Raw genomic sequence first — 125,991 nt, forward strand, 5'->3', positions numbered from 1 at the left:
TAAAGAATTTCATTTCAAATAAAGTCATTACTCGCGGCCGAAATCCGAGGAAACTGTGAATAATGAGATCGTATTATACTGTGTTTTATGCTCCAGCCGGCGGGGGCGTGCCGCGCACCGGCCTGTTGGCTCGGGCGAAATTTTTACCAATTACTCGAGAGATTGGATCCTTGGAGGAATCGGTGTGTGAAATTGGATTGTTAGTTGGCAACCTTTATGTCAATCTATTGTGATGATTATGTGGGTTGCGGTAAAGGGATTCCATGCATTCACCATTGTTGTACCCTAAACGTGTGTGCGCGAACATGTTACATTGGTGGTGATTTTTACGTATCAAATGACCGTGGTATGTAATGGGATAAAGATATATAAAAAGTAGACTTACATTTTAAAACAAAATAGTTATTACAAGACTATTAAATAATAATTATACCTTAATTGGTAACTTCTTTATGACAACTCGAACCGATGAGATTCAAAGCCACAGCTCTGTACTATCTACGTATATAAACGTATATATAATATAATTCATAATAACTGTCATAAGAGATGAAGACTTAGCTTACTATGGTTGTATATATATATATATATATATATATATATATATATATATATATATATATATATATATATATATATATATATATATATATATATAGAAGTTACAATATTAATACATACAATACATAGATACAATATATAATCTACTCTAATATAGAGCTAGAAAAAATAATATTTAAATCTCTTACCGAGTATAGCTTCTTTATTTAAAATAGACTATATTATATGTACATTCAAATAAATGCCCATAAATTTGAAAACAGTAACTTTAAGGTTTTGTAATTTCTTATCAACAGATAAATACATTCTGGAAGTACAGTAAATAGATAGATACTCTTTATTGTTTCCTCCAAAAGATTACAATAGTAAACTTATTATAAATATAAACAATTACAAGAAATAATCACAATGAGAAAACAATGAACGGCCTCTTTCAGGCAAACTTTGGATAAAGAAGAGTAATTTATTATAATTAGAATGAGATATAATTAGAATTATGATAAAATTTGCTATTTATTTAAATTTTAGAATTATTATTATTATTATAACTTTATTTCCCATACTTTACAAGATTAATTTTACAAGACGAATTTTTTTTAACAATCTTTTTTTGTGTTTTGGTACATGACTCCCCATGGGTATAAACCTCCTCCATCGTCTCCCATTTATTCCACTCTGTAAAAACATCCATCCAATTTTCTCCTGATATCTCTATAATTTCATCAACTCGTCTTTCTGTCTGTCTTGCAACGCATCTTTTACCTATAGGACCCAGCCATTTTGTTATTTGATAGGTCCATCTCGTGAAAATGGAGGGCTTTAGAATAAGACTTACCTTAATAAACTTTGTATTCAATTTGAATTGAATCAATTATTTAAGTATATTAATTTAATAAACTTCTTATGTGAAATTAAAGCTTCACTCTCAACATATTATTGACCCCTGTGACGTAATATCCTATTCGTCTCCATGGAGCCACCAAATAAGTATCTTTATGAAGTTGACTGTACCTAATTACAACGTGAAGTAAGTAATGAGACGTTATTGCGATCGTAACTTATTAAATTTTTGCCATTACATTTTGTCGTAAATTCATCCCGCGACGACCAGAGCCGGAGTAGCTAACATCAAAGTGCTTAATTAACAAATGAGTTTCTACCATCCACCTGTCGAAACCTTATGCTTATAAATTATTAATTTTGCAGCGCCGAAACCCCCGTAAAAGTATATTATTTGCAGAAAAAGTTAATTCTTTATAGTCCATTAAATGGGGACATTGATATATATATATATATATATATATATATATATATATATATATATATATATAACTAGCTTTCGCCCGCGGCTTCGCGCGCGTGGATCTTGGTTATCGCAATATGCAATTTTTGGATAAGGATTAATACTAGAGTATGAAAATACCATCCAGACGGCGACCAGCGTGGTTATTTGTAATTTTAGAAAGAAAAGTGATTATTGTGACATAACCGTAATAGTTAGACATATGCTATCGCGGACTTATTTGTAGATCTCAATGAGTACTTTAAAAAGGTAGAACATTGTTTTTTCATTATAAGCAACTATTTAGTCAGTGTACGCAAGATAAGCGAATTTTGTACAATTTTTTTTCCGACTTGCTCGACATAAATGGTCAAAATATGTAGCTATCGATTGGTGAAAGAATTTTTGAAATCGGTCTAGTAGTTTCGGAGCCTATTCGTTACAAACAAAAAAACAAATGTTTCCTTTTTATAATATCAGTGTAGATGATACTTATAAGCAATTAATAAAAAAGGAAGGAAACATTTCTTATCTGTCAAGATTAAATATATCTTGTGCAATAAGAACATAAATATGAGATGAACTGTGAAAGTGAGTTAAGTAAAAAATTACGTAAGTGTATTTAAAAGTCTCTGACACATGCGTGCCCCTAGTTATAAAAGCCCTGTTAATAAGATAGATATTTTACAAAAGATGAAACCAACTCAATATTTACAATAATTAAAAAACACAACACAATTCCACTAAAAATCGACTTCCGTTATGGCAAAAACAAATTATTTTTAACCTAAAAAATAAAAATACTAAACCAATTTTGTAAAATTTCTACAGCACCTATCTGTAAGTGCCTACCTACCTTTCAGATAAAAAAAGTATTTTCCAAATCGGTTCAGATGTAATAACCTTATGAGGTAACAAACATAAAAAAAAAATAATTGAATACCATCTTCTTTTTGAAATCGGATTAAAAGGATCAATTTCTCAAATGCAGTCATCGGAAGTTAACAGTGCGATGTCTCAGTGACGTCCTTAAAACAGTTTATCAATCGGTAATTGTAAAATGTTGCTTTATAAAAAAACGACAACTGCAATTGATATAAAATTAATATTAGAACTAAAAAGAAACTAAACGCCATCGATATCAAAAATAAATCTCGAAATCGGTTAAGATTGTACGAAGATTTTACGTAACACACAATGCAATACAGATCTATTGACCCAACCTTCGTCTTTTGGAAGTCCCTTAAAAAGAAAGTTGGTTCATTCCGAACGAACTCTATTGTCAGTCTAATAAACTATATCAGAATTCTACTCTCGAACTAAATTAATTAACTAAATTCCATTGATCTTTTGTTAAACGATTGAACGAACGCAACACAAAGAAACTCTGATTTAATTATTGGAAAATGCTACTTTACAAAATGTTTTCATTTATCTATACTTATTTAATAACTAACTAGTTTTTGCTCGCGGCTTCGTTCGTACGGAGTTCAGTCACGTCACTCTAAAATGTATGTCTTCTATTATGAATATCATAACCAAGATCTTACGTTAAACTCGGTTTATGGCGACGCTATGGGTTTTATTAAATGATAAACGTTAGTTGTTATGGTTGTCTTGCTTACATGCTTACGAGAATGCTATAGACTGTATGATGACACCGTAAAATAAATACAACGACTTACTGCCACTAAACTATTACTTACAAGACAAACGTGCTTGGCTCTATATGGTCATGCGTAGGATACTAAGTCATTTCTTATGCAACTTTACGTAAATAAGCTGATGGCCCACCTGATGGAAAGTGGTAACCGTCGCCTATAGACATGAGCAGTAGCATGGACATAACAGAATTTACTGTGTCGCCCATGGCACCATTTATGCGTTGCAATTCCTGAGAACTAAGGTGTTATACCTCCGTAACTTTTAATTTTGTTTGCCATTCTTCAAATTGAAATGTGTAACTACAGCTGTTTTACGCCAACAACATGAATGGGACAGAGGTACCCAAGCAAAAATCTTTTATACAAATTCTCCCTCTAGTTATATACGTATATTAACAATTGAATATGACGTAAAACGCAATATTTTCATTTAACTTATAATTCGATATAATATTTGTAATAATAAACTTGTTGAACTAATAACTTAAACAACTTTTGTACTGTTTGGTAGTCTGTATTGAAACTAATTTATAATTGTAAAATTAACTTTTGTTTGTAAAGAACAACAGCTAAGTTTCTTGCTCGATTTTTAGATGAACAATGAAAATGAAAAAATAAAATCTGTGTATATATATATATATATATATATATATATATATATATATAAGATATTTTTTGCCTATTTTTTTGCAAATTTGGAATAGCAATAATAATATGGATTTTGGTGACAAGAATGTATTTGAAAAATTCCTAAGTAAAATATTTATTGATTTGTTATAAGTTACAATAACAGTTTATAAATAAGAAAACAATACAAAAATGTATTTATTCGCAGTTTGTTGATGTCATAATCTTAATTTTTCATTTTTATAATTGAACCTTAAAATCATTAAACTAAATTTCTATTGTAGGTAGTATATTCATTTATTTTAACATCCATTGTATAAGTAGGTAGGTATTATATTTATTTATAGTATACATATTTATGTAATATTTTATTATGTATTTTAATATTTTATTTAACTGTATATTTGTTTATGTACACTAAATATTAATAGTTGTAGCACTTCAGCTGCCCGCTAACGACATGTTTTCTAACTGCATTGGGTTGACTGGAAGAGATCTCTGTCAGGGATAAGTCCAGCCTTACTCACAATATTTATAAATGCATTAACAATGTAATTTACAAGTGTAATAAAGAATATACATATACATGTTTACAATGTATAACCATACATTGTAAACATCAATATTACATTAAAAGTAAACATTGTTAATGCTTTTAGAGATATACATTACATTACAGATTACAGTTATGATCTGTAACTTATTTCAAAATTATACAGTAACTTATGTAAACTAATTTACTTTGATGAAAGATATCGAACCTTTCACTTATTTGATTGAACGATTGTAAATATGAAGTAAGTGCGAAGTTTTAATGGTATATTTAGCAATATATTAGATACTGAATATTAATATTTTAATTCGCTAACACAGCACTTTTAAAAAAAAAATAATCACAGAAACACTGACAAGTGTTAAAATACCAGAGGGAGGCTTTGTACAAAAGTCGTTTGCTTAACCTCTGTCCCATTCGTGTTTCAACCGTGAAACAATTGTGTTTGCATAGCTGTGTTTCGGTTTGAAGAGTGAGATATGGCAGTCAATTTACATGGTACAGAGGAATAACACCTGAGTCCTCAGGAAACGCATGGGGGTATCATAGGCAAAACAGTATACCCTGTTATGTCCATGATGCTGCTCATGTCTATAGGCGACGGTTACTACTTTTCATCAGGTGGGCCGTGAACTTGTTTGCCATTCTAAGTTGCATAAAAAAAATATTTTTGAAATTTCACAGCATCAGCTGAGCCGGTTCCTTTTGCCTGGTGTGGGACACTTTTTGCATATATTATTTGTATTTTATATTGTAATTGTAAATTAAATTAAATTTTAAATTACATTTAAATAAAAAAAATACTTTAATTTAATTTAATTTAATTGTATGACAATAAATGTCTCTATTCTATTCTATTCTAAAGCAATTGTAACATAATAAGACTGTTTCCTTTTTGGGGGAAAATTCAATTTTTTTGTTTTACTTTTTTTTTGGATTAATATTATGGTTTAAAAATCTCAACGAACCCGTATATTTAAAGTGCAGCTGCAACAAACGCCCATGAAGTATTAATTAACGAACTTCGTTCATTAATAGTTACGTCCGGCCATTAAAAGCCTTAATTCGCTATGAAATGTGCTGAAATACAGTTATGCTGAGAGCGGGCGTAAATGAAAATTAAACTGCGCAGTTAAAAATTGACTTGATTAACCTTAATTAGATTGGTACTTACAATCATGGCCTCCGATGAACTGTAATGTTAATTTCAAAAGGTTTTTTAAACTACCTTTACAGGAACATTTCACGTAAAATACTGTAATTATTATTTTTTCTTTTTTTTTTTCAAATACATATATGCCCGGATATTTATTTCTAGGATTTTGACATTTATTTCATACATACTTTTCCTTACAGGTACCTTTCAGATTTAGGTAGGATTTCAGGATTTTTGGCTACTATTTATTTACTGTTATTTTGTTGATACTCGACTGAAAATACTGTTATTTGACAATAATAAATAGAGCAAGGCAACATGGATAATATAAGAATAACGGAGAGAATATAAAATACTGTATTGGACAAAGATGATGGTAAGAGAAGTAGGTGTTAGATTAGATTAGATTAGATTAGATTTCTTTATTTGCGAGAACATTGTTTTTTACAGATATTGATCTATTAGGTGAAGTACAAATGTTCGCCTTATATTCTAAAGCATGCAAATTATTAATAGGTACAAGATACATCACATTTAATACATACATATATGTGCTAATTAATAATAGAGTACAAATTATGTCGTTCTGTAAATAATTCTCCCAAATTATCCTAGACGAATGGTATATTAATTATTTTAATAGCCTACTAAAAATAATCAGTAGTGAAAGCTTGTATGTATGTGTCTATAGGTGACGGTTACCACTTTCCATCAGGTGGGCCGTCAGCATGTTTGCCATTCTAAGTTGTATAAAAAAAAAATAATAGTAAGGATTTGTAAAAAATTTCTAGATATTCAACCCGTGTCTCCGGTACCTTCGAATGCAAAGAACTCCCCGCAATGTTACGAATTACATACAGACCCTGTCTTGCTGAATTATTCGCATCTCTGCCACGGAATATTCACATTTCTTGAACTCGAGACAGATTTGTAAAATATTATACCGGAGTAGCCCAAGATACTCCCGATTTAATAACAAAATGTTTTATAGGAATTTATTAAAAATAAAAGCTGCAGATTTACTCAATTTAATAATCTATTAATCATATAATCTTATTATAATATAAAAATCGAATAATAAATAAAATTAGCACAATAATACTAGTGTGAAAATAGCGCCCACTGGTGACAAGACTTTCTAGGCCTCGCGTTGTTATACGAGTACACAAAGGCTTCCGACGTGACTTTCCAGACGACGTATTTATGCGCCCTTCGAAGCTCAATTGACTATCGTTTCAAACGATTCAATGATAAATTTGAAACGTCAATAGTTTAGCCTGTAATTCAGTCTTAAGATCTGTAAACCACAGCCAATGTAACAGCTGTCACAACCTAACCAACCTGTACAAAAATAATGATGCATTTATCAGCTCTTAGCTGTCCACTGCTGAACATAGGTCTCTCTAATGGGGGGGGGGGGGGTTCTACCAGTTGCCAAGTTTGGCAGGCAAGTTCGCAATTATGTTTTGGTGCTGTTTTAAGTGAGACACTGCTGCTTATCCTTCAATCGTTAAGTTCCCTTATTTGCCTCTTACAACACGGAACGTCACGGAAAAGGAAAGGATAGCCTGGTCTATGCCGGGACCACACGACATAGAATAAATTAAATAATAATTAATAAATAAAAAAAAAATTATACAACTTAGAATGGCAAACAACCTGCTGGCCCACCTGATGGAAAATGGTAACCGTCGCCTATAGACATGAGCAGTACCATGGACATAACAGAATATACTGTTTCGCCCATGATATGCGTTGCCATTCCTGAGGACTCGGGTGTTATTCCTCTGTACCCTGTAAATTCACGCCATATCCCACCCTTCAAACCGAAACACAGCCACGCAAACACAACTGCTTCACGGTTGAAACACGAATCGGACAGAGGTACCCAAGCAATCGACTTTTGTTCAAAGTCTCCTTCTGATAAAAGGTTAAATGTAATGCACAAGAATAATATTAATATATGTATAACCTACTTTATTGCTAGTTTCATTACTTTATTGCATTTTCATTCACACGACTTCAACAATAAAATAGTCAACTTGAGTAATAATGCCCAAAGAAACTACGTATATAAACCACATAGCACAGTACAATACGATATATATCCTCAAACACGACTCTATACGTTAATAAGATTTAAAGCGAAATTAAACTTGTGTAAAAGTTAAACAAAGGCCTGCCACGTATGAATCACAGGAGCCCGTCATATAATATATAACGGTTTAAACTGTCGTTACCACGCACCGAATCATCTGTGTTTAAAGGAAAATTAAGAGATCATTGGAGGCATAAGCTAAGGCTAGGAGCCGCCCGACGCGCTGAGCGGTAAAGTAATTGCTTCCTACATTTAATTACATTCCATGTTAGAAAGACATAATTAAAGAGAGTCAATTTAAACAGCACAGCACCCATCCCGTCGGATAAGGTTGCGCTTAAACATACGTGTTCTTATTGCGCCCCACAAACGCTACGTGCAAACACATTTGTTCCGACTGAAACTTCGACTCTTAGGAGAAACCACTGGGATCCAAATTGAGAGTGCATTTCATTGAAGCAGATAAGTAAGGATTACAACAGTAATTCAAATGAAGTTATGCAAATATTGCATATTATCTATAAGTAATTTCAGATAAGGTTTCAAGACAATTCTTTGATAAATATATACTTTTAACGTTGATAAAAAGGAAGAAGGTGAAAAGAAAAAAATGAAAACAATATAAAAGGTGTTTTAAATGTAACTGTTAGGTTTTCAACTTACCAAGAGATTAAAGTACTGAATAGAGGCAGAAAGCGAACACCACAGCTTAAATGTCTGAATAAAAAAAAATTTAAAAATGTCTTATTTGCATCAGAAAACCCTTAGTATTATAATTTTTAATAATACTTATTTTTGAAAAAAGCACTAATAACTAGATTCAAATATCTATGTCCTCTATTTCACTAAATTTCACTCCAGTACAAGTACCGATCTAAAGCAGAGTATCGTATTCAAATACCAGAAATCGAATGCTAAAAACCGCCCGTTAGTTTCGCGTTCCAAGTACGCAACGAAGGCACGTGTGTTAGCATTCTAGGCAGGGATGCAAATGAGCTACACGATATACACACGAATCCAATTATTGTTGAGGGTAACGAAACAAATTTGTCTCATTTATGGGACCCTTTTTAAGGATTCCTGTCTACTGTCTCTTATGATGTTGCATTAATGGAGGTAAAATATTCAGATTTACAAATTTTAATATCCCGCCTGGTCCGAATTAAACACTCGATTGATAGAACACGTTCTACAATCATCTAGGTAATATTTAGTTTATTTAAAGTTTTAGTTATGTTTAAAAGTTAACTTCCAACACAAAAAGAGGGTATACCAATTAGATAAGGCTCTTTATGCGGGGTAGTTTCAAATTATGCCATGAAATTTGAAACGTTGACTGTCTTTGTGACTTCGTAATTTCCAAACGTATAAACCAACTTCACTAAGCTATGACGCTCTTCTTTAAATACCCCACTAGCTTTTACCTGTGACTTCGTGTATATTTATTGAACGACATAAAAAGTAGGCTATATCTTAAGTAGGCTCCATCTTGTATTAATTGAAAATGCTATAAGTTACAAACAAACAAAACAATTCACTGTCACATTTCTAATATTAATAAGGATGACTGTACTTGTGGGGTTCTTTAAAAAGGGGTAAAAATGTTCCCTCAGGGTCGGCAACGCCCCTGGTAATTCTTGATGAATTCATCATGTTAGACTAATCGGCCTGTTTTCATTCTCGTCTATCACCCTTCACTGGTGCTCCGCCAGCGTATCCCGTTAGCGCAGGCGGGGTTACCATACCATTTTCACCCATCAAAAAAAAAATAGTATCATTTTACCTCATTCCATTTATCTCCCCTAAATATATTTGATTGCATATACTTTATACGTAAGTGACAATAGAAACTTAATACTTTCGCAGGCCAGCAAGTGGCCAACTTGCTCCTCGCGGCAAGTTAGCGTTCTGGAGTGAACGTCAAAGTAAGAGAACCATCTAATTCAGTTAACACTTCTAGTAAGTTAACTCTGTTTCAAAGTTAATCCTGATCGGATGATTACGCGTAACAGAAAGAAAGAAATATAATGTATTAATTGGCATATTAGTATTATACATGGACATTATAGCAACTAACAATAAAAATAAATTGTAGCCTCTAAAAAGGCTCTTACTCAGCATTTACCAGAGGGAGACTTTGTACAAAAGTCGTTTGCTTGGGTACCTCTGTCCCATTCGTGTTTCAACCGTGAAGCAGTTGTGTTTGCATGGCTGTGTTTCGATTTAAAGGGTGGGATATGGCGTGAATTTACTGAGTACAGAGGAATAACATCTGAGTCCCCAGGAATGGCAACGCATGGGGTGCATCATGGGCGAAACAGTACTCTGTTATGTCCATGGTACTGCTCATGTCTATAGGCGACGGTTACCAGTTTCCATCAGGTGGACCATCAGCTTAGTTGCCATTCTAAGTTGTATAAAAAAAATGTGTCCTTACGGCTCACCGACGCTGATCTTTCGTGGAAGCCTATACAGAGACTGCTGGGCGCAACAATGAAATTAAATAACAAACATCATAATAAGTGATTGATATCCTCAAACTCCCTTCACTCATCTACGCGCTATAGTGGATCTCTTACCGTCCATGCCGAGGTTTTCCCAAGAGACTACAGCATGGGGTTCTTCAAAAGGGGGGTAAAGAGGTTTCTTCAGGGTCGGCAACGCACGCGTAATACCTCTGGTATTGCAGGTGATCATAGGCTACGGTAACCACTTACCATCAGGTGGGCCGTATGCTTGTTCGCCACCTCAGTGGTATAAAAAAAATGCTGCTAGATTGTGGAATTCTCTTCCCATATCTATCCGTGAGAGTCAATGCCTAAATATTTTTTAAGTATAGACTTAAAAAGCATCTTCTATCTCTATGAACGTATTTTTCTATCGATGAATATTTTGTTATTGGAAAACGTTATTTATTTTATATTTTATCGTTCTATACAATGAAGCTTACACAACATTAGTAAAGCTTTATATACAATAGATAGAGTGAAGCTATCCAGACGATTCCAGACCACTTTATATGGACGTAAATAAGTTTTAGGAGTCGGTACTGTGTTGGTGTCTTAATTCAGTTCTGCTGTCGGAAGCGACCGCTGCGCAACCGCTGCGGCCCCGATGCGATTCATCGACGATAAACTTAAGTTGAACTGTTGTTCGCTTGTGTGAGAGCGTTTAAAACTGTGCTGAATGACTATTATTTTGTACAATTTCCTAGAAGGAACTACTAATATTGGATTGTTTTTGTTTTATTTAGTTTTATTATTAAAACTTAAAATTTTGTCGTCTAACTATAAGGTATTGTAGGTAGACTACAGTTTTTTTTTAAATTTAAAATAATATTAAGGTTTCTTCAAGGTCAGCAATGCGCACGTTACATCCTTAGTGTTACAAGCGTCCATAGGCTACAGTGACCGTTTACCATCAGACGGGCTGTATGCTTGTTTGACACCTTCGTGGTATAAAAAAAATAAACGTTACTGGTTTTTGTTAAAAGACTGAGAAGTAAAAAACAATTACGAGCATATCGATACAGGAAAGTAAAGGAAAGAAAAAATAAATAAATCCAAAAAAAGAAAAATCATATAGGACAATTTTGAACCATCAATTTGATAAGCCAAACCTGTATCGACAAGACAGAAATGTGTAAATGAAAAGCAAAATGGTTTCCGATAAAGGTCCAATGTAAAAGCTCTAACAGCCTTGATTCCGACTCGCGATGTTCGCCCGACACTGCTATAAATCAAGTGCAACTCCATTTCGTTCTATCAAAATGATATGTCGGCAGCGCGAAATGGAATGGTGTCCTCAAATACCAAGGCAAGGGCGCATGCCGCGCGAAATTGGGTTACGGGTTGTGTTCCGGCAGGTTTTCGCAACTATAGCTTCTAAAGTTTACGAGATAAGAGAAAAAATTGTGTACAATAAATAAAATTGGAAATTATTTCGTTGATGACCATTAAAAAGGTAGATGTTACTGACCAAATGCGGCTTGAATTACATACCGTTACGTAACGCTAACTGTGTAACCGTGGCTTTGCTTGCGTGAATAACAGACATTTATATATTTACTACTAATTTCTACTTTGTTTATCAAGCGGACTGTAGGCTTTACCAAATTTATTGTCACGTTTTGTTAATGGAACACTTATACACACATATTTTAGATTGGAAATAAAATAATTAAATTTTATTATATTTTGTAAATCAATATAAACGAATAAATCATGCAAACCAAGATTCTAAAAGTGTATTTTATCTTGACCAGAAACCTATTTTCTCCGCTAAAATAAATTTCTATGTAATGTAAATTTAAAAAAAATAACCAACTCCATCCAGCCTCGACTACTGCACTTACAAACGAACCACGTAATTTTTTTATGTATATAAATAAACGTTCCAGTATAGAAATGCGTAACAAACGTTTATAATTATATAAACATCATCTCTGGTTTGTGGCGGGCGTCGCGGCCGCATCCCTTCTACACACCGAGCAACCCTTTCGACCACAAATCTAAACTTAACAAAAGCGATACCGCCCCGGCCCGGATAACCCCTAAATAACTATTGTAATTGACTGAAACTGAAACCTGTGAATATTCCATAAGTTGTATATTTAACACTGACACACGGGACCTACCATGGAAGGCAACAAGTAGATTCTGAATTGCTAAAAACAGTGGATTTAATTGTAAGAAAATTATTAAGCAGCCAATGTTTTTGTTTATACTACTGAGGTGGGAAACAAGTATATGGCCCATCTGATAGTAAGCAGTTACCATAGCTTATGAACGCCCGCAATACCGAATGCATTACGCGCGCGTAGCCACCCCAGTAGTATAAGAACCCCATGCTACAGTCTCTTGGAAAAACCTCGACAGAAAGCTCATTCTCCAACCTGAATGTTCGTGGGACGTGATTGTCTAGGCTTTTAGGTTATTTTATATTGGGAGTTTTTTGTTCTTAAAAAAATCAACTTCAATTGTGCAAATGTTATTTTGATTTGAAAACTAAATTACTGAAACGATTTTGATAGAATTTTCTATGGGACCAATCTGTAAGTTCGAGTATATTGTTACTGTTAAAAAAAGAATTGCCAAAATCGATTTACAACTGACGCAGTTATGAGGTAAAAAACATAAAAAAAATACAAATTGGGAATTGGAAACTTCCTTGTTTTTGAAGTCTTTTTTTTTTATACCACTTAGAATGGCAAACAAGCTGAGGGAGACTTTGTACAAAAGTCGTTTGCTTGGGTACCTCTGTCCCATTCGTGTTTCAACCGTAAAGCAGGTGTATTTGCATGGCTGTGTTTCGGTTTGAAGGGTGAGATATAGCGTGAATTTACTGGGTACAGAGGAATAACACCTGAGTCCTCAGGAATGGCAACGCATGGAAAATATTATGGGCGAAACAGTATACTCTGTTATGTTCATGGTACTTCTCATGTCTATAGGCGACGGTTGCCTCTTTCCATCAGGTGGGCTATCAGCTTATGTGCCATTCTAAGTTGTATAAAAAAAAAACAAAATAAGTATAATCACCTATTTAAATATTTATTTTTTCTTTTTATAACTGTTATTTTAAGTGGAAAATGTTAGATAATCGTAAAGAAAACAAACACAGCTCTTGTGAACAGCGGATAACTCTTAGATTATGTTAAATGGTGGGCCCGGTGTTTGCGACCGCGATCCGTCCACTTCTAAAACATGGTCCGGGCGCCGGGCAACTGGCTCCATTTAGTGGAGGTCACTTTAACCGGATCGGGCGGCTAAATCCGGTAAGTGGGGCACGATGTTCAGATAAATCCCCATATTATTGTTATTGCCATCCCGGAGGATCCAAACCTCCTTTGTATATGATCGTCTCGTGCTATTATAATCTGTTTTTCTGTTCCTATTTCCCAATACAGTGTAGATAACTTGTGAGGAATTGGTTTCCAGTAAAAGGGTTTTATTTTTCGTTTATGCTATTGTCAGTAAACGTCCGATGGCTTTGGGTTTATGTAAGCATTTCAACGGACATTTGTATCTATCTATGTAATGTTACGATGTGAAGGGGAAACTTTATTTCGAGAATGAAAGGGCAAGAAGTAAATACATCAAGAAAAGTATATTGCAGAAAACGAGACAACCGATACACACATGATTCACAAGGAAATTGAACGATGTTAATGTAATTTCAAGTGTACAAATTTATGTTATTTCTTGGCTGCCAGTTTCTTTCGAAGCGATTCCGGCATCGCCGCGGGTGGCGGGCGAGGCATCCTCGTATAAACTTTGAAGGCATCGTAAACGAACCACTGCAGCCCGGTCAGCGTGCCAATCATAATTATACGGGCCACTAGCCCGCGCCAGATTCCAACCATTCCAACTTCTTTTATAATTCCGCCGATGGTCGCACTCGGATCCTTATTCAGTTTAGAAACAACAGTGTCAGATGGATGCGACACTATAGCGCACAGGACGCCAGCTATGTAGCCCGCTGTGAACGTCACTACTAACTGCTCCACCTTCGTGCACTGATCTCTCGGTTTCGGAACTACATTCGCGTACAAATACTCGAGAGTCTTTTCGAAGGACGCGAACTTCATCATGGTATATGGCACCTGGCGTCCCCAGAGTGGCGTCAGTCCCTTATAGAAAACTCCAAAGCCCTCTGTAGCGTACATATGCGGCATGGCAACTCTCATTTGTGAAGTGTACCCGGGTGTCGTTTGCATCCTCACTTTGGTCGCTTCGAAAGGCGCCAAAAATATATCAGCAATCAGCTCAGCGGATGCTGATGCACCCAAATATAAATAAGTGCGATATAAGTAAGCGGATTCTTCGTCGACCATGCTGGCGAATTTGTATTTGAAGTATTCGTATCCAGCGAATTTAACGGAGCCCTGGAGAGAATATCCGATCAGTGTCGGCGCCCAGCCCTTAACGAGATTGGCGACGCCGCCTTCTCGGAACGAGATGGCGAACCCCTTGAAAATGGATTTGTACTTCCCGGGGTCTACCTGCAGTCGGCACTTGACTAAGTCGAGAGGTGTGACAAGGGTGTGGGTGATGCCACAGGCACAGGCGCCGCCGGCCGCGCACAATCGGAAGAATTTGTTGCTGTTCATCTCACAAGAGAATTCTTTTTTCGACATTTTCAAGTAATTATACCGTCGAAGTAATGGACGATATAACCGATGCTCTGCGGCTCACGCCACAGTTTTTTTTTTTTTTTTTTAATACTAGATACCTACTATTGTTAATTTTAAGAATGTTTATTCTTCTATAATATTTTATAGATAAATTCTTTTGACATTAGCCTGACGGACAATTTTCTTTTTCTAATGACAGAAAATGGATATCAAATAAATACACATTGGACCATAGATATACTAACATACTCACTAACACAAGACGCCATGACTTCTTTTCAGTGCTAAGAACAAGGAATTACATAGGAGTGATAAAATTGTCAATCCATAGCAGGCTAGTGTATAGAAAATGTTATACGGCCATATAACCCCACCAAATTCAGATATAACCTGCTTGCATACTTTCTACATAAACTGTGTCGAATATATAATCCGGTAATGTAAAATTTGTCATTGAAAAATAATTAACATATCAAACATTTTCTATACACTAGGCTGCTATAAATTGAGAAAAATAACGACTGATTTGTTGTCCTCTTTTTACTAATTATATTTACATAAGAAGAAAGGAGACAACCGTATGATTCACAGTTGTTATTTTATCATTCTTTCTTTGTAATTCCTTGTTCTTAGTTTCAGTCAATATATTACTGTACAATGTATATTTCTGCCAATTAATAGGTCTGTTTTTTCGTACTTTATTTTACATTTTACCTTTCACTTGTATAGCGGCAACTTAATATATACTTTTAAATGCTAAATGAATAATTAGGACTGTTATTTTAACCTCGTCCATCTTCAACAGGAAAGGAAACTCGTTAATGAATCTCAAAGTCATATCATCATCACCAAAGAGGAATCATCACCATCATCATCATATCAGCCCTTAACCGTTCATTGCTGAACATAAGCCTCCCCTTGAGAGGTTTTGCCAATAGTTGCCACGCTTGGCAGGCGGATTCGCAACCGAAGACAGGCTTTAGAGATGTTTTAAGAGGTACGCTGCCCATCCCTCACCGCCCCTCAGTCGTGTGTATCACAAAGAGGAATATCAATTAAAAGAAACAAAAACAATTAGATAAGTTTATAATTTTATTAATTCCACCTCCGTTCGTCATCACTTACCTAATATAATGTTAATAAATCCTAAATAATATGTAACTAAAGCTAGTACATTTATATTAATTTATAATATTTGTATACACATATTTACAAAATAAAACACATTTTTTTTTTATTGCGGCGATTTCGTAGTTTTCTACAAGAGTTCCTTTCTAATCTATAGTAAATTCCATAATAATACATTACATTTCACAGTAAGTAGAGTTTATAAGTAATTACTATTAAATATTACAAGGAATATTAAATAAATAGTTTACTTATACTAATTCACTGGCGCGTGGCGTTACGATCGAATGCGAACAGGGTTGTAAGAGATAGAAACGTTCGACATTCATAACAAACTCGGTTTTACTTCGACACTTATAAAAACTTCGAATCCTAATAATAAAGTTATTAGTTTAGCTAACGATTGCCTCGACACCGGTATATTCATCAACTAACATAGTATTATGCATACATTCACCTAACACATTTAATACTGCCTACGAGATCGTCTACACTCAGCGGAATCGCGTGACGATGATACAGTGACCCGTAATATTTTGTTGCAACGATATTTATAAAAAAAAATATAAAAAAAATAAAAAACAAAATAAGAAAGTGTTCGAAAAATAAAAATGTAAACAATACAATATTGCCGCTGAAACAAAATATTTGGCCACAATAAACAGAACCAGTCTAACATTGGGTGACACGTCCACTTCACCTGCACGGCGTAAGACTAGCCTATGCGTCCATGTAAGGCTACGGTAACCACTTACCATCAGGTGGGCCGTATGCTTGTTTGCCACCTCAGTGGTATTATAAAAAAAAAATGTAATTTGTTCAAAGCACAACACACTATCGTGACATCTCTCAATACGTTTACGTGTCGAACAAGCAATATCCACAACACAATAATGGCAGTATGATTGTTACAACAGATATTTCATGGCAGTGACGTTAATGTTATAATAACAACATTTCATTCGCATTATTTACGCTAATTCGAGTCTTAAATATTTATCGTAATTTATTCATAATTCATATTGAACGTTTTGAAATTCTGTTGTGATCGAGTATCGATATAAAAATACATCACTCGCCCTGAAAATCGAGTATTCGAACTGTACTGTACTGTAGCAATCCATAAGGTGAAGAAATTAGAAACTAAATTCTCCCCTAATATCCCATCCTTAGTCTCCAATTTAATGCAACTTTACGATCGAAACAAACATGCCGAAGAAATTTATGAGAATTCTTTAACTGTACTTAAATAATATTTTTTTATAAAATATTACAAACAGCGGCTTCGTGAGCGAAGACCCTTTGCCTTACAAAATATATTGATAAGGTAAATGCACCAAAAAATGCTTTAAACATTATTTAGCGACCAATTTTGAATTGTAACATTTTTAAGGCGTGGGTTATGGATAAGTACGTACGTGTAACTCGATAATCAGGACATCACACGAGCGAGCCTCACCGCCGGAGCGTCAATCAACGTTTCTTGGGAGCGATTCGTACCGACACGTACAGCCGTAGAGGCGCCGGTACATTCAAGTCCACGTGCCTCCTGCGTCGTCTGGCTATACTGGGAACTGGGACAAACCTCGCCTCCAACTCCAGCTGTCTCTCCATCACCGCATTGGACTTGAGATGCCTCCTCAACTTGAGTGCCCACGTGCCGTCACGTTTGGACAGTATGAAGTCTTTGTTGTCATCTCCATACGCGATTCGATAATGCGGCCGCGGCCCGTCTTTAGCCGGGACGAGGCGGAGGAGGGGCGCTTTGCCCCACGTCTGTTTCGGTGTGGCTTTTACCACGACCAATTCGGCTTCTGGTTCGAGGAGCGAACGACGACCTGGGGAACGAATGAATGAATAAAAACTACATTGAAAGAATGATACAGATTATAAAGTTTAAAAATATGTACGAACGCTCAGGTTGTGGAATGAGTCTGTCGAGTTTTTCCAAAAGACTACAGCATGGAGTTCTTCAAAAGGAGGGTAAAGAGGTTTCTACAGGGTCGGCAAATTGTGCGTAATATTCCTGGAAATGGTAACCGCTTACCATCAAGTAGGCCGTGTGCTTGTTTGTCACATCAGTGGTATAAAAAAATTTACACGAACAAACAAATACTTAATTACATAAACCTAATTACGTAAAAGCACGATAATGAGGCAATAACGGGCATCCTTATCGCTAAATATTTATTTAAATTTAAGGAAATTTGGGACTAGTACTAGAATGACTCTTGAAATTTTCATATCCCACGTTTTCACTGAATATATGTAGTGTATTATCACATATGAGTATATAGAACATATTTTTTGCTTATGAAAATGTCAAAAGTTTACACCATAACACATGTTGCAAACATAACATGTTTTGTGAAGTACATACAGGTATGTATTAAAATACTCACGACGACTGCGTCTCCTGCGTTTCCTGACGACCGTGGTTCCATTCGCGTACACAACGCCCTCTTCGGGAGCTCTTCGCCGGCGGCCATTCATCTAAATGTAAAAATTTTGGGTTTTACTCTTCAAAAATATAATAGCCTACCATTATAACGCTAGCCAGATAGATTGGTTTAGAACTTTATCAACCATGTTTATTTAAAAGTTATGGAGTAACTACATTATAGTTAAAAGCAAAATAAATTTTACCCTATTGTTATTTTTAAACGTGACGTAACATTATGTGATGACATAATTGCAAAAATAGTCAAAAATAATTTAGTAGTAATAAAATTACCGAAAACATTTTTGTATCTATGTATTTTTCATTAATTTATTTTTTCTCTATTTTAATTATTATATAATATATTACAAGATATACTACATTTTATGAGACACTGTACAATGATTGGATCCAGAAAGATAAGTTCCTTTTAATTATAATTTAACCAATAAAAGTAAATGTTTATGATTTTCTTATGCTGCCACAATATATTTATTTATTTCTGTAACTTTTTTATGCACCAAAATATAGAAATATTCAATAACAAATACAAAATTCAAATGAAATAAATTAATATACAGTACAGATCATTCATTATCAGATTCCTGAGTCCTCGAGAATGACAACGCATGGGGGGTATCATGGGCGAAACAGAATATTCTGTGATGTTCATGGTACCGCTCATATCTATAGGCGACGCTTAACACTTTTCATCAGGTGGGCCGTCAGCTTGTTTGCCATTCTAATTTGCATTAAAAAAAATCAAAATATAAAGATACAAAAGACGATCTTATCGTTAGGGCAATCTCTTACAGACAACCTTTTGTTTTTTTTTTGGTGCCGTGACCAGGATGACTACCTTTGGTTAAAGAAGGGCATATAGCAGTGAGTAGATGACGCAAGAAACTTAATAATTTATTTAGACTCTTTTTTATATCGTTTCTAGGCTAGTAGGTTAGCAATACAAAAAAATAAATTTAATATATATATTACGGATGAAGTTGACATTGTTGATTGCAAAATATATTTATTATTGTTATTCAATACTTGTAATATTCAATTTAGTTTAATGCTTTTTTGTATGATCGTATTTAATTTCAGACATGTCAGAATTTCACAAATGTATATTGTTTTTTTTTTACTAATGACTACCAAAGTGTTGTTGGTTACTGTGCAGCATGTGGCACGTGTGTGTGTGTGTGTATGCAGGAGGTACCTTGCAGCTGAAGCAGCCCTCGGTGGAGATGAGGTCAGGGTCGCGGCCGAGGCGGTACTGGTCGCGCACGGGGAACACGGGCGCGTTGCCGATGTCGTCGGGCGGCAACGCGGCGTCCAGCGCACTCAGGCAGTGGCCCGCGCCCACCAGCGCGTAACCGGCCGGGCAACCGCACTCGTAGCCGCCGCCGCCCGTCGCGCACCCGAACACGCAGCCGGCCGCCGCGCACCCGCCAGCCGTCTGCAACACACCCCACCAACTCGGCCGATATGATATTCGAATGGTAACCCCGCCTACGCTATCAGTATACGCTGGCGGGGCACCAGTGAGAGATGATAGGTGACGATGAAAACATGTCAGCCCATCGTAATAAATTCCACAAAAATTTAACCTTCACGTTGTTCCCCCTGGAAATAATCGTGGTTGATTCCAGTGCAATTCATCACGATGGACAGTATTCCCATTGCTAACGATATACTCATGAGCGTATTTTTAAATGAAACTGATATGGATCGTACTCGCCTCAGAATTGTTTGGCACACGCCCCAGGATTCGACCTAAACTTTAACTATACGCAAAGATAAATCTGGGAATACATACTTCATCCAGAAGCCCTCTTCAGGCTAAGTACGGAGCTTACGTCGTAACATCTTATCTCGCATGGATCACATCATTATCCAAAATAGTATATTGGCTGGATATTGGTTAAAATGTTCATGATTGTGGCACGATCAGTGCGTACCTGCAAGCACACGGCGTGGCCGGCGTCCCAGCCGTAGCCGGCGGGGCAGCCACAGCGGTAGGCGTCGCCCACGGGGAAGCACGGCGACGCGCCGCACGGGCTGTCCGCGCAGCCGTCCCGCGGCACGCAAGCGCCGCCTGGCCCGCGAGTCGTGCCTGCGGTTATAAAATTTGTAACAATTCATAATTTAACTGCCATGGTCCTTCAAGCCGGATTATTATTTTCACAATAGACGGAATACATAATATGAGGCCTATAATTCTTTATGAAATGATCCTTTTAGACGAATCATTATTATCTGAATAAATAAAAAAAAATATGGAGTCCTTTGAGCCGGATTACCATTTTTCAAATAGGATAAAATAAAAATAGTGATGTGCTATACGTACCAGCCGGACAGTCGCAGCGGTACTTTCCGGCGTAGTTTCTGCAGGGCGACTGGCAACGGCCTTCTTCGCACTCATCTCGGTCGAGACAACGCGTGCCCGTAAGATCGAGTCGGAAGCCCCGCGGACATACACATCGGTAAGATCCTAGCAGATTCACGCATTTTCCTGGCGTCGGGCAGATACCCTCTTCTTGGCATTCGTCCACGTCTGGGGATAGGGAATTGATTATATTTATCAATATTTCATTTATATAAAAATGTCAGATATTTAAAGAGATGTTTTTTGAGACGACATACTGCATGATTTTGTAATTTTTATACGTATGTATGTAACTATATCTATTCAGGGAACATATTTTACTTTAAGATTAATCTTCTTTAGGAGTATTAAGAATGTTACAAAGAAAAGTTTTTAATTTCACAGCATGCTACCAAGTCGATTTTCATTATACATAAAAATGAAATCTTGTCGTGGCACCGAATCGTACCGCAATAAGTATGGAGCGAGCGCGGAATGAGTATGTACTGACCGACGCAGGCGTCGCCGTGCTTCTCGTAGCCGTCCTCGCAGGAGCACTCGAAGGAGCCGCGCGTGTTGGTGCAGATCTGCTGGCAGGTGTGGTCGCCGCGCTCGCACTCGTCCACGTCGCGGCAGGCGGCGCCGTCGTCGTCGAGCTCGTAGCCGGCGCGGCACGTGCAGTCGTACGAGCCGTCCGTGTTGCGGCAGGCGTGCGCGCAGGGGGCGCCGCGCGCGCACTCGTCCACGTCCACGCACGCCGCGCCCGCCGCGCGGTGCCCCGCGCCGCACACGCACCGGAAGCTGCGCACGCGCACACACACACTCACACTCACACACTACTGCCAGTGACAGGAGCAATTTGCTGGTTTCATAATTTACAGTAGCATAACATGATATTCTGCCATTTTACAGTTACTATATAACAGAAAAGGAGGATGTATGCCATTAGCAGACTTTTAAATTGTACTTGAATTTTCCTTTCCACATACTAGTATGTTATACTAGTGTAGTATATTCCCACATACTTAGTGTAGTATATTTCCATTTTACAGTCAACTCTTACAAGATACTAAAAAAATATACCAATTAAACTAAAATTCAACATACCTGCCAATAGTATTAACACATCGTCCAGGAGCACAGAGATCTGGCATTGCGGCACATTCGTCGACGTCGTTGAATACACCGCCTACCCCTCCGGTTCCACCTCCACCGCCTAGGCTCATTCCACCACCGCCTCCGGCGATTACCCCTCCTCCGTTACCGCCTTTTCCACCGTGGTCGATATCAAGATTCCTATCAGTACAGAGCTCCATACGTTCAGAAGAGCCGGGCGAAGGACATAATTCACATTCTGGACCCCATGCTACACCGACTGTGCAACAACACTGCGCCCTGCAAAATGAATTTTTAGTAATTATTGTTATGATCTTTCTCTGTTATTTTACAAACTAAACACGAGGAGAAGAAACTTACAAGAAGTTTAACCATTTGCATTTACTCTCTATTTATGTGTTATTTTTACCAAATGTATATCACTAAAGGGTTCTTCAAAGTCTTTTATTCCTTCAAGCCCAGTGTGAAGTACCAAATTGTAAAAAAGTAAGTAAAATATCTACTTATAGATAATATTACAAAATAAACAGCGTTTTGTACAAAAGTGTCTGCAATCATTTAAGGCTGCTTATACACACACTGCCATACTCACTTGGTGACGTGCGTGGGCAGCGCGGGCGTGGAGGCGACGTTCCGCGGCCACGGCTCCGGCACGCAGCGCCCGCCCACCAGCAACCGGTGGCACACCGCCGTGCGCCGGCTGCCGTACGTACACAGTACACAGTACACAGTACACAGTACACACACACTGCCATACTCACTTGGTGACGTGCGTGGGCAGCGCGGGCGTGGAGGCGACGTTCCGCGGCCACGGCTCCGGCACGCAGCGCCCGCCCACCAGCGACCGGTGGCACACCGCCGTGCGCCGGCTGCCGTACGTACACAGTACACAGTACACAGTACACAGTACACACACACTGCCATACTCACTTGGTGACGTGCGTGGGCAGCGCGGGCGTGGAGGCGACGTTCCGCGGCCACGGCTCCGGCACGCAGCGCCCGCCCACCAGCGACCGGTGGCACACCGCCGTGCGCCGGCTGCCGTACGTACACAGTACACAGTACACAGTACACAGTACACACACACTGCCATACTCACTTGGTGACGTGCGTGGGCAGCGCGGGCGTGGAGGCGACGTTCCGCGGCCACGGCTCCGGCACGCAGCGCCCGCCCACCAGCGACCGGTGGCACACCGCCGTGCGCCGGCTGCCGTACGTACACAGTACACAGTACACAGTACACAGTACACACACACTGCCATACTCACTTGGTGACGTGCGTGGGCAGCGCGGGCGTGGAGGCGACGTTCCGCGGCCACGGCTCCGGCACGCAGCGCCCGCCCACCAGCGACCGGTGGCACACCGCCGTGCGCCGGCTGCCGTACGTACACAGTACACAGTACACAGTACACACACACTGCCATACTCACTTGGTGACGTGCGTGGGCAGCGCGGGCGTGGAGGCGACGTTCCGCGGCCACGGCTCCGGCACGCAGCGCCCGCCCACCAGCGACCGGTGGCACACCGCCGTGCGCCGGGCACGTACACAGTACACAGTACACGTACACACACACTGCCATACTCACTTGGTGACGTGCGTGGGCAGCGCGGGCGTGGAGGCGACGTTCCGCGGCCACGGCTCCGGCACGCAGCGCCCGCCCACCAGCGACCGGTGGCACACCGCCGTGCGCCGGCTGCCGTACGTACACAGTACACAGTACACAGTACACACACACTGCCATACTCACTTGGTGACGTGCGTGGGCAGCGCGGGCGTGGAGGCGACGTTCCGCGGCCACGGCTCCGGCACGCAGCGCCCGCCCACCAGCGACCGGTGGCACACCGCCGTGCGCCGGCTGCCGTACGTACACAGTACACAGTACACAGTACACACACACTGCCATACTCACTTGGTGACGTGCGTGGGCAGCGCGGGCGTGGAGGCGACGTTCCGCGGCCACGGCTCCGGCACGCAGCGCCCGCCCACCAGCGACCGGTGGCACACCGCCGTGCGCCGGCTGCCGTACGTACACAGTACACAGTACACAGTACACACACACTGCCATACTCACTTGGTGACGTGCGTGGGCAGCGCGGGCGTGGAGGCGACGTTCCGCGGCCACGGCTCCGGCACGCAGCGCCCGCCCACCAGCGACCGGTGGCACACCGCCGTGCGCCGGCTGCCGTACGTACACAGTACACAGTACACAGTACACAGTACACACACACTGCCATACTCACTTGGTGACGTGCGTGGGCAGCGCGGGCGTGGAGGCGACGTTCCGCGGCCACGGCTCCGGCACGCAGCGCCCGCCCACCAGCGACCGGTGGCACACCGCCGTGCGCCGGCTGCCGTACGTACACAGTACACAGTACACAGTACACAGTACACACACACTGCCATACTCACTTGGTGACGTGCGTGGGCAGCGCGGGCGTGGAGGCGACGTTCCGCGGCCACGGCTCCGGCACGCAGCGCCCGCCCACCAGCGACCGGTGGCACACCGCCGTGCGCCGGCTGCCGTACGTACACAGTACACAGTACACAGTACACAGTACACACACACTGCCATACTCACTTGGTGACGTGCGTGGGCAGCGCGGGCGTGGAGGCGACGTTCCGCGGCCACGGCTCCGGCACGCAGCGCCCGCCCACCAGCGACCGGTGGCACACCGCCGTGCGCCGGTCTGTCCATGTACACGCACGGTTATACATGCTTGTTATATCAATTGGGATTAAATAAACACATATAGGATTACAATACGCTAGCCGCTGACACTGACTGACGCCTTTGTACAAGACAAAGAACTATGACGAAGACCGACTAAGAAGACAGACGTTATTTTCAAACAAGAAATTAGCCTTTTATTTTAATACTTGAGACGTCCAAATTCCAACCTTTCGACCATTTAAGCGACCCTCGACCCTTCAACCTCTTATAAGAGTTCTCCTCAAATCTACTCCCAAACTTCTTTTTCTCATTTTGTCTATCTTATACAATTCGTGCTTTACATTTCAGTATGTATCTTTCTATTGCTAAATAGTAGGCTGCCGAATGCTTTCCGTCTCTGTTTTCCAGATCCATTTGCTTCCGATTATCTTAAATATCTTTCTATTGCAGTATTTTTTTTTTTATTTATACCAAATAACAAAGAAACTGACGGTCTACTTGATGGAAAATAATAACCGTCTCCTATAAACATGAATAACACCTAAAAGTCACACAATACAATGTATCGGTCATCTGTTGTCATTCCTGAAAATTAAAATATTGTCTTCGTACCGTCTAATTCCATTCAAACTGAAATAGGCATGTAAACTCTACTGCTCAGAGTTAAAAAGACAAGTTTTTTTTATGCAACTTAGAATGGCAAACAAGCTGACGGCCCACCTGATGAAAAGTGGGAACCGTCGCCTATAGACATGGGCATTATCATGGACATACCACAGTATACTGTTTCATCCATGATACCCCGCATGCCTTGCTACTCCTGAAGACTCAAGTGTTAGTCCTCTGTACCCTGTAAATTCACTGCCACATCCCACCCTTCAAACCGAAATACAGCCATGCAAACACAACTACTTCACGGTAGATACACGAATAAGATAGAGGTACCCAAGCAAACGACTTCTGTACAAAGTCTCCCTCTGGTACAAGTGGGACAAAGGCACCAAAACAAACTTCTGTAGAGGCTGCCGTAGAGTACTGACCGATACAAGCCATGCCGTCGTCGCTGCGCTCGTAGCCCTCGTCGCAGTCGCACTCGAAGCCGCCGTCGGTGTTGATGCACACGCCGGGCGAACAGTACTGGTTGTCCTCCGCACACTCGTCGATGTCCTCGCACGCGTCGGGGGCATCGTGAGGTGCCGACGTTCGTTTGTAGCCTGCACCCAAGTATCAAATCATTTAGTTTGAATGAATTACATTTAATCGTTAAAGTTAGTCAGTAATCTGTATTAAGATTCAGGATTATTGATGGTAAAGCAGCCTTAAAGAGCTGAATGGATTTTAATTTGGTGAACTAATTATATACTCTTATTAACACAAAATCTTAATACGCTCGAATAAAGCTGCAAGCTGTAAAGGAACAACTAAAGTTTAGAAAAAGAAAAGTATTAACTGAAGTCAAAGATTAGTAGATAAGTACCCATACCTACGGTACCTCCCCCGGAGCATACGGATCTGATCGATGCATTTGCCCACGTTAAAAAAAAGGTTCGGTTAGGTAAGAATTAGCAGATATGTAAAGAATTGTATAACATAAATGAGACTCTGGTACGAAATATATCGCTGTGGTAAAGAGATAAGAAGCTTAACGAGGTATTATTACCTTCGGGGCACTTGCAGACGTAGGAGCCGACGACGTTCTCGCAGGCGTGCGGGCAGGGCGGGCGGTCGGCGGCGCACTCGTCGATGTCGCGGCAGTGCAGCCCGTCGGCGGCCAGGCGGTAGCCGTACGGGCACGTGCAGCGGAACGACCCCGCCGTGTTGTGGCAGCGGAACGAGCACGCCGCGCCCTCCGCGCCCTCCGCGCACTCGTCCACGTCCACGCACGTCTGCACACGCACACCCACGCATGCACACGTTATCACGAGTAATTCTATTGTTGCTCCAACATACTAAGAGCCGCGCACTCCGCGCACTCGTCCACGGCTACGCACGACAACACACGCGCACCCACGCACGTACACGTTATTACGACTAATGCAACTGACTGCTCCGTCATACTACGACGACGGCATGCAATATACGCAAATCATATATAATATGTAAAGACAGAGGTTTTCGACACTCTATTCTCTTTATCTATTCTATAAGAAATTTAAAGTGATGTCGTTCATATATAAAGTCGTTCATCCAAATATGATGGTTTGGAACGGTATAAATGTATTGATTACTTGCGTATTGAGCTTAAATGTCGGCTTGCTTTATTCATTAAATAAATAAGTTATTTTTTTTTACTACCATTGCTTATAAAAAAACTACCATTTAAACACATGAACTATGATATATGAATGACATATGATGATATGAACTTATTCCAGCAGCAGTCTTAGAGAGGCATCGCAATAGTAGCAATAATCGCAACGGTAGGTAACGGAGAAGAGAAGCAGCAAGAGAGGTACTGACATGGTCGGGCCCCTCGGTGAAGCCGGCGCTGCAGGTGCAGTCGTAGCCGCCGGGGCGGTTGGCGCAGGTGCCGTTGCCGCAGACGCGCGGGTCGGCGGCGCACTCGTCGGCGTCGCGGCACGCCAGCCCGGCCGCGTCCAGCGCGTAGCCGGCCGGGCACTCGCAGCGGAACGAGCCGTCCGTGTTCACGCAGCGCCCGCCGCCGCACACGTCCGGCCGCACCGCGCACTCGTCCAGGTCCTGCACGCACACCCACGCACCCACACCCCCACACCCCCGCACTCAGACAATACATATATGCAGCTACGTTTACACTAGCTACGATTTAACGTTCTTTTGCTAAAACGTACTTGCATACTGGTTCATATTTGGTGATTATTATTTTAATAAAGAACACGATTTATCATGATAATACAAGAAAGGAACAAAATATACCATCATCATCATCATATCAGCCTTTAACTGTCCACTGCTGAACATAAGCCTCCCACTTGGAGGATTTTACCGGTTGCCATGCTTGACAGGCGGTTTGGCAACCGCAGTTAGCCTTTTGGGATGTTTTAAGTAGAATACTGCACCCTATCTCTCTCCCTTTCAGAAAGCCTTTACAGACTTCTTTATTGCCGACGTTTCAACGTGGATTACACCACGTCATGGTCTCGACAAGATTGTATATTTAAAATTGAAAAAAAAAAATTAACTATCGTTTACAGCTCAAGATTACATCATAGCTCTTTGTCACTTGACACGTTTACACAAACTAAACAAAAATGACAGTAACAGAGGAAATAGAGTTTTCTCGTTAGAGTACATGCAGAATACTGTACCTGTGTCAGATTCGGTCGACCCATTCCGCCCTGGCAGATCCGCAGGAACTCCGCGGAGTCCGGCGACGGGCAACGCTCGCAATACCTGCCCCACGCGGCACCTGGAATAGAATACAACGAAAAATATACATATATCCGTATACAGTCTTAATACAGCTACAATGTAAAAAAATACATATATTTTTATTATCTTCATTCCAGATAGAGACTTTGTACAAAAGTCGATTGCTTGGGTACCTCTGTCCTATTCGTGTTTCAACCGTGAAGCAGTTGTGTTTACATGGCTGTGTTTCGGTTTGAAGGATGGGATATGGCGTGAATGTACTGGGTACAGAGGAATAACACCTGAGTCCTCAGGAATGGCAACGCACGGGGTTATCATGGGCGAAACAGTATACTCTGTTATGTCCACGGTACTGCTCATGTCTATAGGCGACGGTTACTACTTTCCATCAAGTGGACCGTCAGCTTGTTTGCCATTCTAAGTTGCATAAAAAAACTTAAAAATCCAGAAATACCTTCAGAGCAGCAGCACTCTGGACGCGCCAGCTCGAGAGGTCTCGCCTTGTGGCAGCGGCCGCTCTCCCACTCGTCGTAGCACAGCTCTTTGCGCTCGTCCACACACACCGCCAGCGTCTTGTCGAACCGCCAGCCGGACGGGCAATCACATACGTAACTGCAAAATATTATGTACATCTTTGTTTTAAACAACGTGTTAAAATATGTTTTAATACAACGAATTTAGGTATATACACAGTCTGACTGGCAAGCCATCACCGCAACCTATAAACGCTCAAACGCCCTCATTCCGACTTTACTATCTGTTTTTATATGAAAATCTCAAGTCTAGGTTACCATACCCAGAAATTGCAATGTCATATTTCAAGCTTTAATCTGGAAGCATGCAAACATGCAGCATAGCCTGGAAGTGTTTACGGAAAATCTCTCTAATCTGCACCTCTGTTCCATTCGTGTTTCTATCGTGAAGCAGTTGTGTTTGCATGGCTGTGTTTCGGTTTGAAGAGTGCGATATGGCAGTGAAATTACAGGGTACAGAGGGATAAAACCTGAGTCCTCAGAAATGACAACGCATGGGGGGTATCATGGGCGAAACAGTGTACTCTGTTATGTCCGTAGTACTATCTATATCTATAGGCGACGATTACCACTTTCCATCAGGTGGGCCGTCAGATTGTTTGTCATTCTGGGTTGCAATAAACATGTTATTCATCGAAATGAAAAACAGAGTTTTTAATCCCAATATAATTCAAGATAAATTCATATCTCGACAACCACAATATGAATATTAACCACGCAATAGGTTAAAAAATCTTACCCTCCATTAAAGTTGCGACACTCTCCACCGGCGCATGCGTACGGGAGTTCTTTGCATTCGTCACGGTCCACGCAGCGTCTGCCCACCAGCCGCCAGCCAGTGCCGCAGGAACATTCATATCTAAAGGAAAAAAAATAATTACATATGTTAATAATTTATACCTATATATAATTAACGACATATAAAATAAAATCAGTATTAATCTGTATTTGGAACAATAAAATTAGTCAATAGACTTTACCAATTTATCAGGCAAGGATAACACAGTTGAGTGACATTTGTCAATATGACAACTTCATTACTCCTATTAAGTCCATATAGACTGACTTAGCGTGACAACTGGAATTACCACGCTCAAACGTGATAACAGTGGCGAAACTGTCACGATGACAAATGTCACTTGTGCATAAAGGTTTTTTCACTTTTTTTATTTTATTATTCTAATCTAATTAACCAATGATGTAAAATTTTGTTGCATAAACATGATAAGCTGCTTTCGGGTATCAAAGAATATTTTCTAAAGGTGACTAAAGTTCCCTTAAAAATGCTTATTATGTACTCTCAGACATGTCTTTTGCTCAACGCTGAATGCTTTACTTGCACACTGGGGAGGGCACCAGGCCATTTGGGTAGGACAGAATCCACATGACATAAGATTAGCTGTTCAAATGGGTGGAGAGGCGGATAGGAGTGCGAGAGTAGCAAGCGGACGGACCCGCCGTTGGTGTTGGTGCAGGAGGGCGAGCCGTCGCGGCCGCAGGGGTGCGGCTGCTCGTCGCACTCGTCCACGTCGCGGCAGTTGCGCTGGTCGGGCGTCAGCGCGTACCCGGCCGCGCACTCGCAGCGGAACGAGCCCACCGTGTTGCGGCAGCGCCCGTTGCGGCACACCATGCCGCCCTCGCGGCACTCGTTCACGTCTGACGTACACACAAACAAACACGCTCCTAGTCATTCTTTACTATATATTACTCATAATACAAGGATATTGGATTTGAAGTTATGTGTTACTTAAAACAATTAATTTTAAATTAAAACGATTAATTATTTTATTATTTTACTAAATAATATGGACATTATTAAAAAGAAAAAGTTCGCTCTTTTTTTACTTAACCATTAAATAGATAAAAATGCACTATTGTATCCACACTAATTAGAAGTCATCATCATCATCATATCAGCCTTTAACTATCCACTGCTGAACATAAGTCTCTCTTGGGAGGATCTTGGGAGGGTCTTGCCAGTAATTGCTACATTTGACAGGCGGATTGGCAACCGTAGTCAAGCTTTAGAAGTGGAACGCTGCTGCCCATCCCTCGTCCTCACTAAGGCGACTCTTACGACGGCACGGCATAGAATGTGATGGCCTAATCTATGCCAAGACCATACAGCTAATTAGAAGTATCACAATGTTGCACTTACCCACGCAGTCGTTATTCGCTCCCGGCTTGAAACCTTCATCGCAGTGACAGGTGTATGAGCCGGGCAAGTTCTCGCAGGTACCGTTGCGACACATGGGCCGCGGTCGCGAACACTCGTCCACGTCGCGGCACACATTATCCCGCAGTGTGTATCCAGGTTTACATTCGCATCTGATATTAAAACAAAATTTTGAATTTACTTGCAAATTTAAAAAAAATAGATGAACATATAATTTTTAATCAAATACCAAATCACTTGTAACAATTCATTTGTAGCTGTGAGGGCTTCACTCATACGAGGGTAGTAGATCCACCAGGAGATTACCTGTAAGAGCCGACAGTATTCCTGCAGTCGCCGTGCTCGCAGAGGTGGTTGTCCTCGCACTCGTCGACGTCGTCGCAGGCGTCGAGGCTGGCGGTGAGGCGGTAGCCGGGCGGGCAGCGGCACTCGTACGCGCCGGGCAGGTTCACGCACTGCGCCAGCCCGCGGCAGCGCGCGCCGCCCGCCGCGCACTCGTCGATGTCGCGGCACAGGTGCGACGTGTTGTCGTGCTCGTATCTGGGCCGGGTGCGCCGTTACATTTAATGACGTTTATACAGATTACGTCCCGCACAGGTCACTGCAGTACGTATCGATTACAAATATTTCAACACTCCATCCTTAAATATGTTATTGAAGAAGCGTGGGAAGGTAGTATCAAAATTACGAAAAGACATTTGAACTAGACGTTAGTGACAGTCGACAAATCAGCTAAATATTTTATATAGTGTCGACAAATTTTTAACAACATATAATTTATTGCTATTCTCTTATGAACATTTTCAGACTGACCTTCATACGGACCTATATGAAAATAATTTTAACTCATTTTTAGTAAATTTGCTACTTCCTCATCCTCACATACTTACCCATGATCACATCCACACTGGAATCCGGTGGCTGTATCGTGACATGTACCAGGCTTACACAGCTGGGGCATGATATCACACTCGTTGATCGGCTTCGTTTCGTTAGTGACAGGGTTGCGATACAATCCGGGCTTCTCTCCGCAGAGGGCGATGTGCTCAGGTGAGGACTGTTCGGGGCAGGCCTCGCAGGGCGCACCCCACGCCTTGCCCACTGAGCAGCAACACAGGTGCTTCGTTTGCGGAACTCCCACGGCCACGGAGCATCGTTCATTATCAGGATCCCAGTCGAGGTAGCACTGTCGTTGGCGCACGTCCACACATTCCTCTGGAATAGTATATGCTCATAGTGAATATGAAAGCCAGAACAAGTTTTTGTTACAACAACAAAGTTAATAAGAAATATTACGCATGCATATATATTATATATCAGTCAAAGGGAGATCAAGAAAGAGCACTGAGCCGGAATAGGCCAAAATTAGAGCGTATAATATGGGGCGAGTACTTACTGCCGCTGGGCATGGGCACGTAGCCCTCGGGACAGAGGCAGACGTAGGAGCCGGGCATGTTGCGGCAGATGCCGGGTCCGCAGACGTCGGGCACGGCGCACTCGTCTATGTCGCGGCAGGCGCGCTCGCCGTCGTCCAGGCGCCAGCCGTCGCCGCACGTGCACACGAACGAGCCGAACGTGTTCGTGCACGTGCCGTGCGCGCACAGCGCCGGGTGCGCCGCGCACTCGTCGATGTCCGCCAGCGTCACCACATACGACGGCTGCGACCGTCACACAAACACACAGATCGAATTACTAAGCACGCACCACGTGCAGATTGCGCACGAAGCTGCTTATGATTAAGGGGCCGGGATGGTCCCAAAACTAGTTAAGCGTTTACAACAAAAAACATGTAAATCAAACCAGTTATTTCTACAGTTAGAATATAACATGTCGTTATGAAATCTATAATAATACGACCAAATTATGATACATTAATGTTTCCAGGCGAAGTCTCTAAAATGTTATATTTTCTGGTTAATCTATGTACAGCTTATCAAAAATAAATACTTAGTAAATTGTGATATAAATTATAAGTGAATCTATCATTAATTTCTAGTAAAACATTTTTCCTAATTCTTTTTATATTTCTACAAAGATTAAACTGAATTTATAATAAATAAAATAACAATAAAATCTCACCGGCTCGAGAACGGGCTGATAACCGGGACCACCAGGACAAAGTTGTCTGTACTCTTCTGATCCCGGATCGGGACACAAATCGCAGTAATTACCCCATGCAGCACCTACCATTAATATAAATATTAACTTTGTAATAATAAAAAAGTAATGTTCGTGGTAATATATGTACATAAATTCATTTTGTTACATTTTAACCATTCAATTACAAAATCAATTTAACTAATAATTGGTAAAAGAAAAACTACAAATTAAAAAAAAATACGTACCGACAGAACAGCAGCACGCCGCCATTGTGCCATCTTCAGATAGTTCGTCGCTCTCTCGACAATGTTCTGTTCCAGATCGCAGCTCCACTTTGGAGTAACAACGCGCTTTCCTTGAATCTGCAGACAAAAAATATTTGCTTATTTCTGGTATATTACACTTTTACCATTTTTATTTAAATAGACTTGTTTACAAGCACTTTAAAATCGTAATTTTTTAAAATCTACTGCAGGGTTCAGTTAATTGTTATCTGTTGAGTATATTATATGTACACATATATTTATTTAAATAATAACTATGTCTAAAATTATGTAGGTATTAAAAAAACCATGCATGAATAACTAGCACCATGCACACTTGTCGTTCAAGTACAGTACAATATAAGTAAATAAATATTTTTTTTTTTTTACTTAAGTAAACGTGATTATTATTTTTGATAGTATTTTTTAATCTACTTTGAAAGGCAATTTCAAATAAAAAGTAGAACATATATTCATGAGTGACATTTGTCACTGTGACAATTTCGCTACTTTTGTCAAATGAATAACTGACGTAGAAAAAACAACTCAACGTACATTTTTATAACAGAACACTTTATATTACATAATTCACCTAAATAATTTTTTTATACATCTTAGAATGGCAAACAAGCTGACGGCCCACCTGATGGAAAGTGGTAACCGGCGCCTATAGACATGAGCAGTACCATGGACATAACAAAGTATACTGTTTCACCCATGATACCCCCCATGCATTGCCATTCCTGAGGACTTAAATGGTAATGCAAGTCCGTGACCAGTATTGAATATTTTATCCTTCGCGAACAAAAATCCCATAATTTGTGTATAAGGTTGTCTGTAAGAGATTGCCCTAGCGATAAGACCGCCTTTTGTACATTTATGTGTATATTTCAATCTGTATTTATGTTACTGTATTTCATTTGAATTATTCACTTGTCATTGTATATTTTTATTTATGGTGCAATAAAGAGTTAAATAAATAAATAAATATTTTGATTATTTATTAATAAATTTATGGATATATTTTTCATATGAATCGTTCTAAAATAATGTAAGAAATATATACATACAGTCTATCGATATATTTAATCTATTACACCATGAACTCACAGCTATAAAAAATATCTGCGCCCTAAATATAAATCATTAAAATTAAAAAAAGGTGCAAACAAAACATCTAAACCTGTAAATTCGTAGTCATTTACTATCTGAACGCCGTTAACACCTGATATATGGTATATGTTACGTACACGTACGTGTGGTCCCGGCATAGAATAGGCCACCCCTTCTTTTCCATTGGGTGTAGTAAGAGGCGACTAAGAGAAGGCGAGGGATGGGCAGCAGCGTCCCTCTTAAAACATCTTTAAACCCTAACTGCGGTTACCAATCCGCCTACCAAGCATGGCAACTACTGGCAAAACCCCCCTAAGGGAAGCTTATGTTCAGAAGTGCACAGTTAAAGGCTGATATGATGATATGTTACGTACCATAGCAAGCGGTGCCGTCGGAGACGAGGTCGTAGTTGGGCGGGCAGCGGCAGATGTACGAGCCCTGCGTGTTGACGCAGTCGCCGTACTGGCACGACTGCGGCGACTTGCACTCGTCCACGTCCGTGCAGTTGAAGCCGGGCATCACTGCAAATGAACACGCATAATTATGTTTAATACTAGTGACCCACACTGGGTACAAACGATTATTTTTAAAGTAAAATACAGCCCATGTTATGTTGATGTAAATTTCAACAGGTCAAAGAGTTTTTAAAATCAGTTTATATATTGATTGTTATTTCTTTTTTTATTTATTTATACAAACAAATGATCAAATTTAGTTTAATTTCGATTAATTGAATCTTTAGTTTAAACTATCTTTTTAGTTTAGACTATCTTACACTTTATTGCATTCATTTCATAATGTCGTCAGTCAGGCCTTCATTTCATAATATCGTCAGTCAGGCCTTCGTTTCCTAATATCGTCAGTCAGACCTTCATTCCATAATATCGTCAGTCAGACCTTCATTCCATAATATCGTCAATCAGACCTTCGTTTCCTAATATCGTCAGTCAGGCCTTCGTTTCCTAATATCGTCAGTCAAACCTTCATTCCATAATATCGTCAGTCAGACCTTCATTCCATAATATCGTCAGTCAGACCTTCGTTTCCTAATATCGCCAGTCAGACCTTCATTCCATAATATCGTCAGTCAGACCTTCATTCCATAATATCGTCAGTCAGACCTTCATTCCATAATATCGTCAGTCAGACCTTCATTCCATAATATCGTCAGTCGGACCTTCGTTTCCTAATATCGTCAGTCAGACCTTCATTCCATAATATCGTCAGTCAGACCTTCGTTTCCTAATATCGTCAGTCAGGCCTTCGTTTCCTAATATCGTCAGTCAGACCTTCATTCCATAATATCGTCAATCAGACCTTCGTTTCCTAATATCGTCAGTCAGGCCTTCGTTTCCTAATATCGTCAGTCAGGCCTTCGTTTCTTAATATCGTCAGTCAGGCCTTCGTTTCCTAATATCGTCAGTCAGACCTTCATTCCATAATATCGTCAGTCAGACCTTCATTCCATAATATCGTCAGTCAGAGCTTCATTCCATAATATCGTCACTCAGACCTTCATTCCATAATATCGTCAGTCGGACCTTCGTTTCCTAATATCGTCAGTCAGACCTTCATTCCATAATATCGTCAGTCAGACCTTCAATTCATAATATCGTCAGTCAGGCCTTCGTTTCACTATACAAGTGTACTCACGATCGTCGATGCTGTCGGACTGGTAGCCCTTGTCGCAGAGGCACTTGAACATGCCGTACGTGTTGACACACTTGCCGAACACGCACACATTGTCGAATGTCGCACACTCGTCCATATCTGCAACATATAATGATACACGTATACACTCCACGCTGGTTTGTATGACCACAGTTATACGACCGCATTTAAATATTCAATCAACCAATCAATCAATCGCCTGATTATATCACATTTTTGCTGTTATAACTGTGGAGAATATTTTTTCAACAGAAAACCTTGAAAATGATATCTTTCAAAATAATCTGTTCACAATTGAATAAATTAATGAAAAATCTTTATTGTTCCCTTAAAAAATTAACAATGTGTACACAAACATAATTAATATTTAATTGCATAAAAGCAAAATAAAAAGGCAACAATTGAGATAAAAATAAATAAAATTACAGTCGAATATAGGAAATTGTGCTTTTTGAACTCGTATCACAAATGCAATGAAAAAGAATAAACTATATGAATGAATGAATGAGTATACTTTATTTGCATTATACAATATAGAAAATAAGCAAGGCAATTTACAAACATAACGATACAATTGTATAAGTACAGTAAGGCGGTCTTATTGCTGAGAGCAATCTTTTCAAGACAACCTTAGGGTAATGGACTAATTGTTATACAAGTAGGTATAATAGTGCTTTATAATTAAAAAAGCATCTTTTTCAAATTAAAAATATATAAAAATTACTATATACTCGTATATAATATAATTTTATGATATACTCGTATATAACTTCTTCAAGGATTGGCTCCTTACAAAAGTCGATTGCTTGAGTACCTCTGTCTCATTTTATTTGTGTTTCAACCCTGAAGCAGTTGTGTTTACATGGCTGTGTTTTAGTTTGAAGAGTGGAATATGGCAGTGAATTTACAGGGTACGGGGTACACATGAGTCCTCAGGAATGACAACGCATGGGGGGTGTCATGGGCGAAAAAGTATACTCTGTTGTGTCCGTGGTACTGCTCATGTCTATAGACGACGGTTACCACTTTTCATCAGGTGGACCGTCAGCTTGTCTGCCATTTTAAGTTGCATAAAAAAAACAAAGCGTCAGCAATTGACTCAAGGGCGCCAAATCAGCTAAAGCCAGTGCCGCTATTGCTGTTATTGAACAAGTTGACGTACCGAGACAGGAGCGTCCGTCTGGCGACTTGGTGAAGCCGACGTCGCAGTCGCACTCGTAGCCGCCGGGTGTGTTGGTGCAGTGCCCGTTCTCGCACAGCGTCGGGTCGTTCGCGCACTCGTCGATGTCCACGCACGAGTACCTGTTGACAATACGTTATGGGTACAGGCTATCCACGTCACACTTCACCCTAACCAATTGACGAGGGAGGGGCCCCAAGTTCCATTACTAACAATTTTCCCAAACAGGTCTATCGCCACGTGGTCCCCACTGAAAACCATGGTGCTGAATTCCAGGTGAATTCATCACGATAGACTAACTGACCTGCCTTTTCATTCTCACCTATCATCCCTCACTGGTGCCCCGCCAGCGTACATCGTCTAATCGAAGAACGAGCTTCAAGATGGCATTATCTCTTAAAAGAACACCTTAGAGTTTTTTTTACGCCACTGAGGTGGCAAACGAGCATATGGTCAGCCTGATGGTGAGTGGTTATCGTAGCCTATAAACGCCTGCAATACCAGAAACATTACGTGTATGTTGCTGACCTAGAAGAAACCTCTTTATCAAAATGAAGCTCATAAGACTATTATCAGATTAGAAAAGTGAGCGTGTGACTGTCTGACCCGTCGCCCTTGTAGCCGGTGTCGCAGAGGCAGACGAAGGAGCCGTCGGTGTTGCGGCATGCGGCGCGCGGGTGGCAGCCGCCGTTGTTGGTGAGGCACTCGTCCACGTCCTCGCACTCGCTGCCGTCGCCGCGCCAGCCCTCGCGGCAGCGGCACTGGTACGAGCCCTGCGCCCCACCCAGTACGACAACATTAAACACATTCTAGATCATCCAATAGCAAGACATTCCGCAGATGTGAGGGATTTAGAGCAAAAACTTCAAAAAGCTAGAAAATTTTTTGGAACACTCCGTGGAAAGTGAAATTTATTATAAATTCGTATTTTTTTATACAATACAGTGTACGGGCAAAGTTCGTTGATAATCCAATGACAATTTACGCCCGAGTCCAAAATTATTCAGGTAATCGGGAAGAAAAACAGTAAAACCGATTTAAACGACAAATTGTAATTACTTTATATATATTTAGAAACTTATTTAAGAATTTTTCTTATACTACTACGGTAGCAAACAAGCATACGACCCGCCAGATGGTAAACGGGGTTGCGTCACTAGGAATATCACGCGCGCGTTGCCAACCCCTAAGAAATCCTAATACATCCTCTCGGCAGGAAGATCATACCATAACCTGAGTGTTCGCTGGAGGAAGCCTTTTTAGAAGCCATACTATGCGTGACTTTTAAGGTGTAGGGTTGGATTCCCTGCCAACGACTACCGGTGTGATGGTGAAATAAGAGTAAGATGATAGAAGATGATGAAATAAGTATAAAATCACGAGAACGCATCAAAAAACTTTAATTACCTCATGAACTACCAGAATAGTTATGATGTGAGGCCGTTCTTTAAATAGATTAACCAAACATGTTAATAATCAAACATAGATTTAAATGAGAAAATGAAAAATACTATTTTATAAATATTAATATTTTTTGTGAAACAGATAGTAAACTGACCGGTAAATTGATGCAATCAGCAGCCGGATGGCAGTCGCAGGTGCCAAGTTCGCACTCGTCGTCGTCGGTACAGGCCGGGCCCGCCTCGGGCTTCACGCTGAAACCGTCCGGGCACAGGCACACAAAGCTTCCGATCGTATTACGGCATTCGCCAGCACCGCACAGTTCGGGGATCTGCATATCAATAGTATGTTATAGTTTCTTCTGTTGGATCAAAATGGAATGATAATTTCACTTGTGATACTAGTTTAGACTAGCCGGATATTAGTAAAGAATGTAAAGGACTAAGGTTAAATCAGGTTTTCAGTTCGATAGTGAGGTTTAAAGTATGTAGTCTGTACTAGGAAATAGAATCGCAAATTTCCAGTTCTTTGTGGTAGTCAAGGAACTTGCCCTCGTTAAACTTTCAATTGGATACGAGATCTCGATCAGAGAAGAGCTAAGAAACTTAGAACTGCTTGTTATTATTGTGCTGTGTTATCTATCGTAATTCAATAATGATATGGCATTACTCATCTAGAAATTCAGATAATTTCAAAATCTGCAAAATACTTTGTACACAACCATTAAAAAAAAATGTTGTTTTTAAGGACAAGATCAGATTTCTGGAGAGAACCGATGTGGAATGCCATATTATGTACAGGGTCTGTGTTGTTACTGTTGCGTCTTAAAATTCAAAATTTTGCTTGTTAAGTAATTAAAAAGTAAGAATTATCTGTGTATTTGGTAGTTTGAGGATGGAGCGGTTAGTGTAGGTGTGAGAGGAGGAGGCGGAGGTAGGGGGGAGACGTGAGACGTACCTCGGCGCACTCGTCGACGTCGCGGCAGGTAGGGCGCGCGGCGGGTGCGTCGGGCGCGGGCAGCAGCCCGTCGCCGCACGCGCAGCGGTAGGCGCCCGGCGTGTTGCGGCACGCGCCGCCGCCGCACGGCCGCGCGCCCGCGCCGCACTCGTCCACGTCGCGGCACGTGCGCCCGTCCGCGCGCAGCGCCCACCCCTCCCTGCGCACGCGCACGCTCAACACACGCTACACACGCTGCACACGCTACACACGCTACACACACACAGCCGCCGCACGCCGCGCGCCCGCGCCGCACTCGTCCACGTCGCGGCACGTGCGCCCGTCCGCGCGCAGCGCCCACCCCTCCCTGCGCACGCGCACGCTCAACACACGCTACACACGCTGCACACGCTACACACGCTACACACACACAGCCGCCGCACGCGCGCGCCCGCGCCGCACTCGTCCACGTCGCGGCACGTGCGCCCGTCCGCGCGCAGCGCCCACCCCTCCCTGCGCACGCGCACGCTCAACACACGCTACACACGCTGCACACGCTACACACGCTACACACACACAGCCGCCGCACGGCCGCGCGCCCGCGCCGCACTCGTCCACGTCGCGGCACGTGCGCCCGTCCGCGCGCAGCGCCCACCCCTCCCTGCGCACGCGCACGCTCAACACACGCTACACACGCTGCACACGCTACACACGCTACACACACACAGCCGCCGCACGCGCGCGCCCGCGCCGCACTCGTCCACGTCGCGGCACGTGCGCCCGTCCGCGCGCAGCGCCCACCCCTCCCTGCGCACGCGCACGCTCAACACACGCTACACACGCTGCACACGCTACACACGCTACACACACACAGCCGCCGCACGGCCGCGCGCCCGCGCCGCACTCGTCCACGTCGAGGCACGTGCGCCCGTCCGCGCGCAGCGCCCACCCCTCCCTGCGCACGCGCACGCTCAACACACGCTACACACGCTGCACACGCTACACACGCTACACACACACAGCCGCCGCTCGTCCGCGCGCCCGCGCCGCACTCGTCCACGTCGCGGCACGTGCGCCCGTCCGCGCGCAGCGCCCACCCCTCCCTGCGCACGCGCACGCTCAACACACGCTACACACGCTGCACACGCTACACACGCTACACACACACAGCCGCCGCACGGCGCGCGCGCCCGCGCCGCACTCGTCCACGTCGCGGCACGTGCGCCCGTCCGCGCGCAGCGCCCACCCCTCCCTGCGCACGCGCACGCTCAACACACGCTACACACGCTGCACACGCTACACACGCTACACACACACAGCCGCCGCGCGCGCGCCCGCGCCGCACTCGTCCACGTCGCGGCACGTGCGCCCGTCCGCGCGCGCGCCCACCCCTCCCTGCGCACGCGCACGCTCAACACACGCTACACACGCTGCACACGCTACACACGCTACACACACACAGCCGCCGCACGCGCGCGCCCGCGCCGCACTCGTCCACGTCGCGGCACGTGCGCCCTTCCGCTCGCAGCGCCCACCCCGACCTGCTCACGCGCACGCTGATCAGACGCGACAGCCGCTGAACACGCTACACACGCTACACACACACAGCCGCCGCACGCGCGCGCCCGCGCCGCACTCGTCCACGTCGCGGCACGTGCGCCCGTCCGCGCGCAGCGCCCACCCCTCCCTGCGCACGCGCACGCTCAACACACGCTACACACGCTGCACACGCTACACACGCTACACACACACAGCCGCCGCTCGCCCGCGCGCCCGCGCCGCACTCGTCCACGTCGCGGCACGTGCGCCCGTCCGCGCGCAGCGCCCACCCCTCCCTGCGCACGCGCACGCTCAACACACGCTACACACGCTGCACACGCTACACACGCACACACACACACAGCCGCCGCACGCCGCGCGCCGCGCGCCGCACTCGTCCACGTCGCGGCACGTGCGCCCGTCCGCGCGCAGCGCCCACCCCTCCCTGCGCACGCGCACGCTCAACACACGCTACACACGCTGCACACGCTACACACGCTACACACACACAGCCGCCGCACGGCCGCGCGCCCGCGCCGCACTCGTCCACGTCGCGGCACGTGCGCCCGTCCGCGCGCAGCGCCCACCCCTCCCTGCGCACGCGCACGCTCAACACACGCTACACACGCTGCACACGCTACACACGCTACACACACACAGCCGCCGCACGGCCGCGCGCCCGCGCCGCACTCGTCCACGTCGCGGCACGTGCGCCCGTCCGCGCGCAGCGCCCACCCCTCCCTGCGCACGCGCACGCTCAACACACGCTACACACGCTGCACACGCTACACACGCTACACACACACAGCCGCCGCACGGCCGCGCGCCCGCGCCGCACTCGTCCACGTCGCGGCACGTGCGCCCGTCCGCGCGCAGCGCCCACCCCTCCCTGCGCACGCGCACGCTCAACACACGCTACACACGCTGCACACGCTACACACGCTACACACACACAGCCGCCGCACGGCGCGCGCGCCCGCGCCGCACTCGTCCACGTCGCGGCACGTGCGCCCGTCCGCGCGCAGCGCCCACCCCTCCCTGCGCACGCGCACGCTCAACACACGCTACACACGCTGCACACGCTACACACGCACACACACACACAGCCGCCGCACGGCGCGCGCGCCCGCGCCGCACTCGTCCACGTCGCGGCACGTGCGCCCGTCCGCGCGCAGCGCCCACCCCTCCCTGCGCACGCGCACGCTCAACACACGCTACACACGCTGCACACGCTACACACGCTACACACACACAGCCGCCGCACGGCGCGCGCGCCCGCGCCGCACTCGTCCACGTCGCGGCACGTGCGCCCGTCCGCGCGCAGCGCCCACCCCTCCCTGCGCACGCGCACGCTCAACACACGCTACACACGCTGCACACGCTACACACGCTACACACACACAGCCGCCGCACCCCCGCGCGCACGCGACGCACTCGTCCACGTCGCGGCACGTGCGCCCGTCCGCGCGCAGCGCCCACCCCTCCCTGCGCACGCGCACGCTCAACACACGCTACACACGCTGCACACGCTACACACGCTACACACACACAGCCGCCGCACGGCCGCGCGCCCGCGCCGCACTCGTCCACGTCGCGGCACGTGCGCCCGTCCGCGCGCTGCGCCCAACCCTCCCTGCGGACGCTGACGCTCAACACACGCTACACACGCTGCACACGCACACGCTACACACGCTACACACACACAGCCGCCGCACGCGCGCGCGCCCGCGCCGCACTCGTCCACGTCGCGGCACGTGCGCCCGTCCGCGCGCAGCGCCCACCCCTCCCTGCGCACGCGCACGCTCAACACACGCTACACACGCTGCACACGCTACACACGCTACACACACACAGCCGCCGCACGGCCGCGCGCCCGCGCCGCACTCGTCCACGTCGCGGCACGTGCGCCCGTCCGCGCGCAGCGCCCACCCCTCCCTGCGCACGCGCACGCTCAACACACGCTACACACGCTGCACACGCTACACACGCTACACACGCTACACGAACACAGCAGCGGACCGACCCTCCACCCTTGGGGGACACCCACTTTTAAACCAGTTCCTTTTAATCTTGTCGTTTCATTTATACAATTTATTCTCTATTTTGAAAGGAGAAACGATTGAGCTTGAGACACTATATTAATTAAGTTAATTCAAAATATCGAATATTCTGTACGATCAAATGCTTTTAAAAAATCCAAAAAAATTGAAAACTTGACGTTTAACATTTGCATCGATGTAATTATCAAAAACAAATCCATACAATTGTCTATATCCATTAAATTATTCGACTAAAAAAAAGAGTACCCAGTTAACAATACGTACATATTTAACTTTACAGAAACGGGACCAAAATATGATCCTTGATGGACGCCTATTTTTAAAGCAACTTCTTTTATTTTTGCAATTTCATTTCCACTGTTTATTTTATAATTTAAAAGCATGTCAATTGGAATATAGCTAGCTAGCGATATATACAATCGAATGCTTTCGAGAAATCTCAATAAAATCACGTTTAATAAATTGCTCCCATACCAGTGTACTCACCCGCTTTAATGATTTACTCACTCACTTTACGCACAATTATGTCATGTATACATTAAACACTATGTAAACTTAACATTATATGCAGTAATATTTTCTGAGACAGACCTGCATTTACAGTAGTAGGAGCCGGGCGTGTTGACACACTCGTGCTGGCAGCGTGTGGAGTCCTCACTACACTCGTCGATGTCCTCGCAGTGCGACTTCACAGTGGTCTGAGCATAGCCCTCATCGCACACACACTGATACGTGCCCATGAGGTTCTCACACGCACCGTTACTGCAGATACCTGGTACGTGTCACACCAGTATAGTAACAATATTTCTTCTATTAACAAAACACGCCTAAAGAAGTTATCTTGCACCATAAATTTTAGAAGACATGAGAATTGGTTTTAGTGCGACTGTAGTCTATGGTACAGAGTATTTACCACAGCAGCATCAAGTATCTGTGAAATTATTTTCAACCTTACAAATTCTTCTTCTTCTTCCTACCCGAATCCCAATTATTATATGGGGTCGGCGTAATATGTGTTTTATCCATATTACAAAAAGATTTGGTAATTAATTTTAATATTTTAATTTTACGACCAGCCGCCTGCCTGATGTCAACCCTCTTTGGGAATATATATATATATATATATATATATATATATATATATATATATATATATATATATATATATATAAGATTAATCAGTTTCTTCCTGTATAATGTTCCTTAATGTATAATTATGAAAGAAACAAGCCGAAAAAAAACGACAAAGCCACATACCAGAAGTAATGGAGCATTCGTCAATGTCCTTGCAGGAAAGCCGGTCCGGTGCTAGTTCCATGCCGTCGCCGCACTCGCAGCGGAACGAGCCAGGTGTGTTGATACAGCGCCCGCCACGGCACAGGCTTGGCGTCTCTTCGCACTCGTCGATATCTAGCGAAAAAAAAATGACATTTGATATTAGAACTTCAAAACGGTCCAAAATTATATCAGATGAAGGAATAAGTATATGGCACCGTTCCTTTTAACCACTAAGATGACGAGAAACAATTAGAGGAACCTAGCACAGTATCTTCTACCCGTAATAATAACGTATAAATACTGAAGCTTAACAATTTTATTTATGAAGTAAACGCAGATTGAGTACATCAATCTGAAAAATGAATGTAAAATGATGATGACTCCAACATTTTTTTTTTATTTTTATTTGTGTTTAAGATACAAAGAGTGATGCATATTTAATCAATTCATGTAGTTACTAACAGACCTTGCAGTACCTTAATAGAATATAAAGTAGCTATAAATTGGTTTCAATAATTATAAGTCATTCAGAATAGCAAAATACAGATAATGTTCACTAATTATTAAGCTCATACAGTAATTTTGCTGCCTTAAATTTGAAACCTATATGAAACACCGTGTGGTCCCGGCATAGAATATGCCACCCCTTTCTTTCCTGTGAGTGTCGTAAGTGGCGACTAAGGAAGAGCGAGGGGTGGGCAGCAACGTTTCTCTTAAAACATCTCTAAATCCTGACTGCGGTTGCCAATCTGCTTATACGCCAAGCGTGGCTATTTCTGGCAAAACCCTCCAAGGGGGAGACTTATGCTCAGCAGTGGAAAGTAAAAACTAATACGATGTTGATGATAAATATGTCAAATCTACTGAACTTGTTGTATAAATTTAAAAAATACTACTCACCAACGCAAACCTTGGAGAGTTCGCTGGACCTGTGACCAGGGTGGCAGTGGCACGTGAAGCTGCCCTCTGTGTTTCTACAGTCGCCGGCCCCACACACGTCGTTCACAATCTCGCACTCGTTCACGTCGACACAGGTTTGGTTCTTAGGGCCCTGCATAATATAACAAACAAGCTCCTAGAGATACTTACACAGCGAATAAACAATGGTCTCGTTGTTATAAAACACAAAGTTATTTATACCGTAACAATCGGAGAAATAATACCAATGAACGATTTCTCTCTGTATTAATTTTAATTCAAAATTATAAAATCTTGATCTTGAATCTACTTCAAAAGCTTTATGTTTTAATGTAATAAATAACGATTTAACCTACGTATAATTTGGTCGAGAAAGCTCAACTAGTTTTTATATTAAAATACATTGTGTGCTTACAAAACTTTAAAATTAAAAACTTTATGGTCCGCAAGTTACAACCCGAAGTTTCTTCTAACTTACCTTCTCATATCCTCGGTAGCAATCGCAAGTAAAAGAGCCCATCAAATTCCTGCAACGTCCGTGGCCGCACAGTCCGGGGAAGGCGGAGCACTCGTTGACCTCCATATGGCCAGGATCAAAGTGATGATCCCCGGGACCCCAAATGGTGCTATCGTTGAACGGGTGGCCTTCGCCGTCGAAGTCTGGCAAGTTGTGTTCCCCGCCATACGATGGGAAGTCGAAGAAATCCCCGATGCTGGATCTGTTGCCGCCGTGTGAGGGTCGCACGCCCGTCATGTCGGGACCGATCACGTCCGATGTACACAGGTTGCGGTATGCATCTGTGCCTGCAAATTATTTTCAATAAAAGGTGAACAAAAATATATCCTCTCTAATAGTAGATTGTAGATGCCACAAATGTTACTAGTTGCGAATACGACTTTCCCACTTTGAAGAAACTTTTTAAATGCATAGATCATATACATGAAGCATTCAGTGTCCAAGATTATCTATCTACCTATCCTATTTAAGAGCTGCGCTCTTGTCGGTGGAGCTCTTGCCACTCACTACGATTTTCAGCGAGTCTCTTCACCTCTTGATACGACACGACACCAACTCCTTCCTTGATCTGCCTGATGCCGCGGTCTCCCTCTCCCCCTCCTTCCTTCTATCTTACCTTCTATTATAATGTTCATAAGTCCGTCATGTCGTATCAAGTGTCCCAACATTTTTTCAAAGATTTATAAAACAGTATTGTGGCCAAGAGCCAGTTCCAAAATTTATTAATAAATAATATATTAATGTTTTGAGAAATATTTGCAGGATGTGTGGTCAAGTGAGTGAATGTGTGATACCTTTCTTGGGGCAGGGTTCGCAGCGCGAGTCGCCCCAGGCGCGGCCGAGCGCTGAGCAGCAGCAGACGGCGCGGTGCACCTCGCGCAGCGCTCCCGAGCAGCGCCCGCCCGAGTACTCCGTGTAGCAGTACTCGCGCCGCGTGTCCATGCACTTGTTGCCTGCGCCGCGCAACACACCACCTCACCACCTCACCACGTGCCACCACGCGCCACCACGCGCCACCACGCGCCACCACGCGCCCCCGGCGCGGGACTAACCCTCCCGCACTTGGGGGTGTCCATTCAAATATGGAACACTACCAGAAGCAATTGTGCTTGCATTACTGCGTTTCGGTTTGAAGATTATAGGGTACACAGGCGTACCACCTCAGTCCTCACGAATGGCAACGCACGAAGAGTATCATGGGCGACAGAGTATATTCTGTTACGTCCATGGTACTGTTCGCGTCTATAGGCGACGATTAGCACTTTACATCTGGTAGAGCATCAGCTTGTTTACCGTTTTCTAATTTGCATAAAAAAAGATTCTGATAAAAAATACTATTTTGTTTTTATTTTAAAAACACATATCATCGTTGACCAACTTGAAAATATAGAGTTCAAAATATATCATGTTATTAGACTTTATAAAACTAAACTAATCTTTAAAAGATTCATGTAATTTCGATTGCTTGGGTACCTCTGTCCCATTCGTGTTTCAATCGTGAAGCAGTTGTGTTTGCATGGCTGTGTTTCTATTTTATATGGCGTGAATTTACTGGGTACAGAGGAATAACACCTGAGTCCTCAGGAATGGCGACGTATGGGGGTATCATGGGCGAAACAGTATACTCTGTTATGTCCATGATACTGCTCAGGTCTATAGGCGACGGTTACCACTTTCCATCAGGTGAGCCGTCAGCTTGCTTGCTATTCTAAGTTGTATAAAAAAAATATTAGTAGAAATTGTATGGAATAATGTGGTCACCGGTGGAGTCGAGCGTGAGGCCGGGCGGGCAGCGGCAGTGGTAGGAGCCGTCCGTGTTCACGCACTGCCCGCCCACGCACAGCTCGGGGTCCAGCTTGCACTCGTCCACGTCGCGGCACGTCGTGCCGTCGATCTATACACACAGACAAACGAACGAACATTTCAATGACGAATTCATTCATCTTTACTAGCCGTTTACTAGCCACTGAACTTGTGGGAGAGATTTTTCTCCCATAAGGGAGTGTGTTGCCAGTAGTTGCCACGCTTGGCATACAGGTTGGCAATAGCAGTTAGGCTTCGGTGATGTTTTAAGAGGGGCAAATTAAATAACGAATACTTATGGGTATTTTAAATATTACAGTATTTTGTTACATTTATCAAATAAAAAATGTAACACAAAAGAAAAAGACAAAAGATCTGAATGAATGGATAATTTTGTCTTTTTAAAAAACATAGGGGGTAAACGAGCATGCGGCTCACCTGATGCTAAGTGACTATCGCCGCCCATGATCACCCACAACATCAACGGCATTGCAGGTGTGCTGCCGGCCTTTTAAATATATTTTCTTTTTTGTCTATAATATTTTTACCAGAAAAAGATTTTATACTGAAGTTGTGCTGGCATGGCTGTATTACGATTTAATGCAACGGTTGACAGTAAAATTACAGTATTCGATGGCATTTCAGTTACGATAAGTCCTTTCTCGTTATTCTTACATCTGGTGTTCAAAAAACAATTTTAGTCAAGAAGAACAGGCAAAAAACTCAACCGTTGTTCTTTTCAAACCAAATTTTGAATTTTACCAATTTACGATTTAAACACGACACTACAAAAAGTATCAAGTAATAAAGGCATACCTTAGCGAATCCCTTCTCGCAGGGGCAGTGGTCGGGGTCGCAGGGCTCGCAGGGCGAGCCCCAGGCCACGCCGACGCTGCAGCAGCACTCCTGGCGCAGCAGCGGCAGCGGCGCCGCCGCCTCGCAGCGCCCGTCCACCACGTGCTGCCAGCACGACCCGCGCCGGTTGTCTGTCGGTTGGCCATAACACATTTGTACACTGTGATCTCAAACTGTCTCAATGTCTTTATATTTATAATATTTACTGGAATATTATTAAACGTTCGTATACATATTATAACATTTTTTTTTTTGATAAATTGGAGTCCTAAAAATTCTATTTAATACCAGCCTATTTGGATTTCTTCTTTTTCCTTTATTAAACGAACTATAACGAGATCAACTGACGATCTCAAAATATTAAAAATAAAAAAGTAGCAAATTGTTTCACCATTCAGCTTTCCCTTATTATCATTTTTAATAGTATCACGTGACATGATATAGCTAAAGTAACAGAAATTACTTTTTTGTCAAACAACTACTTGTTAAACAAAATTTTCTTCTATTTTACCGACAATACTTGTTATTTTATAAAGTTTTTAAAATATGTACAAAAAATAGGCCCAAAATGCTTTTAAACATCGGTTTAAATATAATATCTCCTTATCTATGACACATCATCATCATCTCAGCCATTATCCGTCCACTCCCCCATAGACTGCCATAAGAACCAATCCTGAGCCACCTATATCCACCGACTCCCTGTAATGCATTTGATGTTATCACTCCATCTAGCGGGATCCTACGGTATGTTTTTCCATACAGGGTCGCCACTCAAGAAGCTTGACACATGCAAATAATGAAACGACTTACCAAGACAGTGTTGCCCGCTGGAGTCGAGCACGAACCCGTGTTCGCATTCGCACTCGTAGCTGCCGTGCGTGTTGATACAGCGTCCGTTGTCGCACGGGTTCGTTTGCTCTGCAACATGATGCGAATCGATGCGATGCGAAGCGGCACCGTGCGGCGCGATTCAACAATACAGGTAGGGCATTTGACAATGAAATCATATATTTCTTACTAATCCACGAAAGTGGCAGCATATAGACTGATAGTGACTTAGTAAGTCGAGGGAGTCACGTGCTATTTAAGCTAAAGTGATCCCTTCGGGGGATTCTGTCAACCTTACTCGCGAGAGGAACACAACCCTACCAAAGTAGAGTCATACCACTACAGTTCTCTGTAAGATTACCTCAAACAGTCAAACAGGTTTAACGGTTTTCAAAGGAGAATTTAATTATGCTCTCTTTCTTACATTACTTTCATTAGTAAAATATAAATAATTAATTTAATATAATCTTTTATTACATTTACATAATTCAAAAGGAAAGTTTAGTATACTAAGCTGCAAGTCAGCGATCAGTAAATACAAATTTTCATATTTTTTCAATAATTTCAGTACTATTTAATCGATCAAATTCAATGCATATAAAATATCATGACCATCATCATATCAGCTCCAACCGTCCACTGCTGAACATAAGCCTCCCCCTGGGGGGGTTTTGCCAGTACTAGCCCCGCTTGGCAGACAGATTGACAAACCGTAGTAAGGCTTTTGAGATGTTTTAAGAGGGTCGCTACTGCCAATCCCTCGCCCTCCTTAGTCGCCTTTTACGACACCCACGAGAAAGGAAGGGGTAGCCTATTCTATGCCGGGACCACACGGCGGATATAAAATATATTAATAGATTATTACATTAGTTAAAATGAATATAATAAAGCGGTGCAATGGTTGAATCGCGTGAAGGTTGAGTGAGTTTTTATAATAGATTGATTGATTGATTACTGACAGATCGAAACTGATTGAACAGCATTAACTGTGGTACATGTGGTAAACACGCCAAAGCACGTCAGTGTCATAGAGTACGCCAACTACACATGTTGACTTACACGGTGTCAGTATCGATAAGGTGAGTGAATGGGAAACAGAGAGAAATATAACGTCACATCCTAAGGTTGCCTGCAAGAGATCACTATTTAGCGATAAGGTCGCATATTGTTGGGACTTTATCTTGTTTTTATAGATAGATAGATAGATGATTTATTTACATTACTTACAGCACACAAATTACATAAAAAAAACATACACATAATACACAGTAAAAGAAATAAAAGAATGAAAATAAAAAAGCACAGATAAAAAAACAAAAAAAACAAAATATATAAACTAACAATCTCCTTTCTTTCCCTTCCTTCATGCGTGTGCCATAGTAACACAAAATAGTCACAGCTCAGTTTATTGCTTTGCCCTTAAAAGAGCAAAACACTGACATTCTGCTGTGGCCAAGAGTCAGTCGCGAAACTCCTCATTAAAAATAACAATAAAAAGAAATATAAATAAACTGCAGTGTATGTGTCCATTACATTCGCCTCCATTTGATATTATATTCTAAATAAATAAATAAATAACAGATACCATTAGATGAGGGGTAGTCAGAGATCACTTTCTATCACATTCAGGTATTAATGTAATTAAGTATTTATTTTATTGGTATACATTAGTAATTACTCCTCTCCATCCAAAGCTGGCCTTGAAGAGATCGCTCTTAGCGATAAGGTCGCCCATTGTTTTCTCATTGTGATTATTTCTTGTAATTATTTATATTTATAATAAGTTTACTATTGTAATCTTTTGGAGGAAACAATAGAGAGTATCTATCTATCTATCTACATATTGTTAATCTTTATCGTTCTTTGAAGAGAACAATATAGTTTTCATTCATTCATTCATTCATTCATTCATTCACAGCTACTTCTACTGATCATTTGTATAGTTGTATTTTTTTTTATTTATTACAACTTTGTAAATATTAGTGTAATATAATACATACTATACAAGCTATGTTTAGTATATATACCAGAAAGATGGCTGGCAAACCAGCAATAATACACAGCGCTATAGTCTGCAGCTAGATGGCGCTGTGCAATTAGTTTACTAATTTATTTACATATTTGACTACCACTACACTTAGTGTGTTTGCTGGAACGCATTACGTCATAAGATGTATATTTTTTTATACTACGAATGTGGCAAACAAGCATTTAGCTCGTCTGATGGTAAACGGTCACTGTAGCCTATGGACGTCTGCAATACTAGGGATGGGGGGAAAGGGATTGTTAGTAATGGAGACTGAGAGTCCCATTGCTAGCAATATACCCAACCAGATCGACATCCTCGAGGTTCTCCCTGGAAATTATCATGGTTAATTCCTGATGAATTCATCAACTGGCCTGTTTTCATTCTCATCTATCACCCTTCACTGGTGCTCCGCCAGCATATCCCGTTAGCGCAGGCGGGGTTACCATACCATTTACACCCATCAAAAAAAAATACTAGGGATGTCACGTGCACGTTGCCGACTCTGAAGAAACCTAAATATACCCTTTTTAAAGATAAACTTTGAATTTATTTAAATTTATTTAAAATCTATTAGGTTATGACTCCCGTATTTTGCAAAAACTTATATAGTTTCCTACATAGATAGATGATGTAATGATCAATCATCGTAATTGATCGGTCACTGACACAGCTGTAGCAACATGCGTGGCCGGGCCGCGATCGATTGGCCGAGTGTTAAAAGCCAATGAGATGTCTGTGGTTACTGGATGCTGGTACACTCAAAGTGTGGTAACCTGGTATGGCCGGGTACATGGGCGGTATGTCCCCGCGGTCATCATAATCTCTGACGATGAAAATAACCTCACCCTCGCATTCGTCTATGTCTCGGCAGATCTGTTCGTCGGGCTCGAAGCGAGTGCCCGCCGGGCAAACGCATGTGAAGCTGCCCATTGTATTGCGACACTGCCCCCCAGTGCAGTACTGCAATGGACAAACGGACACCACACACAATTACAAGAACTTTTTTTTTATATACAACGTAGAATCGCAAACAAGCTGACGGCCCACCTGATGGAAAGTGGTAACCGTCGCCTATAGACATGAGCAGTACCATGGACATAACAGAGTATACTGTTTTGCCCATGATACCCCCATGCGTTGCCATTCCTGAGGACTCAGAACTGTTAAATAACATATAATGACATAATGATAATCATCAATTTAAGTAATTTATTGTCCATTAATTAATATATCTTCACAGATTGAAGAAGAGAAGAGTTCAAAACCAGATATAAGGCTAATTTTTTTCATTATATAAAAAAAAGCTACGTATTTTTTTTTTATGCAACATACAATGGCAAACAAGCTAAAGGTCCTTTAAAAAAAAACTATACTTAAACTCGTGTAACAGTTAAGCTTTTCATTTTTAAATTTTCTATCTTCATTACAATTAAAGGCCTCTGACATAACATACATACAGACTAAAAAGATTAATAAGTTTGGGCTAATATATCTTGTGATCTTCAGACCACAATCAGGCGTCCAGTTTGACGTGAATTTACTGGGTACAGAGGAATAACACCTGAGTCCTCAGGAATGGCAACGCATGGGGGGTATCATGGACGAAACAGTATACTCTGTTATGTCCATGGTACTGCTCATGTCTGTAGGCGACGGTTACCACTTTCCATCAGGTGGGCCGTCAGCTTGTTTGCCATTCTAAGTTGTATAAAAAAACAGACTAAAGATTCCTTAAAAGATGACTTAGTTACAAAGATTCAAACATTACATTACATACAAACTTTTAAATTTTTTTAAATTCTAATACGTTCAGTGAAATAAAGACATATTAAGTGTTCATTACAATTACAACAGTCCGCAAGTACCTCCGACTATCCTATTAGAAAGTATTATCACCATATCAGCCTTTAACTGTCCACTGCTGAACATAAGCCTCCCCTTGGGGGGTTTTGCCAGTAGTTGCCGTACTTAACAGGCGGATTGGCAACCGCAGTTAGATTTTGGAGATGATTTAAGAGGGACGTTACTGCCCATCCCTTGTCCTCTCTTAATCGCCTCTTACGACACCCACGGGAAAGGAAGGGGTGGCCTATTCTACGACGGGACCACACTGCCATTAGACAGTATAGTCGTAATCATATTTTACTTTTATAAAATAGCTAATGTACGAAGTTGTCTCTTACCGACTGATGCATATCACACTCGTCGATATCCCTGCATATACCATCGTCGTCAGGATGGAAACCAGTGTCGCAGATGCACTTGTAGCCGGGCTCGAGGTTCTCGCAGGTGCCGTGCGGACAGATGCCCGGCACCATGGTACACTCGTTGATGTCCGAGCCGCTGTTGTCTTTGCTGGGCCCGGACGGGCACAGGACGTCGTACTCCTCGCTGCCTTGCTCCGGACATGCTTTGCAAGACACACCCCAGCCTAGACGTAAACCTGCATGGACAGGGCAATACTGTAAGCTCTTGAAAGGAAATAAATTGTAATGTGGACTGAGAAAATTTATAAATAATGAAACTGTGACGAATACAGAAGTATTTTTGTCTTTGTAACAATGACCACATTCTCAAACATTTTATTATACAATTTCTTTCATGTACATTAATTAGGAAAACCTCTGCAGGCAGCTCATTCCATAATCTGAGTGTTCTTGGAAGGAAACATCTCTGAAACCTCGCTGTACGCGACCATTTAGGCTATAGGATATGAGGATGAACTCCTTGTCGATGGCGAGCCGTACGATGGTAGAAAGTGGCCGTGGGCATCATATTGAACAATTCTTTTGAGCACAATCCGTTGTACAAGCGGTAGAACACGCAGAGTGAGGCAAAATCTCTCCTAAGACTTAAGGGTTCGATACCGCTTGTGAGCCTGGAATCACCGACAATTCTCATAGCTCGTCGTTGAAGAGTTCAAGCTGGTACTTAGGTGCTCCCGCCCTTCTTTCAAATATAGAAACATATTTAATAAAAAAAAATCATGAGACTTCAGAACAGATCACTAGTAATACCTTTCATAATAACAAGGAGAACGGTCTTATCTCAACCAGTCTGGAACAATACCTCAGATAGTTGGAATGGCAGTTTACTTCCGGAAAAGATGCAGAAAGCAATGCTCTTGGTCACTGCCCGCATAGTATACCAGTTTCTCTCCCTGTGACCCTGAACCCTGGCCGACTGTACTTCTACCGAGGGTTACTTTCCCTTCTCCCCTCTTAAGGTAGAGAAATGTGAATCTTTAAATAATAATAGTAGTATAACGTACCTTTGCTTGAACTGCAGCAGCACTGCGACCGCGTGACCGGCGTAGTGCCTGGGCCAGTACAATGGTCTTCTTCGTATTTCTCATAGCACAAGTCTTGAACCTCGTCTGTAAATAACCATGGGACTATTTAGTTACTTTCGGTCAAGTAGGCATAAGCGTCGTTTCTATGAGGCCTGGATGAGATTGAGGTTAAAGGTGGAGTGACTGAGTGTTTTTATTGTAGTTCACTTGAAAATTAAAGTGAGGATAATGTAATTGTGACTTCAAACATTAGGCTGAAGATGAGTAGAGAAGAAGATGAGAGTATGATTGTGTGATTATATGTAAGTAAATGTATGAGAGATGGATGAAGGTAAGAGTTAGACAATATATTGACAATAGTATGGGAATGAGAGAGAATGTAAGGGAAAAACTAACTGTGACTGAATTTAAGATTTAAGATTAGAGTCAGAACGATGATAAATGTTATGTCCATGGTACTGTTCATGTGTATAGGCGACGGTTACCACTTTCCATTAGGTGGGACGTCAGCTTATTTGCCATTCTAAGTTGTATAAAAAAATATGTGATTGTAAGAGAGAGTGCAGAGAGAGAAGTGAGAGTGAAAGTGTGGAATTGAAATTGGTTGGAGGATTACTCACTTTAAAATGAGGATGAGAAGTATTTTGAAAAAAGCATTAAATTTATTAGAATGAGGATAAATGTGAATAAAAGCAAATATTGCGATGAGGTGAGACAGGGTGAGGCGAGATGAGGTGAGGTGATAGGAGGTGAGGTAATAGGAGGTGAGTTGAGGTGAGGTGAGGGGAGGTGAGATGAGGCAAGTTGAGGTGATGTGAGGCGAGGCGAGCTCGGCTCGGAGGCGGGGTACGCACCGAGGCAGGAGCGGCCGTCGGCGGCCAGCGTGAAGCCGGGCAGGCAGCGGCAGCGGAAGGAGCCGGGCGTGTTGCGGCAGCGGCCGTTGCGGCACACGCGCTGCTCGGCGCACTCGTCCACGTCGACGCAGGCGCCGCGCGCGGCCGTGGGCCGGAAGCCCGCCTCGCACACGCACTGGAACGAGCCCTCGCTGTTGGCGCAGCGGCCGCCGCGGCACGCCGCCTCGTCCGCGCACTCGTCCACGTCGGCGCAGTAGCCGCCCGGGTTCAGCTCGAAGCCGGGCTCGCACTGGCAGTCGTAGCCGCCGGCCGTGTTGCGGCAGCGGCCGCGCCGGCACACGCCCGGGTTGTCGCGGCACTCGTCCACGTCGCGGCACGCGTGCCCCGTCTCCGTCGACTCGTAGCCCGGGTTGCAGATGCACTCGTATCTGACGCCATACATCTCCGTATAAATATTCAATCAACTGATCAATATGTCCAGCCATCAGTCGGTCGACAAATCGATACATTGGTTTATCACTTAATTGTTAATACATTAAATCGATCGATTGACAAATACATTATGTTAGATATGTAAGTATAAAAATAGTTATAATTGAGGTAGGTACTTTAATATATTGTATGTGTCAATCGCGCAATAAACGGAGTAATAAACACACGGGTTTTATTTATCACATTAATAAATCAATTGATTTATCGCTCAAATAATAAGTCCATCAATCAATTAACTAGTAGTTTCAATTTTTCTTCTTTTATTTCAAAATTGATTGATGAAATAATTAATTTAACTGATCATTATATAATGAATCAATCACAAAGGGAGGGACCGCAGAGGGAGACTTTGTACAAAAGTCGATTGCTTGAGTACCTCTGTCCTATTCGTGTTTCAACCGTGATACAGTTGTGTTTGCATGACTGTGTTTTGGTTTGAAGGGTGGGATATGGCGTGAATTTACTGGGTACAGAGGAATAATACCTGAATCCTCAAGAATGGCAACGCACGGGAGGTATCATGGGCGAAACAGTACTCTGTTATGTCCATAGTACTGCTCATGTCTGTAGGCGACGGTTACTACTTTCCATCAGGGGGACCGTCAGTTGTATAAAAAAATCTGACTTGGACCATCTATTTTTCACTTTTGTGCGCAATAAAGTATTTATTACTATATTATTATACATATATATATATATCTAACTTAATTATATATATATATATATATATATATATATATATATATATATATATATATATATATATATATATATATATATATATATATATATATATATATGGAGGAAGCGAAATAGATTTAATCTGAACATTTGGCGTACCCCAATGGGAGACAGACAGATACGTTATATTATTAGACTTTAAACCTCATTTTAAATATGCAGTATCAATCTGTATGGCCACTCACCCGTCCTCGCCGTTGCTGCAGACGCCGTTGGTGCACATACCGCCGTTGGTCATCTCGCACTCGTTCTGGTCGCTGCACCGCAGACCGTTCTCGACAGGGTCGAAACCCGGTGCACACCTGTACAACATCAGGGAAACATTTTTAGTAGGAGTATAAACTATTTGAAATTGTTACAATGTTGAAAGTATTTTAATATTTAAATTTTTGGGTCAGAGGGTAATAGCAACACTTTATCTCTCTAATGGTATCTGTTATTTATTTATTTAGAATATAATATCAAATGAAGGCGAATATAATGGACACATACACTGCAGTTTATTTATATTTCTTTTTATTGTTATTTTTAATGAGGAGTTTCGCGACTGACTCTTGGCCACAGCAGAATGTCAGTGTTTTGCTCTTTTAAGGGCAAAGCAATAAACTGAGCTGTGACCATTTTGTGTTGCTATGGCACACTTGTTGGTTTATATATTTTGTTTTTTTTTTTTTGTTTTGTCACTTTTTTATTTTCATTCTTTTATTTCTTTTACTGTGTATTATGTGTATGTTTTTTTTTTATTGTAACTTGTGTGCTGTAAGTAATGTAAATAAATCATCTATCTAAAAATATCTTGAAAATTTTCTCTTATCTCTGACAAAACCAAAAATATTTTGGTTTTGATAATATTTTATCTATTCAAATCTTTTCACAAACACTAAATTAGCACCCAAATTTTATGTTTTTTCTTTTCTTGTTTTTATGAATTTTTCATTTTTATCTTTAGCATTTTTCTCATTATTACCGTAAGAGGCGACTAAAGAGGGCGACGTATGAATAGAAGCGTCTCTCTTAAAACATTTCCAAAGCCTAACTGCAGTTGCCAATTCGCCTGGCACGCATGGTAACTTTTGGCAAAACCTCCCTAGGGAGAGGCTTACGTTCAGCAGTGGACAGTTACAAGCTGACATGATGCTCATGATGACAGATACTGTGAGAGGAGCAGTAAAAACAGTACAGACCTGCACTCGAAGCCGCCGGGCTTGTTGACGCAGGTGCCGCCGCGGCAGTAGCCGAGCGCGCACTCGTCGATGTCGATGCACGTCGGGTTGCCCTCGTTCTCCGTCTCCTCCGCGCCGTCCCAGCACTCGCACTGGTAGCTGGCACGTGCATATATTTTTTAAATTTTAATACACCTTTTAACCGACAATCAATACTCAACACGTATTTAAAACTTGGCAGTATAGACTTTGATCTTAGCCTATAAGGAACGAATGTACCATAAACAAACCAAAGTAGTACCAAAGTTAGTACCAAACTATAATAAAACTATAATTTATATATATATACGTCGCCTATAGACATGATCAGTACCATGAACATAACATAGTATACTGTTTTACCCATGATACCCCCAAAGCGTTGCCATTCCTGGGGACTCAGGTGTTATTCCTCTGTACCCTGTAAATTCACGCCATATTCCACCCTTCAAACCGAAACACAGCCATGCAAACACAACTGCTTCACGGTTAAAACACGAATGGGACAAAGGTACCCAAGCAATCGACTTTTGTACAAAGTCTCCCTCTCATTTTCTTGCTTGTCTTATTTATTTATTTATATGCTATTGTACATTCACTTATTGTGCATTCATTTATTATTAAAAATAAACTTGGATCATACCCGACATCTTTGTCGACGCAGTCGCCGAGCCCGCAGATGCCGTTCCTGAGCATGCACTCGTTGATCTTGGCGAGCGGCGGCGGCGCGCCGGCCCCGCCGCCGCCGTTGCCGCCGCCGCCGCCGACCAATTCGCCGCCGTCGCCGTCCTCGCCGCCGTGGGTGCCGGTCTGGTTCCGCCGCCAGATCGGCGGGATGATGCCCCCGCCGCACAGGTGCGTCCATTCCACTGTTCACATCCATTCAGTACAAAATAAATAATAAAAAATTTTGATACATTTGTTACGGGTGCAAACCCCTTCCAAACCATACAACAACATACCAATACATATTGCACAATAGCTGTTCCCACCATACAAATTCCCAGAAAGAATGAAGACATGCTTTACAAAGAAAATTTATAAAAGGGAATACGACAGGGCAGTGAGAGGCCAGTATGTTTATATACTTGTATACATCTCTACTGTGCGCAATAAAGAGTTTATTATTATTTTTTTAAATTTTACTAAAATTCTCATTGAATTGTTTATTTCTCAGCTTTTAGCGCTGGTAAATATACTACACTTACGGCTACGTGACCAAGTGAGTGCTGTGTGTATGTTTGTATGGAAGGTTATGCTTGTGTATGACGGGTGGCTACTTCATCCTCATCTACCATATATCTAAGAATTTTCTGACTATTCTGCAAGTATTTAATATGGCAGCCTTTTGTAGGGAGATGTAAAGGTTTTTTCGTAGACCTATTTGTTTTAGACTATGGTGTAAATGGTTGGGAATGACACCTGTAGATGAGAGGACTATCGGTACTATGTAAACTTATTATTATTATTATTATGTTATAAGTCGCGAACGTGCGGTGTATATTTTAGGAATCAATCACGATTCATACATATAACTAATTTTCTATAATTACTAATGTTAAATAAAGACTCTGTGTTAAATTATATTAAACGACATTGTGAACTTGTTAAGTATTCGTTTTTTTAAAAAAAAACCTATCACCGACCGTCAGAACGTAATTCATTATAAAACATATTTATAATAATAACAATAATATTTATTTAATTAGACTACATAAGGCCCATTTTGTTAGTTACAAATTGACTTAACCTATGTTAGTAAATGAGCGGTCATAACGCTCTTACATTGATAACCTGTCCCACCCAATATTTTAGGATGGGACATTTTATCAGCAATTGTCTTCAGGACACTGTTTGAGCTAACACGCGCCCTACCCAACAGCGAAACAATTCGTTTGCGTCGTATTGCGTAAAAATCATCTGTACGCTCCCGTGCAAACATGTGTGACGCACTACAGTGACTAGGTAGCCCCAACAGTGCCCTATTTATAATAGTAAAAAAAATAATAACAAATGTGGTATCAACACAAAACAATGGGAGTGAATTGATTGCAAAAGATATATTATAAAATCGATATGCTAAATAGTCGAAAATTACGAGTATAACATCTAATGTCCTTTTTCAAGCCAAATAGTGGTAAATTAAAAAAAAAAAAGAAACTAATAACCATTTACATTAATAATATTAGGAAAGATAAATAGAAAATATATTAGTTTATTCATATAATCATTAATTCGTTTCATATTTAATTCATTCAATCATTTTATTAAATAATATGTAATTAATTTTATCTTCCAATCGTTAATTCATTCTTGTTAGAGGTAACGTATGATAAAAGATGGTGTCATAACATCCTAATCTTTTTTTCTTTTTTCACATTGCTTTTGTGTCTTTTGCTGTTTGTGTGCTGTAAGTTATGCAAATAAATTATCTATCTATCTATCTATCTATCTAATCATCAGGTTAACACATTAGTGACACCACGAGAATCACAGTGAATGCTGTGATATGCGTGGTGCTGTTCATATCTATATCCGACGGTTACCACTTTCCGTTAGTTTGTTTGCCATTCTTTGCATCATAAAAAAATACGTTCTTTCATTCATTTAATGAATTGTTTATTCGCTAATTACACATGTCGATAGGTAACGATTTTTTTTGGGTGATTTTGATGGGTAAAAATGGTATGGTAACCCCCGCCTGCGCTAACGGGATACGCTGGCGGAGCACCAGTGAAGGGTGATAGATGAGAATGAAAACAGGCCAGTTAGCCCATCATGATGAATTCATCAGGAATTAACCATGATAGTTTCCAGGGGGAACCGCGAGGAGGTCGACCTGGTTGGGTATATTGCTAGCAATGGCATTTTAATAGGCAACGATTTCCACTTGTTAATATCATCATCTTCGTCAGCTTGTTTGCATAATTGTCTATTCGCTCGTTCACTCATTGGTTAATGATTCAGTAAGGCGGTACTGACCGGAGCCGCGCGGCGGGCAGGGCTGGCAGAGGTCGCCCCAGGCGCGGCCCATGTTGTAGCCGCAGCAGCAGTCGCGGTTGGACAGCGGCATGGCCAGCGGGTCCGCGCACTCGCCCGTCTCGCTCAGGTACGAGAAGCACGTGCGCACGCGCCCGTCTGCCGACCGGCGTACAACATACAGCGTCAAACAAATCATTTATTATTATAAAAACTGATCAAAATTTATTGAAATTAAAATGAAGAGATCGCTCTTAGCGATAAGGCCGCCCATTGTTTTCTCATTGTGATTATTTCTTGTAATTATTTATATTTATAATAAGTTTACTATTGTAATCTTTTGGAGGAAACAATAAAGACTATCTATCTATCTACTAAAGTGACATTTTGCTGATTGAATTTTGACATATATTTTTTTAAACATTTACAAAAATTTAAACTGTTATATTTCAAAAAACCAACAAATCTCTATATTTAACCGAAGATCGACTCACCGATACAAAACTTCTTATCTGGACTTGGGATGAAGTGCGGGTTACAGAGACAGTAGTAGTCGCCCTCGGTGTTCACACATTTGCCGTTCTAAAAAATAATGTTACGGATTAGACCGAATGTTACTACAGTACATCATCAACATAAGCCTCCCCCTTGGGGGGTTTTGCTAGTAATTGCCATGCTTGGCAGGCGGGTTGGTAACCGGAGTCAGGCTTTAGAGATGTTTCAAGAGGGACGCTGCTGCCCATCCCTCATAATAAGTATACTGTAGTGTACTTACTATTATTTCTACAGCGATACCAGGGGTATTGCTATAACGAGCCTCCATTAATTGGATTATTCATAATAAGGTATGGTTCCAGGTGGTGGCATGCAGCCTGTTCTTCTGTACCGGAGCGAGTTAACATTATTTCCTGGCTTTAATTCCGTATCACACGTATTCGGTTTGAAGGGCAGTTGCATGGCAGCAGTTGATATGGCAGTGAATTTACAGGGTACAAAGGAATAACATCTGAGTGCTCAGGAATGGCAACTTAGGGGGGTACCATGGGCGAAACAGTTTACTCTGTTATGTCCATGGTACTGCTCATGTCTATAGGCGACGGTTACCACTTTCCATCAGGTGGGCCGTCAGCTTGTTGGCCATTCTAAGTTGTATTAAAAAAATCACTGTCCATGTCACTGTCACAAGTCTCTACCTAAAATTCTTCTTCGTGATTTACTCCAACCAGAAGTTGAAGAACATGGGAGTTGAGTGTTTTTAAGGCTAGTACGCTAGGGAGCTAAGCTATGCGTGTCCATCCTAGAAATTGGTAACACCAATGAAATTGCCAAAGACATGTTTGATATTACATATGTACTCGTATACGCTTCGTAAGAGATCAAGCCCCTATGGGAAATAATCTCAAATACGTAAATGGCTATGCTCCAGCCAAACCACTTCCGATCTTCAGCCAGAAATACAGGTAATCACGGGTGTATTAAAGTTTCTTCAGGACCGACAACGCGCATCTGACACCTTTAGTATTGCAAGCGTCCATTGGCTACAGTGACCTTTTACCATCAGACGTGCAGTATGCTTTTTGCATTTTGCAGTTTGCCAGCTTCGTGGTCAGAAGTAGACGAATACTACTCACCGGACATATGTCGGGGTCCTCGCACTCGTCGATGTCCTCGCAGTTGTTGGAGACGGGGTGCCGCCGCTGGCCGGCCGGGCACTCGCACGAGAACGAGCCCACCGAATTGACGCAGCGCCCGCCCGTGCACAGGCCCGGCACTGCTGCGCACTCGTCTATGTCCTGAGAGCGAGTAGTTTAGAAATTAAATAACCTTCTCTACAAGGAGGAAAGGGATTTTTAATGGGGGGGGGGGGATAATGGATTGTTAAAAATTAGTAGCCCACTTGTTAACAATATACCCTGTCAGGTCGACCTCCTCACGGTTCCCCCTGGAACTATCGTGTTCTATTCCATGTGAATCCATCACGATAGGCTAACTGACCTGCCATTTCATTGTCACCTATCATCCCTCACTGGTGCTCTGCCAGCGTGTACCGTAAGTGCAGGCGGGAATACCATTCCATTATCATCCATTAAAAAAAAGGAATTTTTAGTAATAGAAATATCAATGTACACTATCAAGTCAGCCTCTATATGGTTCCTCCTGGAAACCATCTTGGTTAATTCTTTATGTTTTCGCCTCTATGGGCCAACTGACTTGTTTCATCCTCAACTATCATCTCTCACTGTTGCCCCGTAGCGTAAACCGATAGCGCAGACGGGGTTACCATTTCATTATCACCCATAAAAAAAAACACTTTCCCTACATTACCGGCTAACGTTGTTGGTGTAACAACGAGGGACAATGGATGAGGATGAAGCCACGTCACTTGGCGCCTCCTGACGAATTCACCTAGAATTAAAAACTGCATCCTGCAAATGAGTGAAAATAAAATGGTAACCCTGTCTACTACTAGTTTACACTGGCCTTCGCCAGTGAGAGATGACAGGAGAGAATGGAATCAGTTTACTTAACCTATTGCGATAAAATCATCAAGAATTAACTACGGTAGTTTCCAGGAGTTACCAGGCTTTTTATATCTAGAACAGAATTAAAGAAGATATTAGAGGCTCCTAAGCAAAAGGGGTCTAAGCATTTAGTGTATGAATCAATGAATGAAGGTTGCTGGAGTATATACCTGGCACTCCTTGGTGGCGAGGTTGCGGATGTGCCCGTGCGGGCAGTCGAGGTTGCCGCAGCGCTCGCAGGGGTGGCCCCAGGCGCGGCCCACGGTGGCGCAGCACAGCTGCTTGGTGCACACCACGCCCTCTAGCGCGCCCGTGCACAGCGCGTTCCTTGTTTCCGTGTAGCATGGCCCTGACGCACCAGACAATGTTACCAGGAACCACGCGATAAACACAAGTAAAAGTAAACGAGTACAAGCAAAAGTTCGTTTCCTAAATTATCCCGACTGTGAATCAAAAGCAGGATCACATTTATGCAAATACAATATAGACCTTACTACGCCATAGAGGTCGTCAAAAAAATTATTACGTAAACTGAGATAAAACTGTAGAATTCAGAAACCTGATCGATGCTGGCAACTTGGCCAACTAACCATTTTTAAAATCTATTTGACACTTATTTAAATACACTATCAGGACTTAATGCGATGGAAACGGATGATCATACTACGACGTGATGCAATCCACGTCGAAACGTCGGCAATAAAGAAGCTGGTAGGTATGAAAAATATTTCATCACATTATAGTGTATTTAAACATACATAAACAATACGAAAGTTTAAAATTACTCTTCTATTTTTATCTGCTTTGACATTACCTTCTGTATTGCTTTTCGGTACACACGCTCTACTACTACTCTACCTACATTCATTTTTCTTCAAGCTCACTATGACATTGTTTAATCTACGCAGATCATGAAAATTTTATCCACTTTGTTGATATAACGACTGGGCATACACAAACCACGATACTCTAAGCTCGTACCAGATCCACATAGTTAGAATAAAATGAAAACTCTTCGCATCCTAATTTGTAGCCACAGAAAAACAAACCTGGGTATTATTTACGCAATTACAAGAGACTAATACTCACCCGTTCTCCTATCAATCTCGCACCTAGTACCCGATAGTCCGTGGAAGCAGACGCACCGATCGGGCGCTATACACCGCCCGCCGTGTAAACATGGCTCGCGGCATATAGCTAGAAATAATTTAAGACATACACTTTTAATTAATATAAAGTAAATTATTTTAAATAGATTTAAAAGAGTAACTGTTGAGTTTCTTGCGGGCTCTTCTCAACAGATAACAACTTTCCGAACCCTGGTGTAGATAAAAAAAAAAAAAAATTAAAAATGCTTGTAAACAAGTATATTTGAATAAAGATGATTTAAACTTGAATGGTGGCAGATACAACTTTTGATTCGCCTAATTTTGTATTTGCGTTATTTATTTTACGGAAATAATCATCAATCATAGGGCTGGCCTGATGTCAAAATGCTGATGAATGAACAGAAGTCCATAGATGCTGACGACACCAGTTAGATAATCTTACAACATATTTATATCGTCATCATATCAGCCTTTATCTGTCCAATGCTGAACATATACCTCTCTTTTAAGGGGTTTTGCTAGCAATTGCCACGTTTGGCAGGCGGATTGGCAACCGCAGTTAAGCTTTAGAGATGTTTTAAGAGGAATGCCCATACTTTGCCCTCCCTTAGTCGCCAGTTACAACACCCACGAGAAAGGAAAGGATTTTTTTATACAACTTAGAATGGCAAACAAGCTGACGGCCCACCTGATGGAAAGTGGTAATCGTCGCTTATAGACATGAGCAGTACCATAGACATAACAGAGTATACTGTTTCGCCCATGATACCCCCCATGCGTTGCCATTCCTGAGGACTCAGGTGTTATTCCTCTGTACCCAGTAAATTCACGCCATATCCCACCCTTCAAACCGAAACACAGCCATGCAAACACAACTGCTTCACGGTTGAAACACGAATGGGACAGAGGTACCCAAGCAATCGACTTTTATGCAAAGTCTCCTTCTGGTATTCCTATTCCTATTCTAGCCATCCCGGCTAGAATAGGAATAGGAATACACGGAACTATATTTACAGTACCTAGTAAATTCACTATTACATTTCACAAAACAAAGCGAAGCAGAAATAGGTGAACTAGAAGTTTGTATTCAGTCTTTCACTAGTATCATTCATCATTTTAGCCATTAACTGTCTACTACTGAACATAAGCCTTTCCCATAAGAGAGTTTTGCCAGTAATTGCCACGCTTGGCAGGTGGGTGGGCAACCGCAGTTAGGCTTACTGAAAGAAGCGCTGCTGCCCATTCCTCTACCATAAAGTCCCTTTAGTCGCCAATTACGACACCCACAGGAAAGGAAGGGGTGGTTTATTCTATGCCGGGACCACACAAAGTATTGTCTTATTATTATATATAATATAATTGGAACCGTACAGCTAAAGATAAACTAAATAATATAAATAAATATATAAAATTCGAGTTCGTACTAACATATCTAAAATACACAAGAATACTTACGTTCAGTACAAAATTCCCCACTCCAGCCGGGTGCGCACGCGCAGGTGCCGTTCGTACACGTGCCACCGTTCATGCAGATACGACGGCAGCCGCCGCGGGTCCGGGCTGCAAATATATAAATACAGTCATGCATTAGCAGTACTTAATAACATTTACAATTGCACTATAAAACTACATACTCCCAGCGACTTTAAGAAGATGCAATGTGAATAGGAGAAAGAAAATGCAATCTAGAGTTGATGTGAATAATTGATTGAGGTTACCTTCTGAAATTAACATTTGTATTTGGGTATAAATCTCTCACTACTTCCTATGTCACTGTGTTAGGTTGACTGGAAGAGATCTCTTTTAGGGGTAAGTTCGCCTTTGCTAACATTGTTATTAACTTATTGTTGTTACTGTATGTTTTAGTGCAATAAAGAATATATAATGATAAATTCGTTAAAAAAAAATTTTATACCACAAATGTGGCAAACAAGCATACAGCCCTTCTGACGGTTAATAGTAACTATAGTTTGCAACACTATAAGTGTAGCGTGCGTGTTGACAGCCCTTAAGAAATTTTAACTGATCCTTCTTGAAGAACCAAGGGAAACCTCGATATTCCACAGCCTGAGCGTTCGTAGGTGGAAACTTTTCTGAAACCGCACTGTACGAGGAAGGTAGGGATTGTTAGTAATGCGGAGTACCAGTCCCAATACTAGCAATATGCCCTGTCCAGTCGACCTCTACGTGGACCCCCTTGAATCGTGTTGAATTCCAAGTGTATTCATCACGGTGGGCTAACTGACCTGCCTTTTCATTCTCACCTATCATCCCTCACTGGAACCCCGCCAGTGTATACCGATAGCGAAGCGAGGTTACCATTCCATTATCGTCCAATAAAAAAAACATATACGATATATTCAGAGGGATAGGATCACCTATTATCTCCTTTAACTAAAGGTTGTCTGTAAGAGATTGCCCTAGCGATAAGACCGCCTTTTGTACCTTTATGTGTATATTTCAATCTGTATTTATGTTACTGTATTTCATTTGAATTATTCACTTGCCATTGTATATTTTTATTTATGGTGCAATAAAGAGTTAAATAAATAAATAAATATTATTCATTTATTTATTTATAGCAAGGCCATTTAATTATACAAATTAATACATTAATAAAATAAATATTACATAAAACAGCATCAAATTTGCACTCCAACAACTGCTCTGCATAACATTCGATATTAGAAACATTAGAAGAATGACGGCTATAGATTTAAAATAACAAATTGGCAGCTTTAATGTAACATTGCATTGCAATGATTATGATCAGATAAACCATATTTTATATGAAGGAGTAGTCAAGAATCTCCGGAACTGGTGTGCATGCATTAAACGTGTTACGAAAATACAGGAAGCCAGAGATATAATAAGGATCTAAGTCTTTGACATTCGAATCACTCTGCCTACCCCGCAAGGAATTTAGCTTAAAGATAGAATGGTAAACTTACGCATATACGGATAGAAGCCTCCGCCGTTAGGGTTACAGCTGGGCGCCTCCACGCCGCCGGGACACCGGCACATGTTCGGCGCTATGCAAGCGCCTGGCGAGCCGCAGTCCGGCCGGCACAGCGCTGAATGGAACATACCATACATTGGTTATACACTCTTTGTATGTCAGTCTTTCCCAAAGTGAGCGATAACGCGTGTGATGGACACTGCAAGTATAAGAGGGGGGGGGGGGGGGGGGGGGGGGGCAGTAAAAGACCCAGAAAAAAAATGGGGGTGTTGTGTAAAAGTTTGGGGGTGATTTGTAATTCGAATAGTGGTTTTTAAGTAGGTGACAAAATGTAGACGCTAAAAATGAATTTATTCTCAAAGTGGGCAATAGACAAAATAAATTTGGGAACCCCTGCTCTATGTACTCATAATTTCAGCCATTAACTATTCACTGCTGAACGTAGACCTCTTGGGGGGCTTTGCCATTAGCTGCGACGCTGGCAGAAGTGCTGGCAACCGTAATCAGGCTTTGGTGACGTTTTTAAATTTTCTTCCCATTCCTCGACCATGAAATTCCCTTAGTCGCCTTTTACGACACCCACTATATATATTTACATAATTATATATCTTTGTCTGTATCAAATTATTATATATAACAGTCGAGAGATTTTATTCAACGTAGAAAACAATTCTATTATACTATTTTTTTATATTTCTTTATTTTAAAAATAACTTTAATTGTAACAAAATAAGTAAATAGACATTATGGATTACAAAATCAATTATCAAAATCGCTATCGGAATCGATTGAATATGATTAAATTCGCCGTTTGTACGTTATTTTTACAATTATAGAAACATTTTTATGTATATGCCCAATGTAGAATAAATATCTAAATATGTCACTCACGAACTACGCATAGTAGCGAGTTGGGTCTGGACGTCCATCCGGGACAGCAATGCGTGCTGTTTCGCGTTCGACACACGTGCGGCCTGCAACAAGCACAAAAACATATTATATTATTTAATTAACACAAAAAAAAAATAACTGTAAAAACAACATCGAGTGTATATTTTTTTACATTTATATTCCGTTCAACTGAGGTGCTTGCTATTTTTTTTATGGAAGATAATGAAATGGTAACCTCGCCTGCGCTAATGGTATACGCTGGCGGGGCAGCAGTGACAGACGATAGGTAAGAATGAAAAGGCATGTCAGTTAGCACATGATGAATACACTTGTACTTCAGATTCAGCCTTCTTAAATTTTTAATAAATATTTTTAATAAAGTGAAAATAGAACGGTAACCCCGCCTGCGCTATCGGTGCATACTGATGGGACAGCAGTAACAGCTGATAGGACCTTATAAAGTATATTTCTAGTAATGTTAGTCCTCATTGCTAACAATCCGTTTTCCCCGGGGGAAAGGGATTGTTAGCAATGAAAACTGAGAATCCCATTGCTAGCAATATACCCAACCAGGTCGACCTCCTCGCGGTTCTCCCTGGAAACTATCATGGTTAATTCCTGGTGAATCCATCATGATGGACTAACTGGCCTGTTTTCATTCTCATCTATCACCCTTCACTGGTGCTCCGCCAGCGTATCCCGTTAGCGCAGGCGGGGTTACCATACCATTTTCACGCATCAAAAAAAATCCCTTTCTCCCAGACTAACGGCAGTAACCTATATTAGTAAAACAATAACCGCTCAGTCAGTCAACAGTTGACTACAACCCGGGTATCCTACGAATATGTTTGAACCCCAGCCTAAATATATGCTAAATATATGTTGCTTTATATTATTCTCAATTTCGTGTATAATATAGTATATGTCATATATGTGTAAGTATATTTGTTATTTATACATATTTATTCGTTTCTATATGTAATTTTAGTATGTATGTATATCAATAATTACTAGTACCGCATTCGAGTATTCTGACACTTCCCTATGGTTGACTGGGAGAGAATGCTTTTAGCATTAAGTCCGCCATGTACACATATATGTATGTACTAATGAATAAATAAATAAATAAATAAAATAAACATCTGAATGGTCGAAACATAAACATAACACAACATACATAAAAATACACATCCGATAATGTTCTTGCAACAAAATATAGTAAAAACTGAATCACTGCCACAGATAAGAATAAGAAAATCTTTAAAAAGGAATATACTCTTTTCTTTGAGGTTACGATATCGTATCGGAAATACTGCTGCTGGAAGTTAATTCCAAAGAGTGGTTGTGCATGGAAGAAAGTGCCTTGTAAATCGAACGGTAGAGAACCACCACTTGTCCAGATGATTGGGATGGAACTTTAGTTTATGGCGGGTTACAAGATGGTGAAATTCAGCAGCGGGTATCAATCCGAACAATTCAGGTATATATCTTATATCAATTTTATGACGTTGTGAAAGTGCCGCTTTTTCTACGGATTAAAATCTATTTGTTGATATTAATAATAATCTATTTTTAAACTAATTAGACGATTTTGTAGATTTACCAGAGGGAAACTGTGTATGAAAGTCGTTTGCTTGTATACCTCTCCCCCATTCGTGTTTCAAACGTAAAGCAGTTGTTTGCATGGCTGTTTTTCGGTTTGAAGGGTGGAATATGGCAATGAATTTACAGGGTACAGAGGAATAACACCTGAGTCCTCCTCCACGCGTGCCCCCTAGAAACCATCGTGATTATTTTTTGATAAATTCATCGCGACGGGCCAACTGGCCCGCTTCGTCCTCACTGGTGTCCCGCCAGCGTATACCGATAGCGCAGGCGGGGTTATCGTCCATTAAAAAAAACTTATACATTATAATATACAACAATTATAATGATACGTTCCCATAGCAACAATGTAAGCATGGATATAATTATAAAAGCAGAAGGGACATGTCTCTAAACACCACTGAAACAATTAATAACAACTGAAAGAATTATTGCCCGCGCATGACGTAATATCTAAAGCGGGTACAAGCGCGAGCTCTCAGCAACCTTGGTTGATCATATACTAAGTTGACCTTTAAAACCGACTTTAAAAAAGATAAAGATTCTCAATTCGATTGTTATACCGAGTTGGCCTTTACAACCGACTTCAAAAAAGTGGGGATTTTAAATTCGGTTGTATTTTTTTGTTTGTTACCTCATAACTGCGTTATTTATAAACCGATTTAGATTTTTTTTTAACTGAAACGATACATCTACTATTTGCTATTGTAATCGTATGGAGGAAACAATAAAGGGTACCTTTTTTTTATGCAACTTAGAATGGCAAACAAGCTGACGGCCCACCTGATGGAAAGTGGTAACCGTCGCCTATAGACATGAGCAGTACCATGGACATAACAAAGTATACTGTTTCGCACATGATACCCCCATGCGTTGCCATTCCCGATCTCATTCACTCATGATTCACTATCTCTCTATCTACCTATTTCAATTTGGTCCTATAGAAATTTTATCAAAACCGTTCTGTAGCTTAAGTTTTTAAATCAAAATGATTGGTTTTGCTACGATTAAAGTAGGTTTTGGTTTTTGTGAAACAAAATGTTAAAATATTTGGTACTCTTCATAAAATTATTCAATCCTTATTTGAATGTAATAATTCAAAGAGCTACTCGAATACTTGAATAATAAACTTGTTCAATACATTTCTGAAGCTCTGTTCTTTATTTATTAATAATAAACGTTCAATCATTTCATAAATCATAAATTTCTCCTTTGGTAATAAAGTAAAAACAAAATCAAAACGGCAAAATAGTAACAAAGAAATCCACAATATACACGCAACTAATATTCAAGTACCGTAAGTACTCGAATACAACTCAAATCGAATCCGATTTTATTTTATAGGAAACTATAATATCCTTAGATTAGAGTCTAATGTGCATTGCTTATGGGATACATCGCACAATGGTGGATATTTGGTTGTTTTGTTTTACAATACAGGGAGCAAACGAGCATACCGCTCACCTGATAGTAAATGACTACCGCCGCCCATGATCACCGACAACACCAACGGCATTGCAGGTGTGCTGCCGGCCTTTTAAAAAAGAACATGCTCTTTTCTTGAAGGTTATGTTGTCGTATCGGTTCGGAAACACTGCTGTTGAAAGTTGATTCCGAAGAGTAAATGTGCGTGGAAGAAAGTGCCTTGAAAAACGCACGGTGGCGGACCGCCACTTGTCCAGATGGTTGGGATGAAATTTTAGTTTATGGCGGATTGTACGATTGATGTTTCTAATTGTTTTATGGTGTTATTAGATTGAATTTATTTTGCTTATTTTTATTAATTTTAAATTATGTATATTGAGCATTCGAGTAGCTAAGTACCTGTCGATTATTCGAGTGGAGTCAGCCCGACTCGATACATCACAAACAGTAACCTTGGCTTGCTCGTAGCAATTGTATCAAGCGGCTAAGTTACTGCGATTTGCAATGCCATTTAAGTAGACTAATTTCTGTATCAGGTCAGGGAGCATCTTCTATCAATACGTCCTTAGACTTTGAAGCTAAACCGTTGTTTTCAGACCTTGTACTAATATCTGTATGCACTATGCAACTGAAATTATGTCATCATACGACATTACGGCTATATAAAATCTGCTGTGTATTAATCATACAGTATATTTCTTATTTTTAATGTTTTAACCAAATAATAAATAAAATTTTAAATAACCGCATCATAATCGGTCTATTCGTTTAGGTGCTACGATACCACAGACACGTCAAACTTATAACACCCAATTTTTTGCGTCAAGCGTTAAAAAAGTAAAGTTTACCAGAGGGAGACTTTGTACAAAAGTCGTTTGCTTGGGCACCTCTGCCCCATTTGTGTTTCAACCATAAAGTAGTTGTGTTTGCATGGCTGTGTTTCAGTTTGAAGGTTAGGGATACAGCGTGAATTTACAGGGTACAGAGAAATAACACCTGAGTCCTCAGGAATGGAAACGCATGACGAAATATCATGGACGAAACAGTATACTCTGTTATGTCCTTGGTACTGCTCATGTCTATAGGCGACGGTTACCACTTTCCATCAGGTGGACCGTCAGCTTGTTTGCCATTCTAAGTTGTATCAATTAAAAGGAATCCTTCAATCAATCATTTATTTGTATAAACAATAGTTATAAATTTGATATATGTTTTACAATTATTATCACATCATCATCATCAGATCAGTCTTTAACTGTTCACTACTGAATATAAGCCTTCCTATTAAGTAAGGGAAGTTTTATCAATAGTATAATAATTTGTAATTAATGTAATAATATAATAATTTGTAATTAATGTAATAATAAATAATTTCTTTTTCATGTAATAATAATTTCTAATTCATGTAATAACAAATAATTTGTAATTGATGTAATAATAAATAATTTGTAATTAATGTAATAATAAATAATTTGTAATTAATGTAATAATAAATAATTTGTAATTAATGTAATAATAAACAATTTGTAATTAATGTAATAATAAATAATTTGTAATTAATGTAATAATAAACAATTTGTAATTAATGTAATAATAAATAATTTGGAATTAATGTAACAATAAATAATTTGGAATTAATGTAATAATAAATAATTTGTAATTAATGTAATAATAAACAATTTGTTATATAAGATACTGCTTTCCTTAGATAAAAAAAAATTAATATTGTAGGCAAGTGAACGAAATAAAACTATCAATGTACAAATGTGTATACTGTGTTTTTTTTTTATAAGAAATTACACACCAAATTTTTTTGTTAATGTTACTGCAATTCGGAGTTCCTTTTTTGAAATATAAAAAAAAAGATTGCATAACTAAGTCTGTTTGAAAAGATTCATTTCCATTTTTTTTATAGATGACAAAGGTTGCCAAGCGTGGCAACTACTGGTAAAATCCCCCTTTATACGGGAGACTAGCAGTATATATTTATACTGGTACTGATATGATGATGATTAAATCCCAAATATCAAGAGCCGTGACATCATACGCGTAGTACATCCTAGAACCCGTGATGTTACTACGTCGTATTAGTTTAAGTGGCATGCAAATGGTTTCCTTGCATTCTAATGCAGCGGCCTTGCCCGCGCTGGCCCACTGAACCCGCCCTACTGTTCTTTCCCGAAATCATAAGCGTGAAATTCACCCACGCGTGTTCGCCCACACAGGTACACGTATATGTTAGGTACTGCAGTTTCGTATTATAACTGTAATCTGTGATATATAATACTGGAATCATCCTCTTCCTACCCTTATCCCAGGGAAAGGGATCGTTAGCAATGGAGTTTGGCAGCCCCATCGCTAGCAATATGCCCTATTAGGTCGACCACCACGTGGTTCCCCCTGGAAACCATCGTGAACAATTCTTGTTGAATTCGTCACGGTGGGCTAACTGACCTGCTTCATCCTCACCTATCATCCTTCACTGGTGCCCCGCCGGTGTATACCGATAGCGCGGGTGGGGTTACCATTCCATTATCACCCATAATAAAAAAATACCCTTATCCCAATTATTATTTGCGGTCGACGTAATTTGGTTTTATTCATATATACTAAATGATTTGGCTTATAGTTTGACGACGTGCCGCCTGCCTGACGTCAACCCTCTTTGGGACATATAATACTGGAATGTTATAATAAAAATGAGTATTTGTATCAGCCGTTAATTGTCCACTGCTGGACGTAACCTCGGAAAAGAAAGGGATGGCATATTCTATGCCAGGACCACAGGGAAAAATGTATAATTTAGAGTATTTCCTTAATACCTGAAAATGATATGTTAACTCCGCCTGCATACCAGTGTGCATTTACCATGGTACTGCTCATGTGTATAGGCGACGGTTATCACTATCCATCAGGTGGGCCGACAGCTTGTTTGCCATTCTAAGTTGTATAAAAAACTCACTAATGAGACAGAGTCAGTTGACCCATCGTAACGATTTCAACAAGAATTAACCACGATGGTTTCCAGGGCGAACCGTATGAAGATCGACCTAATAGAATAAATATATATATATATATATATATATATATATATATATATATATATATATATATATATATATATATATATATATATATATATATATATATATATATATATATATATATTGCACTTGTAAGTTACCTATAAAATAATCTATTTATGAATGTTGTGAGCAAGGGTGTATTACTATTTCATACATATTTCAAGAATACTATGGTTGATTGTAGCTTGGTACACAGATCAGTATGAAACCGTCGTGAGAGTAAATAATTTCTAATTTAAAACAAATCAATTCAGATTCGACAACTTGAATGTAACAACCCTAGCATGAGTAAAAGTAAAGTTAAAGTATCAAATAGATGTTCTATTTAATACTTTAACAATAATATGTTATAAATAAATAAATTACTATATATTACCTACCCCTAGCATAAAGAAAAGTTCATTAATAAAATATTTCATAAAAAAAAATATTTACTGCACGAGAAATTAGGGTGTTTAAACTTTAGCCAAACAACGTAGACTCTCCACAATATGTATGTAGTACAATATAATGCGTAATACATTAATTGCATTATAATTAAGTATATGAATCATCCAACAATTTATTTGAATAAAGAGCAAATGTATATTTGCTGAATAATAATGCCAATTTCAGCAAACACGCCTACAAACAAGTCAACGAACGATACAGAATTGTAACGTGACGTCACAGCGTGTGCTCCGAGCATCTAAGATAAATAATCAAAGCACCATCACGCTTCCTACTAGGGTCACCATCACAAATGAACAACGTGGACTTTACTTGGTGAAGAAAAAAGCGATTTCTAATCATGACAAAATTACGGAAACAATAGGAAAGTAACTCTATCGATCACAGTGAGAATTATCAAAATTATTTAGGTCACTTCAAATTTGACAAATGTATCGCGTTAATAATCCAAACACACTCAGAGAGGAGAAGGAATTGTTACTAATGAGAGATAAGGGCTCTATTGCTAGCAACATACCCAACCAAGTCGACATCCACGTGATTCCCCCTGCAAACCATCGTGCTGTATTAAAGTAAATTAAGTCTATTCTATTTTTCACAAAATCCATTTATTTTTCTTTACACATACCTACCATAACAATAGCAAAAAAATATAGCCCGTCTGATGGATAGCGGTTACTGTAACTCATATCTGCCAGGGGTATGTTATGTGCGTTGACAACTTTAAAGAAACCGAATTACGCCTTTTATAGAAAATCCCAAAAAAACGAACGAACATTTAAAAAATTATTTTGTACACGAGTATTTCAGTTGCATTAAAGTTTATTTTTAGCCGTACAAATTTAGAATAAAAGGCTGAATTTCCAGACTAATACGAACAGATAGTAACCCTACTTCCTACATAATGGCCGCACTGAACTTCAGGTTAGCGACAGCTAAAAATAATCAACATCAGGTATTCTGTTATGATAACCTTCTGGCCGAGAAGTTTTGATAATAAAATATAGCAACAGGCCTCGCGCAATTTGGATCGGGTGGTATTTTGTAGTAACAGATAAATAGGTCATATACTGGTGCCAATAGGAAACATTTTAGGATTATTTATTAATTTACTCTTTATTGCAGTACTTAAAGAATAATACAAAAAAAAGAGATAGATATATATATATATATATATATATATATATATATATATATATATATATATGTAAATTAATGCCACTTTTCGTTGTAATTTTATAACTCAAGAAGCTCACCTATCCAAACTACATTTTCAGGCTTTGTTCGGACTATTTAGTAGATGGTTTATGTGAAGTTTGCACGTTTGTCGAGCGGTTCTTCATTTATCACATTTTTTGTAACAAATGAATTCAATAAATGGCGGATCATTTTTTAAGATAGGGATTGTGCCGTCAAATAGAAACTTTTACAGTGTTGACAGTACAAGCATGTTGTTATGTCATTCATGCGGTCATTTCATTTTGGACGTGCTTCGATAGAAGCAAATTGTCAACAATAATTATTGCTTTGTGTTTATATTTTTAAACATATTGTTAAGTGCATTCATTTAAACGAATATTTTTTTGTTTAAATAAATGAATTTGATGTTAATTTTTTTTTTTATTATTATTATTTCACTTTATAAGTAGCGAAGCACGTACCGGCCGCTAGTACTCTTATGAAGTACAGAGTACAATAAAAAACATAAATAAAACTAGCTTTTTGCACGCTAAATCGCACATGTGAAATTCATTATACTCTAGAAATCTAGAATTCTAGAAGATTTCTATTTTATTAGTATTTTAAAAAGAATACAAATAAAATGATCTATTTTAGATGACAAGATCTTCTAGAAGAAGATATCAAAATACGTTAGACCTCCAGGAACGCAACTGTTAAAACTTTCGTTGTAAAACGCTTTTTACGACAGCTACGAAAAATAAATGGAAATTTTCTTAGGGATATTCTCGAATAAACTACAACTATTTCCTTCAATTTAATTTTATTTCTGTACTTATAATAAATCTGTAGAGAGGTCAATTCTGTACATGATAATATATTTCCAAAATAACTATCAGGGCGTGATTAGTGATCGATACTGATGCCAAAAATGCAATCAGTAAAATTTTTGCCTGTCTGTCTGTCTGTATGTTCGTTATAGAAACAAAAACTACTCGATGGATTTTAAGAAAACTTGGTACAATTATTCTTCATACTCCTCGGCAGGTTATAGTATACTTTTCATCACGCTACGATCAATAGGAGCAGAGCAGTGAAGGGAAATGTTGGGAAAACGGGAGAAATTACTCCATTTTTAAGCTCCCCTCGCGTGTACAGCCTTAATGGCCACTTTTTAAAATGTAAAAATGTCCACCCGTGCGACGCCGAGACGGGCCGCTAGTCAACAATATTTTCAGTCGTAGTTTAAGACTAGGCGTCACTGTACGATATGCCCAAGTATTGGGTTATTTATTTATTTTATTACTCTTTAACGAAACCCTCGAGTGTTGATTTTACACCCATAAAGGTCTGGTGCAGTCACTGCAGTTGTATTGTCGAGCCTTCTCTGCAATACTACAAGAGGCATGCGACAGAAAGTGCACGCACGGCAAACATCCGCTTTTGGTAAACTTTACTAATGGGATCGCAAACAGACCGTTGTCTCGTCATTAGTGCTAAATACTGAAAAGCAAATATAGTGCAAAATAAAGAAGAAGAACTTGCAACTTTTTAAACGCAGCAAGTTTAAGTGTTTTTTATAATTTACCGTAGTATTTTTTTTATACAACTTAGAATGGCAAACAAGCTGACGGCCCACCTGAAGGAAAGTGATAACCGTCGCCTATAGACATGAGCAGTACCATGGACATAACAGAGTATACTGTTTCGCCCCCATGCGTTGCTATTCCTGAGAACTCAGATGTTATTCCGCTGTACCCTGTAAATTCATTGCCATATCCCACCCTTCAAACCGAAACACAGCCATACAAACACAACTGCTTCACGGTTGAAACACGCATGGAACAGAGGTACCCAAGCAAACGACTTTTGTACAAAGTCTCCCTCTAGTAAAAAGAAAAAAGAAGGAAAAACGTCACGGGAAAGGCCACTGACCTACCTTTTTTTGCTTACTAATGCCTTCATTAGTTTCATTCTAAACAACGAGACAGCTTTGTCTGATACTTAGAATGGTAAATAAGCTGCCGGCTCACCTGATGGACATTGATAACCGTCACCTATAGACATGAACAGTACAGGACATGACAGAATATACCGAGATGTCAGTAAATCTGTCAAGCGTTGCCATGCTTGGAAGACTAGGAGATAACGAGTTCCGCGCAGTGAATATGAGGGTGGGCCTTATGTGGAAGAATGTGAGCAATGTGGGTAGCGTGGCGACGCACGCGCATCGCCGCGGACGTGCGATGCATTCTACGCAATGTTGATACAGATGTTACGCGCCCGCGGGACTCTCACGCGCGCATATCCAACACTGCGCAAGATTCGACGCGTGAACAACTTGAATACGTAATTAACAAAATATACGACATAAATTTTAGCAACATTATGAAGCTTCATATTTCTTCGCAAGAAGAAGTTGCTTGCTCCATAAAAACGGTAAATTCAGTCAATCGTCACAAAATTAAATCAACACTGTTAACTTTTAGACTTTTAGACCAGAGGGAGACTTTGTACAAAAGTCAATTGCTTGGGTACCTCTGTCCCATTCGTGTTTCAACCGTGAAGCAGTTGTGTTTGCATGGCTGTGTTTCGGTTTGAAGGGTGGGATATGGCGTGAATTTACAGGGTACAGAGGAATAACACCTGAGTCCTCAGGAATGGCAACGCATGGGGAGTATTATGGGCGAAACAGTATACTCTGTTATGTCCATAGTACTTCTCATGTCTATAGGCGACGGTTACCACTTTCCATCAGGTGGGCCGTCAGCTTGTTTGCCATTCTAAGTTGTATAAAAAAAGAAAAAAAACTTTCACGTTGCGTGTTTTATGCTTTAAATTTTAAAGTATGATAATTTAACTGAATTATCTCGACGTTCCGTAAAAGGCAACTAAGGGAGGGCTTTCAAAACATCTCCAAAGCCTAGCTGCGGTCGCCAATCCGTCTACCAAGTGTGGCAACTACTGGCAAAACCCCCTAAGGGGGAGCAGCTTATGTTCAGCAGTAAACAGTTAAAAGCTGATATGATAATAATAATAATGATGAGATGGTTAAACCATTTATCACTAATTTTGTCGGTCCGTCTATATGATTGTGCAAAAATTACTGCACCAAATTGAATGTGGTTTTCACAGTTGTATTCCTATAAGTCTAACATAGAAACTAGTGTCTTCTACTACATCTACTTCTAAAATCCATGCGTATGAAGCAATGGGCAAAAAGCAATAAAAGATACAATGCTCACCCAACAAATTGCGAGTGCATGCGGTCGTCGAGCGTGCGCGGGCCGCGCGGCCAGTGTCGCGCGCGCGGCGCCCGCGTGCTCGGCTGGTACGGCTCCGCGCCGACGCACGCGCACACCACCACCAGCGCCGCCAGCAACCGCAGCAATGTCATCTTGGCACCATCACCCTGCGACCAACAACATGCAGCTTTTCATCCAGTCTTTACCAACAAATTTAAATTTAATTCTTTTTGCATGCCTTTGTTTCGGTTTGAAGGGACACCTTGATCCTCAGTAATAACAACGCATAAAAAGTATCATAGGCGACATATTATTCTCTATTTTGTCCATGGTACTGTTTATATCTATAGGTGACGGTTACCACTTTCCATCAGGTGGGCCGTCAGCTTGATTGACATTCTACATTGCATAACAAAACAATTGTACGGGATCATATCGACATCCTTATTATCCTTTTAAGAATAAGTAATGTTCCCAAAGGACCATAGATTGATAAACGATAAAAAAGAATTAAGCATCCTCTACAACCTAAAACAAAAAACAGCAAACGTAATGCAGGACTTTGAAAGGTCTTTGACATACTAAAAGTTCTTAAACGACAATGCTGAGGGATAGGATAAACTCGTCTACAGCAGTGGCAAGCAACAGGTAAGACTCATAATTGATGCTTTAACTGGACACATGTCGGTAAGGCATATACTATTAAAGATAAGTCCGTCTGCGTACATACTGTGCTGATTGTATAGTGAGGGATCGGTATCCAAGAAACACCTGATGTTCAACTGTGATTCGTTGACAAGTGTGCGTAGAACTACTCTAGTGTCTACTGGCTTACCCGGAGCTAGGAGATTATAGATCTTAAAACGCATTATATGTAAATCCCTTCAACATATATAGGATCTATAAAATTACAGTATAAGGAAGGGGGAAACACAGAAGATTCCAATGGATCGGCGTGCATCAATTTATCTGACCCCATACGCGAATATAAGACGAGGCCCTCTACAAATACCTACAACACACCCAGCTTTTAGATATCGATTCAATCCTATAAGAAGACATTATACAATGGTATCTGGATAGATCTATCACTGGTGTTTCTACCGCCAAATAGCTGTGTTTTATCAATCAATTTTAAAAATAAGGAAATTTTAAGTTTATTACTTTATAATTCAATTAGTTACAAACCGATTTGAAATTCTATTTTTAACTGAAACTGACCACGGTTGAACTTTGATCCTCCCCGAAAGAGAGGTTTTGCCATGTTGAGTAGTTGCCATGTTTGGCAGGCGAGTTGGCAACTGAAATTGAGTTTTGGTGATGTTTCAAAAAAGACGCTGTTGCCCATCCCTCTATTATTTAGATCCCTTAGATTGTCTCTTATGACATCCACAGAGAAGGAAGGAGTGGCCCATTCTGTGCCCGAATCACATAACACCAACATAACAATATTACCGATCAATTAACAAAAAATATTTATTTAAATTCACTTCTTTAATCAAAGGTTAAACTAAAGAAAAACATATCAACCGATAGACTCGAATAACATTCTTATCTGGCAGAGCATGTGCATTTGTTTTGGAACACCGAGGTCAGAGCTAAATATAATAATAATGTTGACCCAGTTCATTAATTAGGTTACAACTTTTTAATCATTCGATTCATTCAGATGTTTCAAATACGCGCCGTTTGATTCCCAATTAATTATGATATAATTACACGATATCAACAGTAAACGGTAGAAAAAAAATCTAATGAAGTCCATACTAATACCAAATACTGACACAATGAAGCGGAAGAGATTTTATTATGTTACTTAGAATGGCAATCTGACGGCCCACCTGATGGAATGTGGTAACCGTCGCCTATAGACATGAGCAGTAGCATGGACATAACAGAGTATACTGTTTCGCCCATGATACCCCCCATGCGTTGCCATTCCTGAGGACTCAGGTGTTATTCCTCTGTACCCAGTAAATTCACGCCATATCCCACTCTTCAAACCGAAACACAGCCATGCAAGCACAACTGCTTCACGGTTGAAACACGAATAGGACAAAGGTACCCAAGCAATCGACTTTTGTACAAAGTCTCCCTCTGGTAACATATTTATTAGTAACAGAAGTTTAATTTTACATTGGCAACTACTTGTGTAAATGGATATTATTTCATCTTACATATCACCCTATTGTAAGTCACATTTTTCAATGCCATATATAAATGTGGAGCCCTTCCCTTAATTTTTTTAACTTATGCCCCTATCTGACGAAATATTAAATAAATTTATTAAAGATTAAAACAAAGTAATTCCGAATTCCACCAAATGCCAATAATGTCCAACACCAAAATATATCTAGCGATCATTTATTGTTTATCTGCGAGTAATTTTTTTTTTATAGAATTTTTTTCGTGTATCGTACATAATAAATAATTTGTCTATCTTATCAAGAATAGATTTAGATAAATCTAAAATATCTAAATGGTAAATGACAAATCACAGTAGTAATTGGTATAGGTGGCGATAGCGGCGCCCGCGCAGGCCGCGGCGGCAGGGCGGGGGTCAAGGAATCTGTGCCGAAATGATAACGGGGGGCGACGACCCACCCGCGCCCGCGGCTCTACAGCGCTTCGAACAGCGTTGTTAGATTTGGTATTCTCTTCGCAATTTTGGGTAAAAAAATATGTTTGTAATATTTTTGGAGAAAATAAAATTGGCTTGGAGAAATCAGAATAATTTCTTTTAACAATTTTAGCACTTGTGGACTGTATAGAGGAATATAAATACAATAAAATATATGAATGAAGATAACAGAACAGAGGATGAGATCAAAGAAGTAGGCAGTAAGATAAGCTGGAATAAGAACGGGAAGGAATGGTTTTCTTTTATCGTTCACTTTGTGATACATGGCAAAACGTAGTGACAAACATTGCTAATTTGAATTGATTTTAATACGAATTTAAACAATAAAATTAATACTTTACTAGTAACCTAATTATTCTGGGGGAAAGGGATTGTTAGTAATGGAGACTGAGAATCCTATTGCTAGCATATACCCAACCAAGTCGACCTCCTCGCGGTTCCCCTGGAAACTATCATGGTTAATTCCTGATAAATTCATCATGATGGGCTAACTGGCCTGTTTTCATTCTCATCTATCACCCTTCACTGGTGCTTCGCCAGCGTATCCCGTTAGCGCAGGCGGGGTTACCATACCATTTTCAACCATCAAAAAAAATCCTAATTATTCTTAGCTATTTTAAAATGAACACAAAAATATCGTTGATTTTTTAAATATACAATCGAAAGTCATTTACTTTGTGATGTGTATTAAAGTGTTAATATTTCGCGCAGATTTATACTGAACATCAGTAATACTTGTAGCATAATGTCGGTATCAAGGATCAAAGTTAAACAGGAGCATCAGCCGATCAATCTGGCCCGTGAGTCACGATAAAATTGCCCGCCCACGCGTGCGCGCGCGCATTGACTACCTATACTCCCTACACCCAACGCTCCTATAGCGTCACGCTCGTACTAGTTGCCTGACACTGATATGAATGAGCAGGATATTTCTAAATTGAGACAACATTATTGTTGTAATTAGAAAGTGCAGTTAGAATAGAAATAGAAATAATAGAGGATAGAATAGATCGTAACACTCAGTGTTTTATACCGAGAGATATATAATTATATATATATATATATATATATATATATATAATATAGAAATATACTAATATTATAAATGTGCAGTTTGTTTGTTGCCTCTTAGCGCCTTAACGGCTGATTCAATTACTATGAAATTTGGTATAAACATACTAAAATGATATAAATGTATACAAAATTGAGAAGAAAATAGACTACTATTTATACTGGTCAGTGAACACAGAAAAGTATTAAAAGAAATAGTTGTAACAAATTGCTCTTTCAAATTCATATGGAGATATAACTAATTCCATGTGGGTACATACACATACACTCTGACATCCATAAATATTTCCAAAATAACTGCTTAATAGATGGCGGGACATATAAATTAGATTTTATTTAAAACTCTGACAATGTCGTTCATGTGACGAATTTTTATATTTTCCTATAAAAATGAGATAATTAGAAGTAAAAAAATATCCTACATGTCAACCCACGTTATACCTTACCAACATACATACAACACAATCTAGTTACCGTTTTATTATACGTATAGATTTGTGGACCTAAATTTATGGACCTCCATATTTCAATTCGGTGCTCAAAAACTCCTCTGCGGTGAGTATTCCCTTATAAAAACATGGACAAAATAAACAGAGAGCATCCTCAACAAGCACGAATGAATGGCCTTAAACGAACTTTCTACGAACACTCCAGCGCAGCGGCCGTATGACCCAAATCGACTGTGCTGGGGCGTAGAGTAAACAAATCCTAAAAAATAAGTCCACGCATAACAAAACATGGCCAATACTTAAATCGTGTGACCCAAATAAATATAATAAGCCTGGGATTACAATTTTGAGATATGTTTTTAAAGTGTTTTCATAGGGACTGCCAACATTTAGGGTTACTTCATTACTCCTTCGTCTTTCGAAAACGAGCAAATGTATAGCAATACTTTTTCTGTAATATAAAATAGCAAACAAGCTGACGGCTAATGTGATGGAAAATAGTAACCGTCACCTATAAATATAATAGCAACATGGACATAACAAAATAGTCTGTGATGTAGATGGCACCCCTAATACGTTGCCATTTCTGAGGACTAAGATGACTAGCAAGGCACCAATGATGGATGATTGATGAGGATGAAAACAGGCCAGTTAGCCCACCATGATGAATCCATCAGGAATTAACCATGATAGTTTCCAGAGGGAACCGCGTGGAGGTGGACCTGATTGGGTACATTGCCAGCAATTGGATTCTCAGTCTTCATTACTAACAATCCCTTTCTCCCCTACCATTCAATTATCACCCATTAAAAAAAAACAGATCGATCTCCTCGCAATTCCTTCGGGAAACCATCGTAGCTAATTTTTAATGAATTAGTCACGATGGGCCAACCTGGTTCATCTTCCTCTGTCATCTCTCACTGGTACCCCGCCAGGGTATATCGATAATGCAGGCTAGCAATTGCATTCAAGTTGTTTCCATAGTTGCTAAATTTTACATATATATCTACATGGCAAACCAAGAACAAACTTAGCTCGTATAAATTAGTTTGAAGGCAAGATTAAAGTAGGTGTAATACCTAATTGCCCGTGTATCTGGCGTGTTAACTGCAATTTATCATATCAAATTGGTGGTTGCTGTATCGTTGGCACTTATTATAACATGCCAATATTTTTTCTCAATTGGCATATAATAAAGATATTGGGCGTCGTAATATTTATTTGCCTGTCACTAATTTATAGTCTAGTTATTTTATTTCAGCAATCGTAAAATGCGATTTTAAACTTTGTTTATTGATAATATAGGTGTTAAAATAAAATAAAAAATATCAAAACCGTTTCGCACGTAATTAGTACACTGGTATTATAAAACAAATTATATTTTAATATGTGGGTATCAACGACTGGAACCACTTGGTAGAGTTTTGAATCTATTTTGTCTATTAAAACATTTATATTTTACATATAAGTGGCAAGTCTATAGGCGACGGTTACCACTTTCCATCAGGTGGGCCGTCAGCTTGTTTGCCATTCTAAGTTGTATAAAAAAAATTAAACATATACGCTTAACTGTCATTGTCATTATATAAAAAAAAAAAAGAATTAAATCTGTTAAAACTATCTTATTCTATCTGTTCTCATTTAACCAAAGGTTGTCTGTAAGAAATTGCCTTAGCGATAAGACCGCCTATTGTACCTACGCCTATTATAATGTACATTTTGATCTGTACTCCATGCTACTGTATTTCACTTGAATTGTTTATATGTCATTGTTTAATTTTATGTTTTTACTGCAATAAAGAGTTAAATAAATAAATAAATAAACTATTAGATTGCATACGTGTATCATCAATCATCCATATTATCCAATGATGTGTCCATAAACATAACGACAATGACCAATGTCGCGTGTCAACCGGGATGGTTCAGCGTGAACAAATGATGAGTTACGACGTGTCACCGCGGGCAACTGTTGACACGCGCATACATTCAGTACATAAAATTGAATTTGATGACGTGCGTGTGCGCACGCTTTGAAATACAGTGAACGCTCTATACAAGCAACTCATTTGTACCAATTTCAATAAAAAAAAAATCTTATTGGGAAAAGTTGCTTACAAGGAAAAAAGGAGTATAAAAATACTTACCGTCTGGAAAATATTTTTACTTATTTCTTTTCCTAACTAAGCTGAGTAGAATAAGTAAAATATAAAGAATGTTGCTTATAGAGAGGTTGCTTATATAGAGCATTCACTGTGATAAGTTTCATCCATTCATTTATACACTTGCTATCTTCACGCTATTTCCCTCACGGGATAGACAATTAAAAATAACATTAATAATAAATAATAAACATTACCAGAGGGAGACTTTGTACAAAGGTCGATTGCTTGGGTACCTCTATCCCATTCGTGTTTCTACCGTGAAGCAGTTGTGTTTGCATGACTGTGTTTCGGTTTGAAGGGTGGGATATGGCGTGAATTTACAGGGTACAGAGTAATAACATCTAAGTCCTCAGGAATGGCAACACATGGGGGGTATCATGGGCGAAACAGTATACTCTGTTATGTCCATGATACTGCTACCGCTCCATGCTCCATTCCATTTTCACCCATTAAAAAAAATCATCGATGTAAAATTTCATTTCATATCAATTATGTGATAAAATAACACCTAAGCCGGTAATATTTTTTCGCAACCAATTCATGTTTTCTTCAAATAATAGAAGCACGACTCATTGTATTGCTTCTATTGTATTTAATAATACATATTATAAATAGTAGCAGGCACATTTTATACAACTTTATTATGGACATAAATTACTCAATTAGAACCGTACACATAAATCAAAGAGTATTTGGTAAACCAATTAAACCCACGCGGAAATCGAACCGCAACTGTAGTATTAAACGAGGTGATTTTGCTCAGTAAAAAGTAGCAAATTTAATGTTAGCAAAATTAATAATTGCTAATCTCACTACTCCGTGTTATTTAACCGTGTGGTCCCGGCATAGAATAGGCCACAACTTCCTTTACCGTGTGTAAAGTAAGAGACGACTAAGGAAGCCCGAGGGATGGGCAGCAGCGTCCCTCTTAAAACATCTCCAAAGCCTAACTGCGGTTGCCAATCCGCCTGCCAAGCATGTTATCTACTGGCAAAACCCCCCAAGGGCGAGATTTATGTTCAGCAGTGGACAGTTAAAAGCTGATATGATGATGGTTAATTTAATTAACGCGACGTTATATTATTATTAGTACCTAGATATTTATTACTATCCCTTTGCAATGACTAAAATTTTGCTCCGCCAAAGAAAAACAGTTGTCTAAATCGTAACAAAATTAATATGAAACAAACATAGGAACTGATCACATAGCTCGAAGAACCGACAACCAATAGTGAAGAAAGGTTCTTGAGTGACGACCCTGTATGGACAAACGCAGTGTAAGACGACCTCCTACTATATGGAGTGACAACTCAAATGCATTACAGGGTCAGTGGATTCAGGTGGCTCAGGACCGTTCCTTACTGTAATCTATGAGAGAGGCCTATGTACAGCAATGGAGAAATAATGTCTGATATGATGAAACATGCGAGCATAACCTATCGATTAGAAAAAGAATGACCAAAATCGGTACAGAATTGGCTAACGATATCATATGATATGATGTTTTTATTGAATTAAATTTAGTCACGAAGTCCTTTTTCGCAGAGCAAAATGTACATACATACATACATACATATCTGTCACGCCTGTCTCCCATTAGGGTAGACAGAAACAATGAAACGCCAAATGCTTCGATTCAAACAAACCTCTTTCGCTTCTTCCACATGCAAAATGTGTTATATAAAATATTAACATTTTTTTTTTCCGTATAAATTTATGAACATCCGAGTGGTGCGATCATATTCAGCTGATTACACTCACCTCTGTTGGTAACTGTGCCATTTGTGACCTCTAATGACCTTTGTCTTTATTTATGTAAACACAATGAGGAATGTGTGCTATATACTTGTTTTAAATTGCTATACATTACACTAGCTTGTTGCCAGCTACTGCGTACGCGCGGATTTCAGAACTAGGTAAAGCAACTAAAGTAATAAAGTAATCCTAAGTAGATCGCTTCTATGTTACTATAAAACATACACGGTATTTTAAGTTAGACCTTCAGGAATGCAACTGTGAACCGAATCCTATATAATTAAATTTTGTTCCATGTTTCCGTAACAAACGTACAGACAGACAAATAGACAGACAAACAAGAATTCTAAAAAATATCCTTTTGTCTTTTATTTATTTATAGCAAGGCAACACAGATTACAAATTAATACATTAATAAAATAAATATTACATAAAACAGCATTAAATTTGCACTCCAACAACTGCTCTGCATAACATTCGATATTAGAAATATTAGAAGAATGCCGGCTATAGATTTAAAGTAAAAAATTGGCAGCCTTAATGTAACATTGCAAGGATTGTTGGAAGATATCAAGCTCCTTGCATACATTGTTATATTTTCTGCACATGCGGATAATTGGATTGTGATACGATACATTATTATTACAAATCGGTATATAAAATAATTTTTGTATTCTTTTATTACCTGTACGAAATAAAACAAGCCTCAACAATGTGCTAGTGTCCCATTTATAATTTATTATTTTATAAAGAGTAATGAAATCAGACATAGATCTTCTATTTATAAGAGAATTAATGTTAAAGTGTCAAATTTACTGTTTATATTTATTATTATTATTATTTCAGTTAACTGTCCACTGCTGGACATAAGTCTTCCCCATAAGGAAAGTTTTGCTAGTAGTTGCCACGCCTGGCAGGCGAGTTGGCAATCGCAGTTAAGCTTATAGAAATGTTTTAAGAGGGACGCCGCTGTCCATCCCTCGCACTGCCTTAGTCGCCTCTTACGACACCCAAGGGAAAGGAAGGGGTGGCCTATTCTATACTGGGACCCACACGGCGAATTATATAAAGCTAATACAAAATACTAATTTATCTTGCTATCTATCGACCCGTACGAAACCGGAGCGGAGTACTAGTCGCTAGTACACTTATAAGCTAGATTCCTCCGCTCCCTCTACCGTTCATCAACAGAAACGCATCACAATCGAGTGGAGTGCCCCCAATTGAGCGGTTATTAACGTCTCGAGATCTAACGATGCACCGCGCCACGACTCACAGGCAAACAAACGGGCGTGCGCGGGCGCAGGGCGCAGCGCGGTTCAATCGGACCTCGTTATCTTTGATGCACTCAACTGTGGGATACATTGTGGAAACGTTTCTTAATTAGGTTTTGAGGATACCCATTCATTTATAGGCGATAAACACTTAGACGTGTTGGTAGCCATTTATAGATGCCAGTCCCATTGATAACAATATACCCTGTCAGGTCGACCTCCACGTGGTTCCCCTTGGAAACCATCGTCCTGAATCCCAGGTGTATCCATCACGATGGGCTGGAGGAAAGGGATTGTTAGTAATGGGGTCAAGTAGCCCCATTACTAGCAATATACCCTGTCAGGTCGACCTCCACGTGGTTCCTCCTGGAAACCATCGTGGTTAATTCTAGTTGAATTCGTCACGGTGGGCTAACTGATCTGCTTTCATCCTCACTTGTCATCCTTCACTGATGCCCCACCAGTGTATACCGTTAGCGCAGGCGGGGTTGCCATTCCATTGTCACCCATTAAAAAAAACTATTCATACGTATTTATTTATACGTAGTTACTTGGATATCTATGAAATATTTACTTTAAATGAATGAATGAATGAAAGAAAAAGTATACTTTAATTGCATTATACAATATAGGGAATAAGCAGGACAATAAATGTAACGATACAGTTGTATAAGTACAACAAGGCCGTCTTATTGCTGAGAGCAATCTTTTCAAGACAACCTTAAGGTAATGGACTAATTGTTGTACAAGTAGGTAATATTGTATAATTAATAAAGTGGCTACTCATTACCCGCGACTTCTTCCATGTGACCCGGATAAAAAGTAGCCTATATTCTTTCGTTCCAAATACTACGTGTAAATATACCAAATTTAATTTCGATAGGTCGAGCCGTTACGGAGTTTTGGAATAACAAACAAACTCACTATTACAGTTATAATGTTAACATAGATTGCATAACGTTAAAAGATCGTACAAATGGCGAACATAATGCCTTATGGCATTCATTCTTTACCGGTTAACCATTAAACAAAGCGATTGTTGGGCGATGGTGGCAGAGAGACAGTAGGTTAGAATTCCACCACTCATTTCTGTAGGCAACCCGGGTGAATCGTATTATACATCCACTAATCTTTGATTTATATAAAAATTGATTAAAGCACTTACAGAAGTCAACAGCGAAATATTAACCTTCAATTTTTTTTCATGCAACTTAGAACGGCAAACAAGTTGACGGCCTACCTGATGGAAAGTGGTAACCGTCGTCTATAGACATGAGCAGTGCCATGGACATAACAGAGTACTGTTTCGCCCATGATACCCCCCATGCGTTGTCATTCCTGAGGACTCATGTGTTATTTCTCTGTACCCAGTAAATTCACTGCCATATCCCATCCTTCAAACCCAAACACAGACATGCAAACACAACTATATGTACCAGAAGCGTATCGTTTAAATATGATTGTATATATTCTTTGATAGAAATGTAGATTGTCGATTCTCCTGAATTAGTATGAACGATGTTACGAGATAAAAGTTGGTTTCTAGGGAGAACCGCGTGGAGGTCAACCTGATAGAGAATAATGCTGTAGACCCCATAGGGGTTGTTAAAACCCATTACTAACAATCCTTTTCCTCCTTGTAACGATTGCAGACGCTGTGTTTTGTGTTAATAAACAAATCGCTTGAAATTGGTTGAACCGATTCTATTGTTTTAGCGTATAAAATATTTATAAAAAGAATAATATTTCGTCGTATAACAACTAGTCTTGAATAAATATTATAATACATAATAAAATAAAAAAATATATTTATAAATTAAATCTCTAGACTGCAACTACGAGAGGATCAAATAAATAATTTAATTCACAGATCAAGAACGAATCACCACCCATCCATAATTTAAACCACAACGTCAACGCAAGTACAGCCAACATCAGAACATTGCATTAGAACTAACCGCATGTTTATAAAGTATTAAAATAAATAACCTAATATTTCACATTCACTTACATGTTAAGGGCATGTATAATTTATATATAACATGTACAAAAAACAAATATTTTTTAACATATTAAGAAAAAAAAATTGACGTTAAAAAATTAAAGTTTTGACATTATATATGGTATGTTATATGGTGTATGTAAATAGTTAATAAATATTAATAAAATAAAATAATGCGTCAATGGAAATAAATTCTCATACATATGTATAGCTTTTTTTTTATACAACTTAGAATGGCAAACAAGCTGACGGCCCACCTGATGGAAAGTGGTAACCGTTGCCTATAGACATGAGCATACTGTTTAGCCCATGATACCCCCCATGCGTTGCCATTCCTGAGGACTCAGATGTTATTCCTCTGTACCCTGTAAATTCACGCCATATCCCACCCTTCAAACCGAAACACAGCTGCTTCACGGTTGAAACACGAATGGGACAGAGGTACTCGAGCAATCGACTTTTGTACAAAGTCCCTTTTATAATTATATTATATTATATTATATTATATTATATTATATTATATTATATTATATTAATAATAATTTCCAAATTTATAAAAACCTTGTTACATAGAATCTGTTACCAGTTACATATTTTATTTTATTTAAATATATAAAACATGAACTAATGGAAACTGATACGCAATAAACTAACATATATTGTTTAGTCAATTTAAAAAATAATTAAATACTACTATATGATTACTAGCTATATTTTATTGTAAACCATACATGCACCGGACAGGATCTCAAACCAATTTTATTAATTGACATTCCTAATTATGGACGCTCTAGCAACATAATTAATTACTGCACGCATAATCAATTGGAGAGCTTTTAATAGATTAATTATTGTTATAAAATTAATTTATTAACTAAAGAATAATAGGATACGGCTATAAGGTACTTGATAATTTATCATTTTTAAATAAATTAAAAAGTATAATTTCTTGCTTCGACTATATTTTTTGTGAATTGAACAGTATTGTGAATCAATCAAGATGTAGTAATATACATACGAGGTTTGTCCGGAAAGTACGTATAAAAGTTTTTTAAAAATTTTATTTTACAATTATTCAGGTAAATCAATTTTATCCCCTTCAAAGTACTCCCCCTGTGACATAATGCACTTGTGCCAACGCCGTTTCCACTGTGAGAAGGCTCCTTGAAAGTCCTCTGGTTGTAGGTTTCTCAGCTGCCCCGTCGTAGCTTTTTTTATCTCATTTATGTCCTCCAAATGCCGCCCCCGAAGTACCAATTTGGTTTTTGGGAACAAGAAGAAGTCACATGGGGCCAAATCCGGCGAATAGGGGGGGTGTTCGGTCACCGTAATGGAATTTTTACTCAAAAACTCACGGAACGATCTTGGCGCAAATTTTTTTCATTTGAAGTTCGTTTCTTAGAATTTCGTGGACCACGGTTTTGCCCAAATTAAGCTCTTCAGCCACCTGTCTGACCGTTAAACGACGGTCCCCATTAACACAAGTTCGAATTCTTTCCACGTTTTCGTCGGAATGTGAAGTGGAAGGACGTCCTGAACGTGGGTCATCTTGAACGCTTTCTCGGCCCTCTCTGAATCTTTTTAGCCACTTGTGGACGGTTGGTTCCTTCACAGCATCATCCCCATAAACTGTTCTGAGATCGGCAAAAATTTCACGGCCATTCTTGCCGAGTTTCGAGAGAAACTTGATTACGACGCGCTGCTCTTCAACGGAAGCGGGCTCCATGCCGACGGGGTTTCGTTAAGAGGTAACTTCACAGATGGCGTGACAAGCCAGTTCGCACCGCACGGCGGTCAGACCAGAACTGAAGCATTGTTAGGGACATAAGGAAGGGGTCCTGCGCTTACCTGGCCTCCCCACTCCTCTTTCTCGCATTCCAGAACACTTTTATACGAACTTTCCGGACAGACCTCGTATCTTGGTCCCTATTATCTGCAGACCAAGCATAATTAATCTAGTTCTAAAGAAATCGGGAAAATGAGTGAACAAATTTCAAAATACTCGTATTCGAGTTAACGTTCAGGGTGAATTCTCATCCATTCTATCTTACTTAATCCTACTTCTTACTAATGTTATAAAGTCTTAGACGCCGTGTGGTCCCGGCATAGAATGGACCACCCCTTCCTTTCCCGTAGGCGTCGTAAGAGACAATTAAGAACACTTAATAGTCGAGGGATGGGCAGCGTCCCTCTTTGTACATCATCAAAGCTAAACTGCGGTTGCCAACCCGCCTGCCAGGCGCGGCAACTACTGGAAACTCCCCCAATAGGGGGAGGAGAGTTATGTTTAGCAGTGGACACAAATGTTATAAACGTAAAAGTACGTACCTAACAATATTTGAATGTTTGCTACTGACGTTTAAATTTAATAAATTTAATTTAATAAATACAGTTCGAACGATAAATACGGATCGAATTAGCAATGAGGAGGTCCTGCTTAGGGTTAAGGAAAAACGACAAATTATTAGAACTATTAAGGACAGAAGGGGAAAAATGTTAGGACACTTGATACGACACGACGAACTTATGAACATTATAATAGAAGGTAAAATAGAAGGAAGAAGGGGGAGAGGGAGACCGAGACATAGTTACATCAGGCAGATCAAGGAAGGAGTTGGTGTCGTGTCGTATCAAGAGGTGAAGAGACTCGCTGAAAATCGTAGTGAGTGGCAAGAGCTCCACCGACAAGAGCGCAGCTCTTAAATGGATAGATAGAAATACAGTTCATCTGTGTGTCAGACAAGATCTTTTAAGAACAGTATTTGTATAACAAACTACGCAGTTTACACTTATAATTCTGTGAAAACTTACACACTTATTTAGATTTTATTCATACGAGAACTTCACGTGAACTAGTTACACCTTAATCGACTCTTTTTAGCATAATTAATGACAGCAATGCGAGCATACGAATGATTCGCTGAACTAAAGGATAGTGGAAAAGAATTTAGTATCACTTAGACCGCAATAACTCGGTGAATCTTACTAAACAAAATGGTAACTGAACCATGTCTGTACATGGATGGTATTTAAATATAAAATATACCAGAGGGAGACTTTGTACAAAAGTCGATTGCTTGGGTACCTCTGTCCCATTCGTGTTTCAACCGTGAAGCAGTTGTGTTTGCATGGCTGTGTTTCGGTTTGAAGGATGGGATATGGCGTGAATTAGCGGGCAGAAATAAAGTTTTAAATAAACATTTATCATACAAATACGTGATCATTGGCCATTATAGAGATCACTGCGTGTACGCACTGAGCAGTCGTTACACAAACAGTTATAATAGGGCTTAACACCCGAAACTAGTTAGTCATTTGATTTACGTTAACCATCGATCAATCACTTGTCCGATGTCGATGATTGTGCACCGGGCGCCTTGCTGTCTGCATTCAGAGAATGCACGGGGTCGATGACATTTGTCGAACATTTTCTATACTCTCACTATACCTATATATTACGTAGATATATGTACATAATATATTACTATTTGTGATATTTGTACTCTATCAAATACGTTAAAAAATTATAAAAATGTATATCATAAAAAAGCCAACACTAGTCTTAACAAAATTTACAATATAAACAACAAGGAAGAAAAAAAGAATTACAACCAGTTAACCAACTCTCCAACTAGCTCTCTGATAATCGAAAACATCGTTATCAATCAAATAGATATTTTTTATTGTATGAAAATGGTATGGTAACCCCACCTACGCTGGCGGGGCAACAGTGAAGGGTGATCGATGAGGATGAAAACAGGCCAGTTAGCCCATCATGATGAATTCATCAGGAATTAATCATGATAGTTTCCAGGGAGAACCGCGTAGAGGTCGACCTGGTTGGATATATTGCTAGCAATGGGATTCTTAGTCTCCATTACTAACAATCCCTTTTCCCCCCTAACCAAATTGATTTCGCCCCCAGCCAACTTGGATTCTAATATTCTCGGCGAAATGCGGGCTAGGCTACTAGACAATGATTAATAATCTACAAATGCTTCTGAATACCCCATCAGAGATTATCATCATTATGTTAGCCATTAACTGTCCGCAGCCCCATAAAGAGGTTTTTGCTAGCAATTGCCACGGTTGGCAAGCGGATTGGCGCAATCAGACCTTGGTGATATTTTAAGAAGGAGACTGCTGCCCATCCCTGAACCATTAACCTGAATCAGTAAGTTCCTCAGTCGCCTCTTACGTTACCCACGGGAAAAGAAGGGGTCATGTCAAAGATTATTTATTTTAATAACTATTACATCTACATTAGCAAATATACAGATAGTGGGGGGAAGGGATTGCTAGTAATACGGATTATCAGTCCCATTGCTAACAATATACCCTAACAGGTCGACCTCCTCGTGGTCCACCCTGGAAACCATCGTTCTAAATTCCAAGTGTATTTATCACGATGGGCTAACTGACCTGCCTCTTCATCGTCACCTATCATCCCTCCGGGGTTACCATTCCATTATCATTCATTAATATATATATATATATATATATATATATATATATATATATATATATATATATATATGTATACATATATATATAGTGATTAAATCACTCCCGTCTATATCCCATCCGTTCAAATGTTACGTCATACCGTCCAGATAACCTTAGGGTAGGTTAGTAGATATGTATGTTACAAGAGATCTTGTAAATACATGTTCACCATGAATAAATACTTTATAATTCCAAATTATTTACCCACAAATAAGGACAATACAGTACAATGTAAATACTTAAAATAAACATAGCTTATGTAAAGTCTGAATGCAGTTACCATAAATGTTTAATTAACCAACAAACTCGATTTAAATGACGGAACTCCAGAAGACAGCACATACGACTTGCTGATAAGATCATAGTTAAACGAAGTTATTATTAGACATTATCATTAGAATTTTTAATTTTATAACATACTAACTGTATCTCGCGGCTTCGCACACGTGTATCAGTACATAATGTATTGCCTAAGTAAGGATATACACGTAACCTATCCGTATACACAATTTAATTCAAATCCGTTCGGTAGTTTTTGCGTGAAAGAGTAACAAACATCTACATATGTATTATATGAAACCGTATACTACTCATCGTCTTCCTACCCTTATTTCAATTATTATTTGGGGTCGACGTAATATGTTTTTATCCATAATATTACAAAAAGATTTAACTTTTAGGTTTGCAACAGGCCGCCTGCCTGATGTCAACTCTCATTGGGAAAAAATAATAATAGAACCATATACTACTATAATACTATACTAACTAACTTATACTGTGCTAATAGCAAGTTGCCGGGAGGAAAGGGATTGTTAGCAATGGAGTTTACAGCCCCATTGCTAGCAATATGCCTTATTAGGTCGACCTCCACGTGGTTCTCCCTGGAAACCATCGTGAACAATTCTTGTTAAATTCGTCACGATGGGCTAACTGACCTACTTCATTCTCATCTATCACCCTTCACTGGTGCTCCGCCAGCGTATCCCATTAGCGCAGGCGGGGTTATCATTCCATTTTCATCCATCAAAAAAAGAAATAGCAAGTTGCCTGGTGTTTAACAATTGGAAACATACACTTATATACTGGTAACAACATCTTCATTCATTCATTTCAACCATTTACTGTCCGCCGCTGAACATGGGTCTTTCCCGTAAACTGTCGTATATAACGGTCTTAAGCTACCTTCATCCACTGAGATGTTCAATAGACGCAGATGTTACTGATGGTACTACAGGGCAAAGTTGTCTAGTTTATTTATCTAAATTATTCTTTAGTACAAACTATGTGTACAAGGGGGCTTAATGTTAAAAGAATTCTCTCACAGTTGATTTTGTCCCTGTAGTAAAATGTTCATAGTTTAAAGTGGTAAATTACGTGATTTACTATCTTTTGTAAATTACAGATTTTGCTCCGCAAACAATGAGTTCAATCGTAAAAAACCTAATGTAGGAGCAATACGGGCACAACATTATAAATTTCGGCTCTAAACTATCGAAAATATTGCCTCACATACACATAATAAAAACAGATTCTTTAAAAAAAAGTATATTAAGGTTTCTTCAGAGTCGGCAACGCGCACGTGACATCCCTAGTATTGCAGGCGTCCATAGGCTACAATGACCGTTTACCATTAGATTATTTACCATCTTTGTGATATAAAAAAAGTGAATTGAAAATCTATTTCTCTTATAATCTTTAACATTATTAATAATTTAATTTGCAACCACTTAAACATGAAAACCGTCACTCCCTTCATGAATCTTCAACCTCATTAATAGTACGCGAAATGAAACTAAAAAAAAATGTCATATAAGCATCAATCAAGATGATTGATTGCTGTTATCACGGCAAAGTAATCGTGCGAGCAAACAGACAGACACAGGCGATGCGAGCGACGACCCGGTTTACACTAAGCATATTAGGTCAGGATTATGTGACGCACTGTACATAATTAAAACATAATATAATTAATAGAAGTCATTATTAATAGCCTTCTAATTATTTCTGCTTTTCCTTTATGATTTCATCATCATCATCATTTCGTAACATAAACCTCTCCTATAAAGGGGGTTTTATGATTTATAAAACAAAACTCTCTATGGCGTGAATTTACTGGGTACAGAGAAATAACACCCGAGTCCTCAGGAATGGCAATGCATGTGGGGTATCATGGGCGAAACAGTATACTCTGTTATGTCCATGGTACTGCTCATGTCTATAGGCGACGGTTACCACTTTCCATCAGGTGGGCCGTCAGCTTGTTTGCCATTCTAAGTTGTATAAAAAAAAACAAAAATCACCAGACAGAACGATGATTCAATCATCGATCAATATCAACAAACATCGAAAAATAATTATTCAAAAACAATTCAAATTTGAGAGAAAATCGAGCTCGAAAGACCAAAATTTATAGGAACGAAAGATATAAAATTTTTATTCCAATATTAAGATTTGTTTTAAAATACGTTTTAGTTTTTTTTTATTACAATTTAACAAAAAGAAATGTTAGAACGTACAAATTTGAAATAGGTAGCAGACCATAGAGTAAAAGATAAAATAAACACGTGTCTCGGGGAAAGACATTCACCGACTTCTAATTGGTGTCCAAAATGATGTGTGTTTTGTTGCATAGATAAAATAAAACTAATAAAAATAAATTCTATTTACTAGAATTAGATGACCATAATTATACAGTATTCGGCGTGTGGTCTTGACCTTTCCTTTTCCTTTCCCGTGGATGTCGTAAGAGGTGCTCAGAGGCGTAAGAGGAACTAAGCGAGGGCAAGGGACAGACCGGCAGCGTCCCTCTTAAAACATCTTCTAAGCCTAATTGTGGTTGCCAATCCACCTTCCAAGCGGGGCAACTACTGGCAAAACTCCCCACGGAGAAGGTTTATATTCACCAATGAACAGTTAAATGCTGATGTAAATTATATATTAATGAATTGATTTGACTCATATTTAGCAGTGGGCACTTAACGATACATTTTTTAGTTTCAAACAGTATAAAATATGCAAATATATTGAGACACAGTATGTACAGTCATTTCCTATCCGCAGTCACATTTTATACACAGAATAACCGAGTTAATATATTTTTAAATTCGTGAATGTTATTGTTTTTACATACCTACCTAGTTACTGGTTACATATAATATGCGCTTGTATATATAATATGAATGTGACCTAAAATTATGCAGGTGTTGAAAATTCGTATTAGTCAATTGAAATCATATTGACTTTAATGAAGCATTGTTTCATACAAATTGCGCTACTTCGTATGTCTAGCTAGAGTTTGCTGAAAATCCTAAATTAACTTTTTATACATCTATACTAAGTACGTAAGAAGAGATGAAATTAAAATAGAAAAAATATCTAATTTTAAATGTATAATAACCCAATGAACAAAGAACAATAACACACGACAAAAAAAAATTTTGAAAAACAAAAAAAAAAACGAACGTGCTTTAATGATAAAGTAAACTTAAACTCTTTCTATATCTTAATTCTACATTTAGTAAAACTTATACTAAATAATTTACTACAATTTAAACAAAATTATAATAGGACCAGTTATTTACGTAAGTAAAACCTATTGATTGAAAAAGACTCGTTCATTTCTTTGTATATTTATGAAACATTCTTTAATAGTATTTGTAATAAGACGGTATTTTAGTAACCCATATCATCCGTTATCCGTCAAACTACAAGTTAAAATTAATTACGTATATTGATAACTTGAAAATGGCTTCTTTTAACTAGAATGTTAACTCTATAAATGTTTAGCAAACGCCACTGTTATCACAAGTGCTGTGAGCACATGTGTGAATATGACGAAACTGAAACTGACCCTATGTCAAAGTATCCTAACATTATTTGGCGGTACTGGTATGTAACGAGGTCAAGGACGGGTTAAGTAATATTTACCGTTTTGTGAAGCCTAAGAATATTTCTCTTTTATTAGCGTCAATGTTGAATTGATTTTGGTCCTAATATTTCAACAACAGAGACTTTAATATACACTCGTTATTCTTAAATACACCGAAACGTGTCCTGTAAATAGATTTTGCTTTGCAACAAGCAGGATTTTGCTTTGCAAATTAAAACATTTTAAATCATTAAAAAAAAATTATATACAGCCAATGCAATAATGCAGAGTCCAAAATTCTGTCTACACATTGGAAAAATAATTATTAAAATCAGATTTGGAGAAAACATCGAGTAAATATGGATAGTCAAAAATCAGTTGAATTGGGACTCTTCTTCAATCCTTTTAGAAGATTCAGCATGGACACGTTATGCATTACTCCAAGAATGAATAGAATAAAGGAGTCAGAAGAGTACATTAATAAGTCACAATTAAAGCTCTTTATTTTGATTAATAGAAAAAAATAAGTGCTATTTTCCAAATAATATTACGGGAATTCCATCATCAAAGTGTTTTAGTCGAAAAATACTATCCAGAATCGATCTCAACACCGCATTTATTTAACACTTTATTGTTATAGATAACGGTACACAACCTCGTCAAAGGCCACCGTTGTATAGCCTCTGACCTGGCTTGCTTAGCGATGACTTTATTTACCCTCTAGAGTATTGACTACTCAAAAATTTTGATTTCGAATTCAATCTTATGATCCCTGGACTGTAGTCAAACATTCTCCAATTGAGCTTATACCATTCCAGGTAATTTCTCAGTGTGATGGTTTCTTGTAATTGTTTGTATTTATAATAAGTTTCCTACTATAATCTTTTGGAGAGAACAATAAAGAGTATTTATCTATCTATGCACTTCATTAATTAATAGTTATCAATAAATAAGTACATTTTATAAATGACTACCACACAGATGCACAATAAGAATTTTCGTAAAAATTTTGAAATGCTAATATTTTCATTCGAACGCAGAATCGTGTATATCGCGTTTCTTTTTCTTTTATTTTTTTTTTTTTTTTATTCAACGTAGAATAGAAAAAAAGCAGACGGCCCACCTGATGGAAAGTGGAAACCATTGCATATAGACATGAACAGTACCATGGACATAACAGAGTATATTGTGTCGCCCATGATACGTTGCCTGATCCTGAGGACTCAGGTGTTATTCCTCTGCAGCCATATCCCACCCTTCAAACCAAAACACAGTCATGCAAACATAACTGCTTTACGGTAGAAACATGAATGGGACCGTGGTGCCCAAGTGGTGCCCGTGGTGACCTGGTGATTATATTTACTTATATTAATAGTAAATCCGTCTAAATAGCTTTCTAAACTCCACATAATATTTGTTTAGTGCATAAGTCTACAATTAAAAACAACGACAAAAATATTTTAACAATAAAAATATAAAAAAAGAAAAGAACTAAAATGGTACCACTCAGCTACACGCTATGCCGCTGATTTTCGCTAAGACGACGATTGGTACGACATCATTGGTAGGAGTAAATAAATAGTTTTAATTGTAACGGGTATTTAGTCACCAACGATGTTATTTAATCCCCCTGACTATCGCGTATCACATTAAATCAGCCTATTTCAGACATAAGAGACCATTGATAGGTAACAAGGAAGCGAACGCATTACTCTGCACGTTTCAATGCGATCAAAGAACCACTTAGTATCGCACTTGGAACAAGAGATAGCTTTCTAATCCAATCTTAACATACAAAAGTATAAATCTTATGCATATATTTGAAATATATTTGAAGCTTAAGTTATGATCGGTGCATTGGTTGCAAATTGTAACGCACACAAAGGGCTTGCACCTACTAAACAATTTGCAAAATAAAAAACATAAAACTAGTCAAGTAATAAACACTCAACTGAGTTTAAAAATTCTTTCAATTATAGAAAACTACATGATATTTGCAAAAAAATTGAGACTCCCACAAAAATTATAAAAGTGTAACGCGAGGCAATAAAAATTTGCCTATTAAAGCTAATATAAAATACTAATTTATCTTTCTATCTATATGTCTGTGCGAATCCAGGATTGATCGCTATTTCAATAATAAAAAAATAAATATGGCTTTATAACCTATTCGTCTAAGAGGCCAAAATTCGATGAGAAAATTTTAATTTTATTTATAGGGAACTCAAAGGATCCTAACGATTTTACTTTCCACCATCGTTATCATATCAGCTATTAAGTGTCCACTGCTAAACATAGGTCTCCACCTATCAACAGGGTTTTGTCACGCTTGGCATATAAGTTAGGAACCGCATTTAGGCTTTGATGATATTTTAAAAGTGACGCTACTGCCCCATCCCTCGACCATCAAGTTCTTTACTGTACTTTCGTCCAGTATATTAGAAATTCAATCTCTTTGTCTCTTCTTATATCCTTACGGAAAATGACAACAAAAATTATATTTTTTTTTTACAACACAGGGGGCATGAGGTTCACCTGGTGGTAAGTGACTACCGCCGCCCATGATCACCCACAACACTAAAGGCATTGCAGGTGTGCTGCTGGCCATTTTGTGTAAATACAATAAATATATTGTCATTTATTCTATTAAGCAATTTCCACTGAATGTTTTTTAAACAATTTAAATATTTCTGATGGTTACGTACTATTGCACGTATATCATTCCATCGTATAATCTGTAGACACCAGTACCTTCTGGAACTTGTGTTTTTTTTTTATTAATTACTTTATTAATAACCTGAACATAGATCTACCAATCCACTCATTATGGATTGATGAATTATGAAGCATTTAAACCTCACAGATTGATTTAAAATCTAATATCTTTTTACACCCAAAAACGGGATCGATAAATCGAGATTCCAATAGTCCTGATGAGTAACATTTAATTAAGTTTAACATTACGAATCCCTACAAAGAAAAACACAGCCGTATAAATACTCCAATATTGTAAAACTATGACATAAATGTAGAAACAACCTTCTTTATCATTACAAGATACATTATAGTATTAATAATGCTATTTCCTAAAACAAAAACTACGATTACATCTTTGATGAAGCAAACAAGATAGTAACATTAACTTAGTCTAATAAATTAAATGATAACACACCAGTACTCGAATACAATGCCTAAAATGATATGCCACCATAAAATTACACAACCATTGGAAAACAAATAAAAGGGAAATCAACTTAAACATTCTGTACGTTATCGCTGTGCCGAAAGCACGAGTTCGTAATCATGAATCTAGTACACCAACTGTATTTAGTTTAACTAGTATTAATTCTATTAATGTCAGAAACAATATATTCCTATTTCATGCATTCAAAGGTCTAGAAGCGACAGCACAAAAGTAAGCTCATTTACACGAAAGCTTTTAAACAACGAATGTATTTGTTAAAATTTTATATGTTGATCAAACGAACATGCGGTCCACCTGATGGTGACTATCGCCGCTCATGAGGACCCGCAACATCAGAGAAATTATAGGGGCCTAGTGAACTTTTAAAAAGAAATATGCTCTTTTCTTGAATGTTACGAAATGTTAATGAAATATTTAAGAAATATTAATTCATATTTCTAAATATATTTAGTCCTGTATCCAAACCATGCCTAATGATTATAAAAAGTACCTATTACACGCAGACATGTTCATTAACTTCCTCTTCTCGAATATAAACAGAAAATTATAATATTTAATTTTGGAGTGTTTAATTCAGATATAGAGATATTCAGAGATATATTGCAATTCGGGATTGACGGCGTCACCTAATCTATACCCATCAGAGAGAAGAATTTTGTTAACTTTCTGCCAGTTTATAGCCAACTTATTTCAATTGTTTGTGTAAGGACATAACGACTATTCGTGACATATTCGCATCTACAATGTTAATCTAAAGATTATTTACATATTATTGTTCACCACTTGAGCAACTGGTAACCTTTCACCAACATGCATGATCGAGCCATAGTTATGATTTCAGGTTCTAAAATGTTATAATGTTCGCACCTCTGACAATGGCTCTTAAAGGGACAGTTAAGTGTCGGTTATAATTCATAACGACATACAGTAAAACATGGTATACAATAGAGAATTAGCTTGCATTGCAATAGGTATTTAGGGCCAATGCCGTCGAGTCTATTAATCTTGTTTTAGAATATGTTGACAAAGGATCTTACTTTATGTACAATAAAATGACATAATCACTGGTTTAACAGTTAGTAGGCAAATCTATCTGACATCATATGCAATTGCTTCTAAATTGGTAAGCAATAAAAGACACCGCCCTACACAATTATTGACTATCTTTTTAGTTTGGTAGTCAGCGTAAATATGGCTTTAAATCTAACCGCATGAGGTATTACTAGTTTTATAAATTTGCTAAAATCCGAATATTTGGGGTGGTATGAAATGATCTTTATCAGAATTCGTTATTGTAATTTAAATGTTAATAAAAATATATTTCTTGGTTTTGAAATAAACATTTTTTTTTTTATAATTTAATAAACCGTAAGATAATGCAAACTTAATTCCTACAGATTAGCATAAAACTAACGTTTCTTATAATTTATACCAGGTATGTTTCTAAGGGCTATTAATATAAAAATTGCTTCATCTCAAAACCACGAAAAAATAAAAAAAAAATATTTAAAAATTTTTATACTAGAATTAGCTAAGACTTAAGTATGAATAAAACATAACAATCAAATCTAACAGATGGCAGATTTTGACAACTGCAAGTTGAAGTTGCATTGACATCATCAACTGCTGCTTTTTGAAACAAAACCATTTCAAATATCCCAAACAAATGATATAGGACAATAAATACTTATAATAGAGACATGAGGATTCCCACACAACTGAATTTAGCGACGGACGTGATATGCTTCGCTGTGATTGCGCAAATCACTAGCCTTCGTACTGTTCCTACTCTGATAACAGGCTGAACAGTGGCCAACGTTTAACCCTGGCCCTATTTAGTGAGGATGTAGGAATCGTGCTATTTGTTTAACATATTTCTATAATAGATATATAATATCGTCGGCATTGTACAGATATTGTATCATGCTTGGATAATTATACTAAAAGTTGCTCGTAGCTATGTTTGTGTTCCAACAGTGAAATAAATTATAGAACTCCTTTTAAAAATAAAAACTATATCGATAGATAAATTTAGTTAGTAAATAAATTAAAATGTTGGAAATAAAATTATATTACGAAAGCTCTACATAAAACTAAAAAAAGTAACTTTTAAAATTTTCTATTTTAAAAAAAGAAAATTAATAAACTTAACCATAGTAAGTATAAAAAAAAAACATCAAATAAATAAAATATTTTTTCAGTCTCATTACGTAATACGATACCTATCTCTAGCTCTATTCGAGACAATAGGCGGCAAACACCCAGGATCCGTCCGGACAAAATTAAATGAACATTATCCTGAAGGATATATATCACAAATTACCATGCCACTGGTTTCCTTGGAGGGCACCCAGAGTAGTGCGCGAGGTGTGCGTGAGTGTCCAAGTCAGATGCCGATGATACGACCGGATGGTATATGGACGATAACGCGCTTAGCAGCGCACCGAAATGAGGAGCGCTTCGCTCGACACCACGCTCCCGACTGACAGCTAAAATTGCGAGCTTTATCAATGGGCAAACACAAGAAACGGCGCGCGCGCACGTTTGCCCAACCACTTAGATCGATAGTGCTTCCGTTACGTTATTAGTGGATGTTATTCTTCACCTAAATGTTTATTTATTACGCTCATTTTAACACTATTGCTTTGTGTACATTGTGTCTCTGATACTGTGTAAATGTTCGTAATATCCATAATTTCAAATGCTGATATAATGTTGACTCAGAGTTAACACTCTCTATTAATTTTATTTTCTCTCTTTCTTCTTCAGATAGTATAAATAATGCAACTAGAACTTTAATTTTATTTCAATTAGAATTTGTTTTATTAGAATCATCCATAACAACTTTAATTTCAATAAATTAAAAATATTATATTGAAAGTAGATAAAATTAATTTATCTTTTTATTCTTCAATCAGAAAATAATTGTGCTTACTTAAACTTATATATATATATATATATATATATATATATATATATATGTGTGTGTGTGTGTATGTGTATATATATGTATATGTGTGTGTATGTATATAATAATGAGTAGGGATAATTTTTATATTATTATATGTATTACATCTCCCATATCTAGAAATAACGAAATTTTTTATCGCGCCTCCTACCAAATTGTTTATAATTACTCCTCTCCATCCAAAGGTTGCCTGGAAGAGATCGCTCTTAGCGATAAGGCCGCCCATTGTTTTCTCATTGTGATTATTTCTTGTAATTATTTATATTTATAATAAGTTTACTATTGTAATCTTTTGGAGGAAACAATAAAGAGTATCTATCTATCTATCTATCTATCTATTAATCTTTGTTAGATACCAACAATTAGAAGACTTTTTGTATAAACATGGGCGCACATAGAGACGTGATTAATTAGATCATTATGTTAAATTATGGTACAGGGTCCAGTCTCACGGGCTAATCAGTCTCAACCTGACGGAACTTTAATACCTGCACTGTGCACTGATACTTCGTTACTAATTGAACTGGTTTCATTTGTACGTAAATAAAAATATGTAGAGATATAGAGGATTCAAAGGATGCAGGATTAGAACAAGTTAGTAATTTAAATTGTACTTACAAGACGAAGAATAAATGTTGTTTATTATTATTAACGTATGGAAATACACAAGAAACTACTTTACTATCACAAGAAAAAATATTACTGATACTACTTAATTCACTTTTGAATAAATCATAACATTTTTTATGGTCGCAAAAATTGTGGCAAAGTGAAAACAATTAGGAAGAAAATAAATAAAGAACTGATTCTTTTAATCTCTCTTCTACTTTACTAATAATCATATTATGTTCGTATTCAGTGTTTGAAAATTATAATTTCATAGGTAAGGAACTTATTGCTTATGTTACAATTCAATATAGAATGTTAGATGCGTTATTGTGTCAAGTATTAATAACTGCAGAAATACATTTCAAAATGAAAACTAAATAAATAGATAGATAGATAATTTATTTGCATTACTTACTTACAGCACACAAATTACAACATACATATACAAAAAAAAGCGAGATAACATAAATGATAAAAAAAAATACAGTTTATTGCACCAATATTACATAAATTGTTGAAGGATTTTCAATAAGTATAGTATAATACAAGAGGCGGTCTCACTGCTAAGCAATCTCTCCCAGACAACTTGTGGGTAGAAGGAATTAAAAATAAAGAGGCGCGTTAAAAAAAATTGTAAATCTAACACGTTGATAAGTACGATTAAATTACATACATAATACATTACATACATATATAAATATATACAAACGTAATATTAATGTACATATAAATATAACACACATAATTCTGGTAAGAACCAATGAGGACTAATTGATTATAAGGACAGCTAGTGGGATTTAACTAAGTTTTTAAAAGTAGCCAGCGATTGAGCGCACCTTATAGAGATACGACTTTGGATTAGAAAAAGAAGAATTAGCAGGAAATTCAAGATGGAGGTTACTAGTGCTATAATAAGATGTAGCTGGATTAAAAAGAATAAAGAAGGAAAAAGATGTGTCAGTTGCGACGAAGGCGAAGACAGCCACTTGAGCCGTGTACGAAATTGGGATACATTGGTATATTTGCAAAGCTCAAATATGAAGCATATGCATATATACATAATAGTTACACTAATATCGTAATATTGATAGTTACGTCTGCATAATCACCAGCATTGATGGAACCTACTAAATTTCAACTGAGAATTGCCATGTTTCCATCCATAACTCGCGACTCAACTCATTATAAAATCTCAAAAAAAAACTTTTTTTTTATATACAACTTAGAATGGCAAACAAGCTGACGGCCCACCTGATGGAAAGTGGTAACTGTCGCCTATAGACATGAGCAGTACCGTGGACATAACAGAGTATACTGTTTCACCCATGATACCCCCCATGCGTTGCCATTCCTGAGGACTCGGGTGTTATTCCTCTAACTATTCAAATTATTTAAAAAGTTTAAATTCAGTACATTAATTTTAAAGTGATATTATATATTCATTAAGTAAGGGTTTTTCAAAACCCTATACAAACAAGTAACGACATGTCCCGCGCGGGTGATTCTACGGACAATAATATAACAAAAAATATCATCGTCATCATACCAGTTTTTAACTGTCCACTGCTGAACATAAGCCTCCCACTTGGGGGGTTTTGCCAGTAGTTGCCACGCTTAGGATTAACAACCGCAGTTAGGCTTTGGAGATGATTTAAGAGAGACGCTGCTGACCACCCCTAGCCCTCCCTTAATCGCGTCTTACGACACCCACGGGAAAGGAAGGGATGGCCTACACTATTCCGGAACAAAACAGCTAAAATTTACTTTTTTATTTACATACAGCAAAATATATACGTATTCTAACAGAGAAAGAGTATTTACAATTTAACAATCTTTTTTTAACCCGTAAAATTAAAATACAAAAGTCAATTGCTTGGGTACCTCTGTCCCATTAGTGTTTCAACCGTGAAGCAGTTGTGTTTGCATGGCTGTGTTTCGGTTTGAAGGGTGGGATATGGCGTGAATTTACTGGGTACAAGAGGAATAACACTTGAGTCCTCATGAATGGCAACGCATGGCAATCGCATCATATGCGAAACAGTATACTCTGTTATGTCCATGGTACTGCTCATGTCTATAGGCGACGATTACCACTTTCCATCAGGTGGACCGTCAGCTTGTTTGCCATTCTAAGTTGTATAAAAAAATATAAAAAAAACACATGGCAACAAAATCAAGAGAATCAAGCATCCTTTTTAGGTAGTACATAAATTACATTACGTAAGATAGAAACAAACGGCTATAGAGGCCAATTTTTACGGCAATTCGTATTTGGTAAACGACTAAACATGCGACAGAGCGCGATATAACGACCAAGCCAAGTTTGCGGTAGGCCGATCCTCTTCACGAGTGTACACCTGTGAGACGTCATAACTGCAGACGGTATTTAATTTTTGACTCAACTAGTCCATTACATAATGTCGCAGACTGCTGCGGCTAGACTGAGCACCGTCATCATTACATTCATTGTCCACTAGTGGACATAAGCCATATACCGCTGTGTAGTTCCCGGCATAAAATAGGCCATTCCTTCGTTTCTTGTGGGTGTCGTAAGAGAGACAGCAGCGTCCCTCTTAAAACACTACCAAAAGCCTAACTGCGGTTGCCAACCCGTCTGTTAAGCGTGGCAATTGCTAGCAAAACCCCTCAATTATAGAGAGAAGCCTATGTTCAGCAGTGGACAATTAATGTTTGATATGGTAGACATAAGCATCGCTCATATTTAGCTAGAAGGTAAGCCGTAAATCCTTGCAGCACTTTGATAGTAATCACTAATTCTCTAACTGGAATATCTAAGTAAAGAGAAAAATAAAAAAATGGAAAATATGACAAAACGGCCATGTAGTCCCGGCATAGAATAGGCCCTCTCTTCCTTTCCTGTCAATGTTGTAAGAGGCAACTAAGGGAACTTAATAGTAGAGGAATAGATAGATAGATAATTTATTTACATTACTTACAGCACACAAATTACAATGCAAACATACACATAATACAGAGTAAAAGAGATAAAAGAGTGAAAAACAAACAAAAAAGCAATAAAAAAAAACAAAAAGCAAAATATATAATACAACAATTTCCTTTTTTTATTTAAATAGGCAACAACATCCCTCTTAAAACACCTCTAAAAGCCTAACTGTTGTTGCCAACCCGCCTGCCAAGTATGGCCAACTACTGGCAAAACTCCCCTTATGGGGAAGGCTTATGTCCAGCAGTGAACAGTCAACGGCTGAAATAATAATAATAAAATATAAATTTACAGTAATTAATCTATACTTATAATAAATCTGTACAGTGGTCAATTCTGTACATGAAATATATTTCCAAAATAACTATCAGGGCGTGAATAGTGATCGATACTGATGCCAAAGATGCAATCAGTAAAATTTTTGTCTGTCTGTCTGTCTGTATGTTCGTTATAGAAACAAAAACTACTTGACGGATTTTAACGAAACTTGGTACAATTATTCTTCATACTCCTGGACAGGTTATAGTATACTTTTCAACACGCTATGATCAATGCTGCAGAGCAGTGAAGGGAAATGTTGGGAAAACAGGAGAAGTTAGTCAATTTTTAAGCTTCCGTCGCGTGTGCAACCTTAATGGCCACTTTTTAAAATGTAAAAATGTCCACCCGTGCGACGCCGGGACGGGCCGCTAGTTATACATAATATTGATTGAACCATTGCTGCAACATCTTTGATTATCCTTACATCATCAGGGCAGATAATTGTTCCTTAACTGTTACCCAATCAGTAGCAACAATGATATCAGATCCCAATATAACCCAGTGAAATTATTCATCAATAATTATACAGTAAAACATATGCAAATATGTACCTAAATATTGTATGTGTACCATGTGTTTGATCACTTGCATTTATAACTTAAGTAACCCTGGATCGACCTTCGGATTCTTACACCATGTGTAATACAATCGACTACATGCGTCATATATGTATGATAATTGTATGACTTTAAAAAAAATGTGTTTTCGGCACTACAATTCAATGAATATTACATTTAAGAAGCACCTGCACCTATTAGTGGAATCAAATAATAGCAGCCCAAGTATTTTATAATCACACCAGAGGGAGACTTTGTACAAAAGTCGATTGCTTGAGTACCTCTGTCCCATTCGTCTTTCAACCGCGAAGCAGTTGTGTTTGCATAACTGTGTTTCGGTTTGAAGGGTGGGATATGGTGTGAATTTACAGGGTACAGAGGAATAACACCTGAGTCCTCAGGAATGGCAACGCATGGGGAGTATCATGGGCGAAACAATATACTCTGTTATGTCCATGGTACTGCTCATGTCTATAGGCGACGGTTACCACTTTCCATTAGGTGGGCCGTCAGCTTGTTTGCCATTCTAAGTTGTATAAAAAGAAAAAAAAACTATAGTTACAATTAGCCATGTGGTCCCGGTATATAGTGGACTATACCTTCCTTTACTGTGAATATCGTAGGAGGCGACTAAAGGAGATCAATAGTCAAAGGATCGGCAGCAACATACCTCTTAAAACATCACCAAAGCCTAACTGCGGTTGTCAACCCGCCTGCTAAGCTTGGTAACTACTCGAAAATCTAAATTTTCAAACAGAAAGAACCTACGTTTAAAGCGTATTAAAAATACATAATTTCAAAAATATTTCGTATAACAACTAATAAATCAGAATCATATTTAAATTCATTGTTAACCTTAAAGGGGCCTACAGAGTAATTACTCGCTCATTTGGAGGTGGGAGCACCTAATGCAATAGCTCGGGGGGAAAGTGATTGTTAGTAATGCATACTGCCAGTCCCATTGTTGGCAATATACCCTGTAAGGTCGACTTCCACGTGGCCCTCCCTGGAAAGGATCGTGTTGAATTCCATGTGCATTTACACGATAGGCTACCTGGCCTGTCTTTTCATTCTCACCTATCACCCCTCACTGATGCCCCGCCAATGCATACCGTTAGCGCGGGTGGGCACAATATTGCGCACAGCACTCTTTGTATAAACTCTTACGGAAGACCAGCGTCAGTGAGTTGTAAGGACTCCCGACACATGATTGAGTAAGAACCTTTTTAGCGACTAGAATTTGTTTTTATCGTTAGCTGTTATAATGGCTATGTATGTCACTAAATTAATTATTTGTCTTTCTTTCTTTCAAAAAATATATTGAGAAGAATAAAAGAGTGTATAAAGTAATCAGCATCAAAATCATCACGAAACAGACTTCGACATGCATGATCACATTCAGCATTTCTAAAACTAGACCCCATACATCATGACACTGTATACAGTAATTTCTCTGCCATATCTCACCCTTCATCCTGAAATACAACCAAAACAGCGGCTGCTGCCAGCAAAGACACGTTACAAAATCTCCCTCTAGCATGATTGATGGTAAAGTAGGCAACATATGTAAATTGATGCCTCTGATTTACCTTATATGTATTAATGAGCTGTCTGACCGCATAATCTATGCGAACAATCTGCCAGTGTCCCATATTCATTGTTGATCGTTCGTCTCATGGACACATGTTCAGGTGTCGATGGCTTTGTCTCAATTCACCTAGTTTGAGTACAGTAGCTATACGGTAGCTCCTTTATACAAATATTTCTTGATCATTCACCTTTCATGATTTCAGTTTTTGATATTGTAAAGTACTAATTAGGTATATGACGTGTTCGTCGACAAAATCGTTAATTTTAAAAGTTTATTTAAAATATACTGTTAATGTGAATATGTTTCATTATCATCATTCATCATCATCATCAGATCAACTGTTAACTGCCCACTGCTGAACATAGGCCTTCCCCATAGGGGGTTTTGCCAGTAATTGCCACGCTTGGCAGGCGGATTGGCAACCGCAGTTGGCTTTTAATAACGTTTTAAAAGAGACGCTGCTGTCCATCCCTCGCCCACTAAATTCCTTGAATCCCTTCTTACGACCACTGAGGTGGCAAACAAGCATACGGCCCACCTGATGGTAAGTGGTTACCGTAGCCTATGAACACCTGTAATACCAGAGGTATTACGCGTGCGTAAACCTGATTTAATTCTGACCTATCATTACACACTGGTACCCCGCCTGTGTATATGGCAAACTGGGTTACTAGGTGGGAAAGGGATTGTTAGTAAAGATCTATCTATCAGGACCTCCTGGTTCCTCCTGGAAAGCATCGTATTTAATCCTGTTTTGAATTCTTCACGATGGACTAACTGACCTGTCTTCATCTTCACCTAACATCTATCACTATCTATTAAAAAAATCACCACCATTAAAAAAACTGGATTACTATTCCATTTTCAGCCCTTAAAATAAATCTCTGTTCCACTCATATTTCTGTCACTTACGTATGCGTGGCTATGTAGCTGTTTAAAGGATATACCAGAGGGAGACTTTGTACAAAAGTCGATTGCTTGAGTACCTCTGTCCCATTCGTGTTTCTACCGTGAAGTAGTTGTGTTTGCATAGCTGTGTTTCGGTTTGAAGGGTGGGATATGGCGTGAATTTACAGGGTATAGAGAAATAACATCTGAGTCATGGGAATGCGTTGCCATTTCTGAGGACTCATGGGTATCATGAGTACATGGGTATCACGACACCCCCGGTATCATGGGCGAAACAGTATACTCTGTTATATCCATGGTACTGCTCATGTCTATAGGCCACGGTTACCACTTTCCATCAGGTGGGCAGTCAGCTTGTTTGCCATTCTAAGTTGTATAAAAAAAACCATGGCAGCGAAAATCCAGAGTACAAAATCAATAACGCCTTAATCCTCAGGAGTAGCTAAGCGTGGGCTTCTTTTACAGTTGAAGGAAAACCCGAATTCCAATAGCAAATGATGGTTATATCAGTTATTTTGATGTGCCCTTTAATCCTAAAAACATTTAAGCGATCACAATTCCGTATACCATGAAAAATTTGCTAGTCATCAACAAACGAGATTAATTTGAGAACGAAGAGAGATAAGATTGCAAAATTCCGTGTTACTATGTGATCAACACCACAATGGAATGCAACTTGTTAAATAACTATTATTGAGCACAAAGAATTTGTAAAATTTGGTTTTTAGGTTTATTACTGTGTGACATACTTGGTGTCTTTGATAAGGAATTTATTTTTTATTACTACTATGAGCACAAAAGAGCCTAAGGCCTGTCAGATGCTAAACGGAGTTTTTGTAACCCCGCCCGCGCTATCGGTATACTCTGGCGAGGCAACAGTGAGAGATGATAGGTGAGAATGAAGCGAGTCAGTTAGCACATCGTGACGAATTCGACAAGAATTATTCGCGATGGTTTCCAGGAGGAACCATGCGGAGATCGACCTAATAGAGTATATTGCTAGCAATGAGGCTATCAAACTCCATTGCTAACAATCGCTTTCGCCCCCGCTAAACGGAATTACCGTAGCATATGGACTACTACAAATATAAGAATACTACACGCTTTTTGGAAAATCCCACACTATAGTCTCTAGGGAACACCTCGGCAGGAAGATCTTTCCACGACTTGAGCGTTCCGCGGGAGGAAGTACCTATAAAACCGCACTGTGCATGACCATTTTGGTTCTAGTGTGTCAGGATGGATTCCTGCGGATGGCGAGAGATGCGATATTAAAAGGTGGCTGTTGGTATCACGTTAAAGAGTCTTTCAAAACACATATATCCTATTAATACTAATATAATAATTACGAAAGTTTTTAAACGCTGGATGGATGGATATTTGTTACTCTTTCACACAAAAACTACTAAACAGATTAGAATGTTTAGTTCACGAGTAGATTGTATGTTAACTCAGCACATAAGATATTTTATGTACTGATCCACGCGGGTGATGCCGCGAAATATAGCTAGTGAAAAATAAAAACAATATAATAATGATATTAGAACAAACTACAAGTATTTTGAATAATCTGTATACGTGATACGTGAAGCAAATAGTTTATACCCCTTTTTATGAAAATTACGCGGACGGAGGAGTATGAAATTTGACACACTTATAGTTTATACAGAGAGAGAGTGCAGAATGCTAACATTTTTTTTTTAATTATGCATAAAAATAAACTAAATCAATAAAAAAACATTACACACACTACCATGTATTTGACACACACACACACACACACACACACACACACACACACACACACACACACACACACACACACACACACACACACACATGCATAACTACCCTTTTGTTTATTGTTAAAGTCTATGCCTAAATTAATAATAGATTAATATCTTTTGCCTTTAATATTATTTTTAAGATTATATCTTACTGAATGGAAATCATAACCATAATAAATTCATTTATTATGTTATATACTGGCCACCAGTCGCTAGTTCGAATTTTTATATATGTGAAATATCTATTGACATGTGTCACAATTATTCTATTCTAATAAAATAACTTATGTAGATATACGTATTTTATATATTACAATATATGTTGTGGTCGAATTTCGACCACGGGACGACCACTAATTGTTATAAAATAAATAAAATAAAATTCTACCAAGATGTCACAAAACTAACAGAGAATTATTTATCAGTCATAATTGACAAATATCAATCAATCATTTATTTGAATCAACATAGGTATAATTACAAGTTTCATGTTATAGAAATGTAAACGTTTCGCCATCGCAAGGCGTAAAAATATCACCACAAGAGTAGTAGCGTATCCTCAAAGTAAATCGGGAAGTTCTCCTTTGAGTTCTTTCACTTAAAATCCTCGTAATAAAATATATATTTGGAGCCTGGCGCGCGGCATTTTTACACCGTCTCAATCACATGCTGATAATCCCTTAGGGCTTAATTAAATTAATTAATCACATCATATCAATGTAATTAAAGGCGATAGTTTAAACAGAGCCAGTGTTAGCTGTATCCACAAAGCAGTGTTTGTAAACGATATCTAATCGTGGTATCGTTGCCTCCTTACGGCGCACTAGCCTGACCCACTTACCCAAGATGGCTTTTGTAAGAAAAAAAAAAACCTATGGAAATGTTCTTTTTCGTGGCCTCTATTTTTTATGCAACTTTTTTTTTATACAACTTAGAATGGCAAACAAGCTGGAAAGTCCACCTGATGGAAAGTGGTAAACGTCGCCTATAGACATGAGCTGTACCATGGACATAACAGAGTATACTGTATCGCCCATGATACCCCCCATGCGTTGCCATTCCTGAGGACTCAGATGTTATTCCTCTGTACCTAGTAAATTCACGCCATATCCCACCCTTCAAACCGAAACACAGCCATGCAAACACAACTGCTTCACGGTTGAAACACGAATGAACTTAGAATGGCAACCAAGCTGATGGAAAGTGCCACATTCGTTTATCCTTATTAATATTATAAATGTGAAAGTGAGTTTGTTTGTTACCTTATAATGCCTTAACGGCTTAACCAATCACTATGAAATTTTTTTATGACTGAAAATGGTATGGTAACCTCGCCTGCGCTAACGGGATATGCTGGCGGAGCACCAGTGAAGGGTAATAGATGAGAATTAAAACAGGCCAGTTAGCCCATCATGATGAATTCATCAGGAATTAACCATGATAGGAGAAGGAAAGGCTATGAAACCGCGACACTACCAAGGCAGTCAAAATAAAGAGTTAAATACCACCCAAATATCACCCAAGAAGTGGCGAGCATTTTGCTAGGGGCACCGCTTAAACCTAAATGATCGAATGCGGTTTCAAAGGAATTTTCTCCTGCGAACAATTAGGCTGTGGAATGAGCTCCCTGCCGAGGTTTTCCCTAGATACTACAGTATAGGGTTCTTTAAGTAGAATATATTAAGATTTCTTCAGGGTCGACACCACGCACCCCTAGTATAGCAGGCGTCCATAGGCTACAGTGGCCGTTTACCATTAGACGGGCTGAATACTTGTTTGCCACATGTATAGTATAAAAAAAATACTATTTTGGTATTACACAATATCGCCCACAGTAGTCTCGTGTCTAATATACGCAGCAACACCGTCATCATCCCAGTTAAGTCAATTGAATTAATTAATATTTAGATTTCAACCAATTGCCACTATCTCGCCGATGATATGCGGAAAGCCTACAAAATTGACCGCTCTAGAAACCTTGGGTGCTTTTAAGTGCAATTTAGCTTCGCTCTATTAGCAGGTATGAAGTAGTTGCCAAGACGTCTGCTAGTTTCCATATGGAATTATTAATCTACTAGTTTAATAACAATATTTTATTGCACAGTGGTGCGAACGAGGTTTTCCCAAGAGACTACAGCATGGGGTTCTTCAAAAGGGGGGTAAAGAGGTTTCTTCAGGGTCGGCAACGCACGCGTAATGCCTCCGGTATTGCAGGTGTTCATAGGCTACGGTGACCACTTACCATCAGGTGGGCCGTATGCTTGTTTGCCACCTAAGTGGTAAAAAAAAAATGAAAAAAAAATTACAACATAAATCCTGACATATTACAGCACTGAAAGACGAAATCGGATCAGTTTAGAAAATATTTTTTTTATAAATTGTCTAAGGTCTGAATGTTCTAGGTTTTTTTTTTTATGGGTAAAAATGGTATGGTATCCCCGCCTGCGCTAACGTGATACGCTGGCGGAGCACCAGTGAGGGGTGATAGATGAGAATGAAAACAGGCCAGTTAGAGCATTCATCAGGAATTAACCATGATAGTTTCCAGGGAGAACCGCGAGAAGATGACCTGGTTGGGTATACTGCTAGCAATGGGATTCTCAGTCTCCATTACTAACAATCCCTTTCCCTCCGAATGTTCTAGGTTATGCCCTCAGATGTCCGTTTCCCGGTTCCACATAACACGGTGTGCCCTAGCTGGAGGGCCAGTCTAATTAAGAACGCGAAATCGTGGTGTCAAATAATCTAGAAGTAAGTTATATCTCATAACAAACAATTTTTTACTCCACAAAGTAGATGGTAATGGTAGTAAAGAAACCAAAAAAACTCCAGAAAGTAAATGGCAGTTTTAATCAATATTCAATTTATGTATAGAGATAATCATCTTAAAATTAACAGGTTACTGATTTAAACTAGGTACATCAGTTTACGAACTTTAGAAATATTATATTTGAACAGTCAAAGGCCTATGGAATCTACATATGGTATATGCATTAGATAAGTCATGAATGCAAGAAACTAAGCATAATATTTGTGTGAGCAGGAATAGAGACTTCTGATACCCGGTTCCTTTCTGTCTACTCTGTAAAGGACCAGATGTGAGCTTGTCTGTCATTTCCTGATGGAAAGAAAAAGTAAAATCAGGTTTTCGTACGTAAAATTTGGGCCGAATTTAAAATAAAACACACAAATTAAATAAAATTAATATTGAAAATTTGCGCCATAACTGTATGGAGAAATATCGATTTTTAGAAAAAGAAAGATACTGTTTCTTTATTAAATTTGTGTACCTTACAATACAAATAAATTAGTTTCAAACACACAGATTGTAGTAGATCTAATTTTCAATGGTATTCCAAGATTAAGAAAATATATATATATTTTCTTAATCTTGGAATACCATTTAATAAATAACCTTCGATGGGACGATGCATCTTAAAATGGAAACATTGTTTCATAGTTAATTAAAGATATAAAATACCTGGGTACTCTTCACCCATCACATAAAAGGAATTACATGTAGATAAAAATATTTTCCACCAACTTAAAAAAGAATGAGGTTCCCAATTCGTTAGTTTTTTTATATTTGTTACCTCACAACTGCGTCAGTTCTAAACCGATTTCGATAATTCTTTTTTATCTGAAGGGATATACTTACAGATTAATTCTGTAATCATTTTATCATAATCGGCGCAGTCATTTAGTTTTTAGATCAAAACTGGTTTAATTACAACTGAAGTCGATCTTTTTTGTGGGATACAATCTTTAATTAAAGATAGAGAGAAAGAAATATTGTTATTCAAGAAACTTGCCTACCTCTGAATAACACCTGAGTCATCAGGAATGGCAACGCATGGGGGGGTATCATAGGCGAAACAGTACACTTTGTTATGTCCATGGCACTGCTCATGTCTATAGGCGACGGTTACCACTTTCCATCAGGTGGGCCGTCAGCTTGTTTGCCATTCTGAGTTGTATAAAAAAACCTCGCTTCGGTATTATAATTTTCGTTTGCATAAATAAAATCAGTTATTGGCTGTATTCATAAGAGACTTAGCATGTAAGTTTTGTTTTTAAAAGATATAGATTTCTGTATAAAATAAATAAATAAATAAATAAATTTAAGCATTTCTGAATAATCATAAGTATATACGTATAAGTTTAAAATTGCACTATACTTGTCTTAGAAACGAGTATAAATCAATATAACCCTGTACAGTTTTTGGAGTGCAGCCTAGTATTGATCATCAATTAGTTTTGTATTGCAACTCCTGGCATGTTTACAGTATTGCCTTGAAAAGCGCGATAGTCATACTATGTTCTCACCTATACCATTTTGTATGATCTCAATTAGATAACAGGTTTTATATAACTAACCATCTCATAAATATCACGATGCTCAGTTATCAATGACTAAAGTCTGAGTCCTCAGGAATGGCAACGCATGGGGGGTATCATGGGCGAAACAGTATACTCTGTTATGTCCATGGTACTGCTCATGTCTATAGGCGACGGTTACCACTTTCCATCAGGTGGGCCGTCAGCTTGTTTGTCATTCTAAGTTGTATAAAAAAAATTGTTTCTAATAAGACTTTGCACATTACAGAGACATCTTCATGGCAATTTAGGCCCAATTTGTTGTATATAGGTACAAGTGAATGTAGAAATGGCTGTAGAAATAGTTCTACAGCTAAACAGCTTGGTTGCATGCTGTGTTTTTGTGAGTATTAAGATTCAAGATTTTCATGTTACGAAACCTTTTTGAAGTCCATTGAAAGACTTCAAAAAGGAGAAGGTACTCAATTCGGTTGTATTTTTTTTTATGTTTGTATCACAATCCCATCAATTGTAAACCGATTTGAAAAATTCTTTTTTTTTCCGAGACGATGTACTTACAGATTGTTCCCAAAGAAATTTTATAAAAATTTATTCGGTAGTTTAGTTTTAAACCGAAATCTAAGTTTTGCCACAATTGAAACTTTTTTTTGCAAAACACAATCTTAATTATATAAATACAAAGTTAAAATGTGACCTTTTAACAACTGAATTCGATAGGATTCGAACCCCATACCTCTCTGCTATATGAGGGCCTACCATGAAATGTTTTCCGGAAGTTCAGAGCCGAACTAAACACAAATTTGATGTTAAAATTACATTATACTTACCGTTTAAAAACATTAAAAATATTAAATTATTATTCCTTTGGACTTTTATGGTAGGATTTGTGACGAACGAAAGTTTAAGCTTCATTTACTGGGCCTATGGGTATGAAAGGAAACGCGAAATTGAGTCCGAAACTTCGGAATTTCTATCATAGTATCTAGACATACTATCAGCTGATAAATTTTAAACTTATAAAAATGAGGTTATTTGATGTTGAAAATTACAGAACTATGCAGTTTAAAATATTTCCAAACAATACATTATACTAAATATGCCATTAACATAACTTCTAAAACGTTTAAAATATTAGAAATTATGTGTCTAGTTAATATAAAATGCTTTAATTGTTTTCTATCTGCTAAGTAACGATATTTTAAAAATACATTATGATAATATTATGTACATATCTAGACGGCAGACAAATATAATATAAGATAGTATAAATAAAGCACCATATGTATGGTAATAATACATATTTGCATTACTCCATCATTGAGCTCTCTTAAACGAACGAGTAACGCAAATGATATCAAAAGGTTTACGAGTATAGGCAAAGTCCAAAATTCATTTCTGGATGTTGACCTTTCCTAGATTGACCTCCAAAAGTGTTATTAGTATTAAATTGAGAGCATTTTCCGTTAATGTGGGCAATTTAAAAATTCATATACTTTTAAATATTGGCGTAACTTCAAAAAATTTCAGTATTCAAAATTGATCATTGAAGGTATTAACATTTAAATGGCTCTGGAGCATTTATTGAATGGATGTAGTCATAGGTAATAATTATTAGATAGTAAGTTAGGGTTTACAAAGGGATTATTAATATTGATATCTTATGGCCACATAGCTAGCAATATATCCTAACAGATCGACCTCCACGCGGTTCCCCCTGCAAACCATCGTATTGAATTATTTATGAATTCGTCACGGTGGGCCGACTGACCTGCTTCATCCTCACCTATCACCACTCACTGGTGCCCCGAGAGTGTACACCGATAGCGCAGGCAGGGCTACCATTCCATTCTTATTCAATTTCAAAGAAACCATAGCAGCCTTGACTCTGTTATTTTATCATTATTAATACTTCCTCTATGTGAAAATTAATACGCGCTTACAATGTTTATAGTCTTCGGCACTAACCTCGTGACACACTATAAACAAATAATTGCTCTATTACCTTTTATTTTCATACGAGAGCGTATCTCTGCCGATAAAGGCGGGTTGTGCCATCACTTATGCAATCAACGGCGACCCAAAAATTAGACGTGACCAGGTTATGGTAAAAATAACACCACATGCCTTTTATGTACACCTATTTATGGAGGTAGCTTAATAGAATTTATAGAAGGCGCTAATCAGCAACTAGTCTCTATACCACAAACTCTATACTTTAATCTACAAATAGGTAAAGCAGTAGTTTTTTTTTTTTTATAATAGAATAGCATAATGAATTGCCACTTGGTGGAAAGTGGTAACCGTCTCCAATAGACATGATTACCATCATGGACACACTAATATAATATATAGTGGTAAAAATACAAGTACCTATATTACCTAGTCCGGCCATAAGTTCTGTTACAAACAAAAATGCATTGTTTTGTATGAAATAATATAGTATTATTTTCTTTAACACCCCACTTCATATTGAAATTTGATAATGAACACAAAAAAATATGTGATATGGCGCGAAATCGAAAGAAGTTTTTAAAATAATAAACGTGTTCCAAATTCAAAATAATTAGAAAAATTAAAAAAAAATAAAAGTTTTTAATGTAACCGTATTTATGGCCAGTTTTTTCAGTGCAGGCAGTATAACAAAATCTCACGAGTGCTCGATTATTTTATATGCAAGTAAATGCATCACAAAATAAACAGTAAGTGTAATGTAGTAAGTGGGTCGCATTCCTGAGGCTGTTCGAGACTCTTATCGTTGGATAACAGCAAATAAAAAGCCTCCGCTGATAGTGCTCCACTATCACATCTAATATTTTGCATTATTTTGATAAAGTGAGACTGTTTGTAACGTTAAATACTGGATTATCCTTTTTATACACAAATAACACACATTTTTACACTATTTATTGTTGAACTTCCTGTGATGCTATCTAATATGAAATAAGTATCTGCGTAGATTTTTTATTTGCATTTAATTTAACCTACCCTTCAAAAATAATCATAATATTGTCTGGTATACAAACTGGAAATCTGTAATTGGCTAATGTACGGTGTAAACATAATATTTTTAATTATTCTAAATATAAGCTGTTGATTCCAAATGTAATATTGTTAGACTATATGATTATATATTATACAAATACATATTGTTATTAACTAATACTATAAATAGATAGTCAATTGATTGTTGTTGACGTTGTTATAATTCAATTATTAAATGTTAGTATATTTATTTAATAAATACAACACAATATTTTATAATACAATGTTAATAAAATATTGTCACGTAAATGTTAATTAGATTATTGGAATGTCAATTGTTTTAATTTTGAATTTAAGTATTGTAATTGATTCGATCATGTATCCGTTACATATATTTTTGTATTTATAATTGTTGGAGAGGGCACTAATGAATAGACTGGCTGTCATTCATTCCTGCTCTAATTTTTGCCGAGGGAACACGTATTAAACACGCGTATTCAAGATTAAAAATATCTTTTATTTCTGATAATAGCCGGTAAATAATCTTCCAGCTATTAGTATTAAAATAAAAAATAAATTAACTTCTGAGTGCAAACTACAACTTGTTTAGTTTTTAGTTCTTATATGCCTGATAGTAGATTTATGACAACTACATATCGCTCTGCAAATAATTACTGATTGTGCTCCAAAAAACATCGACTTCAATTGTGACAAAGCTAGTTCTTTTAATTTCAAAACTAAACTGCTGAAGCGATATTGATAAAATTTCTATGAGGCCAATCTGCAAGGATAGATAAAAAAAAAGAATTTTTCAAATCGGTTCAGAACTGACGGAGTTATGAAGTAGCAAATATTAAAAAAATACAATCGAATTGAGGACCTTTTTTATTTTGAAGTCTATTGAAAAAAAGCAGTGACTTTTACCGCCAAAATACCACTGAACAATATTTCGTAGGTAGGTGATAATTGATCCCAGTGAACTACGCAAGGGAACCCGGATCCCCAACATTAAGGCGCGGCGAGGGAATGCCATGTAGTTTTTAGCCAGTAGGAGTCCGGCAGTATTCACACCCTCCCCCGGGGGTGTGTTTCTGCATGATGCATTTTCCACATGTGTAAAAAAAAAGATAGGTGATAATTACGTCTATATATTTTTTTTATGGTTATGTCATAAAATCTGTGCAGATTACAATTTTTAGAAATTACATTCCGAATGAGATGTAGAATCTTAAAAAATATTATTCAAACTGAGGGTCACGGATGGTCCCGAAATTAGTCGAGCTTTTTTGATTAAAATATACGTGAATTAATCCGGTTACATTAAAATATAATATGTACTTATGTAAATTTTAACAAGAAAAAAGCATGCCACATTATATGGCTTCAACTGTTTTAAAAGCGGATGATTTGTCACAAGTCTTATGTGCTCGGGGGAGAAGGGATTGTTAGTAATGGGGATTAGTAGCCCCATTGCTAGCAACATACCCTGTCAGGTCGATCTCCTCATAGTTCCACCTGGAAACCATCGTGATTGATTTATTGTTAGATTCGTCACGGTGGACTAACTGACCTGCTTCATTCTCACCAATCATCCTTCACTGGTGCCCCGCCAGTGTATACCGATAGCGCAGGCGGGGTTACCATTCCATTATCATCCACTAAAAAAGTCTTACGTGCTTACTTATTATATTATAATAACTAATTTATACCATGTTGTATGCTAATAAATATAAATAAATAAATAAAATATAATTAAATTTACTTTAATAAAAAAAACATTCCTATTCTGTTCTTATTCAAAAGTGATGTGATTATCTAAACGGTGTTCATAAACAACCCTGAATGGATGATACGGCGTGAATTTTTGTACAAACATGTGAATCAGTAGGTAAACGAAACTGCATCAAAACCCGCAATAATGGTCTCATTAGGTTGCCTACTCATTTATTTTTCAAGACAGCGTCATTGCCTAATTATTCACTATGGAATGCGCCAAGAACAACAACGAGAGAAAAGAAATAATTAATTTAAACGGATTAAAAAAAATGAGGCCTAGATTAATAGCATTGAGACCTACATCTGACCATAAATTATACTTCAATGTTGCATCCTCAAGATTTTTTTTTATACAACTTATAATGGTAAACAAGCTGACGGCCCATCTGATGAAAAGTGGTAACCGTCACCTATAGACATGAGCAGTGTCATGGATATAACAGAGTATACTGTTTCGCCCATGATACCCCCCATGCGTTGCCATTCCTGAGGACTCATGTGTTATTCCTCTATACCCAGTAAATTCACGCCATATCCCACCTTTTAAATCGAAACACAGCTATGCAAACACAACTGCTTCACAGTAGAAACACGAATGGGACAGAGGTACCCAAGCAATAGACTTTTGTATAAAGTCTCCCTCTGGTTACCTAAAACTACATCAATTATTCATTCGATTAATAATAATAAAATCATAAAAGTATGTTAAAAACCAATCAATAACAATACATTAGATTTTATTTATTTATACATTAGTACATATATGTGTACATGGCGGACTTAATGCTAAAAACATTCTCTCCCAGTCAACCATAGGGAAGTGTCAGAATACTTGAATGCGATACTAGTAATTATTGATATACATACATACTAAAATTACACATAGAAACGAATAAATATATATAAATAACAAATATACTTACACATATATGACATATACTAAATTATACACGAAATTGAGAATAATATAAAGCACTTACTGCTCGGAAAAAGTAAGTAAAGTGAGCATGAACGTTTTAGATTCAATTCAATGTCAATGCTATTTAATAATAAAGTACAAATTATGTCATAATGTAAATAATATAATAATTATGTAAATTTTACTTAATATTTTCTAGTTCTCCCAAAAAACAATAGTGTTTATCAACATTAAGCAATAATAATTGGTCAACTGTTACAGTTTAGTTAATTACAATAGTTCAATGTTAGTAAACGTTATACAAGTATAAACAGAAAAGATCATGGACAGTTCACAGTGTCACAAATTTTTCTTCCTGAAAAAAGCCCGTCTTACAATAACAATAATACAATAGTTGTACAAATCAAAAACAAATTAATTGATAGAATGAAAATGGAAAAATGGTTTTATTTTGAGAGTGTAAATGAAATAAGATTTTAGAACATGTATATGCATACATACATACATATGCGTACATACCCGTCACGTCTGTCTCCCATTAGGGTAGGCAGAAACAATGGAACGCCAAATGCTTCGATTCAAACAAACCTCTTTCGCTTCCTCCACATTCATCAATCTTGTCATACACGCTCGCCGGTTACGGGTACTTTTTAACATGTATATGCATGTTCTAAAATGTAACTAAATTCTTGTATTTTTTATATAACCTGACTAAAGTTTACGCCTTTATTTGGATTTAAAACGCTATGAAGAGGAGACAAACATAAAGAGAATTCTGTACGCGAACAAACTGTCTATTGTTTTCCATTTAAGGCAGATATAATCTTATAACCATAATTATGCAAAACGAAACAATAAGTTCACCCCCATACCTTAGAACCTGGATGGTCGCGTACAGCGCGGTTTCAGACATTTCCCCCCGTACGTAAAGAAAAGACCTTCCAGCTTTTCTTAAGAAACTGCAGCTTGAGTATCTTCAAAGATAGATAGATAGATAGATAATTTATTTACATTACTTACAGCACACAAATTACAATAAAAAAAAACATACACGTAATACACAGCAAAAGAGACAAAAGAATAAAAATAAAAAAGCACAGATAAAAAAAAAATACAAAAACAAAATATATAAACTAACAATCTCCTTTCTTACCATTCATGCGTGTGCCATGGTAACACAAAATGGTCACAGCTCAGTTTATTGAATATAAAAAAGAAAGGTAAAAAGGTTTCTTCAGGGCAGGCAATGCCCGCGTAATGCCATTGTGCCCCTAGGCATATACAAAACATACGTAGGCGTTTACAGGTTACGGTAGCCACTTACCATCAGGTGGACCGTATGTTTGTTTATCACTTCAGTAATATAAAAAAAACAAGGCCAAATTGGTCATGTATTGCGATATTACGATTAAATGCAATAAGTATTCAGGGACTATCCTCTATACAAAGATGTCCTCCCACACGGAAGATGCGTCTGAACTACGATTGTCTTGATACCTTCCTATGAATACCCATATTTATCAATTGACTGTGCATTTTATCTGATCATATCTCCTACCTACATGATACTTTCAAGTAGTTTTTATAACATAACAGTAAAGTTAGTAAAGCACGAGCGTTTTATAATTGCATTGTCACTACGGATATTTTATTGCTCATAAAGTTTCAACAGGCGTCTAACACTTAGCATAGGAGGCATAACCCATTAACGCCCCACTACTGGACATGCTCTAATCATAGTAGGAACATATAAGCCTATTTTAAGATGAATTCATAATAAGTGACGAATTCATTAACTAATGAATTACTTTCAACCATCGTACGGCTCGCCATCGACAGGGAGTTCACCCTCATACCCTAGAGCCTAGGTGATTGCGTACTACAATGTTTCAGATATGATCACAAACACTGAGGTTATAGAATGATCTCCCTGCTGAGGTTTTTCCAAGAG

General features: G+C 38.9%; 3 protein-coding genes across 4 annotated transcripts; all 3 read right to left on the minus strand.

The window, feature by feature from the left end:
• Positions 1-13,893: 13,893 nt before the first annotated feature.
• LOC113510211 (phosphate carrier protein, mitochondrial-like) lies at positions 13,894-15,289 on the minus strand. Its single transcript, XM_026893661.3, has one exon. It carries the CDS (start codon positions 15,077-15,079, stop codon positions 14,138-14,140), a length of 942 nt encoding a protein of 313 aa, XP_026749462.1. The 5' UTR covers positions 15,080-15,289; the 3' UTR covers positions 13,894-14,137.
• An 856-nt stretch (positions 15,290-16,145) lies between these two features.
• LOC113513998 (fibrillin-3-like) lies at positions 16,146-23,205 on the minus strand. Its single transcript, XM_052892061.1, has 8 exons — positions 22,718-23,205; positions 22,117-22,404; positions 21,521-21,810; positions 20,992-21,198; positions 20,603-20,757; positions 19,861-20,100; positions 18,607-18,697; positions 16,146-18,042 (listed from the first exon to the last, which is right to left on the minus strand). Exons 1-8 carry the CDS (start codon positions 23,047-23,049, stop codon positions 17,678-17,680), a joined length of 1,968 nt encoding a protein of 655 aa, XP_052748021.1. The 5' UTR covers positions 23,050-23,205; the 3' UTR covers positions 16,146-17,677.
• A 1,478-nt stretch (positions 23,206-24,683) lies between these two features.
• Positions 24,684-104,807, minus strand: LOC113517773 (fibrillin-2-like). 2 transcript variants are annotated; one of them, XM_052892059.1, is made up of 45 exons: positions 104,642-104,807; positions 79,383-79,549; positions 68,393-68,475; positions 67,494-67,616; positions 65,998-66,102; positions 64,523-64,630; positions 63,604-63,782; positions 62,543-62,704; positions 61,406-61,493; positions 60,915-61,070; positions 58,576-58,801; positions 57,915-58,052; positions 56,916-57,032; positions 55,498-55,925; positions 54,623-54,727; positions 53,535-53,794; positions 52,125-52,311; positions 49,305-49,412; positions 48,453-48,622; positions 47,595-47,727; positions 46,628-46,786; positions 45,795-46,120; positions 45,299-45,449; positions 44,378-44,530; positions 43,712-43,892; positions 39,543-39,741; positions 38,743-38,916; positions 37,791-37,957; positions 37,167-37,306; positions 35,987-36,103; positions 34,708-34,854; positions 33,203-33,319; positions 32,937-33,040; positions 32,254-32,515; positions 31,748-32,072; positions 31,164-31,397; positions 30,840-31,009; positions 30,136-30,337; positions 29,421-29,540; positions 28,603-28,760; positions 28,085-28,185; positions 27,258-27,497; positions 26,458-26,683; positions 25,838-26,011; positions 24,684-24,813 (listed from the first exon to the last, which is right to left on the minus strand). In XM_052892059.1, exons 1-45 carry the CDS (start codon positions 104,642-104,644, stop codon positions 24,701-24,703), a joined length of 7,506 nt encoding a protein of 2,501 aa, XP_052748019.1. In that variant the 5' UTR covers positions 104,645-104,807; the 3' UTR covers positions 24,684-24,700. The 2 variants fall into 2 exon arrangements, with proteins under 2 accessions (XP_052748019.1, XP_052748020.1); XM_052892060.1 differs by having other exon boundaries at positions 24,685-24,813; positions 52,197-52,311.
• Positions 104,808-125,991: the final 21,184 nt, after the last annotated feature.

Source organism: Galleria mellonella, unplaced genomic scaffold, assembly GCF_026898425.1.
Source record: "Galleria mellonella isolate WM207_F2 unplaced genomic scaffold, CSIRO_AGI_GalMel_v1 utg149, whole genome shotgun sequence".
NCBI lineage: Eukaryota > Metazoa > Arthropoda > Insecta > Lepidoptera > Pyralidae > Galleria > Galleria mellonella.

Excerpts from the sequence above, each read along its gene's own strand:
- LOC113513998 (XM_052892061.1), bottom strand. The coding sequence starts at position 23,049 with ATGGCAGTGTGTGTGTACTGTGTACTGTGTACTGTGTACTGTGTACGT. Across the intron at positions 22,405-22,717 it reads CTGCCCACGCACGTCACCAA|GGCGCAGTGTTGTTGCACAG; the intron begins GTGAGTATGGCA and ends TTCATTTTGCAG. Across the intron at positions 21,199-21,520 it reads GCACGGCGACGCCTGCGTCG|ACGTGGACGAATGCCAAGAA; the intron begins GTCAGTACATAC and ends CCCTATCCCCAG.
- LOC113510211 (XM_026893661.3), bottom strand. The coding sequence starts at position 15,079 with ATGTCGAAAAAAGAATTCTCTTGTGAGATGAACAGCAACAAATTCTTC.
- LOC113517773 (XM_052892059.1), bottom strand. Across the intron at positions 58,802-60,914 it reads CTGCCCGCCGCGCGGCTCCG|TGGAATGGACGCACCTGTGC; the intron begins GTCAGTACCGCC and ends GGATGTGAACAG. Across the intron at positions 38,917-39,542 it reads ACGTCGACGAGTGCGCCGAG|ATCCCCGAACTGTGCGGTGC; the intron begins GTACGTCTCACG and ends ATTGATATGCAG.